General features: G+C 43.8%; 3 protein-coding genes, 1 long non-coding RNA gene and 1 other non-coding gene across 6 annotated transcripts; all 5 read right to left on the reverse strand.

The window, feature by feature from the left end:
• Positions 1 to 3,766: 3,766 nt before the first annotated feature.
• LOC140733836 (U6 spliceosomal RNA) lies at positions 3,767 to 3,874 on the reverse strand. Its single transcript, XR_012100392.1, has one exon. It is a non-coding gene; the product is annotated as a U6 spliceosomal RNA (small nuclear RNA).
• Positions 3,875 to 17,281: 13,407 nt separating this feature from the next.
• LOC140732761 (myelin and lymphocyte protein-like) lies at positions 17,282 to 33,721 on the reverse strand. Its single transcript, XM_073055419.1, has 4 exons — positions 33,655 to 33,721; positions 24,291 to 24,464; positions 22,312 to 22,449; positions 17,282 to 17,647 (listed from the first exon to the last, which is right to left on the reverse strand). Exons 1-4 carry the CDS (start codon positions 33,697 to 33,699, stop codon positions 17,570 to 17,572), a joined length of 435 nt encoding a protein of 144 aa, XP_072911520.1. The 5' UTR covers positions 33,700 to 33,721; the 3' UTR covers positions 17,282 to 17,569.
• A 14,049-nt stretch (positions 33,722 to 47,770) lies between these two features.
• Positions 47,771 to 76,503, reverse strand: LOC140733099 (myelin and lymphocyte protein-like). The gene is made up of 4 exons (XM_073055954.1): positions 76,310 to 76,503; positions 61,961 to 62,128; positions 59,796 to 59,921; positions 47,771 to 48,932 (listed from the first exon to the last, which is right to left on the reverse strand). Exons 1-4 carry the CDS (start codon positions 76,397 to 76,399, stop codon positions 48,855 to 48,857), a joined length of 462 nt encoding a protein of 153 aa, XP_072912055.1. The 5' UTR covers positions 76,400 to 76,503; the 3' UTR covers positions 47,771 to 48,854.
• Positions 76,504 to 90,062: 13,559 nt separating this feature from the next.
• On the reverse strand, positions 90,063 to 112,264 carry LOC140733100 (uncharacterized). Of its 2 annotated transcripts, none has more exons than XR_012100220.1 (3): positions 112,141 to 112,264; positions 102,306 to 102,449; positions 90,063 to 90,245 (listed from the first exon to the last, which is right to left on the reverse strand). It is a non-coding gene; the product is annotated as an uncharacterized lncRNA (long non-coding RNA). The 2 variants fall into 2 exon arrangements; XR_012100221.1 differs by lacking the exons at positions 90,063 to 90,245; positions 102,306 to 102,449 and adding exons at positions 108,974 to 110,329; positions 110,948 to 111,093.
• A 1,342-nt stretch (positions 112,265 to 113,606) lies between these two features.
• Positions 113,607 to 141,161, reverse strand: LOC140733098 (myelin and lymphocyte protein-like). The gene is made up of 4 exons (XM_073055953.1): positions 140,956 to 141,161; positions 127,061 to 127,228; positions 119,548 to 119,682; positions 113,607 to 115,040 (listed from the first exon to the last, which is right to left on the reverse strand). Exons 1-4 carry the CDS (start codon positions 141,043 to 141,045, stop codon positions 114,963 to 114,965), a joined length of 471 nt encoding a protein of 156 aa, XP_072912054.1. The 5' UTR covers positions 141,046 to 141,161; the 3' UTR covers positions 113,607 to 114,962.
• Positions 141,162 to 144,179: the final 3,018 nt, after the last annotated feature.

Consider the following 144,179-nt stretch of genomic DNA (forward strand, 5'->3'; position numbering starts at 1 on the left):
ATGTAGCCAGCCGAAAATGAGAATCAGGTGCCTCAATCAGAGCACTCAACAGAACAAGGGAAAACCAGAAAACCTGGAATAAGGAGCGATGGACCGGACCGTGAACCGGAATGCAGATTTCACGGACTGGACCATGACAGTGGGTTCTTTTAGGGGGCTTTGAGGTTGAGGTTGCATGTGTTCCTGGATTCTGGCTACTCTTTTTATTGCTGTTTTTGAGTGGTTTGATCAAGGCGGTCTGGGGCGCCTTAGCAAAGAATACTTTTCCTTGCAGCCCACAGTAGGCCAGCAGCACGATGCTGAACCATACTAAACTGAATGCTACTGGATTCCTGGTTTGATACTTGATATTCTATGGTGTTAGCTTGCTGGTTATGACTTCAATGTCAACAGCGGTTTAATCATAACACCACTGTTGACATTGAAGTCACCAACCAGCTCCCACAACGACCCATGAAGGAGGACATGAGTAGGTCTTCTAGTATCAAAGAGGTGCAGACGGCTTACAAGAAATTGAGGAACAACAAAGGCCACTCAGCCTGATGGCATTCCAGCAGAAATCCTCAAAGAAGGCAGCACAGAACTTTTAAATCATATCCATGACCTGCTTGTCAGAAGATCCCAGCTGAGCTCAGGGACGCCCCAGAGGAACACCTGGCATGATTCTTACAGCACGTCAATTGCAGGAGAAAGCCTGGGAACAAAATCTCCCTCTTTATATGGCTTTCATAGACCTTTAAAAAGCACTTGACTTTGTAAATCGTGCACAATGATATGAGTGCAACAGTCATCAGCGACAGCAGCTCTGAAACAGCACCTTATAAGTTTGAGACTGGGGTCAAACAGGGGTGCATCATCACCCCAACACTCTTTGCTGTTTTCATTGCAACCATTCTACACCTCACAGGCTACAAGGAGCCCAGATTCTCTAAAGAACAGATGGGGGGGGGGGGGTGCTCTTTAACTTTAACAGGTTCAAGGCAAAGAGCTGAATCATGGAGCTCCAATTTGCAGATGACAATGCCATCGTAGCTCACTCTGAGGAGGATCTGCAGTGCACAATGGACGCTTTTGCCAGAGCGTACAAGCGTCTGGGACTTGATCTAAACATCAAGAAAACCCAAGTCCTGCACCAACCTGCTCCTGACCAAACTCCTAAACCTGCAAACATCCAAGTTGACAACATCCCTCTGGAGAACACTGAGCATTTCCTACATCTTGTCAGCTTCTTTCTTCAAGAGCCAACATTGACCTTGAAATAAATCGCGGGATAGTCTGTGCGCGTGGAGCTTTTGCCAGGTTGAGAAAGGGGGTTTTTGAAGATCGTGATATCAAGATCAACACTAAGCCCTGGTCTACAAAGCTATAGTACCCCCCTCCTCGTTATATGGAGCAGGGTCATGGACAACATACAGCAGACACATAAAGTCCCTGGAAACTTACCATCAAAGATGCCTCCAAAAGATTCTGAGAGTTAGCTAGAAGAACAGGTGCACTAACTCCAGCATCCTGGAAGAAGTTAACATTAACTCCATAGCCACAGTCGTGACTCAACACCAATTGTAAGATAGATAGATAGATAGATAGATACTTTATTCATCCCCATGGGGAAATTCAACTTTTTTCCAATGTCCCATCTGTACACCTGACTACCACCTGCCTAAACAACTCCTGTTCGGCCAACCCAAGGATGCAAAGCGCACTCCCAGAGGGCAGAGAAAGCAGTTCAAGGACAGTATCAAGACCCACCTGACGAAGTGCCACATCAACCTGACTGGATGGGAGAAATTAGCACAGGATAGGGAAAGCTGGAGAAGCACTGTCTATGAGGGGACCGCACAACTGGAAGTATACCTCCACCATGCCGCTGAGAATAAGCGGCTTCAGTGTGAGGAGAGACTGGGAAAGGCCCAGCCAGCTACATCCATCACCACTTCAATGACCTACACCTGCCAACTCTGCAACAGGTCTTGTGGATCACGGATTGGCCACTTCAGTCATCTCAAGGCCCAGGAGAGACCAGATCAACCACCAGGAAGAGAATCATACCCGACTGCAAGTGATCGCTGATGATGATAATGGTCCGCTCGCTCTTTGCTGTTTGCACGATTTGTCTTCTTTTTTTCACGTGCTGGGTGTTTAATGTTGTCTTGAAAATGTTCCATGGTGTTGCTTTGTTTTGTGACTGCCTATCGGAGGACAAATCTCACAGTTGTATTCTGTATGCATACCTTGATAATAAATGTACTTTAAATCTTTGTACTTTGGAACGCCATAAAGTGCACAACAGTTAAAATGTAGAACATTTACTGTTACCATTTTTGCGCAATTCTGATTTAGAAACATAAAAAAAACTACAGCACAATACAGGCCCTTCAGCCCACAATGCTGTGCCGAACATGTACTTACTTTAGAAATTACCTCAAGTTACTTATAGCCCTCTATTTTTCTAATCTCCGTGTACCTACCTAGGAGCCTCTTAAAAGACCCTATTGTATCCGCCTGCACCACAGTCACCGGCAGCCCATTCCACACACTCACCACTCTCTGTGTAAAAAAACTCACGCCTGACATCTCCTCTGTACTTACTTCCAAGCACCTTAAAACTGTGCCCCCTCATGTTAGCCATTTCAGCCCTGGGATAAAGTCTCTGACTATCCATATGATCAATGCCTCTCATCATCTTATACACCTCTATCGGGTCACCTCTCGTCCTCCGTTACTCCAAGGAGAAAAGGCCAAGCTTGTAAAGTATGCTCCCCAATCCAGGCAACATCCTTGTAAATCTCCTCTGCATCATTTCTATATATTTCCTTGTAAATCTCCTCTGAACCCTTCCTACAGTTTCCATTATTAATGTTAAATTGTATTTTATTCCATGATATCTTAAAATCAACCACCCCCTCTCTTGATTACATCATGGACGCCTCACCAGTACATGGTCAACCATTCCTTGCTGATTAGAATACTCACAACCTCTGATTATTGTGTTTATTCATTAAAAACAGTGTTGTATTTAACCCTGTGTGTCCAAACCTCAGTCTCAATATTATCACTTCCACCATCCTGCTCTCTCCTGCATTCATTTCTTTCTGGTAAAGGTCTTGGCCCAAAATGTCGACTGTCCACTCTCTTCCACAGATGCTGTCCAACCATGCCGAGCTCCCCCAGCATTTTGTGGGCATTGCTTTGGATTTCCAGCATCTGCAGACTTTCTTGTTTTTTTTAAATTATTATAGATGTCTTCCTGTTCTCTCTTCATTCCCTTGTTTTCTCTACATTTTTTGATTTCACTTTTAATAATGTTTTTCATTTCTCCTTCACTGTAATTTATTTGAATGCCCACTTCTGCATGTCTAGTTGCCTCCTTTTACTGATGTAAAGTCATAGAGAAGTACAACACAGAAACAGGCCCTTCGGCCCATCTAATCTGTACCAAACCATTTGAACTGCCTACTCCCATCGAATTGCACCAGGACCACCGCCTTCCACACCCCTACCATCCATGTACCTATCCAAACTTTGCTCTGACATTGAAATCAAGCTCGCACGCACCAAATTGTGCTGGTAGCTCGCTCCACACTTTCACGACCCTCTGAGTTTCCTTAAACATTTCGCCATTCACCCATTACCTCTGGTTGTAGTCCTTCCTGCTTGCTCATTCCTCCTAATGCCAACGTGTGCTGGAACTCACATGAAGCATAGACAGATTCCCGTCGGTTTAAGTCTAAATAGGGCTTGTATCATCTCATACATAATGTCTTGTAAATTAACGGAACGGCTTACAAATTTGCATATCATTGCCGTGCAGGTGCCATGCTAATCTTCACTGTATTCTTTCAATCTTGGTATAGCTGATGTGCTCCTGAAGTAAGTGCAACCTTCACCCTCATCAGTAATCAATTAGCCCACCTGCCAGGCGAGCCCTGCCCTCCATCATTGATCAGACAGCCTGCCTGTCGGGGGAGTGCCGCCCTCTGTCGTCAGTCAGTTAGCCCACTGGCCCTGCGAGTCCCGCCATTCATCGTTGGTCAGGATGACTACAAAGCGCTCGAAGTTTGACCTATTTGTAACTATAAAAATTTATTCATGCGACGCATGCACAATATGCTGGAAGAAGTCAGCGGGCCAGACAGCATCTGTGGAAAAAAACAAACAGTCGATGCCTCAGGCCGAGACTTCATCAGGACTGGAAAAAAAGTTGAGAAGAAGATGGGGAAAGGGAAAGAAGAAGTACAAGTTGGCAGGTGATAGGTGAAACTGGGGTGGGGGGGGTGAAGTAAAGAGCTGGGAAGTTGATTGGTGAAAGCGATAAAAGGCTAGAGAAGAGGGAATCTGAAAGGAGAGGATAAAAGTCCATGGAAGAAAGGGAAGAGGCAGGAGCAGCAGATGGGTGATGGGCAGATAAAGAGATAAGGTAAGAATGGGAAATGGGAATGGGAATGGTGAGGGAGGAGGTGTAATTACTGGAAGTTTGAGAAATCGATGTCCGTACCATCAGGTTGGAGGCTACCTGATGGAATATAAGGTGTTGCTCCTCTAGCCTGATTGTGGGCTCATCATGGCTGTAGAGTAGGCCATGGATTGGCATGTTGGAATGGAGATGGGAAGTAGAATTGAAATGGCTGGCTACTGGGAGACCTTGCTTTTTCTGGCAATTGGAGCGTAGGTGCTCGGCTAAGTGATCTCCCAATCTACCTCGGACTTCACTGATGTTAGGTATAAGAGGCCACACTGGGAACACCGGATACAGGAGGTGACCCCCACAGACTCACAGGTGATGCGTTGCTTCACTTGGAAGGACTGTCTGGGGCCCTGAACGGTACTGGGAGGAAGTATAGGTGCAGGTATGGAACTTGCTCACACAAAATAGACGAAATACAAACATCAATTATTTACAAGACAGTGAACAAATTCAAAATAAAAAGGATTATTATTGTCTATAAAACAGTCAACTCCCGGGGGTGGGGGGGGGTGTACCATTCCCGAAAATTCCTCACTGTACCCATGGTGATCACATGCTCCCTCTCCAAGGACACTGGGGCACGTACGAATCCCCAGAAGAGGGGCGGGCAGGCAGTCATCCTGGGCAAAGCCCTCGCTTGCCCATTGCTTGGGCCCATGAATGGCCATCTCAGCCAGGCCCAGGAACAAGCCAAGCAGTACAGCGAACCGAACTGGGTGCCCATTTATAGGAACGCTGGGCTGAAGCACCACCAACACCTGAGGAATGATCCCTTAAGATATTTTTTAAAATAAGGGCTGCCATCTCTCATACCCCATAAGCACGTGGTACCCTGACTCCCCTCGGCCACAGAATGGACAGCTGGGCGGGGTGTCGGTGAACACCCAGCAAAACCCTATGCGACACCTTCCACACCAGGTCCCCTAGGGAAAGACCCCGGCGTAAAGAGATTTCTCCCCCGCCTCTGGATGTAAAACAGACCGCCATGGGGAGCCTGGTCGGCAGACGAAGTGAGGGGTGTACGGGAGCAGCCCGTACAAGCACCGCCACGGCCCGTCTCGAAGAGGGACGGTGGGCATCACGGCCAGGCAACTCCCATTATGTGGATCCCTCTCCCGGGCCTATGGGTCCGATGAGGAATTCAGGCTGACCAGGCGTCAGCACAGCCGGGGCACCTCCACACCTCCGAGCCTCCTCAGCACTCACTATGATGGTCCCCCTCACACCCTGACTGGATGCCCTCTGTCATTGGTCGGGTAAACCGCCGACCGTTGGAACTTCGCCCCTTGTCAACGGTCAGTCAGCCCATTCGACCCGTCAGCCTTGCCCTGCCCTCCATCACCAGTCAGTTGGCCCCTTCACCTCGGGTTCCCTGTCTCCCGTCACTGGGCAGGGTGCAGGACGACGGGATGGGGCAGATCCAATTATACTAGTCCACTGTCAAATCTGTAAACTCTTACGTCTCCTTGAATGTAAAGAAGATGTCCATCCCACAGTTCCCACACTGAGCTCTTTCAGCGCAACTTTGCCCATTTATTTCATCTGCCAAAATCACTTCAAAACTTCCAGTACAGTCTTCCAGTGTGATCTGAAAACTTGGGTATATAATTCGTAAATTCTTAGTGCAGGCTCTTAGATTTTTATCTGGTGCTTTTGTATCCAGTGAACCCAATGTGGCTTTGGTGAGACTGGTGATAAATTGGGGGACTGCCTCATCAAGCACCTCCTCTCTATCCACCAAACGTGGCCTGACGAGGCCACGCTCAGGGTGGAGGAGCAATGATTCATATTTCAACTGGGCAGCCTGATGGCTTGAACATCCATTTCTCCTTTTATTAAAATAAATTTTCCCTCCTCCTCCCCTCTTCTATGCCCTGCTCTGGCCTTCTATCTCTTCTCACCTGCCTATCATTCCCCCTGGTGCCCCTCCTCCTCCCCTCTTTCCCATGGTCCACTCACCTCTCCTGTCAGATTTCTTCCTCTCCAGCCCTGTACCTTTCCTACCTAGCTGGCTTCACCTATCACCTTCTAGTTACCCTCCTTCCCCTCCCCGCTCCACCTCTCTATTCTGGAGTCCTCCCTCTTCCTTTCCAGTCTTGAAGAAGGGTCTCATCCCTAAGGCCGACAGATGGTTCATTTCCATGGATACTGCCTGACCCGCTGAGTTCCTCTAACATTTTGTGTGTTTTGCTTTGGATTTTTATCTGTTTGGTTAACAGAGAAATTTTTCTCTTTAGCCTCAGTTTTTGGTTTTTCACCTTCCATTTAATTTCCAAACCATGAAGATTAGAAACACAGAAACAGAACAATATAAGGCTGCTCTGCTCTCATTTTCAAAATAGTTTGTTGGTAAATTGGTTTATTATAGTTACACGATGCAATGAAAAACCTGACTTCCATACCGACCGTACAGATCAATTTATTACAGCAGTTGATTGGATTGTACAAGGTAAACAATAACAGCACAGAGCTAAATTTTACAATTACAGATAAAATGTAGCACAAGCAGATGATAAAGTGTAAAGTGACAATATGAAGGCCAAAGTCCAACTTATTGTACTAAAGGACAATTCTATAGATTTATAACAGCGGAAGAGAAGTTGACCTTCAGCCTGTGGTACGTGCTCTCAGATGTTTCAAACTTCTGCAAGATGGGAGGAGAAGAAGAAAGAACACTGATGATGTTAACTGAGGCAGCGAGAAGTGTCCAAGGAAGTGAGGCTGTTTTCGGCCCGAAACGTCGACTGCGCTTTTTTTTCCATAGATGCTGCCTGGCCGGCTGAGTTCCTCCGGCATTTTGCGTGTGTTGCTGGTTCCTGCGATGTGCTGAGCTGTGTCCACTGCTCTCTGCAGTTTCATACGGTCACGAGCAGAGCAGTTGCCATAACAAGCCATGATGTGTTGTATGGTGCATCAATAAAAATTGGTCATATCAAAGGAGTCATGCCAAATTTATTTAGCATTGGAATAGTTTTTCTGGCTGTGACGTCAGTATGGCTTGACCAGGATGGGCTTTTTGTGATGTTTACTCCTAGGAACTTGAAGCTCACAACTGTCTGAACTTCAGCACTGTTGATATCATGTGAACTGCTCCTCTTCCTGGAGTCAATGGCCAGCATTTTTATTTTGTTGACACTCAGGGAAAGGTCGTTGTCCTGATGCCATGTGACAAGGCTATCTATCTCCTTCCTGTATTCCAATTCATGATTTGAGATCCGGCCCACCACAGTGGTGTCAACAGCAAATTTGTAGACGGACGGAGCAAAATCTGATGATGCGGTTGAGGGAGTAGAATAGGGTGCTGGGGACACAGTCTTGTGGGGCACCAATGTTGAGAAGAATGATAGTGGAGGTACTGCTGCTAACAGTGGTCTGTTAGTCAGGAAGTCAAGGATCCAACTGTAAAGGAGGTGTTAGTCCCAGGTTTTAGGACTTTAGTGACGAGTTTGCTTGGATCTTTAGTATTGAAGGTAGAACTGTGGTCAATAAATAATAGTCTAATACAGATATTGAATTGACTTTATCACTTACATCCTTCATATACATGTGGAGTTAAAATCTTTACGTTACTTCTCTGTCTAAATGTGCAATTTGCAGTAATTTGTAATAAATAGTATGTACAACAGGACAGTCAATATAACATAGAAGTACAATTGCGTCAGCATGAATTAATCAGTCCGATGGCCTGGTGGAAGAACCTGTCCCAGAGCCTGTTGGTCCTGGCTTTATGCTATGGTACCAATACCTGAATGGTAGCAGCTGGAACAGTTTGCGGTTGGGGTGACCTGGGTCTCCAATGATCCTTCAGGCCCTTTTTACACACCTGCCTTTGTAAATATCCTGAATTCACATTTACAGATGCACTGGGCGGTCCACACCATTCTCTGCAGAGTCCTGTGATTGAGGGAAGTACAGTTCCCATACCAGGTAGTGATGCAGCCAGTCAGGATGCTCTCAATTGTGCCCCTGTAGAATGTTCTTAGGATTTGGGAGCCCATACCAAATTTCCTCAACCGTCTGAGATGAAAGAGGTGCTGTTGTGCCATTTTCACCACAGACCCAGTATGTACAGACCACGTGAGGTCCTAAGTGACGTGCATGCCAAGGAACTTAAAGCTGTTTGCCCTCTCAACCCCAGATCCGTTGATGTCTCCATTCCTCCTGTAGTCCACAATCAGCTCTTAATGGTCCAAGCACATTGTGTGTGTTTCTCTGGATTTTCAGCATCTGCAGCATCTTTTGTGTTTATAACTGTTAGGCAGACCTTCCAGAATAGATGTGGAAGACCCGGAGTGGATTGATAGGGTAAGTCGTTGTTCCCATTCTGGTGTGCAGGTCCTGAAGAGGAATGGTCTGCCCCTCTAGAAGAGCCTCAGCATTAAGACTCATCACCGGCTGCTCTGTAGAATCAGGTTTCTGATCCACAGGGGCCCACAGCTCTGAGCCTCAGCTTCAGGCACCCCCATAGGCCAGGTGTTTGGTTGGGACTCAACCCTGTTTCCCTCCGTGATTTGAGGCCTGTGTCGGGTTGGGCTTCAGGACCTGGCCATTGCAGCATCCAGTCATTCTAATCATTCTTGTCAGGTGTACCGGGATGCTTGTGAGCCAACCAGAGAGACCATACCGTACATAATGATTGAGGCCCTTCACCGGTCGAGCTTGACCGTCAATGTTGCGCTCCAGCTGTCTGCCTGATACGCAAGCCAGGAGGTATGATATGGAGAGCAAGCTGTTACCTATGCAGCAGGCTCCCCCTCTTCACTCCTCACCTCCACACCCCCTTACCTCCATCCCCTAACCTTAATTCTCACCTCCACACCCTTCCCTCCTACACCCTCTCTTTTCTTCTCCACCCCTTTTTCCTTCAGCCCCTTCTCTCCACCACCGTCTCCCTCCTCCAGCCTCTAACCCTAACCATAATCCCTATCCTCCTCCTACCCCTCTCCCACCTCCAGCCCTAACCCTAACCATAGCCCCATTCCTCCTCCTACCCCCTTTCATCCTCCTGCCCCCCTTTCCCCACCAGCACTTCAATGCCATCCCCTAACGCTAATGGCATCACTCAACAGAAAACCCCCCAATCAAAATGGGGACAGACCCCATTAACATTAAGCATCCAAGCACCCCACAGACTATGCACTTGATGCTGGGGAGGCTGGGGCCCATGATGGAGCTGGCTGTGCTTGTAACTTTCTGCAGCTCTTTCTGATCCTGTGCAGTGGTCCTTCCATACCAGACGGTGATATGACCAGTTAGAATGCTCTCCATGGCACATCTGTAGAAATTTGCCAAAGTCTTTGGTAACATGCTAAATCTGCTTAAACTCCCAATGAAATATAGCTGCTGTTGTGCCTTCTTTGTAATTGCATCAATATGTTGGGCTCAGGTTTGATCTTTGGAGATGTTGACACCCAGGAACTTGGAACTGCTCACCCTTTCCTCTGCTGATCCCTCGATGAGGACTGGTGTGTGTTCCCTCGCCTTTCCCTTCCTGAAGTCCACAATAAATTCCTTGGTCTTACTGACGTTTCAAGGTTGCTGTTGCGACACCACTCAACCAGCTGATCTACCTTGCTCCCGTACGCCTCCTCGTCACCATCTGATATTCTGCTAACAATAGTTGTGTCATTGGCAAATTCATAGATGGTGTTTGAGCCGTAATGTCCACCCAGTCATGGATGTAGAGAGAGTAGAGCAGTGGGGGTGAAGCATGCATCCTTGGGGTGCGCCAGTGTTGATTGTCAATGAGGAAATGTTATTTCCGATCTGCAGTGACTGTAGTCACCTAGTAAGGAAGTTAAGGATCCAGTTGCAGAGTGAGCTACAGAGGCCGAGGATTTGGAGCTCGTTGATTAGTACTGAGGGTTTGATGGTGTTGAATGCTAAGTTGAAAACAGTAAAGAGCAGCCTGCCACAGGTATTGCTATTGTCTAGGTGATCCAAAGCCAGTGAGATGGCATCTGCCTTAGACCTATTGTGGCAAAAGGCAAATTGCAGCTGGTGCTGATCTTTGCTTAGGCACGATTTGATTCTGGCCATGACCAACCTCCCAAAGCACTTCATCACAGCAGATGTGAGGGCAACTGGGCGAATCATTGACATAGCTCACTCTGCTCTTCTTGGGCACTGGTATGATAATCGATTTTTTGAAACAGGTGGGAATCTCCAACTGCAACAGGGAGAGATTGAAGATGTCCTTGAACATTCCGTCCAGATGGTTGGCGCAGGTTTTCAGTGCCCTAGTAGGTATATCATCAGGGACCATCCGAGAGTTCATCCTCTTCAAAGATGTTCTGATGTTGGCCTCTGAGACAGAGATCATAGGGTCACCAGATGCTGGACGGATTCACACAGATATAGTTTTATTCTCCCTTTCAAAGCAAGCATAAAGAGCATTGAGCTCATCTGGGAGCTCAGCACAGCCATTCATGATGTTAGGTAATGAAAGTAATGGCCTGCAAACCATGCCAGAGCTGATGTGTATCCAATTTTGTCTCTAACTTTAATTGTAATAGCTTCTTGCTCTTAAATTAGCCTCTTATATAGTTCTGGATTACCAGTCTTGAATGCCAAGATCTAGCCCTCAGCTGACTGTGAATCTCCTGGTTCATTCACAGCTTTTGATTAGAGTCTGTCTAGAATGTTGTCAGAGGGACACACTCATCCACACAAGTCAGGATGAATTTGATGATATCTGTGGCATCTATGGAACATTAGGTCTCGAAGATGAATCCCTGAATATTGTCCAGTGCATCAACTCAAAGCAGTCCGAAGCATTCTTCCATCCCCTTGACCATACCATCTTGGTTCTCACCACTGGTGCTGCAGTCCTCAGACTCTGCCTGTGCACCGGAAGTAGAAGTTCAGCCAGGTCACTGGTCTTACCCAGGATGTGGGTGTGGGCTGGCATAGTAAATGTTCTTGATGATGGTCCATTGCGTTGGCTCCTCTGGTTCCACGGGTGATGAGTTGGTGGTATTTGGTTAGAGATTTCTTCAAGCTGGCCCAGTTGAAATCCCCCACGATAATAGAGATGGTATCATGGTCCACTGTTTCTGACAGCTGATAATGTCCAGTGACTGCCTAGTGTTGGCCAGGGGTGGAATGTACATTGTCAGCAGGATGAGGCAGAGAACACACTTGGCAGATAAAAAATAATAATCATAATAGTAATAAATTATTTATTGATTACTTTTCATACAGACAATATAGTTCAAAATGATTTACAATGCGATAAAAGTGCAAACATAAATATAAAGGGCAACATGATTTTAGTTAAAAGCAAAGTTATGTCCTTTCCTTTATGGAAAAAACACACAAGTCTGGCTGGCAGGCCTGACTGCTGCTAAGAAGATTGTAGTCCAGCGTTGGAAACCTCCTCATGATATTTCAAATACTCACTGGCTTCAGAGCTTTTTGGACATTTCCTACCTGGAACTATCATCAGCAAGAGTAAATGACGCATGGCCCATCACAATCTTAATATGGACAAATTTGATATCTAACAAAAGCTCTTCTGTTAAAATAGGAATGCTCTGTCTGTGTATGCACTACTATTCAGTTGGTTGGTGGAGGGGAGAGGGGTGGGGGGAAAGGGGTGGGGGGAAGAGAGGGGTAGAAAGGGGGATGGCTGGGTTAAACAGTCAAAATGTAATCAGCAACTGGTTGTATTGAATGGAATTTGTTGGTGTTGCAATAAAAAATAGTAATTAAAAAAAAGCAAGGTTATGTAACATGCTGTTAAGGTTTCACTGCTAATATAATGGTTTCTCTGTAGCAGCAATATTTGGGTTATGACTGGAGATAATGGGGGTTGGAATGCTGGGGCTATCCAATGAGAGAAATGTTGTTCTTTCTTTTGAGTGTGGAAGAGAGATTTTCGCGGTCTTTTGCTGGGGAGAGATGAGGAGAGACGACGCTAATGGAGAGAGTTGGTAGACCGCCGGACGGAGTGGACTTGCTGTGAGGGTCCGAAGGTCAGCGACAATCGGAGGAGGTTGATGGTGGACGACCGGCTTATCAGTGAGCTCCAACATCGCGCAAAAGACTGTTTCATGAGAATGGGCCCTTTTACTTTTCTTTTGTTTTCTTTACTAACCATATAGTCAAAGCAAGAATTATAAAGCTCAATTGTTTAATGGCATATTGTGTACTGTTTGTTATTTCGTGGTACTGATTTGTAACAGGGCCCACATCGCACAGCATCCACCCAAACGAGATTTCTTAAGTTTGTCTGGGCTGGGGGTTATCACCCCCTAAGTTAAGCTGCTAGCCGAAGCAAGAGTTACAGTTAAGTAAATAGGTTTTGAGCTGGAGTTTAGACCATAATAAAACCCTGACATAGGAGCAGAATTAGGCCATTTGGCCCATTGAGTCTCTGCCATTTCATCATGGTTGATTCATTTTCCTCTCAACTGCATTCTGCCCATAACCTTTCATGCCCTGACTAATCAAGAATCTATCGACCTCTGCCTTAAATACACCCAATGACCCTGACCTCCACAGCCGCCCGCCACAATGAATTACGTAGATTCACCACTCTCCGGCTAAAGAAGTTCTTCCTCATCTCCGTTCTGAGTGGACATCCCTCTATTCTCAGGCTGTGGTCTTTGGTCTGAGACATCCCCACTCTTGGAAATAACCTCCTCACGTCCGCTCTATCTAGGCCTTTCAAAATGCGATAGGTTTCAATTAGGTCACCCCTCATTCTTCTAAGTTCAGGTGAGTAAGGGCCAGAGTCATCAAACACTCTTCATACGATAAGCCTTTAATTCCCAGAATCATTCTCGTGAACCTCCTCTGAACCCTCTCCGATGTCAGCACATCCTTTCTTACATAAGGGGCCCAAAACTGCTCACAATGCTCCAAGGGAGGCCTCACCAGTGCCTTAACCAGCCTCAGCATTACATCCTTGTTTTTTATATTCTAAAACTCTTGGAATGAACACTAACCTTGGGGACTCCTGCGCAAGGACTCTGAAGTCCCTTTGCACCTGTTTAGAAAATAGTCTGTGCTTTTATTTCTTCTACCAAAGTGCATGACCATGCACTTCTGACACTGTATTCCATCTGCAACTTCTTTGTCCATTCTCCTAATTTGTCCAAGTCCCTCTGCAGACGCCCTGCTTCTTCACCACTACCTGTCCCTCCACCTATCTTTATATCATCTGCAAAATTGGCCACAAAGCCACCAATTTCATCATACAAATCATTGACATACAACATAAAAGGATGCAGTCCCAACTCTGACCCTGCAGAACACTGTTAATCACCATTCAAAGAGGCCTCCATTTATTCCTACTCTTTGTCACCTGCCAATCAGCCAGTGCTCTATCCATGTTAGTATCCTTCCTGTTCAGCAACCTCATATGTGGCTCCTTATCAAATGCCTTCTGAAAATTCCGGTAAACAATATCTACTGATTCTCCTTTGTCTATCTTGCTTGTTATTTCCTCAATTCCAACAGATTTGTCAGCTTAGGTTTTCCCTTAAAGAAACATTGCTGACTTGTACCTATTTTATCATGTGCTCCAAGTATCCTGAGACCACATTATTAATAATCAACTTGACCTTCTTCCCAACCACTCAGGTCAGGCTAACCGGCTTATAATTTCCTTTTTTCTGCCGCCTTCTCTTCTTGAAGAGTGTAGAGACGTTCGCAATTTCCCAGTCCTTTGTAACCATGCTAGAGTATACTTATTCTTGAAAGATCATTACTAGTGGCATACAATCTCTGCAGCTACCTCTTTCAGAACCTTGGGCTGTAATCTATCAGGTCCAGATGACTTACCTACATTATCCACACTTATGTTTTCAAGTACCTTTCCCTAGTAATAGCAACAGCACTCATTCTGCCCCCTGACACTTTTGAACTTCAGGCATACCACTAGTGTCTTCCAGTGAAGACTGATGCAAGATACTTATTCAATTCATCTGCCATTTCCTCATTCCTCATTAATATCGCTCCAGCATCATTTTCCAGCGGTCCGTTATGTACTCTCACCTCTCTTTTTACTCTTTATATATCTGAAAAAACTTTTGGTAACCACTTTGATATTATTGGCAAACTTATCTTTATATTTCATTTCTCCCCCATGGCTTTTTTAGTTACCTTCTTTAAATGAATGTATGTTATACACCTTAGTCCAGAGAAAGCTGTCTCATTCAACTGTATTCATGTATGGTTCGAGTGATAATTAAACTTGATTTGATTTGATTCTGTTACTTTTTAAAGTTTCCTAATCATCTAACCTCCCACTAATTTTTCCTCTATTATATGCTGTCTATTTTGCTTTTGTGGTAGCTTTGACTGCCCTTGTTAGCCTTTAGAATACTTGACCTCCACCACATCTGCTCCCTGGATGCAGCCCTCCTTTCCAGATAATCAGAGATGTCTTCCTTCTCCAAAGAATGGGGCTTCCCTTCCTCCACTACTGATGCTACCCTCACCTGTATCTCCTCCATTTCCCGAACATCTTGGCTCACACTATCTTCCTGCCACCTTAACAGTGATAGAGTTCCTTTCCTCCTTACCTACCACCCCATGAGCCTCCACATCTAACACATCATCCTCTGCATCTCCTGCCATATCCAAGGTGATCCTGCCACTAAAATTTTCTTTACCTCCCTGCCCCACTTTCTGCAGGGATCGTTCCCTCCGCGATTCCCTTGTCCATTCACCCTTCCCCACTAACCTCCCTCCCAAAGTATATCCCTGCAAGCAGCCCAAATATTACACCTGACCATACACCTCCTCCTTCACCTCCATTCAGGGCTCCAAACAGACCTTCCGGGTGAGGCAACACCTCACCTGCAAATCTGCTGGGATCACCTATTGTGTCTGGTGCTCCCAATGCGGCCTCCTCTACATTGGTGAGACCTGTTGTAAACTGGGGGATGCTTCATCAAGCACCTCTGCTCTACCTGTCAAAAGTAGAACTTCCCAGTGGTTAAATATTTCAATTCTAACTCCCAGTCCCATTCAAACACGTCAGTCCACGGCCTCCTCTTGTGAATCTTGATTTCTCCTTCTGGCAATTTTTCCCTCCCCCTCCCATCCTCTCCTCTTCCCCACCCTGGCCTTTTTCCTCTTCTCGTCTGCCTATCACTTCCCCTGAGTCCCCTCTTCTTTCCCTTTCTCCCGTGGTCCACTTTCCTCTCCCATCAGCTTTCTTCTTCTCCAGCCCTTTGCCTTTCTCACCCACTTGGCTTCACCTGTTACCTTCTATCTAACTTTCTCCCCCTCCCTCCACTTTTTTTATTCTGACATCCTCCCCCTTCCATTTCAGTCCTGAAGAAGGATCTCGGCTCGAAACAATGACTGTTTATTCTCTTGCATATACAGATATGTTGCCTGACCTGTTGAGTTCCTCTAACATTTTGTGTGTGTCACTTTGGAGTTTCAGCATCTGCAGACTTTCTCATGTTTATAATACTTCTTCATCTTTTTGGTTGTATCTCTCCTGCACCTTCCAAAATGCGCTCAGAAATTCCAGCCATTGCTGCCCTGCTGTCATCCCTGCCACTGTCCCCTTCCAAACAACTTTGGTTGGCTCTTCTCTTATGCCTCTGTAATTCCCTTTACTCCACTGTAATACTGAAACATCTGACTTTAGCTTCTCCCTGTCAGATTGCATGGTGAATTCTATTCTATTATTCTCTGACTCCTAAGAGTTCCTTTACCTAAAGCTCCCAAGTCAAATCTAGTTCATTAACAATGCCCAATCCAGAAAAGCTGATCCCCAGTGGTCTCAATCACAGCCTGTCCTAAAAGCCATCTTTTAGGCATTCTACAAATTCTCTTTCTTGAGATCCAAAATCAGCTCCAACCTGATTTTCCCAATCTACATGCATATTGAAACCTCCCACAACACAGTGATGCCAACAATGTCATACCTGCCAATCTCTAGCTGCACTGAAAAAAATCATCGACCTATACTGTGTGCATTCAAATATAATACATTTTGTCCTGTATCCTTCACCTTTTTAATTTATTGTCTCCTTTTTACACTACAACTCATCCCATTGATTGCAATTTTGCCCTATCATAGGCCTATCCTTCCTGACAGTCTCACTACACACTGTCTTTTCTTGTAAGCCAACAGCCCTATCCTCAGCCCTCTCATTCTGGTTCTCACCCCCCTGCCAAACTAGTTTAAACCCTCCCCAAAAGCTTTAGCAAACCTGCTTGCAAGGATATTGGTCCCCCTCAGATTCAGGTGTAACCCATCCCTTTTGTACGAGTCATAGGTTACCCTGACTCATCTCAATGATCCAGATATCTGAAACCCTACCCGCTGCACCATCTTCTCAGCCATACATTCATCTGCCAAACCATCTGATTCTTACCCTCGACGGCAGGTGGTACAGGCAGCAATCCAGAGATTGCTACCTCGGGGGTCCTGCTTTTCAGCTTTCTACCTAGCTCCTTAAATTCTCTCTTCAGGACCTCTTCACTTTTCCTACCTATGTCATTGCCAAGACCTCTGGCTGCTCACTGTCCGCATTTAGAATGTTGTGGACCCGATACGAGATGTCTCTGACCCTGGCACTCAGGCATCTCTGAAATGTGATAGATTGAAAGGGTTGTCCAGGCAGCTCCGTGTTCAGGTGGCCTTCCCCGACTGAAGTTCAGGTTCTTTTTCTAAGTACCAACTCTGGCTGGAAAATTGATCAAGTTTATCAGTTCACCCTTCCAGTCGCCGAAGCTAAACTGTTAATTTTTCATATTCTCAAATAGCTCATTCATGCAAAAATTTTGGAAATGATTGCAACAACTTTAAAATGACTCGTACGATCTCTTGCTTTTCTTCCAGGCTTTATTAAGATATTACTTTTAAATGTGTTATGAGCTGTCCATGGGACATGAAACCTACAGTATTCATACCATTTACACATTAATTGTGCATTATATACATTTTGTTCTACTGGTTAACAAATTGGGTATTTTTCAATGTAATTATGGCTGATTAACAAATTGGGTATTTTTCAATGTAATTATGGCTGATTAACAAAGGATGCAAATCAATGTGAAGGGGAGTACCATCAATTTTGGGAAGGGGACAATTTTATTTCAATAAGTCATTGACAGTTGTTGCTGTCTTGTTCAGGACGATCGCTTCCATCTCACCATCGAGCCGATCGCGTGCACTGCGTAAAGTAAGGTGGCTATGAATGCAAACACCTGAAACAACAGGATTCAAAGGACATTTATTATCAAAGTATGTCTTCAGTATACAACCCTGAGATTCATCTTCCCACAGACAGCCATGAAACAAAGAAGAACCATGGAAAAAAACATCCAACCCCCCCACACCATTCCCCAAAGCACGTAAAAATAAACCATGAAAACAGCAACAGAAAAAAACGTGTGAAAACACAAGGTGTAAAACACATAATCAAAAAGCATATTTCAGTTCAGACACACAAGCGTTTCGTCAGAATATAATATGTTAATGAAAATATTTATCCAGTGTCACTCCAAAAATATATGCAGACCAAATTATGGTCTCAGAAAATTTCATGAAATATCTACCAACACAGGAGAACCCAGAAGAGATTGGCATTTGTGGCCAGGCGGGAGCCAAGCCTCAAGAGTGCAAACTTTCAGCCCTCTTCTGAAAGCACCATTTCAGCTGAAGCAAGGAGAGAATATCCAAACCAAAATTTCAACTTCCACTCATTGCTATCTGGTAACCTTTCTACACAGGCACAGAGGTCAGAGGCCAGAGTGGGCTCACCTATGATGCAATCAGCATGAATACCACCAATGCCTTCCTAACCAGATCTGTTATGTTACGTACCCCGTAACTGGGTCACTTACCAGCAAAGATAGAGAGGTCCGTTGAAGTCTGATGGTACTATTTTTAACAGTATTTATTGATAAAATACACAAAAATAATATCAGTGCAAACATACAGATAATATACGTCATCAATACTAAATCTAAAAGCGCGGGTATAATAATAATCAATAAGAAGTAGCTCTATCATTGTCTAGGGGATAATGTATTGTCCGATGGAAATATAAAAGTCACTTTAGTTCAGTCAAGCTGTAGGCTGCAGCCTTTTTGGTTGGAGAGAAAGACGGAGGTTTAACTTGCCCATTCCTTTTATGATGTCAATCCTTCGAGAGTCGTTGGGGGACTGATTTCCCCTTCGAGGTTAGCTAAAGCCGTGTTTCCGTGGCAAGACCCACCAATTCTGAGGCAAATGGAAAAGGACGCATGTGGGCTGGTTCCACTGGCTTTCGCTGTTACGCTGTTACAGGAGTTCTAGCATTTCTTCTGGTGCGTCTGAAGGGGCTGTTCCTCAGACCCTCTTTTATCCTGACTCACAGGGTCTCAGATGTCAATCAGGTTGGGGTGATGCAATTCCTCCACCAACCCCCCCCCCCTCGGTTCATTGCCTGGGGGCTTCGATGCATCGTACAGTATTCAATACACAATCCTGTCTCCAAGAGACAATAGCCGTTATCAATGGTTCCGCCTTTCGGAGGCCAGGACACATTCCAAACTCTTTGTGGATTCTGCATGTCTTTCTCTCATTTCCTGGGTCTCCTGAACTGACTTAATAGTGATCTTGCGATTCTCAAAAAGGAGGGGGCCACGGACGTAACAGTTAATATAAAACCGGACAAGGAAGGCAGGAACAGAATTTCTCCATCAGTTATTGAGTAGAGAATTCTCTACAACAAGGCACAGGAACGGGTTCTTCATCCCATGATGACTGTGCAAACCAAGATGCCAATTTAACCTAATCCCATCTGCCTGCGCGTGGTCGAGCTCTCTCCTTCCACTGCCCGTCCAAATGTCTCTTAAACATTCCTGTACGCGGCAGCAGGGCAGTTAGCACGATGCTATTACAGCTCGGGGCGTTCTGGAGTTTGGAGTTCTATCCCAGCACCATTCCGTAAAGAGATTTTACGTTCTCCCCATGGAATGCGCGGGTTTCCCCTGGGTGTTCCAGGTTCCTCCCACAGTCCAAAGACGTACTGGTTAGTAGGTTAATTGGTCATTGTAAATTGTCCCGTGATTAGGCTAAGGTTAATCAAGTTTTTGGGGGATTATTCAAAGGGCTGGAAGAACCTACTCCACACTGTATCGCTAAATAATAAAAAAAAGATAAATAAATATAAATTAAGTATCTGCTCTACACCACAACACATTCCAGACACCTTCTCATGCTCAGTGTGAAACGACTTGCCTCATCCAGCTACTTCAGACTTTCTGTCTCTCACTTTAAACCTCTACCCTCTTACTTACCTACTGCTCAGAACAATATTGGACAGCAATGAAGGTTCTACATCTGCCTGTTTTGGCCACTCAGATGTAGATGGATTCTTCAAAGCTGTTTCCATAATAGTTCTGTTTTACCATTCAGGGTCGTTAGCCTTGAGCTGAACCCCCAACCCTGGAGGACTGGTAGACCACTATTCTCTGCCCTCCATCTTTTGACTTGTTTGGCATGGGTGGCCATATCATGAACCAAAGCATAAAGCCCTGACTCCAGCCAGCATAGCTGTCCAGGACACTGAGGCACGCAAGCCTCCAGGCCACAATGAAGTTGAGGTCCTCTTGGAGGTCCACTCTCTAGTATCTGACTTTCCCACCATGGTAGAAAGACTCCAACTCTTATACTTTTTCTAAACTGGATGGATGATAACACCAAATTGTCACCGAGGAGCTCTCTTGGTCCATCAACACAACCTTGATAGCAGGGAAGACACAACAGCAACTGTAATACCTGAGGAGCTGAAGGAGAGCTAATAAATGGCTGACCGGCTCTTATTGATGTGTGATAGAGAGGATATTGACATACGGAATGACAGTGCGGTACTCGAGCTGCAGCAAGACAGATCACAAAGCACTCCAGTGGGTGACTAGGATGTCTCAGCTCATCACTGGGACTCAACTACCAGACCTGGAGACCATCTACAACTCTCGATGCCTACGGTGTGCTTGTAACATCACTAAAGACCCATCTCATCCCGGACACTGTCTGTTCGATCTCTTACCATCTGGGAGGAGATACAGAAACAGTTTAGACAAGACAGTAAGACTGAAAGGCAGCTTCTTCCTAGGGGCTGTTGTGCAGATGAATAATGCAACACCCCAGCTTGCCAATGGCCACTAAGTGTTAGGAAATATCAAAGTCACTTGCTACATGTAAATAAGCAATTTTTTCTAAATTAAGCCATACCACATGCAATGTAAATATCTGCTTTGCATGGACTGGAGTAGCATTACAATCTTGTTGCCTTGAGCAATGACTATAAAGTCCTATTCTATATGTGATCCACACATCGATGGGTATATGAGACGATAGTTACCTGTTGACCTGTAGCCTGGAAAAGATACTTTCAGAAGAGGGAGCAAGAATATAAACAACAAAGTACATGATCCTGATGTGAAAAGTCCAAAAAGTAGATATCATTTCCCAAAGATTTATCATTTCTACATGCTAGTATCTGTAAGGCAAGCATTAAAGTTATTCATGCAACATTCCTTTATCTGCTCTGTAGCACTCCTCTGTTGGATCTGTCCCTCCAAAAGTTCTACTGTGCTCTAACTAATTAGGTGGAACTGATCCATTGGTTTGAATGTCTTCTTCTGCCCCCATGTTCCCCTGTTATTTGCTGCAGGTGCTAACTGAGTCAAAGTAAACAGTGTATTGAATGAACAATCATTGTTTTTTTAAAAACTTTTTTTATTGTGTTTTCAAATAGTTACAGAATAAAAGTGTGTGAAAAAGAAAATATGTGTTACCCATCCCCCCTCCCCTTAACCCCTCCCCCCGAACATCCCTATAGAAAAAAAAGAAAGAAAAAAAAAGGAATGCCTGGATATTGGAAGATCCCCACATGCTCCATGGAGTTCGTAATAACTTTAGTATATATATTTATTTCTTTCCCCAAGTAACCAATTATTTCATCTTCGGAGCACCTATATATTTAATCCTATCTTTTGTAAATAAGGGCGCCAAATTTTCAAAAATGTTTCATATTTATCTCTTAAAGTATAAGTAATTTTTTCAAGTGGAATACAGCCATAAATTTCTTTCTTCCAACGATCTATACTTAGATATGTATCCGATTTCCAAGTAACTGCAATATTTGTCGAGCGTCAATCACCTGCAGGGTGAAGAAATTGCCCTTCAGGTTCCTATTCTCACCCTCACCCTGTGCCTTTTGGTTCTTAATTCCCCAACCCTGGGGAAAAGATTGTGTATTTACCCTATCTGTGTCCTTCGTAATTTTATACACCTCTGTAAGATCACCCCTTATTCTCTTACACCCTGTGAATTAAGTCCCAGCCTGCTCAGCCTCTCTCGTAACTCAGTCCCTTGAGTCCTGGCAACATTCTTGTAAATCTCTTCTCCACTCTTTCCAACTTAATGAGACCTTTCTCACAGCAGGACGACCAAAACTGAACACAATATTCCAAATGTGCACATGACCCCCCCCCCCCCCCCACCTCAGCCCCCTTCAATCACTTTGCTGGCAGAGTTAGACGACTGTAGCACTGCTAATGTAGAGAGTCGACTGCAAAGCTCTGACTCTCCATCCACAGTACACACAGCAATATAGTTCAGCAGGCTACAATATTTAGGTAATATATGTGGTTGAAAATCTCCTGATATATTTTTTGCCTTGGATTCTAACTAAATTTCCTGATTTTTGTTTGCAGATCCCCTGAGTGGACACAGCTGCCTCATCCAATGGTTATTTGATACACGTGAACACCAAATTCCAGAAAACTATGTCCATTTGTTAAATAGTATACCGATTGTCCATACAGAGTAGATGCTCCACATGTAAGATTATTTCAATAAATATAAAGTTACTTACTGAGGCAGCAATGTTGAGCTGATATTTCTCAAGTAGGCCAAGCTGGGAATAACCAATGAAATACATTCTTGTATCTCTAGCTTGCATGACAGCAATACTTAAGTAAAGCACAGTTGCAGCAAAGTGGTAGAAAGCATCCTGGAAGATAAAAAGTGGCACCGAATTAGAAATTAATCAGTCTAATAATTTCACAATTAACTTCCTCAAAGCCTCAGATAGTATTTGTTCTGCCCATTGAGAAAGTTCTATGAAATGGGATCAATATTTAACCCTAGACTGAGGAAAAAGGTAAATAACAGTTTCTGGGAATCTGAAATAAAACAGAAAATACTAGAAGTAACCATTTGATCAACTAGCAATAGTGGATCTTTGGTAATTTCTGTTGTTCACTAATGCTTTTATTGTCTCCATTCACTCTGTTATCCCATTTTGTAACTTATCTCCTGCTGCCAATCTAGAACATAGAACATTGAACTCTACAGCACATTACGGCCCTTCTGCCCACAATGTTGTGCCAACCATGTAACCTACTCTAGAAACTGCCTAGAATTTAACTAGCACATGGCCCTCTATTTATCTAATGTCCATGTACCTATCAAAGAGTCTCTTAAAAGACCCTATTGTCTCCGCTTCCACCACCACTGCTGGCAGTGCATTCCACACTCCCACGATTCTCTGTATGAAGAACTTACCCCTGACATTCCCTCGGTACCTATTTTCAAACACCTTAAAACTATGCCCCCTTATGTTAGCTATTTCAACCCTGGGAAAAGCCTCTGGCTATCCACACAATCAATGCCCCTCATCATATTAGACACCTCTATCAGGCTAACTCTCATCCTCCATCGCTCTAAGGAGAAAAGGCCAAGTTCACTCAACCTATTTTCATAAGGTAGGCCCTCCAATCCGGGCAACACCCTTGTAAATCTCCGCTGCACTGTCTATAGTATCCACATCCTTCCTATAGTGAGGTGAACACAATACTCCAAGTGGGGTCTGACCAAGGTCTTATATAGCTGTAACATTACCTCACGGCTCTTGAATTCAACCCCATGGTTGACGAATGTCAGCACACCAAATGCCTTCTTAACAACACTGTCAACCTGCGCAGCAGCTTTGAGTGTCCTTTGGACTCGGACTCTAAGATCCCTCTGATCCTCAACACTGCCAAGAGTCTTACCATTAATATTATATTCTGTCTCCAAATATGACCTATCAAAATGAACCACTTCACACTTACCTGGGTTGAAGTCCATCTGCCACTTCTCAGCTTAGTTCTGCATCCTATCGATGTCCCGCTGTAACCTTCGACAACCCTCCAGACTATCCACAACACCCCCAACCTTTGTGTTAGCAGCAAACTTACTAACCCACCCTTCTACTTCCTCATCCAGGTCATTTATAATAGTCACAAAGAGGAGGGGTCCCAGAATGGATCCTTGCAAAACACCACTGGTCACTGAACTCCATATAGAATATGAACCATCTACAACCACCCTTTACCTTCTGTGGACAAGCCTATTCTGGATCCACAAAGCAAGGTCTCTTTGGATCCTATGCCTTCTTACTTTCTGAAGGAGCCTTGCAAGGGGAACCTTATCAAATGCCTTACAGAAATCTATATACACTACATAGACCTTTGTTCTCTCTGTTCTTCTCCACATTAGCTAAGATGGTCCACAGCTAAATGGGATCAAAAATAAGATCTTGCCATCTCCACAGAGGACAACCAAGCCTTCAATCAGTTCCAGCCACTGGTAGCACTCCCAGGTTATGAGAGATTTTGAACCAGGTTTCTGTTCCCTTAGGGAAACAGCTTGGGAGTTAAAATCAACCATTTTGTGGTAACGCAGGTCCTTTGCTGTCGTATAAAACTACATCCAGCAAGTTTAGCATTGTTCTTTATTTATCTCTCCAGATTATGGAAATACAATTTGAGCAAGATTTTTTCTGTGTGATGTAGAATGCATAAAACATACCAACGTAATCCACACTGACGAATGTTTCTGAGCTCCACACATGTAAATTATCAGCAACAATGTGGTCACAACGTGACAGGTGACCGATACAAACATTAACCAGCCTTGGTAGTCCTGATATAAGGATAGAAGATCGGTAGAAGCCACAAGGATCCAAACCAGACTACCAAAAACCTATAAAGTTAAAAACAAATCAAAACATTTAGATGTGGAACTTCAGTCCAGAGTAGCACACACATAACCTCAGTTATTATCAAGGGCTGAGACTCAGTATTAACAGTGGGGTCATGGAAGGCAATCCATCTCCTCAAGGGCTGGAGTAGTTCAGGGCTCACATTTTCCAAAGCAGGTGCCTGCAGTTGAAAGAATAGGTTCAAAGCTTATTAACAGAAGTGGTATTGCATTTGGACCGGCAGGGTGGAGATAATCTCTACCAAAGGAGGTCTGGGACACTCCTTCCCTCCACTCGCCTGCAGGTCACCCTTGTGAAAGGTGTATCACCTGTCTATCCCCCATACAAGGGGTGACCTGCAAGCTAGCAGAGAGAAGGAGAGTCTTATACATCCTTTGGTAAAGATGTATCTACCAAATCAGGAGCATGTGAAGCCACGGGAGCAAGTGGTGGATGGTCATATGAATAGTTGGTGCGTAACACAAGTCCTGGTTATGTGACCACTGACACCAGACAGACAACCTCTGAAGAGTATCGGTAATGGCTGGGGTCACCCGTCTTGTGAAGACACTGCCCAGAAGAAAGCAATGGCAAGCCACTTCTGTAGAAAAAATTGCCAAGGACAATGATGGTCATGGAAAGACCGTGATGGCCACATCATGACACAGGACGTAATGAACAAATGATATTCCAGTGCAGCAAGAAACGTGGTGGAGGAACTCAGCAGGTCAAGCAGCATCTGCTGGGGGAAGGGAATTGTTGACATTTCAGACCAAAACTCTGTATCAAGTCCCAAAACGACAATGCTTCCCTAAGATAGATGTTCCTCAAGCCAGGGAATTCCTCCAGCAGATTATTTGTTGCTCTGGACTCCAGTATGTATGAGGAGTGATTGATAAGTTTGTGGCCTAAGGTAGAAGGAGTCAATTTTAGAAAACCTAGCACATTTATTTTTCATCATAGTCCCCTCCTACATTTACACACTTAGTCCAGCGGTCGTGGAGCATACGGATCTTGGACCTCCAGGAAGTGTCCACAGCAGGGGTGATTGATAAGTTCGTGGCCTAAGGTAGACGGAGATGAGTTATACAGCTCTCGTTAAATGCACATGCAGTTCAACTCTTTGAGTGATTATGCAGGAAGTTTGGTTAATAACTCACCTACTTCTACCTTAGGCCACAAACTTATCAATCACCCCTGATGAGTTATTAACTGTTGAGTTATTAACCAAACTTCCTGCATAATCACTCAAAGAGTTGAACTGCATATGCATGTAACGAGAGCTGTATAACAAATCTCCTTCTACCTTAGGCCATGAACTTATCAATCACCCCTCGTACAATCTTTGGTGCCTCCACGATATTCCAGTGATTGTGTAGGTTCCCTAGGGACAGAGTGAAGCAGTAAGCAGTGAATCATTCAAGTGCACAACGTGGACCCTGCCAACATCAAGCACCCACTCACACTAATCCTACTTTTTATTCTCCCACGTTCCCATCCGCTCCACCCAGATTCACCGTGCAGGGAAAAAAAAATTAAAGGGGCACGAGGGGGCAACTTTCTTCCTACTGCGGGTGGTCTGAAACAAGAAAAATAATGATGTTTAAATGGATAGGAAACTTTAGAGAGACATGAATCAAATATGATAAATGGAACTAGTGTAGGTAAGCATTTCGGTCAGCCTGGATGAGTTGGGCTGAAGGGCCCAACTCTGTGACTCTAACACCAGGGGCAATTGACAGTGATCAGTTCACCAACCAAGATGCAAGTCTATGAGCTGTAGAGGGTAACCAGAGTATCTGGAGGAAGCCTGCATGGTCACAGGGAGAACCTGCAAACTCCACAAAAACAGTGGTGGAGATCAGTCTAGAACCCAGGTCGCTGAAGCGGTGCTGAAACAGCAGCAATGGCTTTCTGCCACTCTAGTGCTTTGTGGGAACATTTTAAGAGGCCAAAGAAAGAGTGGTCAGAATGGGGGTGATTATGGGGAATTAAAGCACAGTTAACATTAGCTCATTAGCCCACTATAGGCTGAGTGGAGGTGTCTGATGTAGTGGTCAGCCAACTAGCTTTCTCCAATGTAGATTATCAGATCATAAGCACCACATGCAATATAAAGGCTGACACATGAGATGAGATTAAGTTAGTTAGGGTAGCATTCGTTCAAGTTTCGAAGAATAGATATGATCTAATTGAAACTTACACTCAGTGGCCATTTTATTTACACCAGATTGTTAATGAAAATATATAATTAAACAATCATGTGGTGGCAATTCAATGCATAAAAGCATGCAGACATGGTCAAGAGGTTCAGGTGTTATTCAGACAACACATCAGAACAGGGAAGAAATCTGATCTCAGAGAAGTTGACCATGTAATGATTGTTGGTGCCAGATGGGGTGTTTTGAGTATCTCAAAAACTGCTGATCTCCTGGGAATTTCATGCACAACAGTCTCTAGAGTTTACTATAGGAAAAACAAAAAGCATCCAGTGAGTGGCAGTTCTGTAGGCAAAACCGTCTTGTTAATGAGACTGGTCAGGGGAGAATGGTGAGACTAATTCCAGTTGACAGGAAGACGACAGTAACTCGAATAACCACACATTACATCAGTCTTGTGCAGAAGAGCATCTCTAAACACACAACACATTGAACCTTGAAGTGGATGGGTTACAGCAGCAGAAGACCATGAACATACACTCATGGCCACGTTATTAGGTGCAGGAGCTCTAGAACAGGGGAGCTTAGTTTTTGGACAAGAAATCAAAGATGGGCATTAGGAGAATTCAAAAGATAATGGTCATGGGAGATTTTCTGCCACAGAGGGATGTAGAGTGCAAGCACCGAATATATTGAAGAAGTTGACAGATAAATTTCAAAACACAATAGCCAAGGGAAGGAGATGGAGCTGTTGTATTGAGATAGAGGATCAGCCATGATGAAATTGAATGAGAAAGCAAGCTGGAAGGGCTGAATGCCCTCCTCTCCTATTTTCTATGTTAAGTGCACGGAGTTACTGCTTTGGATGGAAGAACACTTTGGGTCTCTGGATGGCAAGAAGATTGCCTGAGAATGGTAATGGTTGATAGAAATGGTAGAGCAAGCAAGGGTGTTGTGGAATGGGCAGTTCCTTCAGAATATCTTCCTGTTTCCACCTCAGGGCGAAGGTTGGCAACAGCTAATTATTACAAGCCCGTGGACTGATTGCTATCCCCACTACGCCACACCTCAACCTGTTCCCGATAAGGACTCCATTCCCTTCTCACTGTTTCTCCATCTCTGATATATCTGCTATGATTGCCTGTAACTTCTCTAACAGTTGCTTTGAGTGTAATGAGGAAACTGAGAGGCAACTATCTTTGCAGAGATGGTGATCCACATATGGAATGAGTTGCCAGAGGAAGTGACTTGCTACTGCCCATTACACTGTGGGCGTTTCGGACAGCAATGAAATTCTCCATCTCTGGCAGTGTTCAGTGCTCCTTCATCATGTCAGTAGCTCAGTTTTCACTGCTATCTATCATTTAAGTGCCCGGTGGAAACTCAGGAATACTGCCACTCTCAGATGTTTGACAATTCTTTATTGCTGTTTTCATAACCGTTATGGTTGACCAGTCAGGGTTGTTAGCCCAGAGCTGATCCTCTGAACCTGGAGGACCAGTGGACCACTCTTAGTCTGGCCTCTACCCTTTGACCTGTTTGGCATGGGTCACCCTACCAAGAGCCAAGGTATAAAGCCCTGATTCCAGCCAACATAGCTTTCTGGAACTTCCAAGCACACAAGCCTTCAAACCCTATGACAAGGTTGTGGTCCTCTTGGAGGAGAGGAAATTGACATTTTATAAAGGTACTTGGACAGCAACTTGGAGAGGAAAGGTTTAAGAGATTGTGGGCCCAAAGCTAGGAAATGGAATTAACTATGATGAGCAGTTTGATAGGCATTGATGAGTTGCTTCTAAGGACCCGTTCCTGCTCTGTATGACTCTATGACTCTATTAGGTGACAGAGTTCTCAGCGGCACCTTTTCTATTTCTACCTCTTATCTCCTCTCCTTCCAGTCAGAATAAGGATTGCATTTGTTTCTTATCCTCACCATCTGTCCCACTATACTCAAACAACTCTTACCATCAGACACATTGTTCGTCAACTCCAACAGCTGTACACCTTATCACTGCACACATGCAACTCCTGGCCTTTTATTTCATCTCTTCCTAGTACCAATTGCCTACAGAGTCCTTCTAGGTGAAGCAGCAGTTCACTTCTTCCTATTGTATTGCATCTGGTGCTCACTATCCGGGGTTCTCTCACTAGAGAAACCAAAGATGACCCGTTTGCAAAGAATCACCATTCAGTCCAGAAGGGCAGCCCTCAGCTTCCAATTACATCCTTGTTCATCTCCAATTTTCAATTTCCTTTGTTTGGGCTCTTAGACAATTGTAATGTAAGTTTAAGGAACAGCACCTAATCTTCCATCTTGGCATGTTATAGTCCTTAGGCTCCAATGGTGAATGATATTTTCAGGTAGCTGACTTTTCTGTTTATGATGAAGCTGCTGGCTCAGATTTAAATTTCATCCATCTGTAACATTAGCTCATTGATTTCTCTCTCTACACATAAAGCCTGCTCTGTTGGGCATTTCCAGTATGTTTCACAATCCAAACAATTGTTGTGTTCTCCTTTGATAGTACTGGCATGTTTCATTCTTCTAACTCTAATTCATCCAGTAGCGCTTCCATCGACTGTAATGAAGTGCTTCGTGAGTTTGGTGACCGAACATATTAACTCCTGCCTGAGAGGCAACAAGGATCCACTCTAATTTGCCTACCGTCACAGAAGGTCTACAGCAGATTCATTTCGTTGACTCTTCACTCAATCCTGGAACATCTGGACAGCAAAGATACAAACATCAGGATGCTCTTTATTGACTCAGCTCGGCATTCAATACTATCATCCTATCAAAACTAGCAATAAGCTTCAAAACCTTGGCCTCAGTAAGTCCTTTTGCAATTGGATCCTCGATTTCCACACTTGCAGACCCCAGTCAGTTCAGATTAGCAACAACATCTCCTCCATAAACTCCATCAGCACAAGTGCACCACAAGGCTGTGTGCTTAGCCCCTACTCTACTCACTTTACACTTGTGACTGTGAGGCTCCCACTCCAATGCTGTTTTTAAGTTTGCTGGCAACACCACTGTTGTTGGACAAGTCAAATGTGGTGACGAAAAAGCATATAGGAGGGAGATTGAAAATCTGGCTGAATGTTGCCACGGCAACCTCTCAGTCAATGTCAGTGAGACCAGGGAGATGATTATTTACCTCAGGAGGAGGAAACTGGAGAAGAATGAGCCAGTCCATGATTCTAAAACTTTGACTAACTTGTATAGATGTGTAGTAGAAAGTATATTGACTGGTTACATCACAGCCTCGTATGGAAACACAAATGTCCTTGAATGGAAAAACCTACATAAAGTAGTGGATACAGCCTTGTCTATCAAGGGTAAAGCTTTCTCCACCATTGGAAACATCTACAAGTAACACTGTCACAGGAAAGCAGAACCCATCATCAAGGACCCCACCACCCAGGCCATGCTCTCTTCTCGCTGCTGCCATCAGGAAGAAGGTCCAGGAGCCTCAGGACTCACACCACCAAGTTCAGAAACTGTTACTTGCCCTCAACCATCAGCTCTTGAAGGAGAGAGGATAACTTCACTTGCATCATCACTGAGATGTTTTCACAAGCTATGGACTCATTTTCAAGGACTCTTCATCTCATGCTCTTGATATTTATTGTTTATTTATTTTTTATTATTATTTATTTTTTCCTTTGTATTTGCAGTTTGTTGCCCTTTACACATTGGTTATTTCTCTGTCCTATTGTGTTTCTTGGATTTACTCTGTATGCCCACAAGAAAACAAATCTCCAGGTTGTACTGTACATGATGACGTAAATACAATTTGATAATAAACTTACCTCGATCTTTTAACTTTGAACTGGGCAGAACCAAAAGCAATTGCTAACTGGACAATATTGATCTCCATGTTATCATAAATATTCCGTCTATCTCACCACTCCCCACCCACCCTCAGCCATCCTGCTGATGAATATACAGATGCTTTAAGGCAGAGGCTGACAGATTCTTGATTGGTCAGGGCTTGATAGGATACGAGAAGAAGGCAGGAAACTGGGGCTGAAAGGAAATTTGGATCAGCCATGATGAAATGGCAGAGCAGTCCTGATGGGCCAAATGGCCTAATTCTGCTCCTATACCTTATGGTCTCGTGAAACATAAGATGCAGCAATTCCTCATTTCCCTCTGGTACAACAACCTTGCCCTTAGACCTTCAGTCTTTTTTTTTACCAGGGACTGTATATTTGTTGACAAGATGCTGGGTAAAGAATGTTTCATACCCTAGCACTTTAGCCTGGGCTGGAGGTCTCTCCTCCTCCCTTTCTCCTGGCCGTGATAATGTACATTTTTGCACTTAAAGGTGGCATCCCTGCATGGTTGAGAATTAAGTCCAAAGAGTCCTTCAGATGAATGTGAAATCCCTAGGTCATTAAGATGGTTCAAAATTACGTTACTTAAAGGGCAATTACAAGCTGCAGATTGCAGTGAGAGAAGTTCAGAAGTGTGTTCAGAAGATTTGCAAGCTGCCCACAACACATGGCCATGATTCACCAGCGCAATCTTAATGTCACTATGTCACTTCTCTAACTGTGTGGCGACCTTTGGCTTCTAGTTATCATGCAGTACGTGCATTTCATTCAGTCACGTTGCCCCACCCATTCCTCATTACTGAAATAACTCAGATCGCTTTCCCGCTGCTCCACCATTTCCCCCTTCTTTACTGCTTCTCTCTTCCTCCCCTCCAAAAAATATCCACCTCAAGCTTCTCTTTCTATCTGGCTCCCTCCCCCTTCCTCTTCCAGCAGCCTCTGCTTCCCACCTCCTTTTTGATGCTTACTTTCCCTCAGGCTCCTCCACTCTCCTCACGTTTAGCTGTCCTTTTCTCTAGATGCCTCTTTGCCCTTCCTCTGGAATGTAATTCAGGCAAGATCACAGTATTTCAGTTTGCCCAGTTGAACGGACATATACAGTAAACGGGGGGGCCCTGGAGAGCTTTGTAGAGGTGAGAGACCTAGGTACATAGTTCACTGAAAATAATGAGGCAGAGGTAGATATGGGGGTGCAGAAGGCATTTAGCACACATGCAATCATCACTCAGGACACCGAGTTCAGGTGTTGGACATCACATTGCAACGATATAGAACCATAAGACATAGGAGCAGAATTAGATCATTTGGTCCATTGAGTCTGCTCCGCTGATCCATTTTCCCTCTCAACCTCATTCTCCTGTCTTCTGCCCATGACTTGTGATGCCCTTACTAATGAAGAACTTAACAACCTCCCATTTAAACATGCCCAATGACTCGACCTCCACAGTCGTCTGCAGCAATGATTTCTACGGATGCAGCACCTTCTGGCTAAAGAAATTCCAAGTCGTCACCGTTCTTCAGGGATATCCTCATATCCTGAGACTGTGCCCTCTGAGGCCCTGGACTCCCCACTATAGGAAACATCCTCTTCACAGCCACTCTATCTACACCTTTCAATATTTGATAGGTTTCAATGAGATCTTCATTCTTCCAAACTCCAGCGAGTACAGGCCCAGAGCCGTCAAACATGCCTCGTACATTAACCCTTTCATTCACAAGGTAATTCTCTGGACCCTCTCCAAAGCCACCACATCCTTTCTCAGATAAGGGGCACTAATCTGTTCACAATACCCCAAGTGCAGTCTGACTAATACCTTATGAAGCCACAGCATTACATCCTTGCTTTTATATTCTAATCCTCTCAAAACAAATGTGAACATTGCATTTGCCTTCCTCACACCAACTCAGCCTTTAGGGAATCATGTACGAGGACTCCCAAGTCCCTTTGCACTTCTGCTTTCTGAATTTGCTCCTTGTTTAGAAAGTAGTCTATACCTTTATTCCTTCTACCAAAGTGCATGACCATACACTCCCCTACGCTGTATTCAATCTGCCACTTCTTTGCCCATTTTCCTAATCAGTTTACGTGCTCCTGCAGACTCCCCGCTTCCTCAACACTACTGCCCCTCCACTTAACTTAGCATCTTCCAAAAACTTGGCCACTGTATTCCATCTTCCAAATTATTGACAGATAATGAGAAAAGAAGAGGTCCCACCTCCGACTCATGCGAAAGACCACCAGTCACTGGCAGCCAGCAAGAAAAGTCCATCTTTATTCCCACTCTTTGCCACCTGCCAGTCAGCCAATCTTTCATCCATGCGAGCATCTCTCCTGTGATATATCTTGTTTAGCAGCCTCATGTGTGGCACCTTGTAAAATGCCTTCTAAGAATCCAAGTACCCAACATACAATGACTCTCTCTTGTCTATCCTGCCTGTTACTTTGTTAAAGAACCTGTCAACTTCCCAAGCACCTTCCTCTTGGTAACAGTGACTCTCCTCATGTCTGCCTCTTATCGCTCTCGAATTCCTGGTGTACTGCTCGTGTCTTCCACAGAGAAGACTGACACAACAGGTTGTGGGTGAGACTGCACTTGCAATATTGTGCGCAATTAGGCTACACGAAGCTGTAAAGTGTGCAGAGAAGCTTCACAGGATTGGAGTGTTGGAGTTATAAGCAGAGGATGGGTAGGCTGGGAGCTTTTCCCTCGGGGGTAAGAGGAGTGACCTGACAGATCTGGATAAAAGTATGAGGGCATAGTTAAGGTGAACATGCGGAGTCTTTTTTCCCCCAGGGTAGGAAAGCCTAAAACTAAAGGGTTTCGATTGAAGTTGAGAGGGGAAAGATTTAGAAGTGTCCCGAGGGCAAACTTTTTCACAGAAGAATGGTCATATATGAAATGAGCTGCCAGAGAAGATGTAGATGCTTGAAACAGATTTAAACAGGTACATAGATTGGCAATGCTTCAAGGGGTAGGAACCAAACACAAGTAAGTGGGACTCCATAACCGTCTCCTTGATTGGGGAGAGGGTCTCTGCTTCATGTATACCAGGTGTTCATTACCTGTACACTGAATACCCACACAAATATGAAATATAAAACAAACAAAGACAAGTACAAGTACAGTAATCATATAATAATGCTACTTACGATTTCAGCAACCATCAGGGCATCTGGGAATGATAAAAATACCTTGCACCCAGATGGGATGGAGCTAGATCGATCTGAAGATGACATGGTGTTAAACACAGTGCACAAAAAGTTGATGTGAAGTTTACTGCCTATTGCCAGCACGATTAGATTCGTCACTGAATTTATAGTGCAATTTGTGTGACATCCAGCCTCGCAATTAGGAGGCATTTGAAAATGCGCCAATTAACTCTTTACACTCCAACTTCTTTCAGTTTGCAACAGCGCAACTTCATTTGTGAGAGTGGAGGAGGGGAGGAATGGGTTAATTGTTCATGAGATGAGTGTTTTCTCACTTGGTTTTTCTTTACCTCTGAGACAACAGTTTCTTGCCATTGGGCTCAGCAGTTACGGGGCTCTCCTTGCCGTCCCCTCATCTTCCAACCCTCCAGAGCATTCAAACCTCTGCTCTTCTCATCCTCACTGGTACAGAAAGGAAGCAAGCCTTCTGGTTCAGCAGAAGCACTCCCCCCCACCCCCCACCCACAATGCAAGCAACAGCAGAAGATTTCCAAAGAGTCCTTGATCCGGAGTCCATCAGAACTACACACCACAAAGCAACACTTCGTCTCTCCGGGGAGGTAGGGAGAGTTCGCTCCTACAACAACAGGAGCGGTGGCCAGCAATTCGCAATCACTGTAAAGCCTTTGTGGAGCAGACACAACGGGCTAGATGGCTTAACTCTGCTCCTACACCTTATGGCATCCATGAAAGATCAAACGCATTGCTGCCTCGCAAAACTAGATTCCACGTGGTCGCAGGAAGAACAGGCAAGCTCCAACAAACAGCACTGCGGGCCAGGATCAAAGCTAGATCACTGGAGACAGAACCGCTGTGCCCGCCCAGTTCCTCTGCCGGCTTCCAGTTCAGGAAAGTCTCGTTTTTAACATTCTCAACATTCTTTGCAACAAGCCCATGGTTGCTTCCCTCTGTGCAGCTATGGATAACCCTGACCCCTCTGAGGTCATGGCACTGCTCCACCTCTCCGCCCTTGCACTCACTCCTTTGTTAATGTTCATCATTTTGGTTTCCCAGCAGGCTCTCAAATTCTCTTCCTCACCATCCCTAACCCTTTATCTCTTTTCTTCTTTAAGATTTTTTTCCCAAAACTTACTTCCATACCCAACCTTTGGTCACATTTCAAATATTCCCATTATGGCTCACGGTCAAATCCATTTAATAACCATGGGAGATGGAACAAAAACATTCATTTGGAGTGCAAACTGCGGGTGTCCCCTGTGTCCTAATCCAAAACATTTTCATTCTGTTTTCTAGATGATGAGAGTCTAGGCGCGAGAATCACCATGACTTTCTCGAGGGCAATTAGGGGCAATAATAACTGCTGGCTTCATTGGCGATACGCAGATTCAAGAAATGAATGCGAAAAGACAGGAAAAGCTGTGAATGATTAATTTTTATGTTACTGCTGTAGAGTCACACAACAGGGAAACAGACACATCGGCCCAGCGTGTTAACGCTGAATGTGTTGTCCAACGAGCTAGTCCCATCTGCCTTCTAAATCCCTCCTATCCATGTAAGGCTTTTGAATGTTGCTGATGTGCCCCCCTCAACCACTATTTCTGGCAGCTCATTCCAAATGCGCAGCACCCTTTGTATGAAGAAGCTAGCCCTGATGCTGCTTTTCAATTTTTCGCATTTAATTTTAAATCCACACTCTGGGAAAAATACTACATACTTTCGCTCTGTCTATGGCCCTTATGATCATATTGGTAGAACTTCTCTGCACTCCTTCCAGTTTCCTATAATGTGGTGATCAAAACCATACACAATATGTGTGGACTACGAGCTTAGTTTTCTTTACCTGCGTGCCTTACATAACACAAATGTCCTGTACTTCAAAAAATAATTAAAAGTCTTGGCAATCATGAAACTGCTGCTAATTTAACACTGATGCACATCAGCATTTAGGCTCAGCCATTGTTAATTGCCAATTGCTTACTGTAACTAAATGACAAACCCACTGAAGTTTAAACCATGTGCCACAGATGTTATTTAAGAATGTAAGGTCATTCCAGTAATCTAAGAACGTAAAGCCATCTAGTAAGATGGAGGCACTTTCGTCACAGTGGTTTCTACGGGGTCAACCAAAGGTGTTATTGTTTTTTTAAAAATTTTTTAGTGTTATCAAGACCCTGCTGAACATTAAGAACCGGTACAGTTAAGAACAGGTACTGGAGGTCTACACAATCAGTGAATTGCTCCTTGATGGATTAAGTGAAGAAGCTGGACTTGGTGCAGATCATGCTGCTGCTCGTGTCGGAGAGGCGTCGGAGCTGTCGGCGCTCGAAGGCGGTGTGCAGTCTGACAGCAAGTGATCATCTTAGTCGCTTTCCTTGTGATCGCAAGACCCTGTTGGACATTGTTAATGTAGAAGGCTGCCAGTCTGATTCACTGATTTATGGGCAGTGGCGGTCAGCGGGGGAACTGCGTGGACTCAGTCGTAGTGAGGAGTAGGTCTCACCTACCTACAGCCTGTCCAGGAGGGAGGTGTTGAAGTCAGTGCACTCCGTTGTGTGGTACAGCGCTCAAACTGGAGTTGGTGCTGCCCCCTGCTGCTCAATCAGCAGAAGACAAGCTGCATTGTGTTTCTCTTTGTGTACTTCTCCAACTTCCGTTAATGCCCCTCCTTTTCTTACCCCATCCCTGATATATTTAGGGTTTTTTTTTCTCTCTGCCCATCACTCTCCCTGTTCTCCATCTCCCTCTGGTGCTCCCCTCCCCTTTTCTTTCTCCCTAGGCCTCCCGTCCCATGAACCTTTCCCTTCTCCAGCTGTGTATCCCTTTTGCCAATCATCTTTCCGGCTCTCAGCTTCACCCCACCCCCTCCGGTCTTCTATCATTTCGCATTTCCCCCTTCCCCTCCTACTTTCAAATCTCTTACTATCTTTCCTTTCGGTTAGCCCTGACGAAGGGTCTCGGCCCGAAACGTCGACAGTGCTTCTCCCTATAGATGCTGCCTGGCCTGCTGTGTTCCACCAGCATTTTGTGTGTGTGTTGCTGCATTGTGTTTGATTGCAGACTCCAGCAATATTCTTGGACTCAGGGTCTTGGACTTTTTTTTTTGTGTGAGTGTATTATGCTGATATCTTATATGTGCTATATGTGTCTTGTGCTATGTGAATTACTGTTGGTACTGTGTTCTGCACCTTGGCCCCATAGTAATGCTGTTTCATTTGGCTGCATTCATGGGTATTCATGTATGGTTGAATGACAATTAAACTTGAACTTGAGCATTAAGAAATCATCCTTCAAGCCTGTTCTGCCTTTCATTAAGCTGTTGTCTGATCTGATCTTGGTCTCAGCTCCATTTTCCTGCCTGCCTTCATAATCCCTGACATCCCCTAGAGACCAAAAAAATCTGCCCTTGTTCAATTGTTTCTCGTTTAATCTCCACATCTTTCTGTGAAGAGAGTTACAAAGATTTTCAATCATCTGAGAGAAGGAAATGCTGCTTATCGGCATCTCAAACGGTGCCCCCTTATTACAAAACAATTCGCCTTTGTTATCAATTTTCCCAGGAGGAGCAACATTCTCCTAGTATTGAGCTCCCTCAAAGACCTTTGTGTTTCAATCAGATCATGTCTCATTCCTCTCTACTCCAATGTGAAAGGGCCTAATCTGCTCAAACATTTGCTTCCACGTAAGACAACAACTCATCTGAGGAATTATTCCTGCGATCAAAATATAAACGTGGATGCTGGGTATTTGAAAAAAGAGCAAAGAAGTGCTGGAAAGACCCAGCAAGCGAGGCAGCATCAATGGAAAGAGAAACAGTCAACATTCTATGTGCAGAACAGTGCTGTGGAAAAGACTAAGTCACCCGTCAGAAAACTCCATAAAACAAAGATGCTCTTAAAAATAATGAAATGAAAAGTTCCTAAATATCAAAAAAAATACTGTAAAGAGCAGGAAACAGTAAAAAAAAACATATCAAATCAGTATTTGGTGTGACTATCCTTTACCTTTAAAACTGCATCAATTCTCTTAGGTGCACTGTCATGGAGTTTTACAAGAAAGCCCGCTGGCAGTTTGTCCCAAGCATCTTGGAGAACTTGCCACAGTTCTTCTGCAGGTTTTGGCCCTCTCGCTTGCCTCTGTCTCTCCAGGCAGCTCAAAGCAGCTGCACAGGTTGACGCTGTGGTTAAGAAGCCATATGGTGTATTGGCCTTCATTAATCGTGGAATTGAACTTAGGATCCAAGAGGTAATGTTGCAGTTATATAAGACCCTGGTCAGACCCCACTTGGAGTACTGTGCTCAGTTCTGGTCGCCTCACTGCAGGAAGGATGTGGAAGCCATAGAAAGGGTGCAGAGGAGATTTACAAGGATATTGCCTGGATTGGGGAGCATGCCTTTTGAGAGTAGGTTGAGTGAGCTCGGCCTTTTCTCCTTGGAGCAACGGAGGATGAGAGGTGACCTAATAGAGGTGTATAAGATGATGAGAGGATAGAAGCTTTTTCCCAGGGCTGAAATGGTTGCCACAAGAGGACACAGGTTTAAGGTGCTGAGGAGTAGGTACAGAGGAGATGTCAGGGGTAAGTTTTTTTACTCAGAGAGTGGTGAGTGCGTGGAATGGGCTGCCAGCAATGGTGGTGGAGGCAGAAACGATAGGGTCTTTTAAGAGACTTTTGGATAGGTACATGGAGCTTAGAAAAATGAGGGCTATGGGGAAGTCTAGTAATCTCTAAGGTAAGGACATGTTCGACACAACTTTGTGGGCAAAAGGGCCTGTATTGTGCTGTAGGTTTTCTATGTTTCTATGTAATCCCAGACAGCCTCAATGATGTTGCGTTCGAGGCTCTGTGGAGTCCATACCATCTTAAACCATATAAAAAAATCTATGATGTCTAGGACTTCTGCACAGTACTGTAAATACAAATGAGTTTGCACATCTTCATCTCCTGAGTCCATATGTGCATCACGCGAGTGTGCCTTTTCCATCAGCAGATCTCTCTTCCTGTGAGGAACATCGATACCATTTACCCATTGTCCCCTGTCCTATGCTGGACCTTCTTTGATAAGCATTCTGAGGCTGGATAACTGCTATTACATTCGCGTGGGTAACCCAGATGGGTAGCCATAGCTCAGCTTTCATTGGCCTGATTCTAAGCTCTGTGACTCTAATACTCCATGTCATAGTCAGATACTAAAATTTGACAAAATAAAATTTTGTGTTATAATTTTTGGAAATAATTTGAGGTAACCGAGGGCACAATTTTTTTAACTGGAGTGTTTTGTTTTTCAAAGGACTAGCCCTAATTTCTGGTGGAGATTAGGGCTTGTGTGGATGAGTGTGTGTCAACAAGAACGTATTATATACAAATCAAAAGCCGTGGATGAACAAGGGGCTTCGTAGTCTTCTGAAGGCCAGATCTGTGGTATTCAAGTCTGGTAACCCAGGACTATACAAGAAAGCCAGGTACAACTTACGGAGGGCTATCTCAGGAGCAAAGGAATAATTCTGAGTGAGCTTGGAGGTGGTATCAGATATATGTCCGCTCTGGCAGGGTCTGCAGACCATTACTTCCTACAAAGTGAAACCTAACATCATGAATAGCGTGATGCTTCATTCCCAGATGAGCTCAATTACTTTTATGCTGGCTTTGAAAGGGAGAGTAAAACCAAGCCTATGAGGATCCCTGCATCACCTAGCGACCCTGTGACCTCTGTCTCAGAGGCCAACATTGGACTGTCTTTCAAGAGGGTGAACACCCACAAGGCAACAGGCCCCAATGGAGTACCTGGTAAGGCTCTGAAAACCTGGGCCAGACAACTGGCAGGGATGTTCAAAGGCACTTTCCTTCTCTCCTTGCTATAGTCAGAACTTCCCACTTGCTTCAGAAGGGCAGCAGTTATACCAGTACCCAGGATTAGGATAAGCTGCCTGAACGGTTATCGCCTGGTAGCATTCACATCTGTGGTGATGAAGTGCTTTGAGAGGGTGGTCATGGCTAGAATTAACTCCTTTCTCAGCAAGGACTTGGACCCTCTGCAATTTTTCGATCACCACAATAGGTCAATGGCTAGTGCAATCTCAATGGCTCTTCACGCAGCCTCAGATCACCTGGACAATACAAATACCTTTGTCAGGATGTTGTTTATTGACTACATTTCAGCATTTAACACCATCATTCCCACAGTCCTGATCGAAAAGCTCCAGAACCTGGGCTTCTGCACCTCCCTCTGCTATTGGATCCTTGACTTCCTAACAGGAAGACCACACTCTGAGCGGATCGGAAATAACACCTTCACTTTGCTGACTGATGTGTGCTTAGCCCACTGCCCTACTCTCTCTATACCCATGACTATGTGGCTAGGCATAGCTCAAATGCCATCTATAAATTTGCTAAGGACACAACTATTGTGGGCTGACGAGGGGGCATACAGGAGTGAGCTATACCAGCTGGTTGAGTGGTGCCGCAGTAACAACCTTGCACTCAACATCAGTAAGACCAAAGAACTGATAGTGGTCTTCAGAAAGGGTAAGACGAGGGAACACACACATAGAGGGATCAGAAGTGGAAAGAGTGAGCAACTTGAAGTTCCTGTGTTAGATCTCTGAGGATCTAACCTGGTCCCAGTATATCGATGCAGCCAGAAAGACAGCAGCTTGTACCCCATCCGCCCGCCACCCCACTCGGGATAGGGTTCCCCTTGTACCCCATCCGCCCGCCACCCCACTCGGGATAGGGTTCCCCTTGTACCCCATCCGCCCGCCACCCCACTCGGGATAGGGTTCCCCTTGTCCTCACCTACCACCCCACCAGCCTCCAGGTCCAACGTATAATTCTCCGTAACTTCCGCCACCTCCAACGGGATCCAACTACCAAGCACATCTTTCCCTCCCCCCCTTTCTGCTTTCCACAGGGATCGCTCCCTACGCGACTCCCTTGTCCATTCGTCCCCCCCATCCCTTCCCACCGATCTCCCTCCTGGCACTTATCCTTGTAAGCGGAACAAGTGCTACACTTGCCCTTACACTTCCTCCTTCACCACCATTCAGTGCCCCAGACAGTCCTTCCAGGTGAGGCGACACTTCACCTGTGAGTCGGCTGGTGTGGTATACTGCGTCCGGTGTTCCCAGTGTGGCCTTTTATATATTGGTGAGACCCGATGCAGACTGGGAGACCGTTTCGCTGAACACCTACGCTCTGTCCACCAGAGAAAGCAGGATCTCCCAGTGGCCACATATTTTAATTCCACGTCCCATTCCCATTCTGAAATGTCTATCCATGGCCTCCTCTACTGTCAAAATGAATCCAAACTCAGGTTGGAGGAACAACACCTTATATACCGGCTGGGTAGCCTCCAACCTGATGGCATGAACATTGACTTCTCTAACTTCCATTAATGCCCCTCTTCCCCTTCTTACTCCATCCCTGACATATTTAGTTGTTTGTTTTATTTCTCTCTCTCTGCCCATCACTCTGCCTGTTCTCCATCTCCCTCTGGTGCTCCCCCCTCCCCCTTTCTTTCTCCCGAGGCCTCCCGTCCCATGATCCTTTCCCTTCTCCAGCTCTGTGTCACTTTCGCCAATCACCTTTCCAGCTCTTAGCTTCATCCCACCCCCTCCGGTCTTCTCTTATCATTTCGCATTTCCCCCTCCCCCCACTACTTTCAAATCTCTTACTATCTTTCCTTTCGGTTAGTCCTGACGAAGGGTCTCGGCCCGAAACGTCGACAGTTCTTCTCCTTAGAGATGCTGCCTGGCCTGCTGTGTTCCACCAGCATTTTGTGTGAGCTATATTTCATAAGAGTTTGGTATGTCACCAGAGACACTGGCAAATTTCTACAGATGTACCATGAAGAGCATTCTAACAAGCTGAATCACCATCTAGTAAGGAAGTGGGGCGGAGCGGCTACTTCACAGGATTGAAATAAACTGCAGGGCGTTGTAAACTGAGTCATCTCCTTCATGGGCAGTAGCCTCCGTCGTATCCAGAACATCTTCAAGGAGTGATGCCTCAAAAAGGCAGCATCCATCATTAAGGTCTCTCATCACCCAGGACATGCCTTCTTCTCATTGTTACCATCAGGGAGGAGGTACAGAAGCCTGAAAACACACACGGTGATTCATGAACAGCTTTGTCCCCTTTGCCATCTGATTTCTGAATGGACACTGAACCAATGAACACTACCTCACTACTTTTTAAAAAAATATTTGCACACTGTACTTAATTTAACTATGTTATACATATTTACTTACTCCATTTTACAATTTTCCTCTATTATAATGTATTGCATTGTACTGCTTGATGAACCATCAATAACTCTCGGAGACGTGAGGCGAGATATAGGCTTTTATTAGCAGGAAGAAAGCACAAGCAGCAAGTGACCATCACACAACATCCTGGAGACTGAGGGAGGAGCAGTGCCTCCAATCGCCTTTATACCGGGGTCTGTGGGAGGAGCCACAGGAACAGTCAGCAGGGGTCTGTGGGAGGAGCCACAGGAACAGTCAGCAGGGTCTGTGGGAGGAGCCACAGGAGCAGTCAGCAGGGGTCTGTGGGAGGAGCCACAGGAGGAGTCAGCAGGGGTCTGTGGGAGGAGCCACAGGAGCAGTCAGCAGGGGGTCTGTGGGAGGAGCCACAGGAGCAGTCAGCAGGGGTCAGTGGGAGGAGCCACAGGAGCAGTCAGCAGGGGGTCTGTGGGAGGAGCCACAGGAGCAGTCAGCAGGGGGTCTGTGGGAGGAGCCACAGGAGCAGTCAGCAGGGGTCTGTGGGAGGAGCCACAGGAGCAGTCAGCAGGGGGTCTGTGGGAGGAGCCACAGGAGCAGTCAGCGGGGTCTGTGGGAGGAGCCACAGGAGCAGTCAGCAGGGGGTCTGTGGGAGGAGCCACAGGAGGAGTCAGCGGGGGTCTGTGGGAGGAGCCACAGGAGCAGTCAGCGGGGGTCTGTGGGAGGAGCCACAGGAGCAGTCAGCAGGGTCTGTGGGAGGAGCCACAGGAGCAGTCAGCAGGGGTCTGTGGGAGGAGTCAGCAGGGTCTGTGGGAGGAGCCACAGGAGCAGTCAGCAGGGGTCTGTGGGAGGAGCCACAGGAGCAATCAGCAGGGGTCTGTGAGAGGAGCCACAGGAGCAATCAGCAGGGTCTGTGGGAGGAGCCACAGGAGCAGTCAGCAGGGTCTGTGGGAGGAGCCACAGGAGCAGTCAGCAGGGTCTGTGGGAGGAGCCACAGGAGCAGTCAGCAGGGTCTGTGGGAGGAGCCACAGGAGCAGTCAGCAGGGGTCTGTGGGAGGAGCCACAGGAGCAGTCAGCAGGGGTCTGTGGGAGGAGCCACAGGAGCAGTCAGCAGGGGTCTGTGGGAGGAGCCACAGGAGCAGTCAGCAGGGGTCTGTGGGAGGAGTCACAGGAGCAGTCAGCGGGGGTCTGTGGGAGGAGTCACAGGAGCAGTCAGCAGGGGTCTGTGGGAGGAGCCACAGGAGCTGTCAGCAGGGGGTCTGTGGGAGGAGTCACAGGAGGAGTCAGTAGGGGTCTGTGGGAGGAGCCACAGGAGCAGTCAGCAGGGGTCTGTGGGAGGAGTCAGCAGGGTCTGTGGGAGGAGCCACAGGAGCAGTCAGCAGGGGGTCTGTGGGAGGAGCCACAGGAGCAGTCAGTAGGGGTCTGTGGGAGGAGCCACAGGAGCAGTCAGCAGGGGGTCTGTGGGAGGAGCCACAGGAGGAGTCAGTAGGGGTCTGTGGGAGGAGCCACAGGAGCAGTCAGCAGGGGTCTGTGGGAGGAGCCACAGGAGGAGTCAGTAGGGGTCTGTGGGAGGAGCCACAGGAGCAGGGGGTCTGTGGGAGGAGCCACAGGAGCAGTCAGCAGGGGTCTGTGGGAGGAGCCACAGGAGCAGTCAGCAGGGGTCAGTGGGAGGAGCCACAGGAGCAGTCAGCAGGGGTCTGTGGGAGGAGCCACAGGAGCAGTCAGCGGTGGGGTGGGGGGGGGGGGTGTGTCCAGACAGGTATATGTAGTTCACCACACTGCTGCCACATAAACAACAAATTTCATGACATATTCCACTATATTAAGCCTGATTCTGATTTTGATGCTAGCGAGGGTTTTAAAATTTATTCAAGAAAGCTAAAAGAAAAATTGATTAAGGACAAAGTTACTTCAATAGCGTTTTTTTAAAAATTTAATGATAGTATTTGCATCCTCCAGACAAAAATGAATTGCATCTGAAATGAAATACATTCACACATATCATCTGTTGTAAGTCTATGTAGATTATATTGATTATTTAGGGCTCAAAAAATCACATATGTGATGATCCTGCTGAAGGTGCAATGTTAGAAGTAGTATTGCAATATTCGTTCACATTCTGAATCATCACTGATAACCCATGCTCTGGGTAGAAGATGATGAATGTTTAGTAATCAGGATTCAAATAATAATGAAATATTGATAAAATGCACATTATGTTGCTTATGGTATCTCTGTAGACCAGACACTTACCATGGCATATCCTTTATCTTAATGTCTATATGCTCAAGCTTTTCAATCCGCTGTAAATCACCCCTACAATCGCCACGATCCTTTTTCGTAGTGAATACTGAAGCCAAGTATTCATTAAGTACCTTTGCTATCTCCTCCGGTTCCATACACACTTTTCCACTGTCACACTTGATTGGTCCTTTTCTCACACGCCTTATCCTCTTGCTCTTCACATACTTGTAGAATGCCTTGGGGTTTTCCTTAATCCTGTCCACCAAGGCCTTCTCATGGCCCCTTCTAGCTCTCCTAATTTCTTTCAAAAGCTCCTACCTGCTAGCCTTATAATCTTCTAGCTCTCTATTATTACCTAGTTTTTGAACCTTTCATAAGCTCTTCTTTTCTTCTTGAATAGACTTACAACAGGTTCCTGTATCCTACCATCCTTTCCCTGTCTCATTGGAACGTACCTATGCAGCATGCCACAGAAATACCCCCTGAACATTTGCCATATTTCTGCTGTACATTTCCCTGAAAACATCTGTCCCAATTTATGCTTCCAAGTTTCTGCCTGATAGCTTCATATTTCCCCTTACTCCAATTAAACGCTTTCCTAACTTGTCTGTCCTATCCCTCTCCAATGCTATGGTATAGAATTGTGATTACTGTCTCCAAGATGCTCTCCCACTGAGAGATCTGACACCTGACCAGGTTCATTTCCCAATACCAGATCAAGTACAGCCTCTCCTCTTGTAGGCTTATCTACATATTGTGTCAAGAAGCCTTCCTGAACACATGTAACAAACTCCACCCCATCCAAACCCCTTGCTCTAGAAACATGCCATTCAATATTTGGGAAATTAGAATCTCCCATCATGACAACTCTGTTATTATTACACCTTTCCAGAATCTGTCTCCCTAACTGCTCCTTGATGTCCCTGTTACTATTGGGTGGTCTATAAAAAGCACCCAGTAGAGTTATTGACCCTTTCCTGTTCCTAACTTCCACCCACAGAAGCTCAGTAGACAATCCCTTCATGGCATCCACCTTTTCTGCAGCCGTGACACTATCTCTGATCAGCAGTGCCACGCCTCCACCTCTTTTGCCTCCCTCCCTGTCCTTTCTGAAACAACTAAAACCTGGCACTCTAAGTAACCATTCCTGCCCCTGAGCCATCCAAGTCTCTGTAATGGCCACAACATCATAGCTCCAAGAACTGATCCCACACTCTAAGCTCATCTGCTTTGTTCATGATGCTTCTTGTATTAAAATAGACACATCTCAAACCATCGGTCTGAGCATGTCTCTTCTCTATCAACTGCCTATCTTCTCTCTCGCACTGTCTCCAAGCTTTCTTTATTTGTGAGCCAACCACCTCTTCCTCCATCTCTTCAGTTTGGTTCCCAACCCCCGGCAATTCTAGTTTAAACTCTTCTTAATAGCCTTAGCAATCCTCCCTGCCAGGATAGTGGTCCCCCTCAGATTCAAGTGGAACCCGTCCTTTTTGTACAGGTCACGCCTGCCCCAAGGGAGGTCCCAATGATCCAGAAATCTGAATCCCTGCCCCCTGCTCCAATCCCTCAGCCATACATTTATCCTCCACCTCATTCTATTCCTATTCTCACTGTCGCGTGGCACAGGCAGTGATCCTGAGATTACTAACTTGGCGGTTCTCCTTCTTAACTTCTTCCCTAACTCCCTGTAGTCTTTTTCAGGACCTCCTCCCTTTTCCTACCTATGTCATTGGTACCTGTATGTACCACAACCTCTGGCTGTTCTCCTTCCCACTTCAGAATATCGTGGATGTGATCCGAAACATCCCGGACCCCGGCATCTGGGAGGCAAACTACCATTCGTGCTTCTTTCCTGCGTCCACAGAATCACCTGTCTGACCCCCCTGACTATAGAGTCTCCCATCACTACTGCCTTTCTCTTCTTTTCCCTACCCTTCTGAGCCACAAGGCCAGACTCTGTGCCAGAGGCGCGGCCACTGTTGCTTCCCCACAGGTATGCTGTCCCCCCCCACAACAGTGCTCAAACAGGAGTACTTATTGTTAAGGAGGACAGCCACAGGGGTACTCTCTAGTACCTGACTCTTGCCCTTCCCTCTCCTGAACTGTCTTGATTTTCTCAGTAATAAAGTTTCATGAGGGCTAGCTGCCTATTTTAATCCCTACCTTGGATTTCAAAGTTCAAAAGTTCGAAGTACATTTATTATCTAAGTATGTATACGTTATGCAACCTTGAGATTCATCTCCCTACAGGCAGCCACAAAACCAAGAAACCCAATAGAGCCCATTAAAAAAAAGACTATCAAACACCTAGCAGGCAGAGAGGACAAAGCAAGTCGTGCAAACAATAAACACAAGCAAATAGAGCTGAAGTCCACAAAGAGAGTCCATCCCCAGAAACGTAGTTCAGCACAGAGCCCATCCCTTGCCTCAAGCCCCGACACCCTGACCTTTTCAACCCAGCCTGGCGTCTAAGACGTCGTCCGAACATCAGATTCTGTCGTTTTGATACACTCTTGGGCCTGGGCCCCGCCGCTTCGATTTGGCCTGTACCCGACCATTCCAATTTGGCCCAGCGCTTAAGTCATCGTCCAAGCATCAGGTTCGGTCTCTTCGATGCACTCTGAGGCATGAACCTGAGTGCCTCGAATCGGATTGCACCCGACTTTCCGATCCATCTTGACATCAGGTTGAGTCGCTTCGATACACTCTGAGGCATGGACCCCATCACCTCGATTCGATTTGCACCTGGCCTTTCCAATTCAGCCTGGTGCTTGCATTGATCGAACCTTGGAACTTCCTCGCTCTCGGTGACAGGCCGGCTGTCTCACCTCGCCTCAGTTCTCCCTCTAAATCCAAAGAGAAGTCACAGACTATTGCTTGGGATTATCGTTTGGCATAAAAAGTGATTAACAAAGTATTTAGTTGCTTTCCTTGTTTCATTATCCACCCGCCAGAAGTCGCTGGGATTCACCAGCACCATCGTAAACAGTGGGTCAGGCAGAATCTGTCGAGACCCTACATCGGAACTGAGAGTATACAGGAAGGAGGTGAAGAAAACGGGTGAGGTGAGGGATGAGACGCAGATGGTGCCAGATTGGGAGGGGATAGAAGACTGGTTCCAGATAGAAGGACAGTAGGTGGATAGGTGTATGGGTGAAGGGCAGATGGAACCAGATGGAAGGGGATACTGAACCTAGATGAGGGGTTTGGGTGGGGGGAGGGAGAATCCAGATGGACCACTGTGAATAAGAAGGGAACAAAGGAGACATGGGCTACCAAAAACTGGATGTGGGCTATCAATGTGGACTATAAGGTGATGTTCGAGCTTGTGTTTGGTTTCACCTTGGCCGTGGAGAAAGCCAAGGACAGAGAAAAATAGTGCATTATCAAAAACTGGAAAATATGCTTATTGTTTGAATTATTCTAAGTTAAAGACGAGGAGTTGTCCTTCAGTCTTGTGTTGGGCCTTGGATATCATTCATTTGAGGTTCCTCCCCCTTTACCTCTGGATGACAGATTCCTCTGTGTAGGCAAGGTAATAAGGAAGATAGGTCTGTATTCAAGGGTGAACCCTGGCTCACCATCCAATTAAGATGAAAGGGTGGAAAATCTGACAAGTCGAACTTTTAAGAGAGTACAATCTGTCCTGACCTAAATTCTTCCAGCAACAACATTCATGTTCAAAGATTCAAAGGACATTTATTATCGAAGCACGTATGCAGAATACAACCTTGAGGTTCGTCTTCCCACAGACAGCAACAAAACAAAGGAACACCTCGGAACCCTTTCAAAGAAAACATTTTTTAAAAAAAGCAACAAGTCGTTCAAATGGCAAAAGACGAGCGAAAAACACAGCATATAAAACACCGAACCACAAAGTCATCGAAATAGTCTAGGAATGTTCAGCGTAGTTCAGTTCAGTTCAATGTAGCGCTATGTCCAAGCACTAGAAATGAATTGTATCATGCTTCTTTAAAACGTGTTTTCGTAGGATACAGACATTGATGGTAAGGTCAGCATTTGTCGCCTATTCCTAGTTGCCTTCAACACTTCAAGGCAGTTAGAATGCTTCAGAGGTATGTCTCCATAGGCTGCAGCTATAGTTATGCCTGACCAGGTAAAGGTAGTAAGCCAACTTCTATGAAGGATATTAGTGAACCAAACAGGATTTAGCCTGTTCTGATGACCCAAAATAGTTACTGTTTCTCTGTCCATGATGTTGCCTGGCCTACTGAATGTCATGGTGCTTTCTGGTTAATCTAACCATGCCCAGCCATTACTGATGCAAGATTTTTTTTCATTTTCAGCATTTTAATTGTTTCAGCATTTGCCTGCTGGTCTGGTACCTTATCCCGTATGTATTGTAACATTCCCAAAGTATGAGGCTGTAGGGTAAATTGTTGCATTTTCTTCCGTGTGCACTGTTGAGGATTTTCATGCACACACTTAGGAGGGATAGAAAACAAAACATAGAACATCGTTTTAAAATCTCCATGCAGAAAGGCTTGATTCGTACCTCTGCTTTATTGAGATATGTATTATTAACATGGAACAAGATATCAAAAGGATATGTCACTCAAACTGAACATATCAGGGGCTTTCTGCAACACATCAATTGTATTGTGTACTTTCATGGTTATACATAAACACTGTAATCACAATGGCATTAAAGATGGATATAAAACAATATTAAGGAAGGACAAATCAACAGGTTTGGGAAGACGATAAAATCTTCTGGGGGTATGTGCTGCTTGTCTTCTCGTTCATGAGGATTTCTTCCATCTCACTATCGACCAAATGGCATGCGTCGTATACAGTAAGGTAGCCGCAAATGCAAAAACCTGAAACACAAAGCGGTTTACAAGAAAATAATATCTAGAAAAGAAGGCTTGTTGCAGAATAAATATGTGATTTTTTTTTTTGTATAATTGTACAAAGTTCTCCCTTCCATTCTACACCAAGCAAATCCTTGAACTACCTTCAGTTCAACTTACGGAGGGTTCAAAGTTTTACCATTGGGTAGCAAAGTCTTCTAAACCATTTCAATGCTCACATTAATCCCCAAAGAGTCTCTTTTGCTGACTTACTTATGGCAGGATTCGTTGTGCTAAAATTAGACAAGAGAACCTTACATTTAGGAAATACTTTACTGAACTTCAACTCTTGATCATTGTTGGTGAGGGATTTTCTGTCATGAATGTCTGCTGTCTGGTGGAGGACAAGATTGGCTTCAAATTGTGAAGCCCTCAGTTTTGCTCCCACTGCACTTGCCTTCCTTGATGCTGTTAATTTAGTACATAAAGGCAAGGGCTTAATTTCATTGCACCTTCAACATAAAATAAATATTTTTTTTTAATGGCTTCTTCTCTTCAAAGTGAACATTATGAATGAAAAACCAATAATCTGCACTCGCTGGAAATCTGAAATGAAACCTGAAAATTCTGGAGGACACCAGCAGTGTGGTGGGAGTTCCAGGTCTCAGGGGTCATGAAGTGTGTGAAGTTACCATTACTAGAGAGAAGGTTCTTAGGAAACAGAGAGGTCTGAAGATAGATACGTCACCTGGACCAGACGGCCTACACCCCAGGGTTCCGAAAGAGGTGGCTGAAGAGATTGTGGAGGCATTAGTGATTATCTTTCGAGTTTCACTAGATTCTGGAATGGTTCTGGAAGGCTAGAACATCGCAAATGTCACTCCACTCTTCAAGAAGGAAGAGAGGCAGAAGAAAGGAAATTATAGGCCTTAACAATCGACTCCAATTGGATGAGACCAGTGATTGGGAAGATGTTGGAGTCGATTGTTAAGGATGTGGCTTCAGGGTACTTGAGGTACATGATAAAAAAGGCCATCGTCAGCATGGTTTCCTCAAGGGAAAATCATGCCTGACAAATTTGTCAAAATTCTTTGAAAAAATAACAAGCAGCAAAGACTAAGGAGGATGTTGTGTACTTGGATCTTCAGAAGTCCTTTGACAAGGTGCCACACATGAGGCTGCTTATCAAGCTACAAGTCCATGGTATTACAGGAACGATTCTAGCATGGATAAAGCAATGGCTGATTGGCAGAGGGCAAAGAGTGAGAAAGAGTGACTGGCTGCCAATGACTAGTGGTGTTCTGTAGGGATCTGTGTTGGGACAGATTCTTTTTACGTTATATCTCAATGATTTGGATGATGGAATTGATGGCTTTGTTGTGAAGTTTGCAGATGATACAAAATTGGGTGGCAACAGAAGGACTTAGATTAGGAGAATGGGCAAAGAAATGGCAGAAGGAATACTGTGTCGGGAAGTGTATGGTCATGCACTTTGGTAGAAGGAATGAAAGGGTTGACTATTTTCTAAATACAGAAAAAATACAAAAATCTGAGGCAAAAAGGGATTTGGGAGTCCTTGTGCCGGATTTCCTAAATGTTAATTTGAAGGTTTGAGTCTGTGCTGAGGAAGGCAGGTGCGATGTTAGCATTCCTTTCAAGAGGACTACAATATAAAAGCAAGGATTGATGTTAAGACTTTATAAAGTGGATTTGGAGAGAATGTTTCCTATGGTGGGAGTGTCTACGACCAGAGGACACAGCTCCCAAATAGAGGGACTTCCTTTTAGAACAGAGTTGAGGAGGAATTTCATTAGGCAGAGAGTTGAGAATCAGGCAGCTGTGGATATATGCATATTTATGTATATTTAAGGCAGAGGTTGATAGATTCTTGATTGGTCAGGACATGAAGGGATACAGAAGGAAGGCAGGAGGTTGGGGCTGAGGGGAAAAATGGGTCAGTCATGATGAAATGGTGGAACAGACTTGATGGGCCAAATGGCCTAATTCAGATCCTGTAGCTTATAGTCTTATACTCTCATGGAAACACTCAACAGATCGTGCAGAATCTGCAAAAATGTCTACTTCTCTCTTCACAGATGCTGCCTGACCTGCTGAGTGTTTCCAACATTCTCTGCATTTCTTTGGACATCGTATCTGCTGGGGAGGATATTTCTGTTTTGGGTCAGTCGTGACACTGCAGGGTGAAGAAAGCAGCATTCACAAACCTACGCTGAGTTTTGGCTGAGATCAAGGCAATGGAATAAATCTATTTGGCAAAACCTTTCCCAAACTGGTCATTTTAAGATATCACAGGATAAACTTGCAGAGGCAGGCAATATAGGCAAAACTGCTAAAAACCCCCTTTGTGATCCTCATATCCCCAACTCAGTGAAAACTTGACTCCAACTGCCAACAATGAATCACAGACCCCCCCCCCCCCACCCTCCACAAAGACCTTGATTTGACCCTGTAGAACTTCAACTACTCAACAGCTCACAAGTTACGTGCGACGCAATACTGTTGTGTCAGGCTTCACAGGAAATGTTCACTAGCTCACCATTCACTACCTGATTAACACACTTTTCTAGGTTTCAAAGGGTTTCTAGACCAACGTCAAAAGTACAAATGAAATTTCCAAGTCCTTTTTTTTGTTATTTTCTGTATAAGTTATCCTGGGCCCAGTGTAAAGATGCAACTATGAAAAAGGCACGGCAGTGACTATGTTTCATTAGGAGTTTGAGGAGATTTGGTACGTCATCAAAGACTCAAGCAGATCCCTACAGATGTACTATGGTTAGCATTCTAGCTCGCTACGTGACTGTCTGGTATGGAGAGAGCCACTGTAGAGCATCAGGAAAGGCTGCAATGGGTTATAAGCTCAGCCAACTCCATCATGGGCACTAGCCTCCCCACCATCAAGAACACCTTCAAAAGGTGATCCCTCAAAATGGGAGTATCCATCATTAATGATCCCCAGGATATATCCTCTTCTGTTTGCTACCAACAGAAAGATGTAGGAGCCTGAAGATTCAACATTTCATCAACAGCTTCTTCTTCTCTGCCATCAAATTAATGAACAGATCATGAGCCCTTGAACACTAACCCGCTATTATTTTTTACTCTCTTTTTGCACTACCAATTTAATTTATATGTATATATTTATAATATGCAGCAAATTTATGTAATACCCTGTACTGCTGCCACAAAACTAACAAATTTCACAACATGTGTCAGTGATAATGAACCTGATTTGTTTCTGATTCTCATAACAGGACTCAAAGTGTTATAGCTCAATGCACAGAGTATATGAAATAAGCTGGATGATCTTGTTGCACTATTACAGATTGTCAGGTTTGATGTTGTGGCCATCACTGAAACGTGGCTAAAGGATGTTTGTGGTTGGAATCTAAATATCCAAGGTTACACATTGTTTCGGAGGGATATGATGGTAGGCAGAGGGGGTGGTGTGACTCTGCTGGTAAAGAATGGCGTCAAATCAGTAGAAAAATGTGGCATACGTTCAGAAGATGTTGAATCCTTGTGAGTTTAATTAAGAAACTGCAAGGGTAAAAGGACCCTGATGGCAGTTATATACAGGCCTTCCAACAGTAGCTGGGATGTGGACCACAAATTACAACAGGAAGTAGAAAAAGGCATGTCAAAAGGGCAATGTTATGATAATCATGGGGGATTTAAATGTGCAGGCTGATTGGGAAAATTAGGTTGGAAATGGATCTCAAGGGAGTAAATTTATTGAATGCCTATATGATGGCTTCTTTGAGTAACTTGTGCTGAGCCTACTCGGGATCAGCTATACTGGATCGGGTGTTATGTCATGAACCGGAGGTGATTAGGGAGTTTAAGGTAAAAGAACCCTTAAGAGGCAGTGATCACAATATGACTGAGTTCAACTTGAACTTTTTTTGGGAGAAAGTAAAGCCTGATGTAGCAATACTTCAGTGGAGTAAAGGAAATTACAGTGATATGAGAGAGGAGTTGGCCAAAGAAATTTGGAAGGAGATGCTGGCAGGGAAAAAGTGAGGAAGGTGCATGATAGATGTATTGGAAAAATGAAGAAACGCTCAAATGGCAAAATAGTACAACTGTGGCTGTCAAGGGAAGTCACAGCTAATGTAAAAGCAACAGAGAGGGCATACAAAAAAACAAACATTTGCAGGAAGATAAAGGATTGGGAAGCTTTAAAAAAACTTACAGAAAGCAACTAAAAGAATTATTAGGAGCGAAAAGATGAAATATGAAAGCAAGCTAGAAAACAATATCCAAGTGGATGGTAAAAGCTTTTTCAAGTATGCAAAAAACAAGAGGAATGAGAGTGGATATAGGACTGCTAGAAAAAGAGGCTGGAGAAGCAATGACGGGAAACAAGGAGATGGCAGATAAACTAAATGAGTATTTTGTATCAGTCTTCACTGTGGAAGACACTAGCAGTGTGCCAGGTATTGAAGGGTATGAGAGAAGAGAGTGAGTGCAGTTATTATTACAAGGGAGAAGGTGCTCAAAAAGCTGAAAGATCTAAGGGTACTTAAGTCACCCGGACCAGATGAACTGCACCCTTGGGTTCTGAAAGTAGCAGTAGAGATTGTGGAGGCATTAGTAATGATCTTTAAAAAATCATTGGACTCCGGCATGGGAAATTGCAAATGTCACTCCACTCTTTAAGAAAGGAGGAAAGCAACAGAATGGAAATTATAGACCAGTTAGCCTGACCTCAGTGGCTGAGAAGATGTTGGAGTCAATTGTTAAGGACAAGGTGATGGAGGACTTGGTGACACGGGACAAGATAGGACAAAGTCAGAATGGTTACCTTAAGTGAAAACCTTGCCTGACAAACTTATTGGAATTCTTTGAGGAGATTACAAGTAGGATACATAAAGGGGGCGCAGAGAATGTTGCATATTTGGACTCAGAAGGCCTTTAACAAGGTGCTGCACATGAGGCTGCTTACCAAGTTAAGAATCCATGATATTACAGGAGAATTACTGGCATGGCTAGAGCATTGGCTGATTGGTAGGATGCAGTGAGTGTGAATAAAAGGATGCTTTTCTGGTTGACTGTCAGTGAACAGTGACGTTCCGCAGGGGTCAGTGTTGGGACCGTTTCTTTTTATGCTGTATATCAATGATTTAGATGATGGAATAGATGGCTTTGTTGCCAAGTTTTCAGATGATACGAAGATTAGTGGAGGGGCAGGTAATGTTGAGGAAACAGGTAGGCTGCAGAAGAACTTAGACTGATTAGGAGAACGGGCAAGAGAGTGGCAAATGAAATACAACTTGGAAAATGCATGACATACACTTTGGTAGTAGAAATAAATTTGCAAACTACTTTCTAATCAGGGAGAAAATCCAAAAATCTGAGATGCAAAAGAACTTGGGAGTCCTTGAACAGAACACCCTAAAGGTTAGCTTGCAGGTTGAATCGGTGGTGAGGAAGACAAATGCCATGTTAGCATTCATTTCAAGAGATCTAGAATACAAGAGCAGGGATGTGATGCTGAGGCTTTATAAGGCAATGGTGAGGCCTCACCTTGAGTATTGTGAACAATTTTGGCCGTCTCATCTAAGAAAAGATGTGCTGGCATGGAGAGGTTTTGGAGGAGGTTCACAAGGATGATTCCAGGAATGAAAGGATTATCTTACTAGGAACATTTGTTAGCTCTGAGTCTGTACTTGCTGGAATTTAGAAGGATCAGAGCGGATCTCATTGAAACCTTTCAATATTGAAATGCCTAAACAGAGCAGTTATGGAAAAGATGTTTCCCATGGTGGGAGAGTCTAGGGCAAGAGGGCACAGCCTCAGGATAGAGGGGTGTCCATTTAAAAGAGAGAGGCAGAGAAATTTCTTTTGCCAGAGGGTGGTGATTTTATGGAGCCTATTGCCACAGGCAGCTGTGGAGACCAGGTCATTGGGTATATTTAAGGCAGGGATTGATAGATTCTTGATTGGACACAGTATCAGAGGTTACGGGGAGATGACTGGGGAGTGGGGCTGAGGAGGGGAAAAATGGATCAACCATGATAGAATGCAGAGCAGACTCTATGGGCCAAATGGCCTAATATTGCTTCTAAGTCTTACGGTCTCATGATTAACAGAGGCACAGCATCATAGAGTTTATATAGCATGTTAACAGACCCTTCACACAATGGTTATACCAGCTCAGTGCTGACCAAGTTGCTTACCTCAGTTAGTCCCAATTGCCTGTCTCTCTAAACCTTTCCTATCTGTGTACCTGTCCAAATGTCTTTTAAATACTGCCATTGGATCCACATTTATCACTTCCTCTGGCACCTAGTTCCACTCTCTGTGTGAAAAACCTGCCCGTCCTGCTCCCATCACATCTTTCCCTGTTCACCTTCAACTTATTCCCCCTAGTTTTAGGATTTCCTATCCTGGGAGAAGGACTGTGACCATTCTCAAATGCCCCTCATGACATTATAAACCTATATCTGGTCACCCACAGTCTCATAAGTTCCAGCCTCTCCAGATTTTCCTTGTAACTCAGGCCTTCCAGTCCCTTACGCATATTTTTCGCATCCTTTCCAGCTTAATAACATCCTTTCTATAGCTAGGAAGAACTGTACACTATACTTCCAAGTATGATCCTTTACATTTGTTACATGATGTCCTAATTCTTATACTTAGGTAGAAGCATTTAATTAATGTTTATGTAAAGCTGATCTTGGGAAAATGAAGATATGAATAACATTTAGAGATTGAAGAAATATTTAGATATTAAAATGGATCAAATAATATGTGGAGAAAACTGGGACAGGGTATTGAATTTGGATTGAATTTACATCAAGGGGTAGTTTAGAGGGGCCAAATAGCCAACTCCTGTTCCTATTTTTCAGGTTAACAGTTTTGGTGGGTTTTTTAATGTACATCCACCAGACAAGCCTACATTTATTACCCAGTCCTTATTTCTCTGAGTCAAACATCTACTTGCACTGCTGCAGTGTTTCTGCAAAGGTACGAATGTGACGGTGCTGTAGGGAGCTTGAGTACTTCTGTCCCACCCAATTGATCAGTGCCTCCCAAATCCACTGCAGAGAGTTGTCAAGCACATAATTGAAGGCCTGAAGTCACATACATCCCAGACTGGATGACACACTTCAACCCATTCGGCAATACGCGTGGACCACTGTACCCAATAGACTTCAATTTGAGTTTTCAAATTATAATTTGAATTATTGATTACTGTTCTGCTGCTTGATATTCTGATGCTTTAATCAAAATGTTTCAAAATATAGTTAAACATTTTATCGATGTATTCTTTTTGAACAGCTTCGATGAAAATTTGACATGTGGCAGGTATAGGCAACCAGGAACGGGAGGGACCCTTGAGGAATACAGAGAGTGTAAGAGAGTATTTATAAAAAGAAATGATGGAAGACAGAGGAGCCACGAAATATCATTGGTAGACAAGATTAAAGAGAATCCCAAGGCACTTTCAGGAAAAGCACTAATCACCTTTACAATCAAAGGAACAATCTGAGACTGAGGTGTTAATTGAATACTTCTCATCGTTTTCACTTTAGAGAAAGGCATGCTGGACGGAGAGATTAGGGAGGACGATAGTGATATTCAAGCCCATTAAGGAGAAAGTGCTAAATGTTAAATAAAGGTGAATAAATCCACTCAGCCAAGTGAGATGAATTTTAGGTGGCCATGGGAGGCTAGCGACAACATTGCTAAGACACTGACAGAGGTTGTTTCATCTTTGCTAGCCAGAGGCGAGGTGCCAGATGACTGGAAAATAATTGCTATGATTCCCTTATACAAGGAGGAGAACAAAGACAAGCCAGGACAGTGAGTCCCTTGAAGAATTCTAAGGGACAATGTTCATTTACACTCGGAAAGGCAGGGAATGATTATGGAAAGTCAGTAAGGCTATGTTCGTGGGGAATTCTGTCTCATTAATTTAATTAAGCTTTTGAAGAGTTAACTAAGTATATTGATTAAAGTGATGAAGAGGTCATCTACCTGGACTGCTGTAAGGACTTCAATAAGATTGTGCACACATAGGTTAGTCCTAAAGGTTAAAGCACATTGAAATTTGGTAATAGGAGGGAGAGGGTTAGGAAAGTGGCAGCACAGATCCATGGGGCGGTGAAGAAGGCATGTGTGATGCTGGCTTAATCAGCCTTTGCAGATCCTTGGCTTTTCTTAGAAGTCTGCGAAGATTTGGCATCCATCAACAAATCTCTCCATCCAGCCCAAGATCTCTTTTCACTTCTGCCATCAGAAAGGAAGTACAGGAGCCTCAAGTCCCACACCAACAGGTTCAGGAGCAGTTAACACCCCTCAACCATCAGGCTCTTGAACCAGGAGGGATAACTTCCACTCCAGTCCACTCACCCCAACATTGAACTCATTCCTCAATCTTCTGGCTCACTGTAAGGACTCTATAACTCATATTCTTCATATTTATTGCCTAAAAATTTGTTATTATTTTTTCTCAGCTCAAGCCGGTAAAACCTGAGGAAAGGGCATAACTAAGCACACTCATTACTCAATTGCTAGGAACTTTTGGACTATTCTAGTGGTGTTTAGAATTGTAGCCTTCTGGAGATTTACATAAATATTGCTGTCTACGCCTAGTTGTTTAATGCTATTGTGTGTGCCTTTGAGATGATAACAATTGTAGATATTACCATCAGGACAACATTCATGTTCCATAGTCCTTCAGTTTCCTCTTTTAGTTCTGCATATTTCTGGTGTTTTTCATTTATTGATTTCTGTATGTTATGTGTGTTAGGAATGGCCATATCTATTAAGCAAATTGTTCTTGCTTCTTTATCCTGTAATATTATATCCGGATGGTTATTATGGACTTCCCTATTTGTCATAATGAATTGGTCGTAATCTACTTTGTAAGATTCTGACTCTAAAACCAGATCAGGATTGTATTTATTGTAAAGGTATGGTGTCTTTTATGAGCTTGCATTTTAAAGCGAAATTTTGGTAAATGATATTCCCCACCTGATTTTGCCTGTGTAAGTAATCAGATTCAGTTACTGTAGACTGCTGGTGGAAAGTGAAATGTGTTGGATTGCTCCTGGTTTCTCTTGGCCTTTTCTTCATTTAACACCTTGAGTTTGATGGTCTCTTATTATGCATTTTTGATATTTTTTTTGTGCTAACCACCTGGTCCTGTTTCTGGGAAGTGGTCTCCAACCCTGAGCCAGGCATTCAAAGCTTCCTTGTCAACATCTAGTCTGCACAGATCATGGAGACGTCTACCATGGATGGTCATATTCTTCAATTGGCTAACTTCTTCTTCTATAGTGATATTTTCTTCATCTCTTCTGGGTTCTGCTTTCATTTAAGCTTAATGATGTGTGCTTCTTTTTCAGAATTGCATATGCTCACAGGTAGTGCTGAATTCTGTTTTCATTGATGAAAGCAAATGCTTGGAAATTTTAATCTGACTGTTGTGCAAATTTTTTATGTCTGTTATTTCTCTTCCTCCTTCTGTCCTAGGTAGTGTTAATCTAAGTGTGTCCAAATATACACGGGTGTTTTCTAAAATTTGTCATTTCAGTTCTTAGTAAATTGTTCAAGTTTTGGATCAAGATATTATGCCAAATGAATATGTTAATATGAGAATAACGGAAGTGTTTATTGCCTTGGGTTATACTTTTACTGTTGAGCTCTGTTTGGCAGATTTTCTTAAGGCTTGAGGTAAATTCTGCTGGAAGTTTTTGCTTTATTTCACAATGATCTGTTTTCTTTGCCTGTTGATATCCCAAATACTTACATGTTTCACATTCACCCATCGGTTGTATTGTATTCCACTAGCTCTATCGCATCTTTCTTTATGTTTAATATTTGGAAAATTCAGCATGTTATCTAAATTATTTAGTTAACAAGAAAATGAACTGAGAAAATGGTGACGTATAAATACATTGATAATAAATTTACTTCGGACTTTGAAATTTTTTTTGAGAATATATGAACACAGGCATCATGTTACAACTTTATAAACAGTGGTTAAGCCACACTGGGTTATTACTTAACCATACCAAAGGAAGGATGGGATTGTGCTAGAGAGGGCACAGAAGGGATTCACCAGGATGTTGTCTAGATTGGGGGATTTCAGTTAAGAGAGATTGATTGCAGGGTTTGTTTTACCTAGGGCAGAAGAAAATAAGGGGACCTGACTGAGACATACAAAATTATGACGTGATTAGATAGGGTTCATTTGTTCATTATGTTATATGACATAGGCAACCACGGACTTTCCATGATCATGATTGTTCTTGGCAAATTTTTCTGCAGAAGCAGCTTGCCATTGCCTTCTTCAGGGCAGTGTCTTTACCCCGGCCATTATCGATACTCTTCAGAAATTGTCTGCCTGGTGGCAGTGGTCGCATAACCAGGACTTATGATGTGCACCAGCTGCTCATATAACCATCCACCATCGGCTCCCATGGCTTCTAATGACCCTGATCGGGTGGGGGGGGGGGGGGGTCTAAGCAGGTGCTACATCTTGCCCAAGGATGACCTGCGAGGTAGCGGAGGGAAGGAGTGCCTTACATCTCCTTTAGTAGAGACCTATCTCCACCTCGCCACCTAATGGGGTAGTTTTCCCACGGTCTAAAATAAGGGGTCATAGGTATAGATGAGTATTGGGAGATTTTGAAGAGGGTTTTCGCCCAGAGGATAGTCGGAATCTGGTACACACTGCCTGAAGAAATGATGAAGGCAGATATTCTTTCACAACCTTTAAGAAATGTCCACACAAGCATTTGAGGGGTGAGGGTTAATGTGGGTACATAGAATTAGTAAACATAAGTGGGCATAGACAGGGCCTGTTTCTGAGATGGACACCTCTAGGACTCTATCAACTACATCATGGCAACTTACTGTGGCAGCAATATTGATTCTGTAATTCTTTGGATTCATCATGATTAGAGTAAACCTTGTGTCACTGGCCTCCAAAACAGCAATACTTAAATAGAACACAGCTGCAATGAAGTGGTAGAAAACATCCTGGAAGAGAGGAGGAAGCAGAGAATGAGAAACCAGTCTACACAACGACATCACAGCCAAATCTGGTTTGTAAATGAACTGCTCGCTAAGCCAAAGGGATGCTGCAGTAGCTGTCCTCAAGTCAGGCTTGTGAAAACCAGCCAGATTTCCCTTCCTGGGATTAGAAACAGAGATAACAGACAAAAATGCTAGTAAAACTGAGCAGATCAGGCAACATCTGCAAAAATAGAAATGGTTAAAACGTCAAGTCAAGCACCCCCTCATCAGGAGGCACTGACGCTCGTGGATCAGTTCCACATGTGAATAATGGTTACTCGGCTGAGGTTTCAGAAGGCAACAGGCATGTTATCTGCCACTGAGTTTTAAACTATAAGGGCAGCACTGGGCTGAAGGACCTCTTTCCATGCCCTTTTCAAACTCTGCAACTTTGTTAGTGATTAGCTAGGCAGGGGTCCATGGACCCATCAGTTAATGGCCGAGGTCCACGGCATAAAGAACAGTGGGAACCCCTGAGCTAGAAAGTGATTTCGAATCATCTCAGCCAGTGAGCTCAGGATGCCAAAAGGCCTTTGAATTCAAACATATAGTCTTATGTTCATTCCCTTTTTACCTCTGTGGGTTCCATTAAATCACTAATTATGTTCAAAGGATAGGGATTATGTTTATAATTGGTCTTATTTGTGATCATTCTGTACTGCTGCACTAAAACATCAAGAAAAGCATGTAGCATTTCTGCTTTGACAAGCTTTCTACGGGTGCATGGTGGACAGTGTATTGACTGGCTGCATCATGGCCTGGTATGGAAATACCAATCTGTCGAATGGAAGATCCCACAACAAGCCCTCCCCAGCACTGAGCACATCTACGTTAAACACCGTCCTGGGAAAGCAGCATCCATCATCAGGAATCCCCACAACCCAGGGCACGCTCTCTTCCTGCTGCTGCCGTCAGGAGGAATGTACAGGAGCCTCAGGACCCACACCACCAGGTTCAGGAACAGTTAATGCCCCTCAACCATCAGGCTCTTGAACCAAGGGGAATCATTCAACTTCACTTGCTCCATCATTGAAATGTACTCATAACCTAATGACTCACTTTCAAGGACCCTTCATCTCGATGTTTATTGATTATTTTTTCATTATTACTGTATTGTTATTATGTATTTCTTTTTTTATTTGCATACTTTGTTGTCCTTTGCACACAGATCGAACACCCGAGTTGGTCCTGTCTTTCATTGATTCTGTTATGGTTATTATTCTATTACGGGGTTATTGGGTATGCCCACAAGAAAATGGATCTCAGGGTTGTATATTGTAACATATATGTACTTTGGTAATAAATTTACTTGAATCTTCGAACTTTAACTCAGGTTTTAAGCTCACTGCAGTGATTATTTCCCGATGGCCAAACACTTTAATTCCAATTCCCATCCCAGTTCTGACATGTTGATCTGTGGTCCCCTCTTGTGCTAAGATGAGGCCACCCTCGGGGGGGAAGGAGCAGCAGCTTATGTTCCAACAAGGTAGCCTCCAACCTGCTGACATGATTATCGATTTGTCGTTCTGGTAAACAATTCCCCTCCCCTCGTCCTCTATTCCCCACTCTGACCTTTTACCTTTTCTCACCTGCCTATTACTTCCCCCAGATCCCCTCCTCCTTCCCTTTCTCCTTTGGACCACTCTCCTCATCTATCAGATTCTTTCTTCTCCAGCCCTTGACCTTTCCCACCCGCTTGGCTTCACCTATCACCTTCCAGCTAGCCTCTTTCCCCTCCCTCCACCTTTTCAGTCTGGCAGCTTCCCCCTTCCTTCTCAGTCCTGATGAAGGGACTCGGCCCAAAACATCGGCTGTTTATTCACTTCAATAGATTCTGCCTGACCTGCTGAGTTCCTCCGGCATTTTGCAATTGTTGCTTTGGACCTCCAGCATCTGCAGACTTTCTCGGGTTTTTGTGAAGAAGTTCATACATTAGGAATATTTTTAAGATAAAATGTTACAACACATGAGAACTACCTGGCAATCTCTAACTATAGACCTACCACCACAGTCCACGCAGAGGAACGGTTCTGAACTCCAGCTGTGTACAGGATGAGCAGCAGTGTGGTTATAACAAAACAGAAGACCGAAACAAACATCACCCAGCCTTGATCACCAGGGAGTGAAACTCGAGCTGAAGCCACAAGGATCCAAACTAGGCCACCAAAAACCTAGAAGGCAAACCATTAAAAAATAATGAAGCGGCAGAGCAGTTTGACAAGTTATTCTAAAGTCATATTATGCATTTTTCATGCAAAGATCCTTCGATTGGGCTGGGCAATAAACTGAAGGCTAAACTGAATAGCGCCTGAAAATGGGCATCAGGTTTGCATGATGTTTTCCTCTACATGACAAGGGATGGCATGGTGGTGTAGTGGTTATCACAACGCTTTGCAGTACCAGCATCACAGGTTCAATTCCCGCCACTGCCTGTAAGGAGTTTGTAAGTCCTCCTCGTGATCTGTGGGTTACCTCGGGGTGTACTGGTTTCCTCCCACAGTCCAAAGGTGTACCGGTTAGCAGGGTAATTGGTCATTGTAAATCGGTTACCAAGTGATTAGGTTAGAATTAAATCAGGGGGTTGCTAGGCTGTGAGGCTCGAAGGGCCCGAAGGGCCTACTCCGTGCTGTATCTCAATAAAATAAAACTAAACTAAAAGTTAAAGTAATTTTCAGAAATAGCTGTAAATCAGCTATTGAAAGGGAGAGAGGAAGTTAGGAAAACTGCAATCACCAGAGCAAAGAGCACATTCAGCAAATTGTTGGAGTTAATGGAGTCATAGAGCATCAGGGAAGAAGGCCATTCAGTCCAATATCTCCATACTGACCAAGCTAATTCCATTTTCCCACATTTGGGCTATATCCCTCCTATGTACTATATATATATATATAGGATCTATACTATATCTATATTTATGTACATAGATCCTATGTACTATGTACATAGTACATAGATATAGTATATATCTATACGATATCTATATCTATGTACTTATTAAAATACTTTTAAATGTTACCCGCCTCAGCTACTTTCTCAGGCAGCTCGTTCCATATCACGTTTGATCAATTTACTGGGAAGATACAGCCAAGGTTAATGCAGAAAGTAAGAACTCATGTTACTGGAGGTAACATGTTGGAATAGAAACAAGATTGTCTGGTTAACAGGAAACAAAGAGCAGGCTTAAAAAGGTTTTTATTTTAATCGAGTTCCCACCATAACAAGTAGTGTGTCACCTGAACCTGTGTAGGAGCTTCAACATTTGGCTAAGTAGTGTGGGTGAAGGGGTGAAGGTATGGTTGCTAAACTGGCTGATAACACAGAGAGAGGGAATAAAGTAAGTTGTGAAGAAGAGGTAATGAGGACTGAAGAGGATATACAAGTGTTGCCTGGGTCATGGCCTTTTGGGTAACAGAACTTCATGCTTGCTTAATTTAAAGATCACTACCAAAAAAAATCTGAGGGTCAAAATAAAAATTCACTTTTACAAAATCGATGTGAAAAGAATAAATAAATAAACATTTTTCCAACTCATTTATCTTGACACGTGCACAAATGACATAGTTTCTAATCACATGAAATCACAATATTGACAGTTTCTTCTGAAAGCAAACAAACTCTTTTCCCCCAGTAGGGTGGAAGTCGCTGTGGATAGGTTAGATGAGAGGACAAACATCCGGGACTTTCTTCACAAGAAAATGACAACAGAAGCGCGTTGTCTAAATGATTGGAGATTCCGGAACACTGCACAGGGAAGAAGATGCTCCGGACTATTGTTTGAAGAAGTCTAAAATGCAGGAACAGCGAGCAATTAAAAAAATCAGCAGAATTTTACTGTGTATTATTTGGGAATTTAGTAGAAAATAAGGAAGGTTATTCTTCCATTTTGCAGGGCGGAGAAGAGACCACATCTGAGCCACTATGTAAGGTAATTGAGGAAGGATGTTATGCAGTGGAAGCTGTTCAGAGAAGCCTCACAGGATTAATAATCTGGAATGTGTGAGATTTCCTATCATAGACATTGCATAGAATCAGAAGACTGAGAGAGGACTTGATTGCAACATAAGATCCAATAACAATAGAGATGACGGACATGGGGAAGATGGTTCCTCGTAGCGGAATCTAAAATTAGAAGACACTTTTTAAAAATAAGGGGTCACCTATTCAAGACAGAGATGAGGTGAATCATTTTCCCCAGATGTCACAGAGGAACCCAGGTGCAGAGGGAAGTCAGACTCTGATGTAGACGCAGTGACGAGAGTTTATTCATAATAATTTGAAAAGAACATCAGTGACTCAGTCAAGTGTCAACGCAAGAAGAAACCATAAGACCACAAGACCATAAAACAGAGGAGCAGAATTAGGCCATTTGGCCCATCGAGATGAAATGCTCCACCATTTCATCATGGCTGATCCGGTGTTCCTCTCAGCCTCAATCTCCTGCCTTCTCCCTGTATCTCTTCATGCCCTGACAAATCAAGAATCTATCAATGTCTGCCTTAAATGTACATAAAAACTGGCCTCCACAGCCGCCTATCATAAAGAATTCCACAGATTCACCACTCACTGGTTAAAGAAGTTCCTCCTCATCTCTGTTCTAAAAAGATGCCCCTCTAATCTGAGGCTGTGTCCCTTGGTCTTAGACCCTCCCACCAGAGGAAGCATTCTTGCCACCTCCACTCTCTCAAGTCCTTTCATCATCGATAGTTTTCAATGAGGCGTTCTGAATTCTAGTGAATACAGGCCCGGAGCCATCAAACACTCTTCATATGACAAGCCATTCAATCCTGGAATCATTTTCGTGAATGATTTTGAACCCTCACCAGTTTCAACACGTCCTTTCTAAAATAAGAGGCCCAAACCTGCTCGCAATACTCCAAGTGAGACCTCAATAGAGCTTTATAAAGTTTCAACATTACATCCTTGCTTTTATATTCTAGTTCTCTTGAAATGAATGCTAACATCGCATTTGGCTTCCTCACCACAGACTCAGCCTGCAAATTATTCTATAGGGAATCTTGCACAAGGACTCCCAAATCCCTTTGTAACTCTCTTTTTTGTGTTTTCTCTCCATTTAGAAAATAGTCAATCCTTTCATTTTTTCTACCAAAGTGCATGACCGTACAGTTCATGACACTGAATTCCATCTGCTATATCTATGCCCATTTTCCTAATCTGTCTAATCCCTCTGTAGCATCTCTACTTCCTCAAAACCACCTGCCCCTCCACCTATCTACATATCGTCTGCAATCTTTTCAACAAAGCCATCAATTCTATCATCTAACACACTGACATATAGCACAAATAGAATCGGTCCCAACACAGACTCCTGTGGAATACCACTAGTCACCAGCAGGCAACTGGAGAAAAGGCTCCCCTTATTCCCACTCTTTGCCTCCTGACAATCAGCCACTGCTTTATCCATGCTAGAATCTTTCCTGTAATACCATGGGCTCATAGCTTCTAAAGCAGCCTCATGTGTGGCACCCTGTCAAAGGCCTTCCGAAAATCCAAGTACACAACATCGACCAATTTCTCCTTTGTCTATATTGCTTGTTATTTCTTCAAAGAATTTCACCAGATGTGTTGGGCAAGAATTTATCTTGAGGAAACCATGCTGACAATGGCCTATTTTATCATGCGCCTCCAAGGACCCTGACATCTCAGCCTTAATAATCGACTCCAACATCTTCCCAACTACTGAGTGGCCTATAGTTTCCTTTCTTCTGCCTCTCACCCTTCTTGAAGAGCAGAGTGACATCTGAAATCTTCCAGAACCATTCCAGAATCTAGTAATTCTTGAATGATCATTACTAATGCCTCCACAATCTCTTCAGCCACCTCTTTCAGAACCCTGGGGAGTAGACCATCTGGTCAAAGTGACTTATCTATCTTCAGACCTTTCAGTTTTGCACTATTTTTTTCTAGTATGGTCACTTCCTGGCCAGCTACTCTGATCAACTCACTGATGAAGCAGACCTGCTGAACCCCAAGTTCTTGTAATCCAGTATAGTCTTGCAGGCAGTTGTTATTCGTTTGGATTTCCTTGTGTTTTTCTAGAGCAATTTGCTCTTTGTAATGCGGACTCCTGGTACCTTCTGTCTAAGCTTGTTAAGTTTATGTTGATAGGCGCTGGGATTCCATGCTTTTTTGGATTATTCAAGTGGATGCCTGATTAGCGCTAATCACAGAGCCCTAGTCCATTGTGCACACTGTAAGCACATACAAACCTGAGATTCATTTCCTTGTGGGCATACTCAAGTGAGTAGCTGAGTTGAGGATGAGTGGGAAGTTAATGATGGAACTTCAGTAAGTAACAGACTTTGAGCATATACTTTGTATCTGTTTTGTATTTTGTATCGTAGACATGTTTAAGGGGAACATGAGGGGAAACTTCTTCACTCAGAGGGTGAACGAGCTGTCAGTGCAAGTGGTGCATGTGAGCTCGATTTCAACATTTAAGAGAAGTTTGGATAAGTACATGGATGGAATGAGTATTCAGGGCTATGGCCTGCATACTCATACATGCTATGGCATGTCAATGGGACTAGGCTGCTTAAATGGTTCAGCACACACTGGATGGGCCGAAGGGCCTGTTTTGGTGCTGTACTTTTCTATGCCTCCATGACGCTACCTCTTCATGGTGGAGGTCACCAAAAGCATTCAATTATAGTTGGAAATCCCGGGATAAAAAGCAGGAGGAACTTAAATCGATAATTATCACTATAAAATCAAATTAATAAGATTTAAAAGCTCAGGTCTGAGAGGAGTCTCTGCGGACACAGTGAATCAACTGGATGTCATCTTCTAAAATGCCCTGGAGCCTGGAAATCCCAGTGGGTTGGAACATTAGAAATGTAATTCCTCTATTCAAGAAAGGAAACAAAAAAATAAAATGTTCAAACTTCATTTTAAATTTCAAAGTCAAGTTTAATTGTCATTCAACCATACACACGTACACAGCTAAATGAAACAGCATTTCTCTGGGGCCAAGATGTAAAACACAGTACATACAGTCACGCACAGCACATAGTTATGATAGCACACACAGTCACAGGAAGTAATATTAGCACGTTCCCTGAGCGGCATGGCCTGGTGATTGATGGTGCCTGGGATGCTGGGCTGAAGCCACGTTTCTGCAAGAACAAGAATGCTGCATTTCATCATCTCACATTGCGTCAGCCACGGACAAAGGCAAATCAGCTTGTCTCATGCTTTGTCAGCCACAAGAGAAGGCAATCAAGTTTGTCTTCCAGGGAGGTGACAGGAGAGGCCACTCCCCAACCCTGCATGGATTCTTGCATGCCCATCATGCCTCTGTACTTACCCACACTGCCCCCTCTCCTGGGCGGCTGTAACAGGCAACACCGCGGCTTGAGGGCCTAGTCCACATATCAACCAAGGCCATGCAGCTTCCCCACTGTAGGGCTCACAATTTATTATCAAAGTACGTTTATGTCATCATATACTACCCTGATATCCATTTTCTTGCAGGCTATCAAACAGGAAAATGAAATACAATAGAATTAATAAAGAACTACACACAAAATCTGACAAACAACCATTTTGCAAAAGAAGACGATCTGTGCTAATACAGAAAATAAACCAGTGAGCCCATAGGTGATGGATCCAGCTCAGTGCTGAACACTGGTTCAAGAGCCTGATGGTGGAAGTCAAAGCAGGAGTCCACAGAGACAAAGAAAAGTCATATAATCATGCAGAATGAGCAGAGTTTAATGAAAGAGAATTGCTTGACAAATTTGTTATCTTGTTGAGAATGTAGCCAGCGGGAAAGATAAAGAGGAACCAACAGATATAGTGTAGTTGGATTTCTAGAAGTCTAGAACAGGAACAGGAGCTGCAGCCTACAATGTCTGTGCCAGATTAAATTAAATCAATTCTGCCTGCACGTGATCTGCTTCCATCCATATCCCATATACTCATGTGCCTGAAAACAATCTCTGGAATTGCAATATTGTTTTTACTTCCACCAGTTCCCCCTCCCACCAGCAGCCCATTCCAGGCACCTATCACTCATCATGTAAAAACCTTACTCTTATACATCTTCTTTAAACTTTCCCCCTCTCATCTTAAATACACATCCTCCAGTATCTGGTATTTCTACCTTGGGAAAAAGATTCTGGCTGCCTTCTCCATCTAAGCCTCTTACAATCTTATAAACTTCTATGCCTTTTTTATGCCATGAACCAATGCCATTAAGCAAGTGGTCCGTGGACCCCAGGTTGGGAACCCCTGTCCTATCTGGTCTCCTCTCAGCCTCAAGAGAAAACAGCCCAAGTTTGTCTAACCTCTCCTTACAGCTCACTCACATTCTCTAATCCAAGCTGCATCCTGGTAAGCATCTTCTGACCCCTTCCAAAGCCTCCACACCCTCCCTGTAATGGAGAGATCAGATTCGCACACAATACAATACAATGCCACATATAAGGTTACGCAAGGTTAGAGAGAGGGCGGATCAAATGACAGAAGGCTGAATCAGAATGGGCGGGCCTGCTTCAGGCTGGCTGGTTTATAACAGGTCATCACAGGACTCGGTGTTCTGACTTCAGCTGTTTCATTCATTCACTCTGTGCCATATCGTATGACATGGCCAATCATGTTTTTCCATGACCATAATTATTTCCTGTAAATCTTTTCTACTGAAGTGGTTTGCCATTAACTTCTTGTGGGCAGTGTCTTTAAAAGATGGGTGACCCCAGTCATTACCAGTCCTCTTCAAAGTCCGCCTGGCACCAGCGGTCGCATAACCAGGACTTGTGACATGCACCGGCTGCTCATATGACCATGGCTTCACATTATTCTGATCGGGGGGCTAAGCAGGTGCTACACCTTGTCCAAAGGTGACCTGCAGGCTAGCAGAGGGAAGGGTGCCCCACACCTCCGTTCGTAGAGTCGCATCTTCACCCCACCACCAATTCAACTGTTTATAACACATAAAGTGATTTTGATGAAGGGGCTGAGTACATTTCCCCCAAATCTGGGAAGATAGAATTGAAAGGAAGTTGTGAAGAGAATGCAAAGGAACTCCAGAAAGTGAGGAAACAAAGAGATTGCAGATGCTGGAATTCTGGAAAGAAGAATTTCTCTATTTTGATTTTCAGTTCTTGTTACAAGTACGTATGGCCTTCGTGAGATCACATCTGAAGTAGTGCATGCTCTCTCGTCTCTTTATTTAATGATGGATAAACTTGCTCGGAGGCAATTCAAAGAAAGTTCATGAGGCTTGATTCCTGGGATCAAATGCTTTCCTTGTGGGGTAAGTCTGAGTGGATTGGGCCAATGCTCATTGGAAAAGAATGAGAAATGAACTTTGTGAAATATGCAATATTCTAAGTAGCCTTGTCCAGGGATAAAATGTCTTTCCTTATGGTGGCATCTTGAACTTAGGACCATAGCTTCAGAATAAGGGGACATACATTCAGAAATGGAGTAGAATTTCTTATCTCAGAAGATTATGAATATTTGAAATTCTCTGTGGAACCTCGGTGGAAGTTAAGCCCCTGACTTCTCGACTGCTGTATTGGAGATTCAACAAACAGGCAGAGATGTAACAACCATGTGACAAATGTAACCATCAGATAGGCCTTGATGACCTATGATATTGCATTCTAACCTTGCCTAACTCTTCATAGGACATGTTGAACAAACTTACTTCCTTCCTTTGCTAACACGAGGAAATCTGCAGATGCTGGAAATTCAAACAACAACACACACAAAATGCTGGTGGAACACAGCAGGCCAGGCAGCATCTATAGTGAGAAGCGCTGTCGACGTTTCAGGCCGAGACCCTTCGTCAGGACTCACTAACACATTGGACCTTCCTTTGCTTCTTTTTTCAACACATTGGCCTTGTCCCGAGTCAAAACTTTGCTCTAACTTTGAACCAATTTCCTTTCCTCCCTTCACATTATCCAACACATGCCTCCCACCTTCAGCTCCAGAGTGCATTTGTTCTGTTGAAGATACTGCGGTGCTTCTGGCAATCCTTTACCTCACCTGAGAATTCGCCCTCCAGCAAAGACAATATGTCATTGACAGGAACCATTCCGTTTTCGGAACCAGTTCTCAGCCTATCCTGTTTCTTTCAGAGTCACCATAGGGTTTTCTCTTTTGATGGATCATCCCTGGAACCTCCTGCTTGATACCCACTGCCAGACGTATCTTCCCTCCCTGCTACTTTCAATGTTCCAACATGAAGGTTGCCTTCCTGATACCATTCATTCAACCTTCAATCATCAACAGTGCACAGCTCACTTTCCCAAGGCCAGAACAGATTCTGTAGATGCTAGACATCTTAAGCAACATGCACAAAATGCGGGAGGAACTCAACGAGTCCGGCAGCATCTATGGAGAGCAATGAACAGTTGACATTTCAGGCTAAGCCTTTTTCGGGATTTAGGATCCTCTCCATAAGCTCTGCCTAACTTGCTGAGTTCTTCCATCCTTCAGCAACTTGTACATGTTGCTCGCCTCCCTATGCAACTGCAGAACTCTCAACACCATCCTCGCTTCCCAGCTTCCCAAACTCTTCCCACACAAGCTCATCCTGGGCATTGCCAACTATGCCCAGATCCCCCCAAAAAAGTTCCAAATGCTAGAAATGTAATATATAATATTGATTATCATAATAACCAGATCAGCTTTAATATCACTGTCATGAAATTTGTTGTTTTGAAGCAGCAGTAATACATCATAGAAATGGTAAGTTACAATAAGAAGAAACATAATGTGATAGGTGAAACCAGCACATACCTCCCTCCCCTGCACTTCCTGCTTTACACAGGGATTGCTCCCAACATGACTCCCTTGTCCATCCATTCCCCCCCCCCCCACCCCACTGATCCCTCTTCTGGCACTTATCCTTGCAAGTGAAACAAGTGCTACAGCTGCCCCTACACCACCTCTCTCACTACCATTCAGCTCTTCCATGTGAGGTGACTCTTCACCTGTGAGTCTGCTGGGGTCATATACTGCGTGCAGTGCTCCCGGTGTGGCCTCCTGTATATCAGTGAGACCCGATGTAGTTTGGGAGACCACTTTGCCGAGCATCTACGCTCAGTCTGCCGGTAGAAGCGGAATCTCCCAGCAGCCACCGGTTTATTTCCCATTCTGATATGTTAATCTGTGGGTTCCTCCACTGTTGTGACGAGGCCACACTCAGATTGGAGGAACAGCACCTTATATTCCATCTGGGTAGCCTCCAACCTGATGGCATGAACATCGATTTCTCGAACTTCCAGTAATTCACCAACCCCCACCCTTCACCATTTCCCATCTCCTTTTCCCTCTCTCACCTTATCTCCTAGCCTGCCCACCGCCTCCCTCTGATGCTCCTCCCCCCTTTTCTTTCTTCCATGGCCTTCTGTCCTCTCCTATCAGACTCCCACTTCTCCAGCCCTGTATCATTCTCACCAATCTACTTCACCCCTCCCTCTCCTGGTTTCACCTATCACCTCCCCCACCTTGTGTTTCTCCCTCCTCTCCCCCACCTTTTAAATCTACTCCTCATATTTTTTTCTCCAGTCCTGCTGAAGGGTCTCAGCCTGAAACATTGACTGTACCCTTTTCCATAGACGCTGCCTGGCCTGCTGAGTTCTTCCAGCATTTTGTGTGTGTTACTTGGATTTCCAGCATCTGCAGATTTTCTCTTGTTTGTGATCTATCAACAGAAGCCTGACATGGACACTACTATTGTCCAGGTGATCCAAGGCCAGGTGGAGAGCCAGTGAGATTGCAACTGCTGTAGACCAACTGTGGTGATAGGCAGCTCCAGGTCTTTGCTTAGGCAGGAGTTGATTCTGGCCATGACCAACCTCTCAAAGCACTTCATCACAGTAGCTGTGAATGTCACTACAGATAATCATTGAGGCAGCTCACCATACTCTCTGTGGGTCTTTTGAAACAGCTGGGAACCTCTGACTGCAGCAGTGCGAGATTGAAGATGTCCTTTACAGCTCCAGCCAGCTGGTTGGCACTGGTTTCCAGAGCCCGACCAGGTACACCATCAAAGCCCGATGCCTTGCGAGGGTTAACCCTCCTGAATGATGTTTTGACGTTGACCTCCAAGACAGAGGTCACAGGGTCACCAGATTCTACCGGGATTCACACAGGTTTAGCTTTATTCTCCTTTTCAAAGCGAGCATAAAAGGCATTGAGCTCATCTGGGAGTGAGGCAGCACAGCCGTACATGAGGGATAGGCTCACTTTGTAGGAAGAAATAGCCTGCCAACTCTGGCAGATCTGATGCGCATCCAGTTCCATCTCTAACCTCAAATGGTATGTTTTTTTTTGCTCTTAAAGTAGCCTTCCATAGGTCATACCTGGATTCCTTGTATTTGAATGCCACAGACCTAACCCACAGCAAACTATGAATCTCCTGGTTCAACCACGGTTTTTGTTTTGGGCATGTCCAGTATGTTCTTGAAGGCACACACTCATCGACACAGGTCTTGAAGTTGTCACAGACTTGAATATGAACCTCTGAATATTGTGCAGTCCACTGACTCAAAGCTTTTCTGTAAGCAGTGCTCCACTTCCCTTGACTCGTATCTTCTGGGTCCTCACCACTGGCACTGAGGTCTTTAGTCTCTGCCTATATGCTGGGAGTGGAAGTGCAGCTAGGAGATCAGACTTGCCAAAGTGTGGGCGTGGGATGTCATAGTAAACATACTTGATGGTGGCAAAGCAGTGGCCAAGTGTGTTGTCTCCTTTGTTTCCACAGGTGATACGTTGGTGGTGGTTGTTCAGTGACTCCTTTAAGCCGGCCTGGTTGAAATCTCTCACAATGACAGGGACGTTTTGTGCCTGCTGATCAAGTTGCTCATTTCCTCCAGTGTCTGCTCAACGTTGGCCTGAGGTTCAATGTACACCATAACCAGGATGCACCACGATGAGTTAATCATGAAGCAGACTCCGTCTCTTTTGCTTTTAGAAGACTGAGCCGTCCAGTCTCTGTGGAGAACGGTGAAGCCATTGGACTGCAGCACTGCATCCGAAATTGAGGGTGAGAGCCGTGCTTCTGTCCCCGATATCCTTCTGGTACAGCAATCTTGCTCTGAAGTCTTCAGCTTTATTTTCCAGAGACTGTGCGTTTGGCAGCAGGATAGTCAGGAGTGGAAGTCTAAGGCCTCTGCATTTCAGTCATACCTGTAGACTAGCACAGCGTTCCCACTTCCATTTACTTAAAGGGAAACTGCACTCGTGACCCGAGTCTGCCATCCAACATTCATGGATTTTGAATATCGATAGATTTTTAAAAACATCTTAAAATGATGTTGCTTACTCAAAGCTGTGATGGTGGATCTCAACCATAGTAGTCCTAAATGGGAATATTTGAATATTTCCATTGGAGCTGCCTACAGACAGTTACCACTTAATGGTGCCATCTTACTGAAATATGATCTAATGTGGCCTCTATTTTGGGAAGTCATATAAAATGAGTGATTGCCATGTTGAACACTTATATTCTCTACATGACTGTAAATCTCTCATCACTTTAATTATCCATTTCACTTCCGAGCTGTCCTTGTCTTTTGACACTGTACAATACAGGCAGAAGAGCTGCAGATGCTGGAACCTGGGACATCAAACAATCTGTTAAAAGATCTCAGTGAGCTGAGCAGCATCTGTGAGAGGAGAGGAATTGCCAAAATTTTCAGTTGAAGCCCTGCAGCAGCACCGAATCATTCTAACCCCAGTCAGTCTTTTACTCAGCTTGAATTCACTTTATCTCTCAGCATCTTTTCACTTCCAACCTGAGTGCAATTGACCTCTTCATGAAGAGGTGGACAGCCCTGAGCATTTTAATGTCCTATCCACTGGCTGCTGTCAGGGAAGTGGAATTAAAGCCTCCATGCAATTGTGACTGATACACAATAGAAAGCTTGCTTTGCTTCTAAGTAGTAGTGAGTCTGTGAAGTTAATTTCCAAAATCAGTAGAAGAAGAAGGAGAATGGCCCTTAACTCGGCAGTGGAGTTATCGGGGCACCATCATGACGGTGTTTCTGTAGCAAGCTATTCTTGTTTTTTCAAGGCCGAGTTGCTAGCTTGACGCTCAATCTAACTTGAATTCGAACTCGGGAACCTTCGCTCCGGAGTCCAGCGCTGATATTATTGCGCCACCAAGTGGGACAAACATCAGTAGTTGAGGCAAAAAAAAATCAATAGTTACAAATCACTTGATAGATGATTAAAGAAAAGGGCTTGGAAGGCAAATAGAAAGAGGGCGTAAATGCGATTAGATCCGTTTACAAAAGTTGTGGTTAAAGACCAGCATGACCTGGCTGGCAAATGTTCTACTCTCTGCTCTAACTTCCATGAGGTTCTTTTTAACAGTCCATCCCAGTTAACGATCAGCTTCCAGTTTTACAGACATCCATAAGTCAATTTTGTCCATAGTTGGAAAATACACAAAAAGCACTTGGTGTGGTCACTAAGCTGCTCCACGGTGTTGTCATGAGTGGCAGAAAAATCACTTAAGACTGGTCTGGTAAGAAAGAACAATTACTAAAAGTGGAAAGAGGTGGGGGGGGGGAGGCAGAAAGACGATTGAGAGGGGAGAGAGGAAACCAGCTTTTCTGGTTATATAGGTCCGTTGGACTTTTGAAGGTAGTAAAGTAGCAGTTAATTCCAATGTAGGGGTGCCCATCAGTAGAACATTCTTTATCTCGGGGACAGCCATGTAATAGTAAGCAAGCAAGACAAATGTAGATCTGAAATGTGGACAATCCCCTTCCCCCATCACAGATGCTATATCTCCCAACGAGTTCCTCCAACAGATTGCTTATTGCTGCAGTTTCCAATCTCTTGTGCCTCCTGTAACTTCATATAATGCATTTCTTCGTGTAATTATTATTTGTCTTTCTATTGTTTGCCCAATACTAGTTATATTTGCATTGTTATGATGTATAACCAAGTTCTAATTGACTACACCCATTCTATACTGTTGGCCAAACTTAAGAACAATTACCTGTGCTGAATGTCATTTAAATTTCAAAGCCTTAAACCAAGGGCAACATTTTACATAGAAACAATAAAAGACTGACATTAAGAAAACAGTTTCATGCTTAAATATTGGAGATCTCAAGCTTCTAGAGTTTCACACGTTCCTCTTGTATTACTTCCCCATGACCTACTCCCAGCCTCCTGCCAGTCCTGTTGAAGTTACTGGAACATTCTGTCAGCCATTTTAAGGGTTAAGCCACAAACATCTCACTTTTCCTTCAGTGGGATAACAAAGTTTATGGTTATTGCAACAGTTTGGTGTTTTAGAAAAATAATGGCCTTATTAACAACACATTTCAATTTCAAGGCTGAAAATGCACCCATTCTTAATCTACCTTCCTCATCTCCCTCACTTCCCCCTTATTCTCATTAGAGGTTACTATGGTAAAGATTGCAAAAAGCAGCACGAGGCGGGTGTTGTGCTAATAAGGGACACACCAGATGAAGGGTCTCGGTTCAAAATGTCAATTGCTCATTGTCCTCTCCAGATGCTGCCTGACCTGATGAGTGCCCCAAGCATCTTGAGTGTGTTACAGTTTCATGTCTTTGTAAGCCTCATTTTGAAGCATAATGTTGAGCTGAATGGTTAATTACTATAACCAGAAAGTGAAGGAACAGGCACTGAATAGAAGCAATTTTTCTGCAGTGGTATATGGAGCCTCCATAATAGATATACAGATGGTTAATAAACACAGAGCAGGATGTTTCAGAATGCTAGAGAACTACAGAGAATCATCATTGGTTCTTGCATGTGGCACTTGTAAATCTGGTGGAAAAAGTCCGGAACAAGAAGGATTCTCCATCCCAAGGGTAGGAAGATATCCACCTCATTCATTGTCCCTCTGGTCGATCTCTACCATAGTGACGGCTGCGGCCTATCTGTAGTCTTGTCCATTCCTCATTCTAACTGAGGGGATTCCATGCAAAATATTCTTCACCAAACAGGTACAGGAACACAGGCTAATTTTCTTTATGTATCGTTAAGAGAAGACCTGACAGCCTCTTTACTGAATTCCAGTGAGCGATTTGTTTTCCCTTATGACCCTTGATAAGGTTCAGTCTCCTGTTCTCTACTCCTTCATCAAGATACCATCTTGCAAATGTAATCATAAATCCACTATCCATCTACTCTGTTCTTGTGCCCCTCTGTCTATGCTCTTTTTTAATCTCAAAGCTTCTATTTTGCTCTTTCTCTAACACATTACTGTCTCTTTTTCTCAGCCACCCATAGCAAGTATGACATACCTGTATTAGAATCCCACTGTAATTCAAAATATGTACATATAAAAATGCTGTCCTTAAGTGCGATGGAACAAAATAATATTACTCACAAATTCACCTAACATCAAGAGTTCTGGAAGTGATGTACACACACTCCCTCCAGACGGTATAGGACTGCTTGATCCAGCTGAAGATGACATAGTATTTGCTGCAAAGTCAGTAACACTGTAAGGAAAGTCACTTAGCTGGCTGGTCCAGGTGCGGTCACTTACTTGGTACACTGGAGTTGTGCTAATGTGTGGTTCAGCATTATACCAGCAATAATTGAAGGTGTGTCCTTCAAAATTATTCAAATGTTCATAAATCTTTCACCTTTGTACCAACACCTAATGTCAATGAAAAGGCAAACTAGGGCTGGGCAAGAGAGTGATTGTGCAAAATATTTTTCAGACAATCGTTTGCTATCATTCTATAGGACAGGCAATTTGTTGGTACATTATTTCATTGTTGAAGAAATGTAGGTGAGTGTCAATAATGATTATCTTTCTGAAGCTTGTGGAATACGAGCTTTGCTCTGCATGACATGTTTTGAATTCCACAAGTGTACCGTCTAGAGAACTCCATTTAAAAAATTTGGCTCTAAGCATCACCTTTGCATTTCGCCACAGCCAGTGAACAACAAAGTGCTGCGTGTCAGCACACTCGTGCAAGCAAATACATGGGGGCACCAGCAGCCTTGACAAGGTGTTGCAAGAATACTAAACCCAAACCCCTCTGCACTCAGTTGAACCAAACATTCTTGAGACTCAAGTCATGAAGTTATAGAGACGTACAGCTCACGGCTCGGGCATGCTCATCAAGTTGTCTAACTGATCAAATCCCATTTGGCCCATATCCATCTAAACCTTTCCTATTCACGTAACTTTCCAAATGCCTTTAGTAGTAATTTACCTGCCTCTACTACATCCTCTGGCAGCTCATTGCATAGGCTCACCACTTCCCATGTGAAAAATTTTCCCCTTGACCTTTTCAAATTTTCCCCCTTTTGCCTTTAGCCTATGCCATCTAATATTGGACTACACTGTCCTGTGGAAGAGACATTGGCTAGCCACCTTATAACTGTACACCTTGTGGTTTTGTGAGAATCTATAAGGTCACCGGTCAGCATCCTATGCTCAAGGGAAAAAAATTTCTTTCCCCTGACTGGCCTCACCATCCTTCCAGTCCCAGTAACAAGCTCATAAATATATATTCGAGTTTAAGGACATCCTCCCTATAGCAGATTGTCCAGAAACGCCCCAGAAGTGGCCTTACCAGCGTCTTGTATAGCTGTAACATAATGTCCCAATTCATTAAGGCAAACATGCTAGACGTCTTATTCACCGCCCTGTCTACCTGCATCACCACTATCAAGCAAATGTCTGCCTGCATTCCTAGGTCTCCCTGAGGATATAGAAAGCAATCAGTCTTGCTTTTTCAAAATCAGATTAACTGAAGTTGTTCAGATATTACAATTTCTAGATGAGTCATATAGCAGTGATAACGATTACCCTTCAATTTCATCATTTCTCCCAGCATGTATGTATGAATAGAAAAAGCAGTTTGCAGCTATGAATCACTTTGATTTAATGAGTGGTACAGTGACACAGTTGGTGGAGCTGCTCTCTCACAGTGCCAGAAAGCCGAGGTCAATTCTGACTTCTGCTACTGTATACGTGGAGTTTATACATGGTCCCTCTGACCACACAGGTTTCAAGTTCAAGGTTCAGCCTTCTGGTTGTCGTCACAGGTATGGAACACAAGTTAGCATAAACTTGAATTACACATGCACAAAATAAACCACGGATTAAATATAACAAAACTAGTGTAAGATTGAGATAGCGAGAGAGAAAAAATGCATAAGTTGGAGGTGGTGTGACAGTGTGGTGTGGAGGTGAATATGATGAGAATGTGTGAGAAATGAAATGGGTATAGCTACCTGGTTGGGCACAAACACCTGTCTCCATGGAAATGTCACACTGACTCTGATTCTTAAGCAAACAGCATTACATAAAAAAAGAGAGGATTTCTTATCAGTTGAAAGGTATTAATCAGTAGGTCAAAGTAAGAGAGTCCCACATAAAACCCATTTCCACCCTTCCACTATAACATTCCTTCAAGGCATTTCATGCATGGGTGGGACAGGGACAGAACAATTCCCAATCATTCCACCACAACACCCGCAGAATCTATGGAATTTTATCTGGTTATGTCCTTGCTGTCAGCGGCTTACTTAACAGAGCAGTGGTTAATCAGGACTTCAGAGGAGAAAAACTCCAAAACATGTTGGTGACGAGGTTCAGTCACAAATCCACACCTTCGTGGCCATACTTGGGAAGATGTGGATATTCAGGTAACCTCAGAGGTACCAGAATAATGTCCAAGTTCAGGAAAGGAAACCACCCAATCTGTGGTCGATAAAGAGAGGTCTTTCTACCCTACCGCTATAAGACTCTTGAATGGACCTCTTGTATGGTAATCTTGGGGTGGAGAGTTTGCTGCCGATTCTCGAGTTGAAAACTTTGGAATAAAAAGTGACTGTAACATCGTAACGATTACTATTTGCTGGTCTCCCGTTTCACTGTGAAATGGGTGGCATCTCTCAGTCCTTTGTTAGTGAGAGAGAGAGAGAGAGAGAGAGCCTATGGCATGTCGAGCTGTCAGGATAAACAATAGTTTTTATTGGCCACATATCGTGGTCTCTCTTTGAGTGCTTTGCTGTTGCTGGGTGGGTGGGGGGCACTAAAGCATTCTACTGAAGTGAGAGAGGGGGAGGGGTAGGTTCTAATGTTTTTCTGTTGTTCATTCTTTTGGGGCGCTTCTGTTTTTCATGGATGTCTGAGAAGAATAAGAATTTCAGGTTGTATACTGTATACATTCTCTAATAATAAATGGAAACACTTGGACTCTTGACCTCACAATCTACCTAATTATTGACCTTTCACCTATCGTCTACTGACACTGCACTTTCTCTGTAACTGTAACAATATATTCTGCATGCTGTTATTGCTTTTCCCTTGTACTAATGTCTTGAAGTAATTTGTATGGATGCCATGCAGAGGTAATTTTTCACTATCTGTCGGTAGATGTTGCTGTAATAAACCAGAGGTCACCAACCTTTTTTGCACCATGGACCAGTTTAATATTGACAATATTTTTGCGGACCGGCCGACTTGGGGGGGGGGGGGGTGTTAATCACGACCGGAATATAGGTGATAAGTCACTTATAGTCACTTATAAGTGGCTATTACACTCAATTTCGTTTCTAAAAGGGTTTATCTAACGAATTTAATATTAAACACACAACACATATTTTCCTCGCATGAATATGGTTACAAGTCAATAGCATCATAACATTTTAAGTAACATTTAGATATTAAACACACAGCGCATATTTTCCTCGTATGAAAATATAAAATCAATGCAACACACCAGTAAGAGGACAAGGTAAGGGCCGGAGGTCCTCGTACCGGGGCCGTAGTGGTCATAGTCCGGAGAGAGCGGCCGAGAAAAGTTTGGCTCAAGGGATGACTTTCAGTAGATCGCAGAGAGGTGGCTGCTCTGCTACTTACGAAACCCTGAGCCCGAATTAGGTCGTCTGCGAATACTTTAGCACCGGGTTCCCCATGAACATTCGGTGTGCTAAACAGGTTTAGAGGCGGCGCCCATCTGTTCGTGCTCCAGGCCAGTAGCAACAGCACTTCCCGCCGGCCGCACGAGGCCAACCAGTGATCCCTGGCGCGAGGGTGTCACTGTGCTTAGGCGACTGATGACCTCGCGTGCGTTCAGTTCAACAGTGGGCGTGACGGAATGAGGAAAGGTGTAGCTGACTCATATCGTTTCATTTCGGCAAATCATATCGTTTCCTCGCAGCCCGGTAGCACATGCTTTGCGGCCCGGTACCGGTCCGCGGTCCTGTGGTTGGGGACCACTGTAATAAACCATGAACACCAATTCCAAATCCAATCTATGTTTCCTTCCAGAGTGAAAGTCATTAATGGCATCCTTCACAACCACCTTGTTCCAATGGCTGAAGAACGGCTCTCTGAATCACAATGTGGATTCTGCTCGTGTTACAGGCAACTCCGAAAGGGCAGCATCAGCAGCTAAACCTGACCTTCTCAGCCTCACTGAAACCCTTAACTTCATCTGTCGGAAGTGTTTCCTCAAATGAGGCTGCCCACAAAAGTTCGTCTCCATCTTTTGTTTTCCTTCATAATGGTGTGCAAGATATGATATTAACCAATGAGTCTACATCAAAGCCAATCTTAATGAATGCTCCAAATTAGAAACATTGTAAATAGAAACAGCAGTAGGCCATTCAGAACATTGGGCCTGTTTATCCATTCATTATGACCATGGCTTATCGTCAAAGTCAATATCCTGTTGCAGCATTTTCACCAAAACCCCTTGACTTTTCCAGATGTAAGAGCAATCATCATCATCACCATCATTATATACCATAATCATATGATGTAGGCTAGTGGTCGCCAACCTTTATAAGCCCAAGATCCCCTACCTCGGCCTTAGTGAAAAGCAAGATCGACCTACTAAATCGTTTAAACACACGCATGCGCACCGGGCAGAAGGTACCAGAAGTGGAGTCCCGCAACCCCAAAAGCTGTCTCTCTTTGCAGGTGGCTTTCCGTAGCGGGAGTGTTGCTATGCTACCATTATCTTAATTGGTATTACTTGTTTTTATAATGCTTACATTACAACACCTTCAATTCTATGTTTCATTATTTAATTTTATTTCAACACGAAAAATAAACAAATAAAAATTGACTGTTGCAGTCAGTGTGATGACTGGGGCTGAATACTTTCTTCTAAATTTCCCTGAAATTTGGCTCATAACTACAGACTGCCAGTCTGAGACAGACTGTGAGGTGTCTGTCAGTAAGACAGCTCCTGTACTTAGATTTTCATCTGTGAAATCTATTCAATTGATTTCACAAATCAATTTTCATTGTTGTAGCACAGCACCCTCGCAAACCTCCTGACAGACTGAATATTTGAAAGGACAGTTTCCTTTGTTAGACTGGATGTTGAACCTGCCACGTTTTTCAGGTGTTTTGTATTGGTAAAGTGTTACTGAGACACTAGTATAAGTTTCAGAGGTACGCAGACTAATGACACCACTGTTTTCTGTTTCCCAGTTCTTTTACATTTGGGGAATGTTGGAATTTAAAGGGGGAGAAGTGTTGTAATGCGAGCATTATAAAGATAGGTTGATGCTGATTAGGATAATAGTGATGTAGCGGTGCTCCCACTGCGGAGAGCTGTTTGTGGGGAGAGGTTGTTTCCGGGTTGCAGGGTTTTGCTTCCAGTCTTTTCTGCCCGATGCGTATTTTTCTTTTTTTTTTCTGGGATCTACTGGGAAAGTCTCAAAGATCGATCAGTCGATTGTGATCGACCGGTTGGCAACCACTAATGTAGGCGATCATGGTCTTTCCATGGGTATGATTGTCTTGGCAAATTTTTCTGCAGAAGTGGTTTGCCATTGTTTTCTTCTGGGCAGTGTCTTTACAAGATGGATGACCCCGGCCATTATCAATAAACTTCAGAGATTTTCTGCTGGAGCAAATAGTTGCGCGCGCTCTCTCGCTCTCTCTCTCTCTCTCTCTCTCCCTCTCTCTTGTTCTGTCTCTCTGCCTATCTCTCTCTCTCCCTCTGTCTCTCCCTGTCTCTATCTCTGTTTCTCTGTCTCTCTATCTCAGTCTCTGTCTGTCTCTCTCTCCCTCTCTCTCTCTCACTCGCTCTCTCTCTCTTCCCCTCTCTTTCTCCCCCCCCCTCTCTCTCTTGCAGGGTGGGAGCCATTTGAAACTTGCAAGTCTCATCAGAAGTGAGTCCTTGTTTGAAGTAGTGAGTGAGAGTGCAACATCTTGCAGGACGGGTGCTATTTGAAAACTGCAAGTTTCATTGGGAGTGAGTCTTATTTGCACTAATAAAGAGAAAGGAGTTGTAACTGGAGCAGCCATTGTTGGAGTGGGGCAGTGTTAGAGTGGTCCAGTTTTGGCTCAAAAGGGTTGAGCGAGCACAGGCAGAGTTTGTAAATAAGTTTCTAGTAAGTTTTTGTGGGTACAGAGCTAGTGAACTGAGAATATGTCCAGAGTTAGTGGCTATGTTCCTTGTGTGAGATGTGGGAACTTTGAGAGACTTCCGGCTCCCTGATAGTTATCTATATCTGCACGAAGTGCACTGAGCTGCAGCTCCTTAGAGACCATGTTAAGGACCTGAAGTTGCAGTTCATTTACCTTCAGCTCTTATGAGAGAATGAGGAAGTGATATATAGGAGCAAGAAGGAGGTATTCACCCCTAAGTTGCATGAGACAGGTACCTGCCTGACTGTCAGGAGAGGTAAGTGGAATAGCCAACCAGTGTAGAGTGCCCCTGTGACCAATCCCCTCAATAATAAGTACACTGCTTTGGCGCTGTTGGAGCTAGGGCGACCTGTAATGGAGATACTGCAGAAACCGGTCTCTGGCACTGATCTGTCTCTGTAGCTCAGAAGGGAAGAGAGAGTGCAACAATGATAGGGAATTCTATAGTTAAGGGAGCAGACAGGGATGTAACAAAGATACCCAGATAGTATATTGTCTCCCAGATGCCAGGGTCAAGGATGTCTCAGATCAGGTCCACAGCATTCTAAAAGGAGAGAGTGAACAGCCAGAAGTCATGGTACATATAGGTGCGAACGACATAGATAGGAAAAGGGAGGAGGTCCTGAAGAGGGAATAGGGAGTGAGCTAGAAAGCAGAATAGCAGGACCTCCAGAGTAGCAATATCTGGATTGGCGCCTGTGACATGTGCCACTGAGGGTAAGAATAGGATGATTCAGCAGGTGAAAGGGTAGCTGAAGAATTGGTGCAGGGGGCAGGGTTTTAGATTTCTGGATCATTGGGATCTCTTCTGGAGAAGCTAAGACATGTCCAAAAGGGATGGGTTACACCTGAACCCAAGGGAGACCAATAGTCTTGTGCGCAGGTTTGCTAGATCTGTTGGGGACGGTTTAAATTAATTTGGTAGGGGGATAGGAGCTGGAATAAGAGGACTGAGGATGGGGCAGTTGGTATGCAAATAGTTGCTGTATGTAGTGACACTGTGAGGAAAGATAGGCAGACGACAGGGCAGAATTGCAGTCAGGTGGATGAATTAAAGTGTAAGATTGGGGCGATAGGGGTGATGAATACAGGATTTAAAGTGTTATAAAGTATCCGGAATAAGATAGCACAATTAGAGACTGGCAGGTACAACATTCTGGGCATCATTGAGTCATGGCTGAAAAAAGGTCATTGTTGGGAACTTAACCTCTAAGGATACATCTTGTATTGAAAGGACAGGCAAGTGGCCAGAGGTGGTGGGGTGGCTCTGTTGGTAAAAATTGAAATCAAACCTTAAGAGGTAACATGGAATTGGAAGATGTAGGGTCCTTGTGGGTAGAATAAAGAAACTGCAAGGTTAAAAGGACCCTGCCAGGAGTTGCATGCAGAGCTCCAAATAGTAGCCAGGATGTGATGTACAAATTACAACAGAAGATAGAAAAGATGTAAAGAGGGCAATGGTATGATCGTCATGAGGAATTTCAATATGCAGGTAGATTGGAAAAGTCGGGTTGGTGCTGGATCCCAAGACAGGCAATTTGTAGAATGCCTACAACATGACTTTTAGAGCAGCTTGTGGTTGAGCCTACTAGGGGAAAGGCATTTCTGGATTGGGTGTTGTGTAAAGAACCACATTTGATTAGGGGGCTTAAGGTAAAGGAACCTTTAGGAATTGTGATAATTATATGATAGAACTCATCCTAAAGTTAGAGAGAGAGAAGATAAAGTTAGATGAACCAGTATTACAGTGGAGTAAAGGGAATTTCAGATGCATGAGAGAGGAGCTGGCCAGAGCTGATTGCAAGGGGACACTAGCAGGGATGATGGGAGAACAGCAATGGCTTGTTTTTCTCTGGGCAATTCAGATGGCACATCCCAAAGATGAAGAAGTATTCTAAAGGGAGGCGAGAGCTTACAATATAGCAAACAATTGTGGGTTGTTAGAGGATTGGAAGGCTTTTAAAAACCAACAGTCGGCAACTAAAAAGCCATAAAGAGAGAAAAGATGAAATATGAAGGGAAGCTAGCCAATAGTACAAAAGAGTATACCTAAAGTTATTTCAAATATATAAAGAGTAAAAGAGAGATGAGAGTGGATATTGGACCACTGGAAAATGATGCTGAGAGGTAGTAATGGGAAACAAAAAATGGAGGAGGAAATTAATAAGTATTTTGCATCAGTCTTCACTGTGGAAGATACTAGCAGTAAACCAGAAATTCGAGTGTCGGGGGCAGAAGTGAGTTTTGTTGCTATTACTAAGGAGAAGGTGTTCGGGAGGATGAAAGGTCTGAAGGTAAATAAATTGCCTGGTCCAGCTGTACTCCACTCCAGGATTCTGAATGAGGTAGTTGAAGAGAATCTGGAGGCTTTAGTAAAGATCGTCCAAGAAACTCTAGATCCTGGAATGGTTCCAAAGGACTGGAAATTTGCAAATGCCACTCCACTCCTTAAGAAGGGAGGGAGGTGGAAGAAAGGAAATTATAGGCCAGTTAGCTTGAATTCAGTGGATAGCAAGATGTTAGAGGAGTCCATTATAAAGGATAAGGTTCCAAGGTACCTGAATGCACATGATAAAATAGGCTAAAGTCAGAATGGTTTCTTTAAGGGGAAATCTTGCCTGACAGATATGTTGGAATTCTTTAAAGAAATAACAGGCAAGATAAACAAAGGAGAGTCAGTGGAGATTGTTTACTTGGAAGTTCAGAAGGCCTTTGACAAGGTGCCGTCCATGATTCTGTTTAATATGATAAGAGCCCATGGTATTACAGGAAAGCTACTAGCATGGATAGAAGATTGGGTGACTGGCAGGAGGCAAAGAGTGGGAACAAATGGAGCTTTTCTGGTTGGCTGCCAGAGACTAGTTGTGTTCCACAGGGTTCCCTTCTGGTCACGTTATATGTGAATGATCTGGATGATGGAATTGATGGCTTTGTGGCCAAGATAATAGACAATACAAAGATACGCTGAGGGGCAAGTAGTATTGAGGAAACAGGGATACTGCAGAAGGATTTAGATAAATTAGAAGAATGGGCAAAGAAGTGGCTGATGGAAGTGGCAGAGTAGGGAGTGTATGTCATGCAATTTGATAGGAGGAATAAAGATGTAGATTATTTTCTAAATGGGAAGAAAATTGAAAAGTCAGAGGTGTAAAGGGCCTTGGGAATCCTTGTGCAGGTTTCCCTAATTTGCAGGCTGAGTTGGAGGCAAATAAGTCATTTAAATGTTAGCATTCATTTCAAGATGACTAGAATACAAGAGCAGGGACATAATGCTCAGATTTGTAAGGCATTGATCAGACCGCACTTAGTTAGCAGTTTTAGGCCCCTTATTTAAGAAAAGATCATAGGACTATAAAGACCATGGACTATAAGACAGGAGCAGAATTAGAATTCTTGACCCATTGAGTGTACTCCACCATCTCAACGTGGCTGATTTAGTCCATAAGATCATAAGACCATAAGATAATAGAGTAGAAATAGGCCATCTAGCCCATCGAATCTGCTCCACCATTTCATCATGGCTGATCCAATTTTTCTCTCAGCCCCAGTCTCCAGCCTTCTTCCTGTACCCTTTCATGCCCTGATCAATCAAGAATCTATCAGCCTCTGCCTTAAATGAGCATAAAGACTTGACCTCCACATCTGCCTGTGGCAAAGAATCAACAGCCTCTGGCTAAAGAAATTCATCCTCACCTCCATTCAAAAAGGATTCTCCCACCTATTCTGAGGCCGTACCCTTTGGTCTTAAGCTCTCCCACCAAAGGAAACATACTCTCCACATTCACTCTATCAAGGCCTTTTACTGTTCAATATGTTTCAATGAGGTCACCCCTCATTATTTTGAATTCTAGTAAGTGAATACAGGCCAAGAGCCATCAGATGCTCTACATATGATAAGTCATTCAATCCTGAAATCATTTTCGTAAACCTCCTTTTCGTAAAATTCTCTCCAGTTTCAGCACGTCCTTTCTAAGATAAGGGGCCCAAATCTGCTCACAATACTCCAAGTGAGGCCTCACCAGTGCTTTATAAAGTCTCAACATTACACCTTTGCATTTGTATTCTAGTCCTCTTCAAATGAATGCTAACACCACATTTGCCTTCCACACCACAGGCTCTACCTGCAAATTAAACTTTAGGGATTACTGCTCAAGAACTCCCACATCCCTTTGTGCCTCAGCTTTTATTATTTTCTCTCCATTTGGAAAATAGTCAAACCCTTTCATTTCTTCTACCAACATGCATGACCATACACTTCCCGACACTATATTCTTTCTGCCATTTCTTTGCCCATTCTCCTAATCCATCCAAGTCCTTCTGTAGCCTCTCTACTTCCACAAAGCTACCTGCCCCTTCACTTGTCTTCATATCATCTGCAAATTTTGCAACAAAGCCATCAATTCCATCATCCAAATCATTGACATATAACGTGAAAAATATCAGTCCCAGCACAGATCCCCCGTGGAACACCACTGGGCATCAGCAGCCAGTCAGAAAAAGCTCCTTTTATTCCAACTCTTTGACTCCTGACAATCAGCCACTGCTTCATCCATGCTAGAATCTTTCCTGTAAAACCATGGGCCCTTAGCTTATTAAGCTGCCTTATCAAAAGCCTTCTGAAAATCCAAGTACACAACGTCAGCCGATTTCTTTTCGTCTATCCTGCTTGCTATTTCTGCAAACAATCCCAACAGATTTGTCAGACAAGATTTTCCCTTGAGGAAACCATGCTGGCTACGGCCTATTTTACCATGTGCCTCCAAGTACTCTGAGACCTCATCCTTAATAACCAACTCCAACATCTTCCCGGTTGCCGAGGTCAGACTAACTGGCCTATAAATTCCTTTCTTTTGCCTCTCTCTCTTCTTGAAGAATGCAGTGACATTTGTAATTTTCCAGCCTTTTGGAACAATACCATAATCTATGATTCTTGAAAGATCATACCAATACCTCTACAATCTTTGCAGCCACCTCTTTCAGGACTCTAAGGTGTACACTATCTGGTTCAGGTGACTTATCTACCTTCAGACCTTTCAGTTTCCCAAGAACCTTCTCCCTAGTTAGGGTAACTTCACACACTTCATGCCCGTTGACACCTGGAACTTCCACCATACTACTAGTGTCTTCCACAGTGAAGACTAATGCAAATTGCTTATGGTAATTTAATGGTCCTGCTGAAGGGTCTCGGCCTGAAATGTTGACTGTACTCTTTTCCACAGATGCTGCCTGGCCTGCTGAGTTCCTCCAGCATTTTGTGTGCATTGCAAATTACATATTCAATTCATCCGCCATTTCATTGTCCCTCATTACTACCTCTCCAGCATTGTTTTCCAGTGGTCCAATATCCACTCTTGCCTCTCTTTTACACTTTATGTATCTGAAGAAACTTTTGGTATCTTCTTTAATATTATTGGCTAGCTTACTTTTGTATTCCATTTTTACCTTAATGACTTTTTTAGTTGTCATCTGTCAGTTTTTAAAAGCTTCCTAATCCTCTATCTGCACTAATCTTTGCTCTATTATAAACCCTCTCTTCAGCTTTTATGTTGGCTTTGACTTCTCCTGATAACCTTGGTTGTGTCATCTTTCCCTTAGAATACACCTCCCTCTTTGGGATGTATGTATCCTGGCCCTTCCAAGTTGCTTCCAGAAGTTCCAGCCAGTGTTCGTTTCCAACCAGTTCTGGCCAACTCTTTTCTCAAGTCTCTGTAATCCCCTTTACTCCACTGTCATACTGATACATCTGAAATTAGCTTCTCCTTCTCAAATTTCAAGGGGAATTCAATCATATTATGATCACTTTCCCCTTAGGGTTCTTTTACCTTAAACTCGCTGGTTCATTGAACAACACCCATTCAGGAATTGCTGGTCCTTTAGTGGGCTCAACCATAACCTACTCTAAAAAGCCATCTCGTAGGCACTCTAGAAATTCCCCCTCCTGTAATCCAAAACCAACCAAATTTTCTCAATGTACCTGCATATTGAAGTGCCCCATGACTATTATAACATTGCTCTTTTGGCGTGCATTTTCAATCTCCTGTTGTACTTTGTAGGCAACATCCTTACTACCGTTTGGGGGTGGGTCTGTATACAACTCCCATCAGGGTCTTTTTACCTTTGCGATTCCTTAGCTCTATCCACAATGATTCAACGCCTTCCGATGCTATGTCACTTCTTTCTAATGATTTGAAAAGATGTGCTGGCTTTGGAAAGAGTCCAGAGGAAGTTCACGAGAATGATTCCAGGAATGAAAGAGTTAATGTGTGAGGAGCGCTCGATGGCTCTGGGCCTATACTCACTGGAGTTTGGAAGAATGAGCGAGGATTCATTGAAACTTATCAAATATTGAATGATTTGGGTAGAGTGGATGTAGCTAAGATGTTTCCTATAGTAGGTATGTCTTGCACCAGGGAGCACAGCATCAGACTATGGAGAGAGCAGAGACGAGGAAGAATTTCTTTAGCTGGAGGGTATTGGAATTCATTCTCACAGGTGGCTGTGAAGGCCAAGTCACCGAGTATACTTAAAGTGGAGGTTGATAAGTTCTTGATTAGTCAGTGAAAAGTTATGGGGAGAAGGCAGCGAATGGGATTGTGAAGGATAATGTCAGCAATGATGGAATGGCAGAGCAGATCTGATGGGCCAAATGGCCTGTCTGCTCCTGTGTCTTATGGTCTTTTCCCTCTTCACTCCAATTTGAAGCAGTTAAAAAGATATAAAAAACAAACCACCATTTAACTGAATAACAGATTGTATATTTAAATGAAATACAGAATAAATTAAAACACTACCAAAACTGCTACAGTACTATAAAACTGTGTATTACTTTTTTATACTTATCGATGGAGAATTCATTCAGTGTACGCTGACATGTTCATTTGATTGCAGATAGTGGACTGCCTTCAAACAGTGGTTTTGATGATTACATCCTCCAAATCTTCATTTTCATTGTAACATTCAAGATAATTGTCAGCAACTTTAAATTCTTCAAAGTTCCTAACATGTTGAAGCTGTGAAATTATTTCATTTTCGCTCATGGCCATTTCTGGCATCTCCAAACCTGAATGCTTGAAACTGCAGTGAACAAAACGGTTCTGAATTGTCTTTCTGTTTATTACTCACCAACAATCAGCGACAAATATCTGTGCTTTTTGAACACAAACACACAAATGACACCATTTAAAAACTGTTAGCTTTAAGCATGGTGTAGTGTTTAATCGACAACCAGATGTCTACGCAACTGGCGCTAGTTAAAAACTGTTTGGCAAGTCCCCTGCCCCAATTAAGCAGCATAGTGTCCCAAATAAACAACAAGAATCCCAGCTATTTTCTCATTTTGTTTTTGTTCTTTAAGAGTTGACCCAAAATTAATGGCTGCCCCTATTAACTGATGGCACAATTTACTGGAATCCACTGTATCTAATCAACCAATCATGTGGCAGCAACTCAATGCATCAAAGCATGCAGTCATGGTCAAGAGGTTCAGACCAAACATCAGAATGGACAAGAAAGGTGATCTAAATGACTTTGACTGTGGAATGATTGCTGGTGCCAGATGGGGTGGTTTGAGTATCTCAGAAACTGCTGATCTCCTCGGATTTAATGTACAACAGTGTCTCAAGTTTACAGAAAACAGTGTAAAAAAAAACATCTAGTGAGTGTGATGCACCATCAATAACTCTCTGAGACGTGAGGCGAGATATCGGCTTTTATTGACTGGAAGAAAGAACAAGCAGCAATTGACCACCATGCTACATCCTGGAGACTGAGAGGCAGGGCTCAGGCCTCAATCGCCTAAATACCAGGGTCTGTGGGAGGAGCCACGGTCAGTGGGAGGAGCCACAGGAGCAGTCAGCGGGGGGGCGTGTCCAGACAGGTATATGTAGTTCACCACAGAGTGGCAGTTCTGTGAATGAAAACACCTGGTTAATGAGAAAGGTCAGAGGATAATGGCCAAACCGGTTCAAATTGACAGGAAGGCAACAGTAATTCAAGTTACTGTGGCGACCCAATTACTAGCACACTCGAACCGGCTGACAATTAGCCAGCGTGCAGGCACAAAGGCTAGGTCCGGGACAAAGGGAGAAAGCCTGAGGGGGTGTCAGTACGTGCCTCTCGAAGCATCCGCGCGGGGGAGGGCGGATGGAGAGAGGCTTTAAAGCAAGGCTATGAAGTTGGAATAAACTTTATCTTTGACTGCAGTTTACCGACTCCATGTCGTTATTTTAGCGCTGCGTGCAGCACACCGCTACAATTGGTGACCCCGACGGTCCAAACGTTTTTGGACTGGAGATGAACGATGCCGCATCTGTTCATGCGGTTTCCTTGAAACTGCCAAGCTTCTGGATGCTACAACCTCACCTATGGTTCCAGCAAGCAGAAGCCCAATTCCACGTTCGGCAGATAACCTCAGAGGACACCCGTTACTACTACATGGTGAGCTCCCTCGACCAGGACACAGCGGCCCAGGTCGCGGAGTTCGTACAGTCTCCCCGGCGGACGGCAAGTACACGGAATTCAAAGCCCTGCTCATAGGGACTTTCGGGCTCTCCCGCCGCGAGCGAGCTGCCCGTTTACTGCACCTGGATGGCTTGGGAGACAGACCTCCATCAGCTTTAATGAATGAGATGTTGTCTCTGGCCGACGGACACACACCCTGCCTCATGTTTGAGCAGGCATTCCTGGAGCAGCTGCCCGAGGACATACGCCTGCTGCTGTCCGACGCGGATTTCAGCGACCCCCGGAAGGTGGCATCCCTGAATTTACAACACATCGAATCTTGAAGTGGATGGTCTACGGCAGCAGAAGACCATGTACATATCCATGGCCTCCTCTACTGTCAAGATGAAGCCACACTCAGGTTGGAGGAACAACACCCGATATTCCGTCTGGGTAGTCTCCAACCTGATGGCATGAATATTGATTTCTCTAACTTCTGTTAATGCCCCTCCTCCCCTTCTTACCCCATCCCTTATTTATTTATCTATCTATCTATTTATTTATTATTCCCCCCCTCTTTTTTTCTTCTCTCTCCCTTTTTTGCTCTTTCTGCTCCTCTCACAATCACTTGCCTGTTCTCCATCTCCCTCTGGTGCTCCCCTCCCCCTTTCTTTTTCCCTAGGCCTCCCATCCCATGATCCTTTCCCTTCTCCAGCTGTGTATCCCTTTTGCCAATCAACTTTTCCAGCTCTTGGCTTCATCCCTCCCCCTCCTGTCTTCTCCTATCATTTTGGATCTCCCCCTCCCCCTCCCACTTTCATATCTCTTACTATCTTTTCTTTCAGTTAGTCCTGACGAAGGGTCTCGGCCCGAAATGTTGACTGTACTTCTTCCTATAGATGCTGCTTGGCCTGCTGTGTTCCAGCAGCATTTTGTGTGTGTTGCTTGAATTTCCAGCATCTGCAGATTTCCTCGTGTTTACATACACTCAATGGTCACTTTATTAGGTACAGGAGGTGACTCCTGCAAAATGACCACTGAGAGTATTTAATTTCTAACTTCTGCTCCGTATTCATACAAGGTCATCAACTGGAAACGTTAGCTCTAAGCCTGACCTGATGAGCACTTCCAACATTTTGTATTTTATTTCAGATTTCCAGCATCTAGAAGGTTTGTTTTCTAGCTTTTCATTTCATGTTATTTCTAAGTTCTTTAAATTCAACAATTGTCATTTTCACCTGAAAGAAAAGAGAGTTTAATGTCTGAACTGGAGAAGAGGCTGCAGAGAAAGCATATCATCTCACATGTCTTTACTCAAAGAAAATCATAGAGTTATAGAGTGCTACAGTACAGAAAAAGGCCCTTTGAACCACAAGTCTGTCTCAAACTGTGTGGTGAACTACATATACCGGTCGGGACACCCCCCCCCCCCCCCCCACTGACTGCTCCTGTGGCTCCTTCCGCTGACCGTGGCTCCTCCAACAGACCCCGGTATAAAGGTGATTGGGGCCTGAGACCTGCCCTCAGTCTCCAGGATGTAGCATGGTGGTCAATTGCTGCTTGTTCTTTCTTCCAGTCAATAAAAGCCTATATCTCGCCTCATGTCTCAGAGAGTTATTGATGGTGCATCAAACTGCCAGTTCTATCAACCCACACCTGGACCATAGCCCATTCTCCTACTCTATCGAATTCTTTCTGTAGCCTCTCTACTTCCTTAATACTACCTGCCCCTCCACCTACTTCCCTGTCATCTGCAGACTTTGCAACAAAGGCATCAATTCCATCGTCCAAATCATTGACATATAGATTAAAAAGAGTTGGTCCCCACACAAACCCTTGTGGAACACCACTAATCACCAGTAGCCAGCCAGGAAAGGCTCTCTTTCCTCCTGCCAATCAGCCACTGCTTTATCCATACTAGAACCTTTCCTGTAATACCAAGGGCTCTTAACTTGTTAAACAGTCCCATGTGGGCCACCTTGTCAAAGGTCTTCTGAAAATCCAAGTACACAACATCAACCGACTCTTCTTTGTCTATCCTACTTGTCATTTCTTCAAAGAATTCTACCAGATTTGTCAGGCAAGATTTTCCCTTAAGGAAACCATGCTGACTGTGACCTATTTTGTCATGTGCTTCCAAGTACCCTGAGACCTCATCCTTAATAATAGACTCCAACATCTTCCCAACCACTGAGGTCAGACAAAGTGACCTGTAGTTTCTGCCTCTCTCCCTTCTTGAAGAGTGGAGTGACATTTGCAATTTTCCAATCTTCCAGAACCATTCCAGAATCTAGTGATTCTTGAAAGGTCATTACTAATGTTTGCACAATCATACAGAACTCTGGGGTGTAAGCCATCTGGTCCATGTGATTTATCTACCTTCAAACTTTGCAGTTCCTCAAGAACCTTCTCCCTAGTAATGGTAAATTTACACACTTCATTACCCCAACACATGGAACTTCCACCATATTGCTAGTGTCTTCCACAGTGAAGACTGATGCAAAATACTTATTTAATTTATCTGCAATTTCCTTGGCCCCCATTACTACCTCTCCAGTATTGTATTCCAGTGGTCCAATATCCACTCTTGCCTCTCTTTTACACTTTATGTATCTGAAGAAACTTTTGGTATCTTCTTTAATGTTACTGGCTAGCTTCCATTTTGTATTCTATCTTTACCTTCTTAATGACTTTTTAGTTGCATTCCGTTGGTATTTGAAAATATCCCAATCCTCTAACTTTCCATTAATTTTTACTTTATTATATGCCCTCTCTTTGGCTTTTACATAGGCTTTGATTTCTCTTGTTAGCCATGATTGTGTTATCTTGCCTTTAAAATACTTCTTCCTCTTTATGATGTATATATCCTGTACCTTCCGAATTGCTTCCAGAAATTCCAGCTGTTGCTGCTCTGCCGTCATCACTGCCTGTGTCCCGTTCCAATCAATTCTAGCCAGCTCCTCTCTCAAGCTTCTGTAATTCCCTTCACTCCACTGGGATACTGATACATCTGACTTTAGATTCTCCATCTCAAAATTCAGGGTGAACTCGACCATATTACGATCACTTTCTCCTTAGGGTTCTTTGTCCCTAAGCTCTCTAATCAATTCCGGTTCACGGCATGACACCCAACACACAGAATAGCTGTTGCCCTCGTGGGCTCAACCATGAGGTGCTCTAAAAAGCCATCTTGTAGGTATTCTAGAAACTCCACCCCACCCTACCTTGGGATTCGGCACCAACCTTACTTTCCCAATCTACCTGCGTATTAAAATCCCCCATGACATTGTCCTTTCCGCAAGCATTTTCTATCTCCCGTTGCAATTTGTAGACCACGTCCTTACTACTGTTTGTGGGTCAGTATGTAACCTCTTTTTAATAATTTGATTTCACTTTTTATCAACAGAGCATCACCAGCCTTTCTGGCTACCTGCCTGTCCTTTCGATACAATGTGTATCCTTGGACATTAAGCTCCCTGCTATAATCTTCTTTCAGCCATGATTCAGTGAAGACTACAACATCATACATGCCAATTCGTAACAGTGCTGCAAGTTCATCTACTTTAGTCCGTATACTACATGCATACAAATATAACACCTTCAGTTCTACGTTTGCCCGTTGTCCGATTTTAATGTTGCGACTCATCCAGTTGACTGTAATTTTGCCTTATCATCAGCCTCTCTTTGCTAGGAGGCTCACTGCAAATTTTTGTAAACCAACTACCTCATGTTCAGCACTATCACTTCAGTTCCCATTTATATACCAAATTAGCATAAACCTGTCTGAACAACCTGCCTGGAAGGATATTGGACCCCTTTGGGTTCAGATGTAACCTGCCCCGTTTGTACAGGTTGTACATTCCCCAGAACAGATCCTAATGATCCATAAATCTGACCCTCTGCCCCCTGAACCAGTTCCACACATTCACCTAGCAAATTATCCTACTCTTACCCTCACTATCACGATCCACATTACTACCCTGGAGCTCCTGTTTCCTTACATTCTACCTAGCTCCCTAAAATCTCTCTCCAGGCCCTCCTCACCTTGCCTACCTATGTAATTGGTGCCAATATGTACCAAGACTTCTGGCTGCTCACCCTTACCCATGAGAATGCCATGGACCCAATTCGAGACATCCCTGATCCTGACATCAAGGAGGCAACATATCATCTGGATGGCTCTATCGCACCTACAGAACCTCGTCTTCGTTCCTCTGACCAAGGAATCTCCTATCAACACTGCAGTCCTCTTCACCTCTCTGCTCTTCTGAGCCACAGCTCCGGACTCAGTGCCAGAGGCCCAGTCACTGTGACTCCCCCCGATAGGTCGTCCTCTTCAACAGTTTCTAAAGCTGTTTAATTATTATTGAGGGGAATGGCCAGCGGTGTACAGCACTGGATGTGCATTTCCCCTCGTCTCCTGACAGTCATCCAGTTACCTGTCTCCTGCAATCTAGGAGTGACTACCTCCCTGCAGCTCCTGTCTATTGCCTCCTCATTCTCCCATATAAGTCGAAGGTCATCGAGCTGCAGCTTTAATTCCTTAATATGTTCTCTCAGGAAGTACAACGTTGCACCTGGTACAGGTGCGTTTATCTAGAAGACTGGATCTCTCTCAGACTTTCCACATCTACACAGAGTACAAAACATTGCCCCGCGGCCATTCTCTCTGAACTACTATGCCCTAACAGATGAGGAATGAACAAATAAGAACAGAGAGAGAGAGTAACTTACAAAATACTTTACCTTGCCCAAGCCTGATGAGCCAAAGCCACTCTAAAGACTGGAACACTCAAAAGAACAGCCTCTCTGCTTGCACCTGCATTGCTTGTATTTCTTGTATCTAGGTACATATTGGCACCGATTACATATGTAATATTCATTACCTAATGAACCGCTCTTGCTGATTGGTCGCTCCTCAACTCAGAGAAACTGCTGCAAAGTTCTGCCATTAATATCTTGATCGCCGTCCTGATTCAAAGGCAGCTCTTTTTACGCAGCCCTGACGTTGATTGTCCAACTCAGAGCAAACTGCTGCAAAGCTCTGCTTTTTAAATCTCAATCGCCTTCCTGATTAGAAGGTATCTCGTCTTACGCAGACCTGACAATTGATTGTCCAACAACTCAGTCCAATGACACAATTTGTGGATCATTGGGATGTCTTCTAGGGAAGGTATGACCTGTACGAAAAGGCCAGATTGCACATGAACTTGAGGGAGACCAAGACTCTGTGGGCAGATTTGCTAGAGCTGTTGTGAAGGCTTTAAACTAGCTTGGCAGGAGGATGCAAGCCAGAGTAATATGTCAGAAGATGGAGCAGTTGGTATTTTGGGCATGAAGAGAGACTGTAACAAATCTATTACAGATTGTCAGGTATAATGTTGTGACCATCACTGAATCATGGCTGAAGATTGGTTGTAGTTGGGAGCTGAATGTCCAAGGCTACATGTTGTATTGGAGGGATGGGAAGGTAAGCAGAGGGGATGGCGTGGCTTTTGCTTGTAAAGAATGGCATCAAATCAGTAGAAAGATGTAACAGAACTGGAAGATGTTGAATCCTTGTGAGTTGAGTTAAGAAACTGCAAGGGTAAAAGGACCCTGATGGCAGTTATATACAGGCCTCCTAGCAGAAGCTGGGAGGTGGGCCACAGATTAAAACAGGAAATAGAAAAGGTGTGTCAAAAGGCCAATGTTATGATAGTCATGGAAGATTTCAATGTGCAGGTCGATTGGGAAAATCAAGTTGGAAATGGATCTCAAGAGAGTAAGTTTGTTGAATGCCTACAAAAAGGCTTTTTAGAGCAGTTTGTCATTGAGCCTACTAGAGGATTAGCTATACTGGATTGGGTGTTATGTAATGAACCGGAGGTGATTAGGGAGTTTAAGGTAAAAGAATCCTCAGGAGGCAGTGATCACAATATGATTGAGTTCAATTTGTAATTTTATTAGGAGGAAGTAAAGTCTAACATAGCAATATTTCAGTGGAGTAAAGGAAATTACAGTGGTATGAGAGAGGAGCTGGCCAAAATAAACTGGAAGGAGCTGCTAGCAGGGATAACAAGGGGGCAGCAATGGCGTAAGCTTCTGAGAAAAATGAGGAAAGTGCCAGATAGATGTATTCCAAAAGTGAATAAATACTTAAATAGCAAAATAGTACAACCATGGCTGACAAGGGAATTCAAAACTACAGTAAAACCAATAGAGAAGGCATATAACAAAGGAAAAATTAGTGAGAGGACAGAGGATTGAAAGCTTTTAAAACCCTACAGAGAGCAACCAAAAGAATCATTAAGAGGGAAAAGATAAAATATGAAAGCAAGCGAGAAAACAATATCAAAGTGGATAGTAAAAACTTTTTCAAGTATGTAAAAAATAAAAGAGAAATAGGAGTGGATATAGGGCCAATAGAAAATTAGGCCAGGGAAATAATAATGGGGGCTAAGGAGATGGCAGATGAACTAAATGAGTATTTTGCATCACTCTTCACCTTGGAAGACACTAGCAGGGTGCCAAATGTTGACGGGAAGGATGTTTCCCATGATGGGGGAGTCTAGGACAAGAGGGCACAGCATCAGGAAAGAGGGGCGACTTTTTAAAACAGGGATGCAGAGGAATTTCTTTAGCCAGAGGATGGTGACCTTGTGGAATTTATTACCACAGGCTGCTGCGGAGGCCCGGTCTTTGGGTTTACTTAAGGAAGAGCTTGATAGATTCTTGACTGGACATGGCATCAAAGGTTATAGGAAGAAGGCCGGGGAGTGGGGCTGAGGAGGAGTAAAAAAGACCTGCCGTGACTGAATGGCAGAACACACTCGAAGGGCCAAGTGGCCTGATTCTGCTCCTATATCTTATGGTCTTATGGTCACATAAGCAGCTGGTGGGACAAAATTGTAGTCAATGGGATGGTTGAAGTGTTTCTATTTTAATGCAAGGTGTATCAGAAACAAGTGTAATAAACTTAGAGCATCAGTCAGTATATGGAACTACAATGTACTCTACATTACAGAGACTTAGCTGTCGCAAGGGCAGGAATGGCTGCTGGATGTTCCAGGGCATAGATGTTTCAAAAGGGATAGGGGGAATTAAAAGAGGTGGGGGAGTAGAATTGCTGATCAGAGGTAGTGGCACAGTGCAGAAAGGGAGAATATCTTGGAGGGATTGTCTACTAAGTCAGTATGGGTGGAAGTCAGAAACAGGCAAGTAGAATCACTCTACTGTGAGTATTCTATAGACTTTTTGAAAGCAACAGAAACACTGAAGATCAGATCGGATGGCAGATTGTGCAAAACTGTGCAGTTTTGGGTTCCTTATTCTAGAAAGGATATACTGACATTGGAGAAGATCCAGAGGAGATTCACGAGAATGATTTCAGGAATGAAAGGGTTACTGTATGTGGAACGTCTGGCAGCTCTTGGGCTGTATTCCCTGGAGTTCAGGAGAATGAGGGGGGATCTCATAGAAACATTCCAAATGTTAAAGGGCCTGAACAGATTAGATATGGCAAAGTTATTTCCCATGGTAGGGGATTCTAGGACAAGAGGGCACAACTTCAGGCTTGAAGGACAACCTTTTAGAATTGAGATGCAGAGAAATTACTTTAGTCAGAAGGTGGTAAATCTGTGGAATTTGTTGCCACGAGCAGCTTTGGAGGCCAAGTTATTTGGTGTATTTAAGGCAGAGATAGATAGGTTCTTGATTAGCCACAGCATCAAAGGGTATGGAGTGAAAGCATGGGAGTGGGGATGACTGGAAGAATTAGATCAGCCCATGATTGAATGGTGTAGCAGATTCGATGGGCTGAATGGCCTACTTCTGCTCCTATATCTTATGGTCTTATGATCTTAAAATAACAGGGTTGGTGTCATGGGGGACTTCAACTTCCCTAATCTAGATAGGCATCTTCATAGTGCAAAAGGTTTAGCTGGAGGAGAATTTGTTAGGTGTGTCAGGGAGCATCCCTGACACATTATGAAGATGAACCAACAGACAGATAGATCATATTGGATCTGGTACTAAGCAATGACCCAGGTCAGTTGTTAGAATTCTCAGTGGGTAAGCATTTTGGAGAGAGTGTCCATAACTCCCTGACCTCTGCCATAACCTTGGAGAGGCATAGGAGCAGATGGTATGGGAATGTATTTAATTAGGAGAGTGGGGACATGGGATCAGGTGTATGCAGGGAAGCGCACAACAGGAATGTGAAAGTGCACAACAGGATAGTTTGGTCTATTGAGGCAGAGAAAGGATACTAGGGGGAAGGGACCATGGCTAACAAGAGATGAGGAACATCTAGTCAAAAGGAAGAAAGAAGCATACTTAAGGTTTAAGTAGCAAGGATCAGACAGGGCTCTAGATAGTTACAAGGTCACTAGAAAGGAGCTGAAGAATGGACTTAGGAGAGGTAGAAGGGGACAAGGGAAGTCCTTGGTGAGTAGGATTAAGGAAAACCCCAAGGTGTTCTATGTGAATGTATGTGAAGAACAGGAGAATGACTAGAGTGAGAGTAATACCGATCAGGGATAGCAGAGGGAACATGGGCCTCGAACAGGTGGAGGGAGGGGAGGTCCTTAATGAATACTTGGCTTTAGAATTCACCAGTGAGAGGGACTTCAACATTTGTAATGACTGCAAAGAACAGGAACATTCAACGTTAAGAAAGAGGATATGCTGGAAGTTTTCAAAAACATTAGGATAAATAAATCACTGGGACCAAATGGGATATACTCCAGGTTACCAAGGGAAACAAGGGAAGAGATTGCTGTGCCTTTGGTGGTGATCTTTACATCCTCACTGGCCATAAAGCAGTGCCAGATGAGTGGAAGGCAGCGATTGGTATCCTTCAATAAAGGGATTAGGGATATCGCTGGGAATTATGGACCAGTGAGTTCTTGTTTCAGTGGTGGAGAAATTATTAGAGAAGATTCTTAGATTCAGGATTTATGAGAATTTGGAGAAGTATAGTCATTTTAGCAATAATCAGCAAGCTTTTGTGAGGGGCAGGTCACGCCTCACAAGCCTGATTGAATTCTTTAAGGATGTCACAAAGCACATTGATGAAAGTAGAGCAATGGATGTGATGTATATAGATTTTAGAAAGGCATTTGATAAGGTTCCCCATGGTTGGCTGATTCAGAAAGTCATGAGGGATATGGGATCCAGGGCAACTTGACAATGTGGATTCAGAATTGGATTGCCCAAAGAAGGCAGAGGATGGTTGTAGGTGGAGTATATTCTTCCTGGAGGTTGGTGACTATTGATGTTCCACACAGATCTTTTCTGAGACCCCTGCTCTTTGTGAGAATGAGTAAGTGGAAGGGTGGATTAGTAAGTTTGCAGATGACACATTGGTTGGCGGAGTTGTGGACCGTGTAGAAGGTTATTGTAGGTTATAATAGGACATTGACAGGATACAGAGCTGAGCTGAGTTGAGGCAGATGGAGCTCAACTCTGAAAAGTGTGAAGTGATTCACTTTGGCAGGTCAGACTGGAAGGCAGAATACAGGGTTAATGGCAGGTGTCTTCGCAGTGTGGAAAAACAAAGGGATCTCGGGGTCCACATCCATAGATCACTCAAAGCTGATGTGCAGGTTAATAGGGTTGTTAAGAAGGTGTGTGGTATGTTGCCATTAGTTGTGGGATTGGGTTTATGAGCTGCAATGTAATGTTCATCTTCATCGTCATCAGGTGCCATGCCCAGTTTGAGCTTTGACTGCCATGGCCCACACACTCCTGTTTCAGGTCAAGTGGATCAATTCATTGGTATTCATTTCCAGTTCTCTGGCTGCTGTCTCCATCATCATTTGTCTTTTCCTTCCTCTTGCTTTCTTCCCTTCAATCTTTCCCATAATTACCGTGCATTCTAACTCCTCTTTCCTAATCACATGTCCAATGAAGTTACGTTGCCTTTTCATGAGCTCATACATTATTTCTCTGTTTGTGCTTGCTCTGTTCATGACATCCTCGTTAGATATTCGTTTCGTCCATGATATTCTTTGCATCCTCCTCAAAAACCACATCTCTGCTGCTTCAATTCGTTTCCTCATGTTACTAGATATTGTCCAACATTCTGAGCCATATAACATTACTGGATAAACGTAACATTTCAGTGCTCTGGGGCGGGTTGTCATGCCTAGTTTAGTGTTGGTCAGTATACTCTTCATTCTCGTAAAGGTGTCTTTTGCCGTCCCTATTCTTCTTTTGTCCATGTTGCACCTGCCATCTGATGTCACCCAGCTTCCTAAGTAACAAAAGTTCTGTACTTGTTTTATGTCTTCCCCGTTTATTCTCAGCCTGCAGATAGGATTCTCCTTCTTTTTGGATATCACTGTACATTCTGTCTTTTTGTAATTGATAGATAGACCCATTTTTGCACTTTCCTCAACAACTATATCAATTAAATTTTGTAGTTCTTCCTCCGTACTTGCAATTAACACAGTGTCATCCGCATATCTGAAATTATTGATGTTTTCACCGCCAACTTTGAATCCCAAGATGTCTCTTATTTTTTGTAATATTGTTTCATTGTACACATTAAACAAATCAGGGGAGAAAACACACTCTTGTCTAATGCCTCTCTCGATTTTCATAAACTGACTCACTTCTCCACCTATTCTTACAGCGGCAGTTTGTTCCCAGTACAGATTTCTGATTAGGCAGAGGTCTTTGGAATCTAGATCTAGAGTTTCCTGCAATATTTCAAACAACTTCTTGTGCTTCACTTTATCAAATGCTTTTGTGTAGTCGATAAAACAAACAAACAAATCTTTTTGCTCTTGAATAGCTCATTCTGATAGTAATGTTACAGCTCTATAAAACTCTGGCTAGACCACACTGGGAATATTGTGTTCAGTTCTGGTTGTCTCATTATGGGAAGGATGTAGAAGCTTTAGAGAGGGTGCTGAGCAGGTTGACCAGGACACTGCCTGGATTAGAGAGCATGCCTAATGAGAACAGGTTGTGCGAGCTAGAGTTTTACACTTTGGAATGAAGGAGGACGAGAGGTGATGTGATAGAGGTGTACAAGATGATAAGAGGCCTAGATTGAGTGAGATAGCCAGAGATTGTTTTTCTGAGGGCAGAAATGGCTAGTATGAGGAAACATATTTTGAAGGTGATTGGAGGAAAGCATAGGGGGAATGAGAGGGGAATATGATTAGTGTGTGCATGGAACACCCTACCAGGGATGGTGGTAGAGGCGGATACACTGCCAATTCAGGAACTCTGAGATAATAGACAAACCCTAGGTACTGAGTTCAATTGGCAGTTTTCCCACCACTTCTCCCTCTGAATTCCATGTGGCACTGTCACTGCTGTGCGGAGATACCTACAGGACCTGCCTCTGTCTCTTTTTCTGCAACGGTTCCATGCCTCACTCTCGGCCACCTGATACGTGCCTCTTCAACACATCATCCTCTACCAGATCCACCCCTTCAATGGCTGTTTTTTCCCTCCTTCCTTGTGTCCAGGAGGGATCAGGTGATCACCTGCCTCCAGACTATGACCCCTGCCATCTCCAACTCAGACCGACCTTGGCCTCCTGCAAGCTGCGAATCCAGCTGCCTCCATCTCCAGTTCCAGCTGCTTCAAGTCCATGGATACCACTGTCTCGGTCTCTGATTTCCTCCAGGCCAAGATCTTACTCATCGCTGCTGGGTCCATTGGCTGCGCTTTGCTGTGTATTTAATGTTTCAGTAATATTTGAGTGATCTTGTGAGTTATATATAACCTCCTTTAAATAATACATTATGGGTTAAATGTATAAATAAATGAATTGTGTACGTCATCACTCTACCACGGGATACACATGTGCCGCACTTAAAGTAAACACAAAGTTTGGCCTACATTTCAAACTCCCATATCTTCCTTTAACTCAGCTTAATATTTTGAAATTTAAAACATACCTTTCTTCTTCCACCATTACTCCACACCAAGCCCAGATTTCTCAGGGTCTTTCCCCATTTTACCCTTCATTTTCCTGAGACCTCACCTTCCTCCCACCCAAAACCTTTCCCTTTCTCTGATCCCTCCAACCCAGTATCCTCCCCGACCCAAGCTCTAACCCCTGCTGTATCTTCACTGTCCCCTCCAAACTTCCCCTCTCTGAGGCAGAACATTTTGTCCTCAGTGAGGGACCTTATCTCTGACCTCCTGCACCCGCATCTCAGTGCTGCTGCACTCTTCCTCCATTGCCTCCGTCACCGAAGCTATGGCTTTGACAAGGATCCCCCACTCCCTCCCCCCACCAATGACTCCTTGTCACTCCTTCAACCGTACTCCTCTTCCTGGACACCCCGCTTTGGTCTTCTGCCTGCTCTGGATCTTTCCATCTCTAACTGCCAACAAGATAACAACCATTTCAAGTTCAGCACTCCTCTCTCACATTTGAACCTTACCCTCTCTGAATTCATTGACTTTCACTCTCTCCACACCAATCCTAACTTCATCATCAAACCTGCAGAAAAGGGAGATACTGTGGTAGATAGATAGATAAATACTCCATTGATCCCAAAGGAATTTCAATGTTACAATAACATTACAGCTGCACAGATATACAAATATTAGAAGAGAAGTAGAAAGAATAAAAAGTAAGTTACCTCTAACAGTCTAAAAGGAGGTCATCACTTCCCCAGCTATAGGTTGACTCATTATAAAGGCCGAGGGTAAGAATGACCTCATATAGGGCTCTTTGGAGTAGTGCAGTTGTCTTGGTCTATTACTAAAAGTGCTCCTCTGTTCAGCCAAAATGGCATGCAGAGGGTGAGAAACATTGTCCAGATTTGCCAGGATTTCCCATAGGGTCCTTTGTTCTACCACAGCCTCCAGTGTGTCTAGTTTGACCCCTATAACAGAGCCAGCCATTTAAATCAGGTTATTGAGCCTGCTGGCATTACCTGTCCTATTTCAACACCTTGGTTCAATCCCTTCCTAACTACATCCATGAAAGTTCGCAGGCTCTTGCTCACTTAAATCACTTTAAGTTTACATAATCCTGATCACTATGGATGTCTAGTCCCTGTACACTTCTATACCCCATCAGGAAAGCCCTAAAGCTCTTCACATTTTTTCTGGACAACAGACCTAACAAGTACTCTTGCACCACTCCCCTCCTCTATCTGGCAGAACTGCTCCTCATCTCAACAATTTCTCTTCTTTTTGGCTCCTCTCCACTGTTACGGATATGCCGCAACTCTGAGGGGCCAAAGGGTACAAAGTCGCCCCCTCCTTTGTGAGAATCGCAAGATCGCTATTAATTCGGGTCTGGGACCCAGGAAATGAGAGAGAGACACGGAGAATCCACAAGGTTTGGAATGTGTCCTGGCCTCAGCGAAACAAAGCCACTGATAACGGCCATTGTCTCTTGGAGACGGAATTATGTATTGAGTACTGTACTATTCATTGAAGCCCCTCAGGGGATGACCAGAGTGGGCTGGTTGAGGGATTGCATCATCCCAACCCGATTGACATCTGAGACCCCGTGAGTAAGGATAAAAGAGGGTCTGGGGAACAACCCCTTTAGACGCACCAGGAGAAATGCTGGAAATCCAGTGACAGCGTTTTATAGCGACGGCCGGTGAGGGCTTGTGTGTGCGTCCTCCCTTGCCTGGGTGGCGGGCTCTTCACGGAACGGTCTAGCTAAAGGAGAGGCCACACTTGAACGGCCACGAAACGAGACACCTGATGGATCAAAATCATAAAGGAAAGCTGGCAAGTTTCTTTTCTCCTTCCCTCTCTCTCTCTCTCTCTCCAACAATCTCACCAGCGATCGACAAACGGCTGAAGCCTGTGTGAACTGAAACGAACTTTATATTTCCATCGGACAATTCATTATCCCCTAGACAATGATAGAGCTTATTTCTTATTGATTATTATTATACCCGCACTTTTAGATTTAGTATTGACGACGTATATTATCTGTATATTTGCATTGATATTATTTTTGTGTATTTTTACTAATAAACACTGTTAAAAATAGTATCATCAGACTTCAACGGACGTCTCCATCTTTGCTGGTAAGTGACCCAGTTATGGGGTTCGTAACAACTTGGGGCCTCTTCTCGAGATTTGATACCAAATTGGAGGGCCAGTGAATCGGGCTTTTAAGTCCAAACGTGGGTCTGGTTGCACGGATAACCAGATGGGAAACCAGCAAAGATGGACGTTGACGAATTTATAGAAAACCCAACTCTGGAGGCGCTAGAGGCTGCCACAAAGTCGGACTTGATAAATATTGCGAAAGGACTAAACCTCGCAGAGGTGAGGTTGTCAATGAAAAAGCGGAAGGTGCGGAGGGCCATAACTCAGTATTATATTGTGAAGAATGTGTTTTCGGCTGAGGTATTGGAAAATATCCCTGAAAAGGTACCAGCTAGTGGGACGGCTCAGTTAGAGTTGGAGAAATTAAGGTTGGAACATGAAATTAAGTTAAAGCAGCTGGAAGCAGCCAAAAAGGAAAAAGAAAGAGCTGAAAAGGAAAAAGAGCAGGAAAGAGCTGAGAAGCAGAGGGAGCATGAAATTCAGTTAAAACAACTGGAAGCAGCTGAAAAGGAGAAGGAAAGGGCCGAAAAAGAGAAGGAGAGAGCCGAGAAGGAGAGGGAGTATGAGGAGAAAGAGAAACAGAGGCAACATGACTTGGACATGGAGAAGTTAAGGCAAGAGCGAAGAACTCAAGGGCCAGACCGAGAGGAGCGGTTTAATGTTAGTCGGGAGTTTAGGTTAGTACCTCCGTTCGAGGAGACGGATGTTGATAATTATTTCTTGCATTTTGAAAAGGTGGCAGTGAGTCAGAAGTGGCCAAAAGATCAGTGGGTGGCGTTGTTACAAAGTGTGTTAAAAGGGAAGGCACAACGGGCATATGCGGCGTTGTCCATGGAGGAGGAGGAGTCTGAGAATTATAAGAAAGTAAAGGAGGCCATTCTTCGGACCTACGAATTGGTACCTGAAGCGTATAGACAAAAGTTCAGAAATTTAAAGAAAGGGTGGAATCAGACGTATGCAGAGTTTGCCTATGAGAAGGGGGTGCTCTTGGATCGTTGGTGTGCAGCAGAAATGGTGGAAGAAGATTTTTGGCGTCTCAAGGAGTTAATTCTGATTGAGGAATTTCAAGGTTGTGTTTCGGATGATATCTGGATGTATTTGAATGAGAAGCCGAATAAGTCCATCTCCGAATTTGCTAGGTTCGCAGATGAATATGCCCTAACCCACAAGACAAAGTTTTCCTTGAATAAAAGTTACCAGAGAGACCGTGGGAATGGTAGAGAAAGCCCGCCGGCTGAGGCAGAGATTCAGCCGGGAGCTAGCGGTAAAATTAAGGAGGAGGAAAGGCAAGACGGCAGGAGAGGTCCTGGCTTGACCTGTTTTAATTGTGGAAAGGTGGGTCATATTGCATCTAAGTGCCTTGCTCCGAGGAAGGAGACAGGAAAATGGAAAGCAGCAGTCCCTACAGGATGTGCTGTGGTGATCAGTAAATCGACAAGAAAGCCCCAGGTAGACAGAGTATGAGAGGGGCCTGAGAAATGTACTTCAGAAGGAACTTTGTCTGTGAAGGAGGGAGACCCTCCAGTTCCAGTGCAGATCTGGAGAGACACGGGAGCTGAACTGTCATTGATTCACAGTACGGTACTAGGTTTTGGTCACAAGACTGGAGAGGTAGCTTTGAGAGGCATAGGAAAAGGGACAGAAGCGGTGCCCTTGCAAAGGATCATTATAAATTGTGAGCTGGTATCTGGACCAGTTGAAATAGGGGTGCGATCAGAATTCCCGAGAACTGACGTAGACCTCCTTCTGGGTAACGATTTAGCTGGTGGTGACGTTTGGTCGGCCATGGAGCTGCCGAGCCAGGCTGTAAGTGTTGAGGTCCCGCCCCTAGATTCCAAGATCTATCCCGCATGCGCGACCACTCGCAGCATGTCGAGAAAGGCAGCTGAGAACGAGACCAGTTTTAATCCGGCCAGTATCGATTTGGCCGAGACATTTTTACCGACCCTGTACCAAGAGGAGTTAGAGGGTGGTAAAACGGAGAATAGGAAAGTGAAAGAGAGTAAGGGAGGGGAGGTAGTCCTGCCCTTAGCCAGGAGGAAATTTATAGAGGCACGGAGTAAAGATGAGAAACAGATAAGGCTGTTAAAAGGTCCAGGGTTGGACATGGATGATCTGTCTGGTTTGGCAGAACTGTTTGAAGAAGTTGAAAATTCTAAAGGTGTTCCCGATAATGAAATGAGGGCAGTCCTAGATGAAAAGGATGCCATTACCTTGAAGAAGTCTGCTGGGTTGGCAGATGAGGTTGTTTCAGCCCGCGGGGTTGAGTTGACTCCAGAAGGGAGTTGCCCAGAGAGTAACTGGGAGGATCAGGGGAATTTAGAATTTGAAAAGGGTACGGGTATTGAAAGCCTGGAAGAGGCAAATGTCCCATTTGAGTGTGTTCTAGATGTGGATGCACGTGGTACTGAACCTAGTAATGGGACTCAGAAAAAGTCTGAGGTATTTGATTCAGTTGAAAAGGAATGCAGTCCTTGTGGGTCAGATGGACTTGGTTCAGTGAAGAAAGGGTTAACCTTGGTACTAGTGGGAAGTGAGAATTCCTAGTCATTTGTGTTCGAAGGTGTGTTAAAAGTTAGTGAGGAGATAAAAGGTGGTGAGGTGAATATTATTATTGAAGAGAGAGGGAAAAATGTAGTTCCTAAATTGAATGAAGAAAATTTAAAGTCTGGATTGATGTCAGAAGCAGCAACCAGGCTACAGAGACAATGGCTTGGTAACATGGTGCCTGTGAATCAATTACAGGTTGATTTGGAATGTAAAGGTGCCCCACACGCTATTGTTATTCGAGAGTGTGCTGTGAAGAGGCAGAATTTGAAATGCTGTTTGGGCAAAGAGAGATCGCTTGCAGAGTTTAAACGGAAAACTAATAGCATGAAGGGTCCTGAAGATAAAACTAACAACTTGCTTAAAATTAAAGAATTGTGTGGAAATTCGGGAAATGGTCTAAGTTTGGAACACATTGTTGATAAAATAACTCCCATGAAAGGAGCATGCAAAAGCCTATTCCATACTAGTATACAAGTTAACCACGTGGGAGTTAACTGGAAAAGGGGCGAGGGTTGACGGGATGCCACTTTTAATAACAGGATCCGGTTTTAAGGGATTTCGACAAAGCATGTAACTAATAAAGACAACCCCCATGGAAGATTGACTGTTAAGTTTGAAAGTAAAATAAAGATTAGCATTTGCATGAACATTTGTAATATACACGTAAGCGAAGATCACAACTCTTTAGTTTTTGTTTGCTGAAGGAAAGGAATAAAAAAATAAGTGGTTATTAAATTGGAGTCTGATGCTACAAGAATTTATTAAGGTACAAGATGTTAAGATATTAAAGGAAGTGACAATGTAATCGCTAACTGTTTAGATGCTGAATTGAATGTATAACTGTATTACACTGTAGTGAAAAAAAACTCTATTGTATTGTGTTAGATTCTGAAATCCTGTAAGACTCTGTATTAATTCATTTTTAGATAGATAGATAGATAGATAGATACTTTATTCATCCCCATGGGGAAATTCAACTTTTTTCCAATGTCCCATACACTTGTTGTAGCAAAACTAATTACATACAATACTTAACTCAGTAAAAAAAATATGATATGCATCTAAATCACCATCTCAAAAAGCATTAATAATAGCTTTAAAAAGTTCTTAAGTCCTGGCGGTAGAATTGTAAAGCCTAATGGCATTGGGGAGTATTGACCTCTTCATCCTGTCTGAGGAGCATTGCATCGATAGTAACCTGTCGCTGAAACTGCTTCTCTGTCTCTGGATGGTGCTATGTAGAGGATGTTCAGAGTTATCCATAATTGACTGTAGCCTACTCAGCGCCCTTCGCTCAGCTACCGATGTTAAACTCTCCAGTACTTTGCCCACGACAGAGCCCGCCTTCCTTACCAGCTTATTAAGACGTGAGGCGTCCCTCTTCTTAATGCTTCCTCCCCAACACGCCACCACAAAGAAGAGGGCGCTCTCCACAACTGACCTATAGAACATCTTCAGCATCTCACTACAGACATTGAATGACGCCAACCTTCTTAGGAAGTACATTCGACTCTGTGCCTTCCTGCACAAGGCATCTGTGTTGGCAGTCCAGTCTAGCTTCTCGTCTAACTGTACTCCCAGATACTTGTAGGTCTTAACCTGCTCCACACATTCTCCATTAATGATCACTGGCTCCATATGAGGCCTAGATCTCCTAAAGTCCACCACCATCTCCTTGGTCTTGGTGATATTGAGACGCAGGTAGTTTTTACTGGTGGTAAAAATCTTAGAAGGAAGGGGGTGTTACGAATATGCTGCAACTCTGAGGGGCCGAAGGGTACAAAGTCGCCCCCTCCTTTGTGAGAATCGCAAGATCGCTATTAATTCGGGTCTGGGACCCAGGAAGTGAGAGAGAGACGTCCAGAATATACAAGGTTTGGAATGTGTCCTGGCCTCAGCGAAACAAAGCCACTGATAACAGCCATTGTCTCTTGGAGACGGAATTATGTATTGAGTACTGTACTATTCATTGAAGCCCCTCAGGGGACGACCAGAGTGGGCTGGTTGAGGGATTGCATCATCCCAACCTGATTGACATCTGAGACCCCGTGAGTAAGGATAAAAGAGGGTCTGGGGAACAACCCCTTTAGACGCACCAGGAGAAATGCTGGAAATCCAGTGACAGCGTTTAATAGCAACGGCCGGTGAGGGCTTGTGTGCATCCTCCCTTGCCTGGGTGGCGGGCTCTTCACGGAACGGTCTAGCTAAAGGAGAGGCCACACTTGAACGGCCATGAAACGAGACACCTGACGGATCAAAATCATAAAGGAAAGCTGGCAAGTTTCTTTTCTCCTTCCCTCTCTCTCTCTCTCTCTCTCCAACAATCTCACCAGCGATCGACAAACGGCTGAAGCCTGTGTGAACTGAAACGAACTTTATATTTCCATCGGACAATTCATTATCCCCTAGACAATGATAGAGCTTATTTCTTATTGATTATTATTATACCCGCACTTTTAGATTTAGTATTGACGACGTATATTATCTGTATATTTGCATTGATATTATTTTTGTGTATTTTTACTAATAAATACTGTTAAAAATAGTATCATCAGACTTCAACGGACGTCTCCATCTTTGCTGGTAAGTGACCCAGTTACAGGGTTCGTAACACCACTTACTCTAAACCCAAGGTGTAGCAATGGATACCCACATGGGTCCTAGCTATGCCTGCCCTTTTATCCAAGTTCCAACCTACACTGGGAATGCTCACAAACTCTTTCTCCGATACATTGATGGCTGATTAGTGCTGCTTCCTGCCCTCATACAGAGCTCATTAATTTCATCAACTTTGCCTGCAACATCCACCTTGCCTTCAGATTGACTTGGTCCATCTCTATCACCTCTGTCTCCTTTTTCGTTCTCTCTGTCTCCATCTCTGGAGACAGACTATCCAACCATATCGTGCTTTTTCAAGATTTCCAACATCTGCAGATTTCCTCTTTTCATTTTCTCGTCCATTCTTGCCTGTTGAAAAATTTCAACTTTTATTAACCTACTGACACTTGCTTATACCTCTTCCCACCATGACACTTATAAGAACGCTCTTCCCTTTTCTCAGTTCCTCCATCCCCATCGCATCTGTTCTCAGAATGAGGGTTTCCATTCTAGAATATGTGAAATATTCTCCTTCTTCAAAGAACTGGGGTTCCTTTCAACCACCGTTGATTCTGCCCTCACCCACATCATCTCCATTTCCCATACATCTGTACTCACCACATTCTCCTGCTCCTGTAACAAGAATAGGGTTTCCCTTGTCTTTACCTACCACCCCATGGATCTCCGTATCCAGCAGGTCGTTCTCCATTGCTTCCGCCTGACACTATGGGATCCCACCACTAAGCACATCCTTTCCTCAGCCCCACTCTCCACTTTCCAAAGGGAAGACTATTTCCAACTCCGCCGCCCACCCTCTCCTCCCACTGCTCTCCCTCCTGGCGCTTATCCCTGCAAGTAGGACAAGTGCTGCAGCTGCCTCTACACCTTCTGTCTCACCCACATTCAGGGCCCAAAACTGTCCATCCAGGTGAAGAACCTGTTGGGATCATCTACTGTATCCCGTGGTCCTAGTGCGGCTTCCTCTACCTTGGTGAATCACAACGTAGACCTGGGGACCACTCCACTGAGCCCTTTCACTTTGTCCACCAGAAAAGGCAGGATTTCCCAGTAGCTACCCACTTCAGCTGGACTTCCCATTTCCATTCTGACATTTCGGTCCACAGTATTCTGTCCTGCAACAATGAGACCACACTCAGGATGGAGGAGCAACACCTCATAACCCTTCTGGGCAGCCTCCAAAATGAAGTCATGAACATTCATTGCATGAAATTCTCCACCCTCCCCCTTCCCTATTTTTCCATTCCCCATTACCCTTTCTCCTCTCCTCACCTGCTCATCATCTCCTCCTGGCACCCCTTCACCTTGCTTTTCTTCCACAGTCCACTGTTCTTTCCTATCGGATTCCTTCTTCATCAGGTTGTTGCCTCTTCCACCTATCATCCGTCCTCTCCCACCCACCCACCTACCCCTCACATGGTTTCACCCATCACCTGATAGCTTGTAACCCTCCCCCCCAACCCACCTACATACTCTGGATTCTTCCCCCTTCCTTTCCAGTGCTGTTGAAGGCTCTTGGCCCAAAATGTTGACCGTTTATTCCCCTCCGTAGTTGCTTCCTGACTTGCTGAATTCATCCAGCCCTTTGTGTGTGTTGCTCAAGATTTCCAGCATTTGCAGAACCTCTTCCATTTATAATGTAGGTAATGTCAACACTTCAGTTGGAACTTCTGCTGATATTTCCTCCTCCTAAACACTGTAAAGTTTTTGGGACTTCAAACATTCAGTAAACTTATAATACGAACCCCTTCTTATCAATCATCTATAGACAGTCACGGACACTTATATCACAGAAGGAGGCCATTCAGCCCACAATGTCCATGACTGGCCCCAAAAAAAGTTGTATGCAGCTCAGTAAAGTCCAGCTTTTCAAGTGCTCCTCAAGATATTGTTAAATATGATGAGAGTTTCTGTCTCTACTAACCTTTCTGTCAGTGAGCTCCAGAATATACTGAGGAATCTTAAGGAAAAAGTAAATTCTCAGCTCCCATTGAATCGCTTTACCAATTATTTAAAAATCTATGTCACCTACATTTGACCTCTCAGCAAAAGGAGTTTGGCACTTCCTATTCACCTTGCTCAGGCCCCTCATAATTTTGTGTAGCTCGCTGAAATCTTCCTGTCTGTTCTGCTCCAAAGAGACCCAATCTGCTCAGTCCTACCTTGTAACTGTTAATTGCCACCTCAGCAATATCCTCATGAAGTTCTTCCACACCTTTCTAGTGCTGTCACACTTCTTTCAGTAATGCGGTGACCAGTCCCTTTTGGTGTCCTAAATAATAAACAGTGCAGCATGAAATCCTGCTCTTATGTCCAACACCTAAGCCAATGAGAGAAAAATTGCATATTCATCCTGAAATGCTTGATCTACCAATCATCCCACCTTAAGGGATCTGCAGGCACATATTCCAGTTCATTATTTTCTTCTATTTCACTTAGTATTCTTCCAGCTTTTGTATAATATCTTGCCTTTCTGAATCTTCTTACCCAAAATTCTTTCAATTGGATTTCATTCGCCATCTTGTTTCTCTCAACTGACATTCCCATCAATATCTTGAGGCTGCCTAAAACCTTCTTCCTAAATATCAACCACACTACCAGTTTTGGTATCACCTGCTGACACTTTTATGATCAAACTTGCATTTAAGTCCAAGTCAATGATTTTTACCACAGGAAGCTCATCCACACCAATATCATCTTAAACGTTGTCGTTTCTGTAAAATCAGCTTTCAATGGCTTCATTCAGAAGCTAGCACTGCAGAAACCCCATCTCAGTAACTATCTGACTTCATGATTGCTTCTCTATACCATAGAGTTTATTTTGGATTCCATCAGACCAGACAAAATGGGAGCAGATTAGTCCATTTGACCCATCAAGCTTGCTCCACCATTTCATCATGGCTGATCTATTTCCCTCTCAGTTCCATTTTCCTGCCATCTCCCACAAACTTTCATGCCCTGACTAATCAAGAACCTATCAATTTCCACCTTAAGTACACCCAATGACGTGGTCTCGACAGCTGCCTGTGGCAATGAATTCCACAGATTCACCACTCTCTGGCTAAAGAAATTCCTCCGCATCTACATTTAAAATGGACGTCGCTCTATTCTGAGGCTGTGCCCTCTAGTCCTAGACTTCCCACCAAAGGAAACATCCACTCCACATCCACTCTATTTAGGCCTTTCAACACTCAATAGGTTTCAGTGAGGATGCCCCTCCTCATATGATAAACCTTTCATTCCCATAATCATTTTCCTAAACCTCCTCAGAACCCTCTCCGACGTCAGCACATCTTTTCTTAAATAAGGGTCCCAAAGCTGTTCACAATACTCCAAGTTAGGCCTCACCAGTGCTTTATAAAGCCTCAGCATTACATCCTTCAATTTCACAAGAATTAATCAGAATTTACTTTCATTATGTATAAAGGTTGTAATTGCACTTACAATCACAAGTTATCAAAAATGATATTAATGGGGGGAAGAACAGCCAGCTGTCTTGGAAGCGAGGTCGATAACCTCCTGACTGTTGCTTGTCTTAATGTTCTTGAAGAGCGTTTTCAATATTGTGTTATTTTCATTAATGATTTTTATATAAAAATACACTGAATAAATACAACAAACAAATCAATATGTTGGTAACCATATTTATTTGTTTTCTTAACAAGAAGTAGAAACCAAAACTTACAGTGGGCTATTCTTTCCAGCAAGAATATTACATTCAGGTTAACTAACCTTACAACCAAGATGTCAATGTCACAATATAATAAATTCAACGTAAATCAATTAAACAATATGAATAGTGATCAGGCTATAGAGAAGCAAAATTAACAAAATAAGATTACTGTAAATGCAGCCATCAGGTTTTATAATGTAAAGACAGGTTTGTCTCTTCTACCGCCTGGTCACAGAAAATTCAGAATGGACACCAGTTCAGCTAATAAGCAGACCAGACAAGCCCCATTCCAGATTTGTGAATCATCTGTCTAATTTTCTCCAGCAAGACCTTATTCCAAAAAGTCCGCCTTTCTGGGCCTCAAGAATGATCATGTGTGGGATTACTCAGGAGAAGCCCGTCCACACCAATATCGTCTTAAACATTGTTGTTTATGTAAAATTAGCTTTCAATGGCTTCATTTGGAAGTGTGTGGACTGAACGTGATCTAACCTATCCATAGGACATGCAACGTAGGAATTAGAGGAGTAAATGACAGGTGGTCAGTACTGTTGCCTCACAGCTTCAAAGACCCAGGTTCGATCATGAATTTGATTGCTATCTGTGCGGGGCTTGCATGCTCCCCTGCGAATGCACAGGGTTTTCTCCCCCCACATGCTAAACACATCGGTTAATTAATTTTCTGCTGTAAATTGCCCCAGTAGCAGGAGAATTAGCATAACGGGAGAAGCTGATGTACATGCAAGAAGATAAATGCAATTAGTATTGTTGGATATTTAATGCTTGGTGTAATTGGATGCTTGATACATCAAGCTTCAAGCACCCAATTGCATTGATCCTGTTTACATTAAGGCTCTGTACTGTATGATTGGGAGCCTCTACCATTCAACTACATTTTGGATTATGTAAATTGGAATCAGATTTCCAGAATCTGCAGTAATTTTTCATGAATAATCTATATTATGTTTCTGAACTTCAACAATTTTGGTCCCATAACCTTTAATCTAACAATTTCAGTTTTGACATTTGAAATTGCCTCAGCTTTCTGGAGGAAAAAGATCCAGATTTCCCATACTCCATGGAAACCATAATATTCACAGTCTTCAACTGCTAGATATTCCTCATACCCAATTAGCTTCATTAGTAACATACAAGTCGTAGAATATAAATGATAGGATATAAATGCTGTAATTACAGTTGCAAACAAAAGTAATATAAAATAGTATTAAGAAAAGATCAAGCAACGGCTTTGGGAAGAAGAAAGTAAATATCTTCTAGTATGAGTTTTGCATTTTCTTCTTGACTTGATGTTCATGAGGAGGATTTCCATCTCACTATGGACATTATTGCATGTATTGTGTACATTAAGGTGGCCAGATATGCAAACACCTGAAAGAGCAAGATACAATGATGTTTCACAAGAAAATGTGCCAATAATCTCCCTCCAGTTCCCTTCATGACATCCTTCCCTTTATTTCATGGTCCACTGTCCTCTCTTATTAGATTCCATCTTCTTCAGCCTATCACTTACACATTTCATCTCCCAGCTTTTACATCATTCCCACGATAACATCCCTCACTGGTCCATCATCCCCTCGCCTGCATCCACCTATCATCTGCCAGCTCCACTCCTACTCCCCACCCTTTTATGCTGCTTGACCCACTGAGTTTTTCGAGCATTTTCCATCTTGCTCCAGACTACCAGCGTTAGCAGTTACTCTTGTGTCATAATAAAAAAGCTTTAGCCAGACAAATAGCCACAGATTTGGATTACAGGAAAGATTCTAGCATGGTTAAAGCAGTGGATGATTGGCAGGAGGCAAAGAGTGGGAATAAAGGGAGTCTTTTCTGGTTGGCTGCCAGCGACTAGTGATGTTCCACAGGGTTCTGTGTTCGAACTTATTCTTTTCATTCTATATGTCAATGATTTGGATGATGGAATTGGCAGCTTTATTTCAAAGTTTGCAGACATATGAAGATAGGTGGAGGGGCAAGTAGTTTTGAAGAAATAGGGAGGCTAGAGAAGGACTTAGACAGATTAGGAGAATAAGCAAAGAAGTGGCAGATGGAATACAGTGTTGGGAAGTGTATGGTCATGCACTTTGATAGAAGAAATTAAAGGGTTGGCTATTTTCTAGATGGAAAAAAAATACAAAAATCTGAGGTGCAAAGGGACTTGGGAGGCCTTATGGAGGATTTCCTAAAGGTTCATTTGCAGGTTGAGTCTGTGGTGAGGAAGGCAAATGCAATGTTAGCCTTCATTTCAAAAGAACTAGAATATAAAAGCAAGGGTGAAGTTTGGTGTTATTAGGAGTTTGGGGGTGAAGTTTGGTAATATTGATGATATTAGGAGTTTGAAGAGATTTGGCATGTCAACAAATACACTCAAAAACTTCTATGGTTGTACCGTGGAGAGCATTCTGACAGGCTGTACCACTGTCTGGTATGGAGAGGCTACTGCACAGGACCGAAAGAAGCTGCAGAAGGTTGTAAATCTAGTCAGCTCTATCTTGGGCACTAGCCTACAAAGTACCCAGGACATCTTTAGGGAGCGGTGTCTCAGAAAGGCAGCGTCCATTATTAAGGACCTCCAGCACCCAGGGCATGCCCTTTTCTCACTGTTACCATCAGGTAGGAGGTACAGAAGCCTGAAGGCACACACTCAGCGATTCAGGAACAGCTTCTTCCCCTCCGCCATCCGATTCCTAAATGGACATTGAAGCTTTGGACACTACCTCACATTTTTTAATATATGGTATTTCTGTTTTTGCACATTTTAAAAAATCTATTCAATATATGTAATTGATTTACTTGTTTATTTATTATTATGTTTTATTTTATTTATTATTATTATTATTATTCTTTCTCTGCTAGATTATGTTTTGCATTGAACTGCTGCTGGTAAGTTAACAAATTTCACCTCACATGCCGGTGATAATAAACCTGATTCTGATTCTGAAATGTTGAGACTTCATAAAGTATTGGTGAGGCCTCACTTAGAGTATTGCGTGCAGTTTTGGGCCCTTATCTTAGAAACGAGGTGCTGAAGCTGAAGAGAATTCAAATGGGGTTCATGAAAATGATTCCAGGATTGAACAACTTGTCATATGAAGAGCATTTGATGGCTCTGGGCCAGTATTCACTAGAATTTAGAAGAATGAGGGGTGATCTGATTGAAAGCTATAAATGGTGAAAGGCACTGATAGAGTGGATGTGGAGCGGATCTTTCCTATGGTGGGAATGTCAAAGACAAAAGAACACAGTTTCAGAATAGGGGGGCATCCTTTTAGAATGGAGATGAGGAGGAATTTCTTTAGCCGGAGAGTGGTGAATCTGTAGAATGTATTGCCACAGGCAGCTGTGGAGGCCAAGTCTTTATGTATATTTAAGTGAGAGGTTGATAAATTCTTGATTGGGCAGGGCATGAAGGGATATGGGGGGACAGAGGCAGCAGATTGGGGCTGAGAGGAAAATTGGATCAGCCATGATGAAATGGTGGAGCAGACTCGATGGGCCAAATGGCCTAATTCTGCTCCTATCTCTTATGATAACATGCTGGAAATGAATGACAAGTTCTTGAAATATAACCCAGGTAGTTCTTTGAGAAGTAGCCACACCTCATAAAACTCCTTATACCAGCTGTGACCTGTACTTGTTTATCTCGCTTTATTTGGAATGACAGTCAGCCTGAGGTAATAGCTCACCAAAGACAATGAGCTTCAGTGTTCAATGACTCCGCTTCCACCACCCCAGCAACGTCAGTTGATGTCAGGGAGATTCCCTCAGCACCATAATTGCCTTTACTGTCTGAGCTAGGATTTCTAGCCTCAGAAAAGGAAAAGAAGGAAAATATTTTCGCCAGTAATTTTACTGGAAGAGAACCGAGGTGAACTACATCTGCTGTAATTTTAAAGAAGACATTTCTGCTACAGACATCGTGCATCACCTAATGCATTGCCAGGTAATTTTTAGCACAGTCAGATGCAGAGTATAGGTCTCTCCATTGAAGGATTTGCCTTGATCCAGTTAGTTAAACACTTTTATACACAATTTCCACTTCTCAACATAAAGAATCTGTTGTGGACCCAGCATGTAAGTGCCATTATGAAGAAAGCACAGGAGCGCCTCTACTTCCTTAGAAATTTGCAAATGTTTGCCACGACATCTAAAGCTTTGATGAATTTCTATGGATGTGTCATGGACAGTATATTAAAAGATTGCATCATGACATGATATTGAAACACCAATGCCGTTGAATGGAAAATCCTACAAAAAAATTAGTGGATACCCAGTCCATCTTGAGTAAAGTTCTCCCCACCATTGAGTACATCTACACAGAGCCCTCTTGCAGAAAAATAGCATCCATTATCGAAACCCCATCACCCAGGCCATGCTCTCTTCTTGGCTTGTATTGATAGCAAGGTTTGGTTTATTTTATGAGTTTCTATTTAAAGCAAAATTTTGGTGAATGATAATTGCCACTGTGAAAGTAATCAGATTGAGTTAAACTGCTGCAGGATCCTGTAATGTGCTGAATTGTTCCTGGTTTCTTTTGGCACTTTCTGCATTTATCATCTTGAATTTGTTGGTCTTTTATTATGTTTTTTTGATCAATTTTTGTGTCAACTAACTGGTCCTGTATTGTTCTGTGTCTGGGAAGAGGCCTCCAACTCTGAGCTAGATGTTCAATGCTTCCTTGTCGACATCTAGTCTGCTCAGATCATGGAGATGTCTTCCATGGAGAGCCATGCTCTTCCTTTGGTTAACTTTCTCTTCAATAGTGATAATGACTTCATTTTTTCTGGGCTGTACCCTCATTTAAGTTTAGTGGTGTGTACTTCTTATCAAAATTGCATATGCTTGTCTGGAGTCCTGAATCCTGTTTTCGTTGATGAAAATATATCCTTTCAAGTTTTATCTGACTGCTGTGTAGATTTTTAAAGTCCGTTATTCCTCTTCCCCCTTCTGTCCTAGGTAGAGTTAATCTAAGCACTTACATAATGTTTTCTGAAATTTGTCATTTCAGTTCTTATTTTTCTTTGTAACTTTCCATCATCATCATTATTATTATTGTTGTTTCTTCTCTCTTGTATTTGCACAGTGCATTGTCTTTTGCACATTGGTCATTTGTCTGTTCTGTTGGGTGTGGTCTTTCATTGCTTCTATCATTTACTGAGTTTTCCCACATGAAAATGAATTTCAGGGTTGTATATGGTGACATCTACTGTATGTACTTTGATAATAAATTTGGTTTGAACTTCAGATATTTTAGAATGAGACTGAGTTGATTAAAATAATTGGGTCAAACTTGTTTCCCATTGCTGGTTATATGTAGAAATTACATGGACAACTTTTGCAACCCCTCACCGTGTCAATGTACTGTTATGTTGGGTTTTGACCTAAAGTGACAAGATCCTGTGCGTAGAGTTACAGTGACATCAGCAGGAAGTTTGAACCATTGTGTCCATCAAATCCTTGCCAATCAGAGGCACCCACCTGGACTAAACCCATCCGTTCCAAAATATTGAAAGAATGTGGAGTGGTAGAGACATTACAGCACTAAAGTGGTCATTCTGAACAATTCCTCAATATTTCAAATATTTATCTACCTCCGCCTTAAATGTTTCCGATGAAGTGGCTACCACCACCCTCTGGGGGGGAGAATTTCAGGGATTCACTGGAACTCTACAGACTTCGGTTTCAATGAGACCCTTATTTTGTAACTATGCCCTTTGGTTCAAGAACCTGTCATAAGTGAAAACATTTCAACATTCATCGTCAAGTCCTATTCAGATATTGTATGTCTGAATGAGGTCTTTCCTCATTCTTCTACAGTTCAAGAAAAATAGACTAAAATTCTGGCCTTCTTTGATGTTACAAATGTACAAAGACTTACTGTGGCAGCAATGTTCAGATTATGGATCTTTTTCTCAAATGCTACGAAAGATAATAAGATAAACCTTGTATCACTGGTCTCCAAAATGGCAACACTTAAATAAAACACAGCTGCAAAGAAGTGGTAGAAAACATCCTGGAAGAGAAGCAGAAACAGACAATGAGGAACTAATCTACACAATCATTTTACAAATGGCTTCTTCACTGAATTAACGTTCCACCTATTGAGAAAAATGAAGTGATTTCAGGAGTGAAAGCTCTCAAAAAACTGTAATTACCAAAAATACTTAGCAGGTCAGGCAGCATCTTTCTTAAAATAAAAGTGAGTTAATGATTCACATTCACATTGGGTAGACTGGGAAAAGTTAGGAAAGCAGTGTGATTTGTATTGCAGACAGGGAGAGGTGGAGAGAACATGGCAATATCTATGGTTGAGTGAATTTAAATGGTAATGTAGCCTAGTTAATTGCAGCTGCTGTCTAGAAGAAGCTGGCACCAGTGAACATCCTTCAGACAGTTCATGAAACTACTTCTTTTGTGTCTTCCTCTTCTTTCAGATGTGGTTCTACTACTTCTGGAACCTGGGATCAATATTTTGGTGGTACGTTTTCAGGCTGAATGAATGATCTGGTGCTTTGCTGTCTCCAGGGGTGTTCGGAGAGGTTTCGAGTGAATTGTGTGGTCTCGAGGCCAAGAAGCCTGGAGATGGGCGGCAGCCCATGATTGACTCTGTTTCTTGCTGACCTTGCTGATTAAAGTGTTGAGGATGATTGAAATCATCGAGGAGAGAGTGGTAGGCAAGCTGGTGTTCAGCACCGTCTACCAGCCTCTCCCTCGCTGCTGCCAGAGGAAGGCATCTGTGTCTCTCTCTCTCACCCACTGCTCCCAGAGGAAGGCCCTCGTGTTCGAATGGTCTCTCGCTCTCCCGCTTGCTCGACACTGCCAGAGGACGGTGCCTGCATGCAGGGCCTTGGGCAAGGTTTAATCAAACAGTTTGTGGATTGCACCCTGTAGATCACATTATGATGTGTTTGCGGCTTCTGTTCACTCCTTTTACTTCTTGCTGTTTTCTGCGATTTTGATCAGGGTGACCTGCAGGTAACACATGGCACAGTTTGAACTGAACTGAGCTGTACTCAATATGCCTGGGCCCGTTTGATGACTCTGTGTGCTTGTGTTTTATATTCTGTGCTTTTCACTCACATTTTTGCCATTTGCATGATGGGGATTTGATGTTTATCTTTGAACGGGTTCCATGGTTTTCACTGTTCCGTGGGCTGTCAACGGGCAGAAGAATCTCACGGTTGTACACTGCATACATACTTTGAGATATGTCAAGGATTCCTGAGCAGCTTTGGATTAACAACCCAAACAAAATGCTGGGGGATCTCAGCAAGCCAGGCAGCATCTATGAATACAAATAAACAGTTGACTTCTCAGGCCGAGACCCTTCATCAGGATTGGAATGGAAGGGGGAAGATGACAGAATAAGGTGGGGGGAGGACATTAGAAGATGATAGATGAAGCTAGGTGAGTGGGGGGGAGACAGGATGCAGTAAGAAGCCGGGAGACGGTAAGTGGAGAAGAAGGAATCTGGTAGAAGATGAGATCCATTGGAAAAAGGGAAGGAGGGGCACCAGGGAGAGGTGAGGAGAAGGGGTAAGAGACCAGAATGAGGAACTAAAGAATAGGGAAGAAGGAGGGGGAAATGTTACTGGCAGTTGGAGAAATCAATGTTCATGCCATCAGGTTGGAGGCTATCTAGACAGAATATGAGGTGTTGATCCTCCAAGCAGAGAGGCCACACCAGAATCAGAAACAAGATGCAAGATGCTGAAAGAACTCAGCAAGTCAGGCGGCATCTTTTGATGTTCTGGGTCTGGACTCAATGGATTTCTTACATCAGTATTTACTCAGTAGATGGACACAGAGCCTATAGAAGTGAGGCAAAGAAGCAGTGAGTTCATGGACCCTATACAGATTACAGAGGAGAAGGTGTTTACTGTCTTGAGGCAAATTAGAACGGATAAATCCTCAGGGCTTGACAAGGTGCTCCCTTGAACCCTGTGGGAGGCTAGTATAGAAATTGCAGGGGCTCTAGCAGAGATATTTAAATCATGTGAGGTACATGTTAAGGAGGGTAGCTAATGTCATTCTGCTGTTTAAGAAAGATTCTAAAATGAACTATGGAAATTATAAGCTGGCCAGCCTGACATCAGAGTGTGGCGCATGGCCAAGTGGTTAGGGTATTTGACTAGCGACCTGAAGATCGTGAGTTCAAGCCCAGCTGAGGCAGCGTGTGTGTCCTTGAGCAAGGCAATGCTCCAGTCTACCCAGCTGAAAATGGGTACCGGCAGTAAAATGCTGGGTCTATCAACCTTGTGATAAACTGGCGTCCTATCCAGGGGGGAAGGAGGAGTCTAGCTTCATACCACAGAAACTGGCATAAGCCAGTTCATCATAAGCCTGATGAGCCACAAAGGCTCGAGACAGGACTTTGACTTTGACTCTGACATCATAAATGGGAAGGTTATTGGAAGTTATTCTAAAGAACATATGAATATATGGATATGTGAATATTTGGATAGACATGATCTGATTAAGGATGGTCAGCATGGCTTTGTGTGTGGTAGGTCATGCCTAATCAATCTTATAAAGTTTTGCCAGGAAAGTTCATGAAGGCAAGGCAGTGGATGTTGTCCATATGACCCATAGGACCAAAGTCCCTCATGCAAAGTTGGTCAAGAAGGTTCAGTCGCTTAGCATTCAAAATGAGGTTAAACATTGGGTTTGTGGGAGAAGCCAGAGAGCAGTAGTAGATGGTTGCCTCTCTGACTGGAGGCCCATGAGTAGTAGAGAGCCACAAGGATTGGTACTGCGTCCATTGTTGTTTGTCATCTGTATCAATGATCTGAATGATGCTGGTTAACTGTATCAGCACATTTGAGGATGACACCAAGACTGGGTGTGTAGCACACAGCGAGGAAGACTGTCAAAGCTTACAGTGGTATCTGGACCAGCTGGAAAAATGGTAGATGGAAGTGAATGCAGACAACCGTGAGGTTTTGCACTTCGGTGGGATCGTCCAGGCTAGGTTTTAAACAGTAAAGCACTGAAGAGTGCGGTTGAACAAACGATCCGGGAATACAGGTCTATGAGCCACAGGTAGATAGGGTTGTAAAGATTGGGCTTCATATATCAATGCATTGAGTATAGGAGATGGGATTTTATAGTTGTATGAGACAATGGTGAGGCCAAATTTGGAGCATTGTGTGCAGTTTTGGTCACCTACCTATGGGAAAGATGTAAATAAGGTTGAAAGAGTACAGAGAAAATTTACAAGGATGGTGCTGGAACTGGAGGAACTAAGTTATAGGGAAAGATTGAATAGGTTAGGACTTCATTCCTTGGAATGTAGAAGATTGAGGGGAGACTTGACAGACATATACAAAATGATGAGGCATATAGATAGGCTAAATGTAAGTAGGCATTTTCAATTCATTTTGGGTGGGACTACAACTAGAGCTCATGAGTTAAGGGTGAAAGGTGAAAAGTTTAAGGGGAACATGAGGGGAAACTTCTCACTCAAGGGGTTGTAAGAGTGTGGAACAAGTTGCCAGCACAAGCATGCGAGCTCAATTTCAACACGTAAGAGAAGTTTGGATTGGCACATGGATGGTAAAGGTATGGAGGACTATGGTCCACGTGCAGGTCGATGGGAGTAGGCAGTTTAACTGGTTCAGCACAGACTATATGGGCTGAAGGGCCTGTTTCTGTGCTGTATTTTTCTATGACCCTATGACTCAGTGACTGGTCTCAACCCCAGATATCAACTTACAAAGAACAAGTTTTCTCACAATGTAGATATAGTTTGCAAACTGATAAGACAATCTCTTCTAATTGAAAGATTGTTTGTTAAAACTCCGAGTTTTCCCCATTGTGAACCGCACAGAGGAAGCAGTCGGTAAATGCTTATGGAGGCACACGTGACTGTGGATGCTGGAAATGTGAAGCAACATACAAAAGAGTTGGAGGAAATCAGTGAGTCAGATGTTACGCTCGTAATTGGAGGATGGTGCAGAGCACACCAGCACGTCAGCGTGCAGGCTATTCAACTGAACTTCATTGATACCCTGCTTGTCCAATATGTGAACTCCTCCTACGTGGGAACGGCCAATCGAGTGACATAGGTAAAACACTATTATCTAATACATCTCCCCTTCTTGGAAAGAAAAAGAAAAACTAGGTATGTGCTTCTTGTCTATAGAACTGCACTGAAATTATAGACACTGAAATTGAACGATTCAGTTCACTTTACCCATAGCATGAAACTTGTGCTCCTTACATAAACAAAAAAAGAATTGCCATATTATAATGACCTTTCTCTCTGTTTTTAATGTCTCTCATTCTCTTTGTTTTCCTCCTTTTTTCATCAATTCCTTATTTTTAAGAACAGTCCCACTTTGTGAAATGTTTTCAACATAAAGACTCTTTTTTAAAAACACTGAATCTTATGGAGGTCAGGGTAGACTACCCGAACACTCTGACAAAGTGAGAGGACTATTCTGCCTCTTTGGTCACCTGCCCTAAGCTATTAGGCTATGTTGTGCTCAAGATTGATGGTGAATACAGAGCACACACCAGCACAACAGCATGCGGGCTATTCAACTGAACTTTATTAATACTCTCCTTACACAATCTGTGAACTCCTCCCCATCTACCACTACATCAGGCAGCATCTATGGAGCAAGGTGGATAAGCAACATTTCGAGTTAAGACCCTTCATCTGGACTGGAAAGAAGGTCGGGGAGATAGCCAGTGTAAAGATATGGGGGGGGAGGGGGTGGTGGGAAGACCTGGAGCAAGAGCCGATGGGTGAGGAGATGACGGGCAGATAAGTAAGGAAGTAGAGTGGGAGTGAAGTTAGAAAGTGAAGAAGATTGAATCTGATTGGAGAAGATAGTGGATCACGGAATGAAGTGGGAAAGGAAGCAATGGCAGGAATGTGATGGGCAGATAGAGAAGGTGGGGAAGGGGATAGAAACAGGATGATAGGGGCTCGGACAAGTATAGGGATAGATCAGGAGAGGAAAGAAAAGCGACAGAGATGTGGGGCAGCTTTCCGGAGTGGGAAAAGGATTGGCATCATTTGGATCAGGAGGAAAATAAAGGCTGGATGAAACAGACAGCAGCAGTTACTAGAAATTCTCATGATCAGTTTGGATAATACCCATGTGGAATATGATGTACTATTCCTCTAATTTGCACTTTAACTTTGACCTGGCAGTAGAAAGTCTGTAGACAGACAGGTCAGAATGGGAAAGGGAAGTGGAATTAAATTGGCTGGCTGCTGGAAGAACCTGGGTGGTAGAGTGGATGAAATGAAAGTGGTCAATAAAGCAGTCTCCCAGTCTACATCGGGCTTCTCTGAACCAGAGTACAAAACTTTCCCACAGAATAGGGGTAGCTTGCTACAGCTAGTTTACCTCCAATCAATAGGCTTTTGGGATGTGAGAGGAAACCGGAGCACTCAGAGGTACCCCACGCATTTTGAGGCAGAACATGTAATCCCCACACACACAAATAAACTAATAAAGATTTCAATTTGTTGACTGAGGCATGGAGCAAACATGAACATAAATTAGGAAAATCATTAGGATATTATAAATCAGAAAAAAAATCTTTATAAAAAGAAAAGGAGGTGAGAATGGATATTGGACCGATGGAAAATAACGTTGGACAGGTGGTAGTGGGGTACAAAGAAATGGTGGACAAACTTAATAAGCATATTGTGTCAGTCTTCACTGTGGAAGATGCTGGCAGTATGCCAGAAAGTCAATAGTGACATGGGGCAGAAGTGAGTGGATTTGCTACTACTAAAGAGAAGATACTTGGGAAGCTAACATTCTGAAGGTAGATAAGAGACCTGGACCAGATGGTCTACACCCTGTGGTTACAAAAGAGATGGCCAAGGAGACTGTGGAGGCATTAGTAAAGATCTTTCAAGAAACATTAGATTCTGGAATGGTTCCAGAGGACTGGAAAATTGCAAATGTCACTCCACCCTTCAAGAAGGGAAGGAGGGAAAAGGCAGGAAATGAAAGGACAGTTAACCTGAATTCAGTGGTTGGGAAAGATGTTAGGGTCCATTATTATGGATGAGGTTTCGGGGTACTTGGAGGCATGTGATAAAGGAGGCCAAAGTCAGCATAGTTTCCTTAAGGGGAAATCTTGCCTGACAAATCTGTTAGAATTCTTTGAGGAAATAACAGGCAGGACAGACAAAAGAAAGTCAATGGATTTTGTTAATTTGGATTTTCAGAAGACCTTTGGCAAGCTGCTGCACTCGAGGTTGCTAAGCAAAATAAAAGTGCATAGCTTTGCAGGAACGATACTAGCATGGATAGAAAATTGGCTGACTGGCAGGAGGCAAACTGTGGGAATAAAGGAAGCCTTTTCTGTCTGGCTGTGGGTGACTAGTAGTGTTCCACAGGGGTTAATGTTGGTATTCTGCTTTTCACTTTTTAAATCAATGATCTAGATGATGGAATTGATAGTTTTATAGACAAGTTTGCAGAATTACACAGATTAGGAGAATGGGCAAAGAAGTGGAAGTTTGACGCAGCAGTGTAAAGAAGTGTACGGTCAAGTACTTTGCTAGATGGAATAAAGGAATTAATTATTTTCTAAAAGGGGAAAAAATTCAGAAATCAGCAGTATAAAGTGACCTGGGAATCCTTGTGCAGGGTTCCCTAACAGTTAACTTGCAGGTTGAGTCAGTAGAAAGAAAGACAAATGCAATGTTAGCATTCATTTTGGGAAGACTAGAATATAAAAGCAAGGATGTAATGCTGAGGCTTTATAAGGCATTGGTCAGATTGCACTTGTGACATTGTGAGCTGTTTGGTTTCCCTAGCTAAGAAAGGATGTGCTGGCATTGGAGAAGGTCCATTGGAGGTTCACAAGAATGATGCCGGGAATGAAAGAGTTAACATATCAGGAGCATTTGATGGCTCTGGGCCTGTACTCACTGGAGTTTAGAAGAACGAGGGCAATTTCATTTAAAACTATGAAATAATGAAAGGCCTAGATGGAGTGGACATGTAGAGGACGTTTCCTATAGTAGGAGAGTCCAGGACTAGAGATTCATCATCCAAATACAAGGACGTCCCTTTAGGACAGAGATGGGGACGTATTTCTTTAACCGTAAGGTGGTGAATCTGTGGAATTCATTGTCATGGGCAGCTGTGGATGCCAAGTCATTGGGTATATTTAAAGTGGAGTTGATAGGTTCGTAATTGACGGCTTTAAAAGATATGGGGAGAAGGCAGTGGAATGGGGTTGAGAGGGATAACAAATCAGCCATGGTGGAATGGTGAAGCAGACTCAATGGGCCGAAAGGCCATTCTGCTCCAATGTCTTATGGTCTTAGGTTCCAGGAGTTAGAATATTACAGCATGCTTGCAGTGGGAACAGTGTGATAATACAGAGCCAGTCAACAGACATAGACTTACCACCACAGTCATTGCAGAGGACCTCTTCTGAGCTCCAGCAAGGTACAATATGAGCAGCAATGTAGTTACAACAAAGCAGAAGACTGAGACAAACATCAGCCAGCCTTGATTTGAAGCAAAAGGAACTCGAGACGAAGCCACAAGGATCCATACAAGGCCACCAAAAACCTAGAAGCACAAGGCAAAAGAACAGTTAGTGAATAAAATAGTCACCTCTTTTTACTTGTAGTTTGAAATGAAGGGAAATTTGGAACGCAGAACACAGGGCAGTACAGCGCAGGAACAGGTTCTTCAGTCTATTATGTCCTGCTGAGCTAATAACAACTAAACTATTCCCTTCTGCCTGCACATCTCTCCATTCTCTGTATGTGCTTAACACAGATCCTCTTAACACCACTTTAGTGCCTGCCTCCATCACCACCCCGATTAGTGCATTCCAAGCACCCACCACACTCAGTGTAATAAACTTGCCCTGCAAGTTTTGAACTTCCTCCCTTTCGCCTTAAATATATTTCATCTAGTATTAGGCCTTTCAAACCAGGAAGATACTGGCTGTATATTCTATGGCTCTCATGATTTTATAACCTTCTACCAGGTCTCCTTTCAACATTCATTGATGAGATAGAAAACTAGTTATTAACTCGTTGAATGCCAGAGCAGAATTTTAAGGGTCCAAATAGCCTGTTCTTGCTCCTTATTGTTATGTCCTTGCAGACATTTCGGTTTATTCATAATTCCCTTGGCATTGCCCAAAATACTTGTCAAAATCCCTAACCTTGGAAGACCCTTAACTTGGAGCATCATACATCAGCACATTGACTTGGCCCACCACAGCCTGCACTTGAAAGGCAGGATCATTATTCAGTAGCAAAACAGCAACAATGATCACTCCGTGGAATGGACTCCTTTGGGAAATGGTGAAAGGAACTAATACCGATTCATTTTGGGGTAATGTACAAAGTAATTGTGAACTGACATATAGTAAGTGACATATAATAGTTGGGAGGGAACTGATGTCGACTGTGAACCTGGGATGCCCAAATCTTTCACCTTTGAGGCTTGTGTCTTTCTTTGCGTCAGTATGGACTATTCAGAAGCTGTTGTTATAATTTGGCAATATCTCCATTCTTACTGTGCAAAATGAAGGAGTTGGAGAGGTGAATGAGGCAGAATTCCTCCTGCATTTGTGACTACACATCTGTGCAAATGTCTCAAGACTGCATCTAACAGGAATACTGTACCTTCTAAACAGAGTGGCCCTCCGAGGGTGACTGTTGTAGTTTCCAATGAATAACAGAGGTGACTAGAACCAATGAATATGTGTCCCTCAGAGTCACAGAATTCGTCAGTGCGGAACCAAGTGCTTTGGCATGTCAAGTCTGCGCTGACCATCAAACACCCTTTGATATAAATCTCATCCAGATTCTAATACTCACCCAGAAACTGGGGGATAAACCCAGAGAACCTGATGTACTGGAGACCAGGACTGCACCCCGGTCTCACACTAGAGCTGTGAGACCGTAGCTCTACCGACTGTGCTGAGTAGTAGAGAGGGGATCATTATCTTAAGCCTTGAATTTGATTCCCAAGTTAACCGTGAACATGGTTCTTTCCTAGCGTCTGCTTCACATTAGTTTTAGCAATTATCCATTGTTATATCTGACCTTAGCTTCCAATACGACCTCTGCATCACCTTTGGGTTTCAGGTCTGTTTTCCATCTCTTTTACTTCTGTCATTCCTTCATTTTCCTCAGCTGCATTTTAACTCCACTCTGAACAAGAGCCTCGAATTCCTCCTTAGCTCCAGCTGTCCGAAGAAGGGTTGGAACCCTGAGCATTTCACCACCCACCCGTTACACAAACAGGCAGGGAATAGAGGGATAAGGACCATAGGCAGGCAGATGGGATTAATCAGACTGGGACTGGGGTCAGGCATGGTAGGCACTGTTCTATATTTCTTTGAGGCAGGCAGGGAAGCAAAATCCATCAACAGGGACCCCCATCACCCAGGTCATGCTCTCTTCTCACTGCTGCCATCAGGAAGAAGGCACACGAGCCTCAGGGCTCATTCCAACCAGGTTCAGGAACTGTTATTACCCCTCAACCATCAGGCTCTTGAGCCAAAGGGGGTAACTTCTCTCAGCTTCACTTGCTTCATCATTGAAATGTTCCCACAACCAATGGGCTCACTTTCATGGACTCTTCATCTCATGGTCTCAATATTTATTATTATTGTTCATCCTTTTTATATTTGCTCAGTTTATTGTGCAGTCTGGTTAAATGCCTTTGTTGGGCAATCTTTTATTGATTCTGTTATAGTTATTATTCTACAGATTTGTTGAGTATGCTCACAAGAAAATAAATCTCAGGGTTATATATGGTGACATATATGTACTTTGATAATAAATTTACTTTGAACTTTGAATTGAACAAAGTAAGATTCTTTATCCATCCTTACTTTTTCTTCTTCAGCAGTCTTTTAGGATTGAGGATGACTATATTCCACTCCAGATTTGTGGATTCTGAGGTGGCATGTGAGATCAATGTAGACTCTCCCACCAAGAGAGCAGGCTGCATCTCAAGCGACTGCATATTTTGCAAGGTGATGCACTCGTTTTCTGACACTTATCCACGGTTTCTGGGTTCTCTCAATGCCGGAACTAGATACATTCAATGCCACTCAGTAAGCTCTACTTTGATTCAACTTTAACTTGGAGACAGAGGCAAGTTGTAGATAGTTGTTTTTCTGACTGGAATCCTGTGACCAATGATGCTTTGCAAGGGTCAGTGATACACTTAAGTTATTCCGATGAGATTGAGAGCCTGGTGACATGGTGTCAAGACAACAACCTTTCCATCAATCTCAGCGAAACAAAAGAGCTGGTCTTTGACTGTAGGAAGTGGTGCAGAGTGGATGCCCTTGAATGCATCAATGACGCTCAGATGGAGATGGTTCAGAGATTGAAGATCCATGTGTAAACAATACCATTTGTTTGTCCTGGTCCAGCCACGTAGGTGCCATGGCCAATAAAGTACAGCAGCATCTCTGCTTCCTCAGAAGACTAATAAAATCCAGCATGGCCTAATAGACCCTCATCAATGTTTACAAATACACCACGGAAAGCACCCAGTCCGGATACGTCACAGCTTGGTATGGAACTGCTCAGTCAGGATTGCAAGAAAGAGTTACAGACACAGCTCAGCACATGATGGGAACCAGCCTTGCCTCCATTGACTCCATCTACACTTTAGGTTGCCTCAGGAAACCAGCTAACAAAATCAGGCTCTCCCACACAGGCAATTCTCTCTTCTCCCGTCTCCCATAGGGCGCAAGATTCAAAAGTTTGCAAACACGCACCATCGGGCTCAAGGACAACTTCTATCCTGTTGATCTAAGACTCTTGAATAGACCAGTAAAAAGATGAACTCTTGATCTCTCTTAATGTACCTCCTTCTGCTTTGTGCCCCCTCCTTTCTACCTGCACCACCCTTGCTCACTAAGTATAACTCTAACACAATGTTTTGCTTCCTGGTATTGCTTTTCACTGTTTATCAACTTTACGTACTTGCGTTTTGGGATTCTATGAACAGATGACATATAAAACTATTTTTTCACTGTATCTTGGTACATGTGGCAACAAGAAATCAAGGTCAAAATGTAGGTGGTCTGATTAGTAACTATGCAGATGGCACAAAAATTGGCAAAGTCGTGACTAGTGAAGAAGCTTGTGAAAGGATTCAGTGGGAAATAGGCCAGTTAGAAATGTGTGCAGTGAAATGGCAGATGGAGGTTTATCCGGACAAATGTGAGATGTAATATTTTGGAAGGTCAAGTGCAAGAGGATTGCATACAGTAAATGGCAGGGCACTTAGGTGCAAGTCTGCAGATCCCTGGAAGTGGAAATGCAAGTAGATAGGATTGCCTTCATTGATTAGGGAATTGTTAATTAAAAATAGGGAAATCATATTGCAACTGAATAAAGCTTCAGTAAGGTTATGTTTGGAAGTCTCCAGGCCAGGACTTTTTGCGCTGCCACTGGAACCCCCATACCCACTTCGCCCACCAACACTCTGCAGTCCCGTGTTTCTCAGGTCCTACTGCCAGCTCTTGGGTCCTCAGAGATTCCATCTTCCTCTCATCCCACTGTCCCTGAACATCCCAACCTTCCCCTGTCCTCCGATACTACCAAGACCCCCTTTCCCCACCCCTCTGATCACAGCTCTCATCCATGCCGGGCCCTCGTCATCCTCTCGGACCCCCCCCCCTCTCTGAGGCAGAACGTTCTGGCCTCACTAAGGTCCTCAGCTTTGTCCCCCTGCACCCACACCTCAGTGAGTTCCAGGCCCGCTAAGGCACCGAGCTCTTTTTCTGCCGCCTCCGTCTTTGTGCCTACTTCTTTGGCAAGGACTTCCCACCCTGCACCGATGACCCCTTCTCCTGTCTTCAACCCTCCTCCTCTTTCTGGACACCCAGCTCTTGTCTTCTGCCTGCTCTGGACCTTTTCATTGCCAACTGCTGGTGGGACATCAATCGTCTCGACTTCACCATTCTTCTTTCCAATTCCAACCTCACTTCTTCCGAACACACTGCTCTCCAATCTCTCCACAGTAATCATAACCTCACCATCAAACCTGCAGATAAGAGGAGTGGGGGTGCTGTAGTAGCCTGACAGACAGACCTCTACCTTGCTGAGGCCAAACAACAACTCTCAAACACATCCTCTTACTTACCCCCCACTAAGGAGCACCAGGCCATTGTCACCAACAGCATCGCTGACCTTATCAACTCTGGGGATCTCCCAACAACTGCCACCAATCTCAAAGTTTCCACACCCCACACCTGCCGTTTCTATCTCCTATCCTAGAACCACAAACTTGGCTGTCCAGGTAGGCCCATTGTTTCTGCTTGTTCCTGCCCCACCAAACTTATATCTGCATAACTCAACTCAGTTTTATCCCTCTGCGTCAGTCCCTACTTACCTACATCCATGACACTTCACACTCTCTTGATCTTTCTCAATGATTTCACTGTGGATGTCCAGTCCCTATACACCTCCAACCCCACAAGGAAGGCCTCAAACCTCTCCGTTTCTTTCTGGACACCAGACCCAAGCCAGTTCCCCTCCACCACCACTCTCCTCCATCTGGTACAAATGGTCCTCACTCTCAATAATTTCTCCTTTGGCTCCTCCCACTTCCTTCAAACAAAAGGTGTAGCCATGAGCATATGCATGAGTCCCAGCTATGCCTGACTGTTTTACTGGCTACGTGGAACAGTCTATGTTCCAAGTCAACACTGGTATCACTCCCCAACTTTTCCTATGCTATATTAACGACTGCATTGGTGCTGATTCCTACACCCATGCCAAGCTCTTCGACTTCATCAACTTTGCCTCCAACTTCTCCCATCCTATTTCACTCTGCCTCCTCTTCCAGTTGCCTATCACTTTTCTCATGATTTTGCCTTCTTCTACTACCCATAGTGCTTTCCCCTTACATTCCTTCTTCACCTTTCCTGCCTATCCCCTCCCTGCTTCCCCTCTCTGACCCCTTGATCTCTCCTCTGATTGGTTTTTCACCTGGTACCTACCAGCCTTCTCCTTCCCACCCTCCCCCCACCTTCTTTATAGGGCCTCTGCACCCTCCTTCTTCAGTCCTGACGAAGGGGTCTCGGCCCAAAACGTTGACTCCTCATTTCCACGGATGCTGCCCGACCTGCTGAGATCCTCCAGCTTGTTGCACATGTTGATTTGACCACAGCATCTGCAGTGTACTTTGTGCTTTCTAAGAAAGTTACGGTGCTGTCGTGTCTTTGAAATTCATCAGGATTTTGCTGAGCTTTAAGAATATTAGCTGTAAGGAGAGTTTGGACAAACTTGGATTGCTTTCTCCTGAATATCAGAGATGGAGGAGTAACTTAATCAAAGGATAGAAAACTAGGAGGTTTATTCAGGGTAGATAATCTCTTTCCTAGGGTGGAAATGTCAAAACTAGAGGGCATAATTTTAAGATGAAAGGAAGGAATTTGAAAGGAGATTTATGAGTTTTTTGTTTACAGGATATTAAGTGCCTGGAATACATTGCCGGGGAGACAGTGAAAACAGATATGATATCAACATTGAGGAAGCTCTTGGATGAACATCAAGATAGCACTGTACTAAATCCAAGATTGTGCAGATATTACACACTAATGTTTTGCTATCAGTTCACAAAACCATGCCTTCTGAGCTGTTACCACTGCGATCTGCAGCCTGTAATTTCCCTTTAAGAAAACATACTTTTGAACCGTCTAAATGCACCAGCGATTTTACGATCTTCTGAAGGACTCGGTGAACTTGACTCTCAGGGATTGCAGGTACAGCGCCCAAAAGCAGCCGGATATCTGCCATTGACGGAAAAGAGGAAGCTGAGAGTGTCTTCACACCAGCCTGAAGCAGCTGGGAGCATGACTTTGCCCCATAGCATCCTGCTGGCCAATGGAAGCAAAGAGACAGAACATAAGGGCAAGATCGCTGTGTCAGAGAATGAGAGATTTCTGCATTCTCTGCTTCACTGAGGCATATCTCACCCCCCCCCACCCCCCCACACTCCGGACATGTTGTCAAAGGGGTTCTCAATCCAGAGGACATGAAAAAATACACCACAATTCTCATGGACTTTATATGACACTTACGAACAATTGTGTTCCCATAAAATCATTCAGCATCACCACCCGACCTCAAGGCCAGGATGAACCAAGAGATCCACAATCAGCCAAGGGCTGGTTTGGCAGCATTCGGGACTGGCCTTCCAGGAAAGTACGAGAGGTCCAGGTGTGGCCTCCAGAAAGCCATCGCACACACCAAGTAGGATTCTGGACAAAACCTGAATTTAATTTAGGTTCATGAACTCCCTGAGGCTGATGTGAGAACATCCTTCAGGAGGGTGAACCCACGGAAAGCGTTTGACCGGATATTGTACCTGGAAGTCCTGTGCTAATCAGCTGGTTGGGCGTTCAGTTACATCTTTATCCTTTTGCTTCAGCAGTCTGAGATACCCACCTGCTTCAATTACACCTGTGCCCAAGATGAACATGGTAACCTGCTTTAATGACATCATAACACTACAGTCAGTGGCTACTTTATTAAGTACCTCTTGTGCCTCATACAGTAGCTGCTACACTGAGTGTACGTTTGTGATTTTCTGCTGCTGTAGCCCATCCACTTCAAGGTTTCATATGTTGTATGTTCAGAGATGGCTTTCTGCACACCACTGTTGTAGCGGGTATTATTTGAGTTACTGTCATCTTCTTGTCAGCTTGAACTAGTCTGCCCATTCTCCTCTGACCTCTCTCATTAACAAGGCATTTTTGTCCACAGAACTGCCGCTCTTGTTTTTCACACTACTCTCTACAAGTTCTAGAGACTATTGTGTGTGAATATTGCAGATCAGCTGTTTCTGAGATACTCAAACCACCCTGTCTGGCACCAACAATCATTCCATGGTCATAGTCACTTAGATCATACTTCCCCCTTCTGATGTTTGGTCTGAACAACAACTGAACCTCTTGACCATGTCTGCATGCTCTTATGCACTGAGTTGCTGCCACGTGATTGGCTGATTAGATATTTGCATCAACAAACAGGTGTATAGCTTTACCTAATAAAATGGCCACCAAGTGTACATCCACTATGCTGAAGTGTTGTGAGAGGCTGGCCGTGAAGTAGAGAAGTGACTTGGATCCACTCCAACTTGCCTACCATCACAATAGCTCAACAGCAAATGCCTCTTCATTGGGTCTACACTCAGCTCTGGAACATCTGGACAATGAAGATGCATACAGTACATTAGGGTGAGCTTCACTGGCTATAGCTCAGCATTCAGCACTATCAGAACTAATCACTAAGCTCCAAGATCTAGGCCTCCATACATCCTTGTACAAATAGATCCTCAATTTCCTCACTTGCAGATACCAGTCAGTATGGATTGGACGCAACATCTCCTCCACAATCTCCATCAGCACAGGTTCATCACAAGTGTGTGTGCTTATCTCCCAGTCTACTTACTTCATATTTATGATTGTTTGGCTAAGTAAAACTCCAATGCTATATTTAGCTTTGTTGATGACACTACTGCAGATGGCCGAACCAAAGATAGTGATGAATCGTCACGTAGGAAGGAGGTTGAAAATCTGGTTGAGTGGTGCTGCCACAACATCTCTCTCAATGTCAACAAAACTAAAGAGTTGAATATTGACTACAGGAGGAACAATCCAGAGGTCCATAAGCCAGTGCTCATTAGGGGATTGAAGGTGAAGTAACTTTATATTCCTTGGTGTTATCTCATCAGAAAATCTGTCCTGGGACCAGCATGTATGTGCCATTACAAAGAAGGCATGACAGGACCTCTAATTTTTCAGAATTTTGCAGAGATTCAGCATGCCTCTAAAACTTTGACAAACGTCTACAGATACACAGTGGAGTTTATCCTAACTGCTTGCATTGTAGCCTGGTACAGAAGCACCAAAGCCCAGGAACGGAAAAGGCGACAGAAAGTGGTGGATATAGCTCAGTCCATCACTGGCAAAGACCTCCCCATCGTTGAGCACATCTATAAGGAGCACCGGCACAAGAAAGCAACATCCATCACCAAGGACCCCCACATTCCAGGTCGTGCTCCCTTCTCACTACTGCCATTGAACAGGAGGTACAGGAGCTTTAAGTCCCACACCACCAGGTCAGGAACAGTTATTAACCGAACGTACATGGAAAACTTCATTCACCTCAACCCTGAACGATAGACACACCTTCAAGGGCTCTACAATTTATGTTCTCAGTATTATTTTTTTTATTTGCACACTTTGTCTTCTTATCTACATAGGTTGCTTGTCAGTCTTTGTTTACTCATAGCTTTTAGCATAAATTCTATTGTATTTGTTTGCCTATAAATGCCTGAAATAAAATGAATCTCAAGGTAGTATATAGTGACACATACATACTTTGATAATAAACTTACTTTGACTTTGACGTGAACATAATGTGAACAGGCAGGGAATGGAAGGATATAGACTATGTGGAGGCAGACATGGAATTTATATTGGCATTACAGTGCAGAAGAATTGGCCTGTACCTGTGCTCCACTGCTCTCTGTTCTAAATTCTTCATGTAAAACTGCCCACTATTTCTGGGATCTTGCCAAAATCTTATATTTCGGAGGACAGTGCTACGCAGAGGGGACTGATCAGTAGAGGACCTTGGTCTTGGGGATGTTAAGTGCAAGTGTCACCTTCTCATACACTTCAATGAACATCTAGGATAGCAAGGAGACTAGAGAACTTACATGGGCATCTAAATGTGTGAAGTAAAGTCCCCAATTCCTGTTGAATGATGACATCAAAGGTATTAGTAAGGACAGAGGGGGAATCTTAAAGAAGGAGACATGGTAGCAAAATTCGGAGGCAATCGTTCAAAACTGAGGTGAGAAGAAACTATTTCTCACAGAGGGTGGTGAATCTATGGAATTCTCAGCTCCAGAAGATTGTCCTGACGAAGGGTCTCGGTCCAAAACGTCGACAATGCTTCTCCCTATAGATGCTACCTGGCCTGCTGTGTTCTACCAGCATTTTGTGTGTGTTGTTGTTTGAATTTCCAGCATCTGCAGATTTCCTCGTGTTTGCTCCAGAAGATTGTGGCAGCTAATCAAAATAAAGTAGACCTTTTTTTTGAAAAACTGGAGAATTGAAGGGAACTGTCGCAAAAGAGAACCATGTCCCCTAAGGCAAAGCAGCCCTGATCATGTTGAATGGCAAGGCAGGTTTGAGGATCCAAATAGCCTATTAATGTTCTCATGTCACTGTATGTCTGGAGAGATGGAATCCAATCTGTGATTCAGAGAACAGTCCAGTTTAGGGACAGGCTTTTCAGTCCATGATGCTGTGCCTAACTAATTAACCATTGATACCTAATCCATTCTACTTGCACGTGGTCCATATCCTTCCATTCTCTGCATATTTGCATGCCTATCTGAGAGCCGCTGAAATGTCTCCATCATATCTGCCTCTACTACCACCCCTAGCAGTGCATTTCAGGCACCCGCCCCTCTCTGTGTGGAAAACCTGCCCTAAGTATCATCTTTGAACTTCTCCCCATCATCTTAAATGCATGTCCTCTAGTATTAGACATCTCAACCCTGGAAAAGATACCAGCTATCTACTCTATATATGCCTCTCATTATCTTGGGAACTTAGACTCCACAACTCCAGAGAAAACAACCTTAATGTGTCCAACCTCCATGTATAATTCAGGCAGCATCCTGGCAAACCTTTTCTGTGCCCTCTCTGAAGCCTCTGCATGCACCAAATGTGGTCAGACTGGAGTTTTATGAAGTGACAATGTAACTTCCTGACTCTTGAACTCAATGCGTTGACTAGACCTTGAGCAGGAGCTCAGTTCTTATGGAGTTGTCCATAACTATGTCTTTGATCAACTCTTATGGTCTTATCAGAGGGCACAGCCTCCGAATTCAGCAGCCGCTCTTGAAGGAGAAGGGGACATGTGGCATTCTCTTCAAGCCTCAAATGTTATGCCCTTCTCCATTCCTGATTCCATTAATTCCATTTGGGTTACAAATGCCCTGAAGTATCTTGAGCAAGAAACCTGTTCTTCCAGTATTTCACTAAACAATCAGAATGTATAATTAAGTTAAATCTGGGAGGGCAATGCTCAGCTGGCATCACTACATGCACGTACTCACATTTCCAGTGGAGGAGACCAGAAGGATAGCAGGAGCTATCGATCTCCAGATCAATAGTCTAGAATCCTGCAGGTGCATTAGCTTAACAGCAATACCCATGCCCATTTGGTAAAGTGGTTAAGGTCAATGAGCCTACTGAAGGAAGTTCAAGAATCAAACTTGAGGGTCTTTAGTTGAAATAATTCTGCTGTGTATTTTCTTAACTGATCTATTGACTGAGAAGAGAAGAAATAAAGCAGGATTAATCCTTCTATTGATACTATTATTCAATATGATCACAACTGATCTTGTACACTAATAGCCATTTTCCTGCAGTAATCACATATCCTTCAACCGTAAGATCAAGGAGTCCCTGTAGATACTTTGTGAATGTTGTTTACTACTAACACATTGGTAATTGGTTTATTATTGTCGCATGTACCAAAAAATAGTGAAAAATAATTGCATCCCAAAGTTTAAAGTTCAAAGTAAATTTACTATCAAAGTACACATATATCACCATATACAACCCGGAGATTTGTTTTCCTGTGGGCATTTCAGCAAATCTATAGAATAGTAACTATAACAGGATCAATGAAAGATCAACCAGAGTGCAGAAGACAACAAACTGTGCAGATGCAAACATTAATTAATAGCAATAAATAATGAGAACATGAAATAACAAGATAAAAGAGTCCTTAAAATGAGAACAGCTCATTGTTTTGGGAAACATCTCACTGAATGTAGTTAACTCCTTTGCTCAAGAGCCTGATGGCTGAGAGATTGTACATATTCTTGAACCTGGAGGTGCCTGAGCTTCATCCTGGGGTGGGGGGGAGGGGGTGAGAGTGAGGATTCTTCAGATCATTCCAAAATATTAGCTCACCTAGGGCAGCCTTGCAGCACAGTGGTTAGTGCAGCAGTTTACAGCACCATTCCAAGGATGTAATGCTTAGGGTTAGTAAGTTGTGGGCATGCTATGGTGGCACTGGAAGTTTGGTGACACTCCAGGGCTACCCCTAGCACATTTGCGATGCAAACAACACTTACGTTTCGATGTACGTGTAACAAATAAAGCTGATCTTTATCTTTACAAAGGGAAAGGCAATAGCAGAATGCAGATTATTCTAGACATCAGAGTTGTTTAATGTCATTTCCGGTTCAAGTGTAAAGGAGAATGAAATAATTGTTACTCCAGATCCAACAGCAGGATAAATTGTCCTTAGACCCAATAGTGTATCTTTTCAAGCTTTTGTAACTTTGGCCTGATGGGAGGGGGAAGGAGAAGGTATGTCAAGGGTGGGAGAGCTCTTTGACCACGTTGGCTACTTTCCTGAGGAAGCAGGGACAGTCTCGTTTGTATATCTGTATGGATCACAGGTGTGTTTGACAGGACAATTGCCCAGCATGAGCGATATCAATTTGACTGCCCATATTTTTCGATTGTATTGAATCCTGAGATTCAGTAATTATGTTAGATTCAGTGATGGTAGAGTAGCATAGTGGTTAGCAGAGTGCTTTACAATACCATCAACCCGGGTCCAATTCCTGACGCTGTCTGTAAGGAGTTTGTACATTCTCCCTGTGACCGTGTGGGTTTCCTCCGGGTGCTCTGGTTTCCTCCCACAGTCCAAAAACGTACCGTTTGCTGGGCTAACTGGTCATTGTAAATTGTCCCATGATTAGGCTAGGATTAAATCAGGGGATTGCTGGGCAGCAGGGCTTGAAGGGTCTACTCAGTACAATATCTTAAAAAAATAAATAAATGCTTGTCTTTATACTGGCCAAATGCAAATACGTCAGGGCAGATGCAAAAAATAAGTTTCCAGAAAATATAAAACAGTGCTGTTGAAGCAAGAAAAGCTGATCATAAAAGAACAGCTTTGCACCAGCATTGACTGCTCAGTTGCTGTGCATATTAAGCCTCCATAACTCCCTCAGTTTAAATTTATGGCTCTGTAATTCACCTGCCCTACAGGCAAGCAGGTGACTTATGTTGCACCCTCTGACCAATCCCAAAACTTAAATAAATCCTTGCAAAGCTATAAACTCATATTAGCAGTAAGAACTGAAGGACAAAATAACCTTTAGGTTGTCTCATGTTTTTTTTTAACTTCATACTGCATTTAACATGCTCTACTACATTTGACAATTTTGACACAAATACCTAATTTTTCCTCAACTGTTTGTTTGCCTAACTAATGAGTGGTTGCGAAACTGAGACACGTCTGTGACTGCAGAAACTAATACCAGTTAAAGGCAGTTTCTCTCTATTTTACAAACGTGTACTCAGTTCCCACAGACTCACTGAGAGAGAATAGGCTTCCTCTCTCAACATTTATCATCCATTATCTTACTTTTGTTTATGCAATACAGAATAAGTTGCCTTCTCATGTTTTACCCAAAACAATTGCAATTATTTATTTCAGTCTCCACTTCTTCAAACTTCCTATTTTCCTTTGTTCCATTCTCTCCCTACATTTTCTCTCTCTCGTGGCCCCATCTCTTTCCTTTTCTCTCTTTTATCAATCTTTGTCTCTTGTTTGCACTCCATCCTTTCCATTTTCCTCTCTTTCCCTGACCCTGCCACCCTCACTTCTTTCATTCCTTCTCTCTCCTCTCCATCAATGCCCCCCCTCTCTTGGGGGCAAGCACAACGTTTTACAGTACCGGCAGCCCAGGTTCAATTCCCACCACTGCCTGGGAGGAGTTTGTACGCTCTCCCCGTGACTGCGTGTGTTTCCTCCAGGTGCTCCGGTTTCCTCCCACAGTCCAAAGACGTACTGGTTGGTAGGTTAATTGGTCATTGTAAATTGTCCCATGCTTCAACTCAGATTAAATCGGGGATTGCTGAGCAACACGGCATGAAGAGCCTATTCCAGGCTGTATCTCAATAGTAAATATTAATTAATTGATTCAATTGTCCCCGTTCTGAATATTTTGTACTCACACTGGTCTCTTCTATTTCCTTTTCGTCTTCCTCCTTCCTTGTCAGTCTTTCTCTCGGTCTCTATTGCTCTGCTTGATTCCTTACATATATCCACGTTCTTTACTGCATTTACGCCATTTACCAATTATTTTTTTTCTTTCCAAGGGGTATCAAAGAACCTGGCAGAATCGTACGCATTTCACAGGATCAATGCAAAACAACACATCTACTAGAAGTACAATAAAATAATACTCACAAATTCAGCTATCATCAAGAGTTCTGGAAATGACATACAAACTTTCAGCCCAGATGGTATGGGACTACCTGAATCAGCCGGAGTTGACATGGTGCACTGAGAAAGTCTCAGGAAAGGTGGCTTGGTGAGTGTGAGTGCAGTCCCAGTTACCCTACACTCTAATGTGCTTTAATGAGCTTCAGGATTATACTCATGGCTAACTAAGGTGTGTTTGTCAATTTAACTTTCCATCCCCTGGCTCCTCCCCTTTCCAAGTGAGAATTTAAATGAGAAGGCAGGGGAAAGGGAATTTCGGCAGGCTGTTTCAGATTCCAGTGTTTGTCTATATATGTAATATATGTTTATGGTCCAGTGAAAGATTTCTTCACTTGGTTATTTCACAACGGAAGTCAAAAAGTGCTGAACTGAATTACTCAGGTGGCAGGAACAGGATTTTTGTTTTACAAGCAACACACTCAAAATGCCGGAGGAACTCAGCAGGCCAGGCAGCATGTATGGAAAAGAGTATTGTCGGCATTTCTTTTCCATAGATGCTGCCTGGCCTGCTGAGTTCCTCCAGCATTTTGTGCGTGTTGCTTGGATTTCCAGCATCTGCAAATTTTCTCTTATAGTCATATAACCATATAACAATTACAGCACAGAAACAGGCTATTCTAGTCCGTGCCGAACACTTACTCTCACCTAGTCCCACTGACCTGCACTCTGCCCATAACCCTCCATTCCTTTCCTGTCCATGTACCTATCCAATTTTTTTTTTTTAATGACAAAATCGAACCTGCCTCTACCACTTCTACTGGAAGCTCGTTCCACACAGCTACCACTCTGAGTAAAGAAGTTCCCCCTCATGTTACCCCTAAACTTTTGCCCCCTAACTCTCAACTCAAGTCCTCTTGTTTGAATCTCCCCTACTCTCAATGGAAAAAACATATCCACGTCAACTCTATCTACCCCCCTCATAATTTTAAATGCCTCTATCAAGTCCCCCCTCAACCTTCTACACTCCAAAGAATAAAGACCTAACTTGTTCAACCTTTCTCTGTAACTTAGGTGCTGAAACTCAGGTAACATTCTAGTAAATCTCCTCTGTACTCTCTCTATTTTGTTGACATCTTTCCTATAATTTGGTGACCAGAACTGTACACAATACTCCAAATATTCATGTAGACCATGAATATTCTTGGCAAATTTTTTCTACAGAAGTGATTGCCGTTACCTTCTTCTGGGTAGGACCTTTACAAGACGGGTGACCCCAGCCATTATCAATATTCTTCAGAGATCACAAACAAGAGAACTCTCCAGATGCTGAAAATCCGAGCAACACACACAAAAGGCTGGAGGAGCTCAGCAGGCCAGGCAGCATCTATGGAAAAGAGTACAATCGATGTTTCGGCCCAAGACCCATTGGCAGTACTGTTGAATGGTCTTGGCCCGAAAGGTCAACTGATGCTGCCTGACCTGCTGAGTTCCTCCAGCATCTTGAGTGCGTTGCTCCTCACAGACTGTCTGCCTGGCATCAGCGGCCGTATAACCAGGACTTGTGATGTGTATCAGCCGAACGTACGACCGTTCACCACCTGCTCCTGTGGTTTCACGTGACCCTGACTGGGGGGGCTAAGCAGGTGCTACACCTTGCCCACGGGTGACCTGCAGGCTAGCAGGGGGAACGAGAACCTTAAACCTCCTTCGGTAGATACGTATCCACACCCAGCCACCCAATCCACCACAATTACCCTGTACATTGAAGCCCCACAAGGCTGCATCCTCAGCCCCTATACAGTCACAGCAGGGCAAAGCAGTCAAGGCAATTAGTGCAATCAAGAACCCCTCCCATCCTAGACATTCTCTTCTCTGTACTCTCCCCTCCATCAGACAGAAGATGCAAATGCTTCAAAACATGTACTATCTCGCCCTTAATGGACTCCTGCACAGAACTACAATAAAAATAAACTCCATCTCTCGATCTGCTTTGTCATGGCCCTTCCACCTTATCTGCCTGCAGTGCACTTCCTCGGTAGCTGTAGCACCCTGTTCTTCATATCTCCGTGTGTTTGTGCATGAATGATCCGGCTGCAAAGCAAGCACGCAAAAGCCTTGCACTTCACTTCAAGGCAATATTAAGCCAAATACCAAATACCAGGAAGTTCAAAGCTGGAAATTACTAGAACTTTAATTAAGCACTGTCGAAACTTACAGCCTGTTCAACAAAGTTTTTTTTTCCCCAGTTAGGTGTGTCAGTACACTGCACAATGAGTGAAATTTCTTAATGAGTTAGGCCGCAATATAAGCAACACCATTGAAGCTTTTGAGGGGGCTTCACTGAAGTATCAGGAGCTGCATTGATGCAAGAGGGAGATGGGAGGTTTCCTCAAGTCTCCCTAAGGATTTGGGCGTGGCTTATGGGCCTTGGGGGCAATCTGTTAATGCTTGCACTTTGTGGAGGCATTCAAAGGAGCCAGGTTCCTGTGCCCAGCGGGCCGAGGGAAGTGGATGAATACTTCCCCTCTGGAATCCAGAGCTTGGACAAGCTCCTCCCTTCACCCACAATCCCTCAGAAGGACATGATCACTCTACTTCTATTCTGAGATGGCTGAACAGCAGAAAATGGGACCTGCGCTTTGCCATATAAATTTGGCATGCCCGCTGTTGCCCCACCGATATCTGCAGATGCACCATTGAAGGCATCACAAGGATGATTCCAGAAATGAAAAGGTGCAATATTTGTTTTTACTACAGGTGGTAATATTCCTGTGTGCTTACTGCCTTTGTTCTTCTTGCTGGTGGTTTTGAGAATTGCTGTCATATTGCTAATCTGCTAATTAAATTTGCTGACGACACTACACTGATTGGCCTAATCTGAAAACAATAACGAGGTGGCCTGCAGGGAAGAAGTCATCTCTCTGACACAGTGGTGTCAAGAAAACAACCTCTCCCTCAATGTTGCAAAAATGAAGGAGCTGGTTGTGGACTACAGGAGGAATGGAGACGGGCTAACTCCTATTGATGTCAATGGATCTGGGGTTGAGAGGGTGAACAGCTTAAGTTCCTTGGCATCTCACTTGGTCTGTACCCACCAGCTGTGTGGTGAAAAAGGCTCAACACTGGCTCTTTCACCTCAAGCGGTTGAGGAAGTTTGGTATGGGCCTCCAAATCCTAAGAACTTTCTACAGGGGCACAATTGAGAGCATCCTGACTGGGTACATCACTGCCTGGTATGGGAACTGTAC

Source organism: Hemitrygon akajei, chromosome 9 (genome assembly GCF_048418815.1).
Source record: "Hemitrygon akajei chromosome 9, sHemAka1.3, whole genome shotgun sequence".
Classification (NCBI taxonomy): Eukaryota; Metazoa; Chordata; class Chondrichthyes; order Myliobatiformes; family Dasyatidae; genus Hemitrygon; species Hemitrygon akajei.

Bases quoted from the DNA above. Each gene is read 5' to 3' on its own strand.
- LOC140732761 (XM_073055419.1), bottom strand. From the start codon at position 33,699: ATGTCATCTTCAGATCGATCTAGCTCCATCCCATCTGGGTGCAAG. The intron at 22,450-24,290 runs GTATGTTTTATG...TTTATCTTCCAG, and splicing joins CGTCAGTGTGGATTACGTTG to GATGCTTTCTACCACTTTGC. The intron at 17,648-22,311 runs GTAAGTAACTTT...CTGTTGTTTCAG, and splicing joins AGCTCAACATTGCTGCCTCA to GTGTTTGCATTCATAGCCAC.
- LOC140733098 (XM_073055953.1), bottom strand. From the start codon at position 141,045: ATGTCAACTCCGGCTGATTCAGGTAGTCCCATACCATCTGGGCTGAAA. The intron at 119,683-127,060 runs GTAAGTCTATGT...CTTCTCTTCCAG, and splicing joins CCTCTGCAATGACTGTGGTG to GATGTTTTCTACCACTTCTT. The intron at 115,041-119,547 runs GTAAGTCTTTGT...TTGCTCTTTCAG, and splicing joins ATCTGAACATTGCTGCCACA to GTGTTTGCATATCTGGCCAC.
- LOC140733099 (XM_073055954.1), bottom strand. From the start codon at position 76,399: ATGTCATCTTCAGCTGGATCAAGCAGTCCTATACCGTCTGGAGGGAGT. The intron at 59,922-61,960 runs GTAGGTCTATAG...CCTCTCTTCCAG, and splicing joins CCTCTGCGTGGACTGTGGTG to GATGTTTTCTACCACTTCAT. The intron at 48,933-59,795 runs GTAAGTTGCCAT...TTTGTGTTTCAG, and splicing joins GAATCAATATTGCTGCCACA to GTTTTTGCATTTGCGGCTAC.